Source organism: Empidonax traillii, unplaced genomic scaffold (assembly GCF_003031625.1).
Source record: "Empidonax traillii isolate 1590-97213 ecotype Southwest subspecies unplaced genomic scaffold, ASM303162v1 scaffold45:size3623477, whole genome shotgun sequence".
Taxonomy (NCBI): Eukaryota; Metazoa; Chordata; class Aves; order Passeriformes; family Tyrannidae; genus Empidonax; species Empidonax traillii.
The window spans coordinates 2,101,971-2,218,453 of record NW_020955238.1 but is presented as its reverse complement, the minus strand read 5'-3'; the positions used below and the strand labels follow the sequence as shown (position 1 = coordinate 2,218,453).

Sequence of the window (116,483 nt, the reverse complement as noted above, 5' to 3'; positions counted from 1 at the left end):
AGTTTTGGAAGACGGAAATGTAAGCTTGCAACTTGTGTAACTGATGCCCCTTAAATGATTCAGTCCTAGACTCCTACCCATTCTGAACTCTGTTGAGAACTAGAGACCTATGCTCCGTGACAGAAGATTAGGCATTCAGAACTATAATAAACTGACCATCATCCAATCCTGTCAAGACACACACCCTTCAAGCTTCACAGAAACACACTACATCAGTGTCTACATCCTATAAAAACAAAGTACAGAGAAAAGAAACTGTAATTCTTCCTGATTTAAGTCATATTTAAAGGTAGGGATGAATGTCTTCCATCACTGTTGACCTAGAAAAGGGAGAAAAAAAAAAAAAAAGCAAAGACTCACTTCTCTCCTAAAACAACCAGTTTTCAATCATTCCATCAGTTTCCATCTTTTTGGTGCCTCTTCACCTGTCCTTTGATTTTGCTGTGAATATCTGCTTCTTATGTCAATCCCACCTAATTTTTGGCACAAGTCACTGCATTCAATTATTCTAGAAAAACAAAATCCATAGCCAAAATCTGAGCTGCTCTAGCCTTGAAGTTTCCATGCATTGCTCTGGGAAAATAGTTTGTTTATGCGAAGGATAAAATTCCTATGTACATTATTACAAAACATAAAACAGAGATTCCTACAAGTAAGATCGCTTTATGAGCTGTAAAATAGAGAAGTAGATCCCTATAAGGCTTCCTATTCATTTTAACACTTGGTATTCTTTTCAATATAGGAAGATTTTAGGTCCCTTTTTATCTTGAGGCTTCAAACATGCCTGCTTTTTTATGTTATGCAAGGAATACTCCCACATACTTTACCCATACCTGAAAAAATGGTTATACTAGTAAACCCATACTCGTTTATATTTCAGAAAACATATTCACAGATTACATACTAATTTATGCAATCTTAATTACATATCTTGATCTGGACAAGGGCAATGAAATTGAAAGAAATCTGATCAGGGCTATATAATTCATTTCGACCTGAGACTTGCCCTTTTCTGAACAACTTAAGGTTGATTACCATCACATGCCAATGTTCACCCACCTGCACAGTCTCAACCAGATCGGTTGAACTTGGCAGCATTTGTATACATTTCAGTGGGAGTATAAAGGAAGTTTTAAGATCCTCTGAGATCTTCCCAAACATTATGAGCCTAAATTCAGTAGATTTTTGAGGAAATTCATGTTCTTATTGAACAACAGAATTCAAGCACTTTCATAAGAGTTCCTGCAAGCTTCTAGTTCAATAACCAAATGCTGCTGAATTTAGGTTCAGAATAATGTTAAAAGACAATATCTTACAGAAACTGTTCACATTTTATAGTATAGTCTTGTATCAATATTCCATTTTGAAAATATAACCTTAATTCTATTTTAGCTGGTTCCAGATACCTTCGGGTTACAGTGGCTTCTCCAACCCTGGAGGAAGCATCACAGAAAACTTATCATTTCTCTCCTGCCAGACTGTCAGCACTTCATCTATAGTGCACCTGTAAAATAAAAGAGGGAAAGGAACTGGGGTTGGAGTAGGTTTTCTATTGTTGTGTGTTTTTTCCCTTTCTCAGCCATAGCACTCCTGTCTCATGCAGCTTTTATCAGTTTAGCAGAAAAGAATTTTCCAAATCTTTGACTGAACACAAAATGAGCAGCAAATCCTGCTTCCTAAGAGCTGTGAAATCATGAACAACCATTCAGAAAAGCTTGAGGTCACTCACCTTCTGCAGGCCAGGCCTGCATCTGGAAGCACATTCTTCTGTCCTCCCCTTGGCGAAAGGCTCCACAGGAAGGGGCAGACAAACTGCTTGCGTCCTTCTGCCACATTATTTCTTCAACTGCTTCCTATGGCTCCTGGTTCCCATGGATTGATTCTGGCTCCAGGAGAGCCTGCTCTCCAGCAGCAGGGAGGCAGTCCAATAGAGCATGGTACAACAGGCAGGCCCTGCAGTACCCTGCTAGGCATCCTAAGTATGTTCTTTTGCTTTTCGAGTCAAAATAATGAACGGCAGGGCAGGTTTAAAGTGTTTTTAATTAATTCCATGGTCTAAAATACGCCAGAAATCCTCAAATTGCCAAGCACTGTACGACTGCCTTTATAATACACAAAACACACTCCCACTCACTGTTGCTACGGCACTTCCCTCGATGGGTACATTTGTCACCACGGCGCCGCTTCAGCCTGTGCCAGGAAGGTGTTTTCACCCTCGTCTGGACGCGTTCCCAGACATCCTCCATGCCCCTCTGCAGCCTCCCCCCGGCCGGCTCCGCGCAAACCTGCCCGGCGGCAGCACCTGCGGCCCTCGGGGATCGGGGGCTCCCTGCGCATCGCGGCGAGAGGCGGCAGCAACCGGGAGCGCCGGGAAGGGCCGGCCCGGTACCCGCGGCCAAGCGCCACCCTGGGCGCCGCCACCTCCCGCCGGGGCGGACCGGGCAGAGCAGAGACGGTCCGGGAGGGAAACAGCGTCCAGGGAATGCGAAGGGAGGAGAGCGGCCAACTCACCTGAGCTGTTGCTCCCGCGCACAGGGCTGGAGAGCAGGAAGGCGCCTGCGAACAGACAGGGAACGGGTCGGGGCGCTGCTCCGCGCCTGCCCCGCCGGCCCCCAGCCGCTTCCCGCGGTACCCACCGAGGAACAGGGGCAGCCACATGGCGGCGGGGAGAGCCCCCATCGCGGGGCAGCGCGGAGCGGCGGCAGGGAGAGCAGCGGAGAGCAGCGGAGAGCAGCGGAGAGCAGCGGAGAGCAGCGTGCCGGCCGGGTCACCGCACCGCGGGCTGCCGTGCCCCGTGCGCTGTCCCGCTCTCCGCCGAGCGGTGCGGCCGCCGGTACCGCGGCCCCCGCTTTAAACCTCGGCGGGCGCATGAGCACTGGGGCGGGCGAGGGTGGTCGGGGAGGGCGGGAAGGAGGGAGCGGGCACACGGGGCCGGGCAGCCTCGCCGCCGGGCCCGGCAGGTGCTGCTGTCCCGCCCCCGCCGACTCCTCCCGCCGGGATCGGCGGCACAGCGCTTCCCTAGGCAGTCGGGTCCTGCAATTCGCCCGCTCCGGCAGTGGAGGCGCGGACTTTCCCGTGCCCCGCGAAGCGCCTTTGCGGTTCGCTTTCCCGGCTCTGCCCGAGCACCCATCGATATCCCCTCCACCCACAGCTCTCCAACGCCTCAGGTATCTTTACTCCAGATATCTTGGGAAATGCGACCCAGCTGTCAGCTGCTTCGCCACAACATCTGTCCCTTCCTCGAGGTTGAGCGAAGGGGCGAAGCTGTCCCGAGCATTGCGAGGTGTTGCCTAGGGGGGAAGGCAGCTCCTCCCTGGTCGCTCAGCCCCGGGCCCGCCGGCCGCAATCGTGCTGGGGCCTTACGTCGTCCCTCTCGGCACTGTGGAGAGGAGTACTGGGGGATTTGAGTCTGACTGAATCATTCGAAGAGATAGAAATACCCGATCCGGGTTTTCGGGTATCGTTTGTGTTTGGTCTAAAATTTTGCAGGTGCCTGTCTTTCATGTAAGTAAAATTTTGTTTAAAGTAAAGAAAAAATAGGCAAAACCAAAACTACCACAACCCCCCGAAAACCAACCAACCAAACGAAAACCAAATCAAACCCTCCAGAGCCTACTCCGTTTCCGCAGCTCAGGGCACACACGCTTATGTGGCGTGAAGTATCGGCTGGCACTGATGTGCACTGGGCAGGTCACTTGGGAATGGTGGGCAGAGGTGCCGGAATTTCAACGAATGCCTTAAAATTGCTTTCTGTGCCGTCCGCCAGCATCTGCTGTTTGATTTCTACTGGGACGGCTGTTCCCAGAAAAGAACTTCTAAGTATGAATAAGCTTTCAGACCTCATAGGAATTATGATTTGCCGGGGCAGAAAATTAGGTGAGGGTGGGTGTTGAAACCAGCTCTGGGAGCTGTCATCTTTGGGAGGGAGGTAGCTGGTCAGGGCAAATCGCTTTAGGTTTTTTTGTTTTCTTTTATTTTCTTCTTTATTTTTTTTTAAATTTTTTTAACAGGTCGCATAAAAATGCGCTTTGTGGAGTATCTCTTCGCATGATTGAAAATAAATATATTTGAGAAATCTGCGATCCCTTCAGAGATATGTAGCCTGTAAGAAAAAAAATTGGAAGCATGACTGGGTAAGTTATTCGTAATTTATTCGTAATTTACTGCTTTTCCGGAGTTTAATTCAAGCAAAGAACAGAAGCGGTGAGAACACGATACCCTTTCCCTCACAGTTTTGATCTTCCCAGAAACACATTTTTATGCCTCCCACACAGGATAAAGGTGGCAATGCTTCCCTCATGACATGGTCTTCTCCTACGGGGGCATCATCTCAAATGCAAAATTATTCAAGGCGAATGATGCAGATGTCAGGAACTTCTGCTGGCATTTCTCTCAGCTTCTCCGAATCCCGAGATTTTCCTGCTCGTCAGCAGGCTCCTTCCTCAGCTAGAGGTCCCTCGAGGGGTCGATCACCTTTCACCTTCGGCGATCAATTAAAGAGTCGGCAACGGCCGCCAAAAGCTCTGTCCCTGCGCTGACCTCCGCTACGGTGTCTCCCGCAGGTGCAGAGGCTACCCTGAATAATTTCTGTGGCAACCTTCGTTCCTTAGGGATTTGTTTTCTTAGAGCTGAGGTAGTTAAAAGAAAAGGGACACTCGCTCAACTTTTATTTAAAAAAAAAAAAAATTTGGGAGCCAAACAACGCGCAGGAGAGGATGCCATCCGTGGGGCCTCTCGCCATTTGCAAGCCAACGGTGGCAAATGGGTGACTTTCCCACTCCCTTCCCGATGCCTGCGCCCGCCCCGCAGCTCCCACCACCGGCTCCCCTCGCCGCCCCGCTCCTGCCGCGGGTACGGACGCGGCAGAAAACCGAAGCTCAAGCCCATCTGGGGCGGGGGAGGCGGTGTTGGCTGGTTATGGGCTAATGTCTCAACTTCTTTGGTGGCAAGAGCAAACTGCTCCGCAGAGAAACTGTTGTCACATGAGCTGAGGTGTTTGCGGCAGCGAAATGTCCCGGGAATGCCTTCCTCCGGAGGCCGAGGGACAGGCACGAAGAACAGGGAGAGGCATTCCATTTATCCTGGGAAATACGGGAAATGCCTGAACCGAGGGCTGCCACATAGTCTCATAGTAACCTCTCTGTCCTTTGTGTGAAGAAAGGCTTTGTGCAAAGATCAAAAAGGACAGAAGAAAGCACTAATTAAACCTTCAGCCCTATATTCCACTTGGAGAGGGCCCTGTGACTTGCAGTTCACTCCCTGGGAAAATAGACTCACCCATCCTCATTGCAGTACTCTTTTACCTCCTCCTGACATTTTTCTTACCTCTAATTCCCTTCATCTTCTGGGGTTTTGTGTTTCTGGCTTGTCCCTGCATTCCTTCCAGACCTACAATGCTTTCATTTACACTTTCTTCCCAAAGGCTCCTTAATTTATCCTCCAAACCGTTTGGCATTGACTTGTGCATGTCACCTTCAATTTTACATTTAAGAAGTACTGAGCTGTGCTTGAATTTTCTAGGCATCAAGGAGCTGTCAGGAATGCTGGTATGAGACAGGCAAACTGATGCCATGCCTGGTCCTGGGCAGCCATCTGTAGCAAGGCTGTTTGATGCCTTAGGAGAGACAGGTGATTTGAAGGGACCTAGAGGGGTATGTGGCAAATGTTCCATTGCCTGTGGACATAGCCCTTGTCATGACACCAATGAGCTAAATTTGTTAATCCACGCCATCATCTTAGTTAGGCTCCTTATGTAGCATTACTTTTTGTTTTGTTCCAAATTACTGGCTTGATAGTAAACAAAACAGAAACATATCCACTTAGGAAAAACACATCAAATAAATAAAAATATTCAAACCAGAAGAAGGAAGCAAACAATTGGTGGAAGCAGCACCTAAAGCAAAGCCTGTGTAATGCCAAATTTTCTGATATTCTCTGTGCTGGGTGGCTGCAGCCTTGTCACAGTGTGTGGCAGGGGAAATGCTTGTTTATGTACATGTACATGTATGCATACATATATACAGCAGTAAGTAGCACCAGAGAGTGGGCTGCAACATTGGAGTTCTGCCACTGTTCCTGTCCTACTGCTGAACTGCTCCTTGGCAGCCCTTTGGCCCTGATCACCTGCCAGGCTCTGGCCTTCATGACCCACCAGGCTCCCAGCCAGAGCTCAGCACAGGTTTTACTTCATCCTGGGATCTACATTGCCTCCTTCCTTTGGAGGCAGAGAGTGTTCACACAAACAGACATGCATCAGATCACAGCAGCTGGCCAGTGCTCATGGGGGCACCTTGGCAGGGGCTACAGAGGCAGCAGGCCTCTGTAGCCTGGTATTGCACACCCTGGAGTTCTCTCCAGGAAGGCTTTTCTGGAGTGGGCTCTTCACCACAGTCAGAAGCAGCACAGAACCACCCTCCAACACACTAGCCCCATAGCCCAAGCACTGAGGAAGACAGGTAGTTGCATGCAGGTCTCCACTTTGAAGAGTTCAAGCATGAGTGCTTGCAAACAGTCCCTGATGGGCAGCAGACCCTTATCTACCTGCAATTTATACCTTTTAGATTAGCTATTTATTTTATACAGTAACTACAGAGCTCTGTGAAGAGGAATTGTAAGTCTGTCTCCTCTCCTCTCAGTGCTTTCCCCACAAAGGGGTGGAAGACCACCCAGCTCTCACCCATGATCAGTGGTCTTGCCACTGCCTTGTCTTATCGTGTGCTCTCCAGTGTAAGCTGAGAGAGGCTGGTGCTTATGATGACATCTAGAGAGATTTTCAAGATAAAATTTTAAGTATGTTTTTTACTGTGGATTTTATTACTATATTAATTCAAATAATTATATTTTTAACGGACACGAGGATAAAAATGAAACCTGGGGATAAAATAACATAGTTAGGGGCAAACAGATTACATTTACTTCATATATAAATTTTAAAAGCACATGTAAAACTCTGATGATTATTTCAGAATAATGACTCTGGATTCATCCTTGGCTGCATAACTTGGGATATCAATATCAAGAAGACTTTTTATTGGCCCAGAGGTGCATTTTTTATTAACATTTTCAAAACTTTTTTCTGTGTGAAAACTTTGAGGACTCTTAAATAATCAATATGGACAAGGATGGGGCCCCACTTCCCTCTGCTGCCCATTCACTCTTCTGTTTCACTCGGGGCAGCAATGACACCGTGTGCAGGAATAAATTGCCAGTCGGAACATCTGTTTTGTACTCTGAGAACTGGGGATGCTGATCTTTGGAATGATACCCAACGCATGCTTTCTGGAAACAGAATTTCAAATCCTGTTTCTACAGCCAGCACCCATAGTCTGAGGGTTCATCCATCTGTTGAGTCAGGAGGCCGGAGGTATTGCTTCCTGTTTCAGGGGCACACATTTCTTAGAGAAATATGTTGCTTTGTGTAAGCGAGGTGCATTTTTTTGCTTCATATAAACATTATGTTAATGTTGAATGGGAAGTGCCCGGCCAGAGCCTGCCTGTTGTCATATGGCTGTTGTTGAACGTGTGGCTTCTGTTATTCCTGGCTCTGCAGTTGGTGAACATGCTGTTCCTTCCACTTCCTTCGGTAATGGTCATCTGCACATTTTGAGGGTAATCCAGGGCACCACACACACCCCGCAGCCATTCTTAAAAACAGGAATTCTTTGTCTTTCCCTCATGTACACTTTTATTTGCTCATAATATTTGCAAGTCTTCCTAAACAGAAAAGACATTTTCTGATTAACTTTATAAAGTGAAGATATGGTGTTTATCCACTTTAAAGTTTATCCACTTTAACCCCTGACAAGGAATAAGGTGAGACAAACAATGTCTGTGGGTTAGAATTTGAAGTGGTACCTTTCCTCTTTATTGCTGTGATACATACAGGAAAAAGAGATAAATGAGAAATATTTGTGAAGGTGCATGGCATGCCAAGAGCCTCTGTAACATGCTTTTATTGCTAGTCCAGAAAAGTCTACGTTGCCAAAACTAGCCAGTACCTGGCCATTTCGACAAGCAGAAATATGTCACTGATGGATTGCCCAAAATCAGAATCGTGCAAGCTCACTTATAACTCTTCTATATTTCACTGGGATTTTGAATACCATAAACTAATGAAAGTCAAACTTTGCTATAGTTCATTAATTGAAAGAGAAAACCCTTGGTTTTAGTAGAAAAGAGCCACTTTTTAATTTCTAGAAAGAGCAGACATATCTGTAACTCTTATTACAAGATTTGTTAAGAATATTTTTCAGAAGAGTTCTAGTAACAACTAAGCAAACAGATCTATGATATCCAGAATCTACTTATGTAACATTATATCTTTATTTAGTACTGAGATTCTGATAACCCTCAGAAATTTCAAAAATAATCGTGTTTCTGAGTAAACAAAACAGAAACATATCCACTTAGGAAAAACACATCAAATGAATAAAAATATTCAAACCAGAAGAAGGAAGTAAACAATTGATGGAAGCAGCACCTAAAGCAAAGCCTGTGTAACGCCACATTTTCTGATACTCTCTGTGCTGGGTGGCTGCAGCCTTGTCACAGTGTGTGGCAGGGGAAATGCTTGTTTATGTACGTGTCCATGTATGCATGCTCAGTTCATTGCAATATAGTCTTGTAGAAGAATAATAGCTGATCCAGGGAAGCTTGAAGTAGTCTCTTTTTTAAAATCAAGGGCACTTTCATCTGTCACATATAGGGATGAAGTTTCAGTTCAGATTTCACTTCAGCATTTATCATAAACACTTATATGAGTTTCAGAATACTTTATACATATATACGTGTTTCTATTTTGTTGATTTTAAAAAAAATTCTAACACTTTATGTTGTTAAATCACTAGTTTTTACACTTGGAGTTTGATTTATGCTCTGGAATTTATACTCCAGATTTATACTCCAGAATTCAGCTCCTTTGTCATCTCAGCTAGAACTTGTATCTGTTTGTGGTACACTTGGCTTTTGCCTTTTTTTGTAGTTGAATTTACTACCCATCTCCAGCAACAGATGGAGCTGTGAGTATTTTTTTCCCTATTAGTCCTTTTTTTTTTTTTTTCCCTCCTTCAGTAATTACTTAAATACATTTTCTTATAATGGGAATTATTTACCACAACACTAATTTACCTCAGCTCCAAATTATGCACTGCTAAAACCACAACTTCTCCAGTAACTTCATCTAGGATATGGAAAGGATGGGCAAAGTGCAGAGTTGAAAGTAAATTTCTTTCTCTGAAGGTGATAGTGAGTGTCAGTCTTTCTTCTTTCTGCAGAAGGAAAGAGCTGTGGACAGTTTGTGGCATGAGAGAATGATGGCTGAGGATGTCTGGGTTTGTCTGGTGGCTGGTTTTGTGTAGGTGTGAAGGGGTGCTTGGTGATTCCTCTTGAATCAGACAAAAGCAAGACTTCACCGTGTGCATATCTTTTGCAACAGAAAGGATAATTTAGAATTATTTGGAAGCCCATCTTTAGATGGGTTCATCACTCATCTCTGCTTGGGCATATAATTGGAGGTAGCTATGGATAAGAGGGCAAAGATGCCACCTACATAGAGATGTGTAAAGTGATGATTTCCTTGCAGTGTACTGGTCTTAGTCTGGACAACTGTGCACAGCTGCAGACCCTGTCTGCGGGTGAATTACATCGTCACCTTCGGTGGTGAAGCACAGCTTTTCAGAGCAATGTTCAGTACGAAGAGTAGACAGTTTTAAGGACCTCTCAGGATGCATTGAAGACTTTTTATATTTTATGCTCTTTGAGCTTGTAGGTTTGGTGTTTTGTGAGGCTGTTCTTTGAGCCATTTCAGTGTATGCATTGGTAGGGGGAGAGACAAGTCTGGTGTCTTCTGAAAGAACACATTTGAGAGGAGAAAGCAAACAGTATATTGGCATCTTGCTCTGCCACTTCCAGTCAGTCCAGAGATGGTTTATTATACAAAGAGTATTCAGCGCAGTGTTGGAGAGAATAATTAATTTCTTTAAACTTGTTCAAGTGAATGGTAGTTTTGAACTACCAGAGATTTCTGGATTATTTCCTTTGAGTTTTACTGATTTTTATTTCTGTCTTTAACACTGTATTGTATCTTGGTAAATGGGTCTTAAAAACTTATTCAGATAATGAAATCAAAGAGAGGAAATAACTTTCCCCTCCAAAACATCAGAGACTAAAAGATACAAAAAAACAATGCTTCTTTTATTTTAAAAAGTCATGCTGGATGATGAATACAGATATTCACTTTGGTGTAAAACTTTTTTTTTCCCTGTCAACTATTGCCAGTTTGAAAGTGACATAAAATATTTTGAAATAAGAAGCAGTGCAGAAATTAGTGGCCATTCATTTCTTTTTCCATGGAGAGAATTTTAAAAACAGGTGTTGCTGTAACACTTTGCAATAGAAATTCAAGATACATCATTCACATATAGATATTTTTGTAGGACTAGGATTTCTCTTAACTCGTAAATTCAGAACTGCTTGGAAAAATATTGGGAGTAACATGGGTTATGATAGAATTGCTGGAACTGGTTAGGATGACAGTGTTTACTTTGATGTCTCTGAGGCTCACACCCTGTAAAGGATTTAAAGGCCTTAAACTCGTACTCTTTGTTCTCAGATTTTTGTTTTAATTCCTTCTGGTTTTATTGATATTTGTTTCCTTTCTCTTGACTCTGCTGTCTGTGTTGGCTCTTAAAATCTTACTCAGATCATGATATCAAAAGAGAGGAAGTGTGTTCTTGTATCTTCCAGCTTGGCAGGGGGATTGGTTAATTCTTAAAATTGGAGCGTGGCATAGGATTTGAAGTTCTTATTTTGTTACCTCAAGCATCATTAGCATTCACCATCTCTGAATTCCTGACTTTTGCTACTGTGATGTTTCTTTTTGTAGTAACAATTATGACACAATTCGATATTGTTAGAAAAGTAAATAATAGCTTTTTTTACTTATATCTGAACCAAAAATTAAAGCATTTTATTTCAGTTTGATCACAAAATAATTATTTTTTTTCAATCCATTTCAATTTAAAAAATAAATGGCATTTTAGATTGAAAATGCGAGCAGTTTTATTTTTAAAGCATCAGCCCCCCTGCTCTTCTGAAATGAAACATTGAATATTGACATATTTTAATGTTACTATTATTTAAAGATAGAAAATCAGAGTTTTTTTCACCAAATTTAAACTTACTTTGTGAAACATCTCCCTGCATTTCTGTTTTTTGAATAACTCACTATTCATAAAAAATAAAGTTGTTGCAATTTTATGCCTTTGTTTGTGTCTGTGAAATAAGTTCTGTAAGAAATATGTCCATATATCACTTGATAGACTAGGTTATTCTAACACATAAAGTAAAGCAGACATGCTGAACTTTTAAATTCAGTATGTGTGAAGCAGTCAGTATCTGTTAAGATGGAAAAATAAAAATTATCAAGTTTTATTTATGTCTTAAGGGTCTCACAGCCATGAAGGTAAAAGGGGAAAAAAGATGTGATTGACAAGAAAAATCAACGAAATATGACTGGCACAGGGATAAATCAGTAAATGGAAAGGGCCAGTCACTGCTGAAGACTAAAAGGTTCCGTGGTGGGTGCCCCTTCATTTTTCCTTTCCAAGCCATGCAGGGGTGGACATTCACTGGGGTAGCTGTACATCCTGCATAGGGTTGTCCATCCCCAGACACCAACAGCCCCTCCTAACCTGCAGCTCAGGCAGCCTGGAGAGTTAGGACTTCTGTGAGTGCGATCAGTCTGACAGGGAGGGTAGCCCTATGTCTGCATTGGAGAAACCAAACTTTGCTTCTCCACTGGAAAGTGGGCCTGGGAACCTTTGAGTAAGGTTGGATCCTTATGTAGCAGGGAATTACAGGTTGGTACAAATAGGTTAATCCACAGTTAACACTTTTGGTACTCAATTGTTCACAAAGCCAAGTACTTTTTGTTTTTCAGCTGCCAGCGGCAGATGTGGCAGTCTCACTTTCTTTTCCCCTGTGGATTTGGTTTCCAAGATACTTGCTTTTATTAGTAGCATTTGATCTCTCTGTAATGAGGTAACCACACCACAGCTTTGTCAAATTCCTTCCCTAGAACTGTACTTCATGTTCAGAATCTTTTGTTTCTGTCACACAGAGTCACAGAAAGAGCAGTTACAGTCCTCAGAAGTTGATTTACTACAAGTGCTTCTTGCTGGGAAAGATTATTTTTATTCATGTACATATTTTTAACTTTTACAGGAGAAGATTACATTCTCAATTTTTGTGTGTGTGTGTGTTTGTACTGCAGCCATTTATTTAACAATAATTGAGTACATTAAAATCATGAATGTCTTCAGGAAATGATGCTAAAGAAATTTTTAAATATAATTTTTTAATGTTTCTGATCCTAATACAGACAATTTCTTAAAAGGACTTTAGTAGGAGGTCCATTCTTCAGTTTTATAAACATTTTTGTGTCTCACTAAGGCCCACAAGGGCTGGGATAAGGCCAATGTAGACCAAAAACAAGTTGCTTGATACATGTGCAGGATTTAAGGCCAATATAAATGCATCTATGAAATGAGTGTGTATGAAAAATCTAGGGAAAACAGTTTGAAGAAGACCACCAACAAATAGATCACACATGAACATTTCTTTCGTGTGCCTAAAAGAGAATCGTTACAGAGGTGTGTAGACAGTGTTATTTGTAGATTGTAACTTACCACAGGGCAGGAGAGAAAATCATGTTTTCCAGCTATGTCCGATCTGAGAGATGTAAAAAATAACCGATTATGCCACATTGGAGAGAAACATATCCATTTTTTAAAAGAAGTTTTTGTAAGTGAAGCCTCCATTAGAATGCAAGAAACCCATATCTAAATTTATGATGTTACTTTGTAGTATGTCTCTGAAGAAATATTTAATCATTTAGCAAATGCCATAAACCTTTGCTAAGCTGAACTGATTAAATAAGTGCAAGTTACCATTATGAATGCTGTACTTCATGAGAAAATTTTAATAATACTTGAAAGAAAACCCAAATATAAGAAAACCATTACATAGAAAATGGAAGTGTGGTTGGTAAAAGACCCAGGGGCTGTACTCCACTGTCGTGTTCACATGAGTCATTCTGAAGTATGTGACAGTGAGCACTATTCCGCTTCAGTGAGGGTTGCAGATTTGCACTGTTTATTAGGATTAATTCTGTACTTCAACTTTCAAAGGGAAATGTCACACTAATGCCAGCATTTATTGGTATCCAGCAAAATCTAGAGACAATGAGTCCTTGCTCTTTCAAAATCAAACACTCCATGAAGCAATTCTTTCCCCAGAAAAGGATTTGATCTCATTGTCGCATCTGGCACATGCAAAGCCACATCTAACTGTTTTGGGTTTTTTCTTTGCTTCCAGGAGAAAAAAGCCCAAATGCAAAAAACCCAAACAAACAAGCTTCCCTCACAACCCCAGCTACAAATAATGCATTGTACCCTAGCTGACCCTCCCTTCCCAAGTTTCCCTGTTCTGTCCTTTGTTGTAGGAGATAATGCTTTCTTTTCATTGTGAATAATTATTAGATACTTATTTTGTACATTTTTTGTAATTAAAACCTATTAGTTTATTTGCAAATCTCTGCAATTTTAATGACATTTAAGTTTTCCATTTTTGACTTTGCAATTCAACTGTCAGTAAAAATTCAAAATCCAAACTGTATCATTTCATGGGGATATATGTAGTTCCAAATGAACTAAGTTAATTTTCTTATTAGGAAACATAGTGATAAGACACTATTTTTCAGGTTTTTGAAGAAATTAGAATATATAGAGTGTATTTCATAGTATTAGTTTTGTCACATAGTTCAAATACAAGATGACCCCCCGATGACATCAAACCATATTAAATGGGATGCACATGTATGCCGTTGCCAGATAGAAACTGTCATGGGAATGTTGGATATTATTCTCTGGGAAAAATTCACTACCACCTTATTTCGGACTGCAAGCTCTCATCTGATAATTTAGAAGTTAATCGCCTTTGACTTTCTCTGCAAGTACTAAAGAAGACAAAGGAGTAACTTCATTAAGATGTGCTTCACTAAAAACAGAGGAAACCAAGGGAGCCCAGCTGTCTTTTAACTTGGGAAACCCTTACTGGTGTGGCTGATATCTGACAGAGAGAAGATGTATAGTATGAATGAGATGAGGTTCAATAACGCAAAGTGCTGCACCCTGCACTTGGATCACAGCAACCCCATGCACTGCTACAGCCTTGGGGCAGAGTGGCTGGGAAGCTGCTCAGTGGAAAAGGACATGGGGGTGCTGGTTGACAGCTAGCTGAACCATGAACCAGCAGTGTGGCCTGGTGTCCAAGAAGCCAATGGCATCCTGGTCTGTATCAGAAATAGGGTGGGCAGCAGGACTAGGGAAGTGACCAGCTCCTGTACTCGGCACTGGTGAGGCCACACCTCAAGTACTGTGTCCAGTTCTGGGCCCCTCACTATGAGAAAGACATTGAGGTGCTGAGAAGGGCGATGAAGTTGGTGAAGGGTCTAGAGAGTAAGTCATATGAGGAGTGGCTGAGGGAGCTGGGGTTGTTCAACTTGGAGAAGAGAAGGCTCAGGGGAGACCTTATTGCTCTCTATAACTACCTGAAGGGAGGTTGTAGCAAGGTGGGGGTTGGACTCTTCTCCTGGGAAACTAGGGAAAGGACAAGAAGAAATAGCCTCAAGCTGCACCAGGGGAGTTTCAGGCTGGACATCAGAAGAATTTCTTCACTGAAAGAGTGGTCAGGCATTGGAATGAGCTGCCCAGGGAAGCTACCCTCACTGGAAGTGATGAAATGACAGGACATGGCACTTTGTGTTATGCTTTAGTTGACAAGGTGGTGTTTGGTCAAAGGTTGGATTAAATGACCTTGGAGGTCTTTTCCAACTCTAAGGATTCTATAATTCTGTTCTATGATCCTCTGATTTAGGAGATGATAGTCCTCTTTTCCATAAATAAGTACCTTTACTGGTCTTCTGCCTGGGATCCCATTTGCTGTTTCCTACCACGATGGGGTGACCCCAGGATTCTGTCTCCACAACTGGTAGGAAATAAAGCATGGATTTCCACTGTGTGCAAAACTGAATTCAACATACCACCATGAATGAGAGTTACGGAAAAGACTATTAAATGTGTGAGATGATTTTGCATTGAAAGCTGAAATCAGGGTGGTGACAGTTTTCATATGCTAGGAGTAGATTGGGTGTTAGGGTGTAGAGGAGTAGCTAGGAAAATTAGAGGTGAATCTACAGGTGTTATACATGTATCAACAGATTGAAGGAAGTAGTCTGTACATATCAATGTATATACATGGATTGGCTTTTTTGTGGTTTTGTTTAAAAACCTGATATTTGTACTTATAAACATATGTATCTACACAAAATATATAGACATGTATTTATAAAGTGTGGAATCTACAAGGGTAAATATGATGGGTTTGGCATGTTAAGGATAACATAAAATAACATACAGTGAAAATATTAACACCAAAATTTTTAGGGGCAAATTCAGAAGTATTAGCATTGTAGATGAGATGTATTGCTACAAAGTTCTGCTGGGTTGCAGATGTGATTTTTTATGTCTGATATTGCTGTGGCAATAAGATGTCACCCAGAGTTCAGAAAAAGAAGCAGCAAATTGTTGAAAATGAGGGTGAGACCAAGTGAGGAAAACAGAGAAAAAGGAAGAGGCAGAGAACGAGGTGTTGAAAAAAAATGACAAGTGGGATACATAAGGAGAGAAAAGGTAGGAAAAAGAGAACTGACTGGATAGGTGGTATTTGTTGTTCCTTTTCCCTGCTTACCATTTGAAACATTGCTCTTATTGTACTCTCCTCAAATACTTTGAGGGTTTTGTCCAACCAGGAGTTACAAGAAGGAGTAGGCAGACACCGTGAATATTTATTGACTTAACTGGAGCATAATATTTATAACAAGGTAAAAGACTTTTAGCTACATGGCAAAGAAACAGGATTAAATAAAACCCCAAATCCTCTTTGGCTGCAATATCAATCCCAGATCAGTCTCAGCAAGAACTGCAAAATTATTAAAAATAATCTAAAATTAAAGACTAAAATAGCTGAAATTGATGTCCTATTTAGGCACAGAAGCACTAATTTAATCAACTGAAAAAAAGTTTGTTTATGCAGCCAGTCCTTCAAACAAGCAGCCAGGGGCAAAATAACTATTGAAAAATGCATGGAAGTGCTGAGCGAAAAGTCGAGGATGTGGGTTTTTCTCTCGCTGCTGTTCTCTGAGCTAGGAAACTTCCTCTTTATTAAAAAAATTCCTCATAGCAGCTACTTCCCGGAAGCCTGGAGAAGGGAGCTGCTGCTGAGAAAGAGGAGTAGGAATCATCAGTCAACAAATAAAAGAGAGACCTTCTTAGGAAAAAATTTTATCTTCTAGTGTTTATTCAGTGCTCATTGTGCAAGTGCATGGACACCTCTTCTGCCTCTGTACATGGGAAAGCACTGGCAAGTCCCAAGTACAGCTCTACTCTCCCATTTTTTCAGAGTGGTGCCCCCCTTCATTCATGATTGGAAGTGTCTTATTTTTATAATTGTGCATATATTTTTACTTTTTTTCTGAAAGGTACTACTATTCCTCTCAGTGACACCATCATCAGAAAAGTGGTTTAGAAGGTGCTGTTACTATCACTGAAATTAAGTGCTTCTGCTGTGGATAACAGCCATACAATTTATTAGCAGAGATTTCTCTTGTGAATATCTCTAACATGCTGTGACTCAGTTTTGAGGGAGTCCTTTAGAAGAGGCAGTTAATTAAACTGAGAGGAAAAAGAAAGTGAGGAAATAGTCATGCAATACTGCAAGAGATTTCTCTGTGTATATTTAGCTACAGGGACAGAAAAAGAAAGGAAAAATACTCTAATGACTTTTAAGCATTTTGGAACTTCATTGTTCTGTCATGGCTATGACAGAAAGACCTGTATTCTTTCTGCTGTGTATGTTGTACAAACAGTTGTTAAACATGGATGTAGTTTCACAATTCACTGCCTTTAGGGGAAAAGCCATTGTATTCTCCACCCCCAGCCATGTTATTGGCTACCCATTATCCTGCATTTCTACACACCCCCATGTGCACAATGGCTTGTGAGGTCACCCCGACACAATCTGAAGGGGTCCAGGTTAAAAATAACTCTCCTCAAGGGTTATTTTCAGCAATCCGGTTTACTCTCTGCTCTTGCAAGCAGTTGTTGTGGCATAGCTGGAGGGAGGAAACTGCGGCGGAAGAGCGGGACCACGCAGCCGGAGGTGGGAAGGAGCAGCTGATGCCAGCCTCCTGTGGCCCAGGATGGACTCTGCTGCCATTAACACCTTTGGAGCCGTGGGTTTAATCCTGTTCTTGCCGAAAACAATAGGCATTAACCAGGGACATCAAGGAGGTGGTCTTCTCATCTCAACACACTAGAACTGCAAAGGTTGTTTGGTGTTAGATTTTTCTCTCTGAGAATCTTTTGCTGTATCTCTCCTAGTTAATAGTTCTGCAGCAGTCTCATTGAACCATTCTTTTCCATACATTGGATTGTTTGCGTCAATTGAATATTCATATGTAAAATTAGAACTCCGAAGTAAAAAAATTAGCAACTGAGAATATTCTGCAATAAACCAATACAAAATTCAGTTCTGATTGGGGTGCATAACTGAAGAATATGTCTTTTAATAGAGTTTTTTGGATGTCTTCAGGATCTTTGAAATCTCAACAGAGTGCATTTTTTATGTCAACAATTTTTTTCTGTTTCTGAATGATAAAATTTACTGGGAAAAAGTTATAGAATTATGTTTTAAATAGTTTTTAATTTACAATTTTTAAATTTTAAATTTTAAAAATAGAGCCTTCAGTCATATTTATTTAGTCACTTTATACAAACTGAATCTATTTTTTTTTTCTAAGTTTATTCCCTCGGTCTGGGATCATGTTTTGCATGTTGCTTAAGTGTCATGTGATGGTTTATTTTTGTAATATTAAGTCTGGGAATATTTATGTATAGTCCACTTGGCTGGGAAGAGAAGGCTTGTGAAGGTGTGTAAGAACAGGAAATGTGAATTCATCCAGTTTGAGTGGGCCTCTAGTAAGCAATGCCAGCTCTCCAACCTGACCAGCTGGGCAGACAGAAACCACTGCACAAGTCAAAAGAAAAAGAAGCAGAGGGAAATGAATTTCATTTCATTATGAGCACTAAAAAAAAAAAAAAAAAGTAGTCTTTTAATTCTTACCTGCTCACTTATTTAGAATGAAAATACTGCTTGTATTAATCTTGTTATGTATTAGGAACTGATAAAACTTCCTATTCTTCACAGTCTCATGGTCTTGTGATTACAAGGTTTGGTTACACTTTTTTTTCTGGACCACCTCAGTTGTATTAATTTTCAAGCTTCAATTCAGAAAACTTTTCTGAATCATTTTGATATCACCAAATCCTTTCATCTACCCTCTTCCCTTTATCTGCTGTTATGGAGGAGACTGGTTTTTCACAGACACATCTAGCCCTTCGATCTGAGGAAATGAAATTTCCTCCTGGTGGCTGCATCAGCTGTCTTGACCATGTTGACCTGTTTCACGTTTTTTGCACAGCAGCCTCTTTTCTGTTGAAAGACAAATTCTCTTGTCTCCACATACCGGCATCAGGTTGATCATGCCTGTTCTGTCAGACCTGCAACAGCTGTGTGCTCCTGATGATATGTATAGAGTAGTCAGAAACCGATCCTGGGGATTAAAAAACAGCAAGTCTTGTGTTTAATAGGTGTCAGCCTACACAGGGATGAATTTCCAACCCTCTGACCACCTGTCACTCCCATCAAGTGCCATGGGAGTTAACAAACTTACGGGATTTGGCCCAGGGATAGGAAGAATTTATAAAATGAGTTGTCAGATGTGAATTCCCCATGCACATGGTGACTAGTCTGTAAAGTTTGTTGTGTGCAGAAAAGTTGAGATGCTGATAGAAAACTTGATTCTTATGCTACAAAACCGACTGGCTATCAGTGTGGGTATTAAAATAATTTCTACAATGCTTCCATTGTATTTCAGCAATATTTAATGAGATAATTAAAAATTAAAGCTATACTAAGAGGAAATTCAAACAAAAAACTGCTGATAAATTATTAAAGTTGTAGTTGATGTGTTTTATTATACCTCAGAAAATATTAACTGACATTTCAGTGAAAATGGGGTTCATTTTACTGTTTTGTCATTTCTGGTTCTGGGATACATACAGCTTCAGCCATGGGAGAGCCTGATACTTGTCTAAGTGCAGATGCTATTTCATGGAAGGAGCTGAGGTATAGGAATTTACATTTTCATGGACTTATAAGTATATATTAATAGAAGGATCATGTGTTTTTTTAAGGGAGAATAATGAGCCAACAGTGGAAAGTTAAGTGTCTTACAAGCACTGTTGAAGAAAGAGATCTATCATGTTGCCATTTTAATGAGGCCATTAGAGTGCCAGTAATCCCTGCAAAAATAATCTGTTGACAGACACTCACAAAAATGAATAGAAAGAAGCCAGTAATCAGTTATAAACGACTGCTGCTAAAACCACAGTTCTAGCACTGATCTGTTCATCAAAAACAGCAGAAGATGCTAAGCTCATCTGAGATTGATTCTGATATTGAGAATTACTTGGAAGAAACTTTGAATTTAGCTTTTAAAATTAAGAAAAGAAAACTTCACCAAAGGAATACTAGCAATGTTCAGTTCTGAGATGATTTCCTGCAATGGTAGAAGATGATACTGAATATAAGTTTCAAATATTTTGGCTTTTTTAGTAACAAACTACACTCCTGATTTCTGAGATCATTTCACTGGGAAGCACTGCATTAATGTAGGGGTGATTAAGCTGACTTGTGGAGTTTCTCTTCACATAAGGCAGATTAACTTTAATGCAGTTCAGTTATGGTCATCATCATGAATAATTATACTCCAAATCTCAACATTACACTTCACCTTATGTTGCTAAAACCTGTGACCCATCGTCTTTAGTTGCATATGCCTCTCTTGCTTCAGTTTCCTGCCTGGAAAGAGATGAGTAAGTGTAAAAATAAGTGACTGTAAGTGTGTCTAGATGCTTGCCATCCAGATCCAAACTGCACACTACATGCAAGCTGAGTTGAAGGCTGAAGCAAGCCAGCTGGATCAGCAAGCAGTAAATCTCAGTGGGCAAAGGGATAATAGGAACAGAATGGATACAGTTCAAAGTCAAACTTCACAGTGTACATTGTCCACAGAAACAATCTGAGGAACTACATGAACATAGGTAATTATGAATATAATCTATATGCCTAGAAAACTATGTCAAACCTAAGAGTCTTTAAACTTAAGGTTTAATTAAAAGGTTTAATTTTCTCAGCTTACATGAAGATTTTCATACTTTGTTTTCAAAAGTAAAATCCAATGACATTTCTCTTCCTATTCTTCATAAATAGAGACAGATTTATATGTAAATGTCCTCTCGTAACTAATCCTAGAGCCTTGTGTCTGCCAAACTGCCAGAATTTTGTCCAACAGCTACAAGCCTTGGCAGAAAAAACATATGTACACACACACACATACACATGCACGCACACACACATATAGGTTTACAGAACACTCTGCCATCATGTTGCTCTGTGGCCTGGAAAAAAGTAGTACTTGGAAGTTTATGAAATATTAATAAGAAACTCTTGACTTATAATGTAGATGTATTCTACCACAGGAATTAGAAATCTTTCACAAGATTTTAGATCATGATAGGCCAACAGTTTATTTCACATGCGTTGGTGAGAGCTACAAAGCAAGAGATGAAACAATTTGTTTGCAAGAATACTGACTAGTTTCTGTGGTTTTTCTGATCCTCAGGAGAAAATGATTTCTGAAAGGGCCAGATGAGGCTGAGGTCTGGACTGACAGCACAGATTCTCATCAGCAGCATGGAAGCCTCTAGTCTTGTTGGCCTTGACCTCTTGCACAGCTTGCATCAGTCCTCTCTGCTGAACCACACAGCACACTCTTGGGAGATCGAGACTGTGCTATTGGCTTTGCTAGTTTTCAAAAGAAGTCAGCTAATCTCCCTATACATCAGTTTTCTCATATCTAGAATAGGTTTCTCTTTGGTGAGGTTGCTGTAAGACTGCTGTACATGTACATGTCGCTGCTGTTATTATATGTGAGTTTGGGATCAGCGTGACAGGAGTAATCAGAGAGACCTACAAACCAGGCAAACCCTCAAATCTTCAAACATTCATTTATGCTCAGATAATAGACTTTTTTTTCTGGTAGCTACTAAAATCCAGATATTAATCAGTTTACTAGTCAGTCCTTATGTATACAATGATGCAAGTCTGATCCCACGTCGCTGGCTCCGAGGGCTTCGGTGGTCCTTCCCTCCAAGACTGAGATGGTTAGGCTCAAGAACTTTTCTCTAACAAAATCTTTAATCTTTCTAAAGCCCCACAGTGTATCAATGATCTGTGGGTCAAGATCTGCCTGGTCCAAAGGGTTGTTTTCTCCTCTCAAGGATCAGTCTCCGTTCTGGTTTGTCAAGGGATGTTACCAGCTGCATGCCACCACTTGAATGTCAGCCTATTCCAGCTTGTTAAGAGCAGTGCTATCTGCTGACAGATGGTGTGCCAGTTCTCTGATTTCATCTATAGTTGTGGCCTGGGTCTAACTTAATCTTAACAATTTTTATGCATTTAAGCCAAACGAAAGATATATTTTGCTTCATACTCTAAATCAGTGTCATGGTAAGTCAAAAACAGAAATAAAGTGCAAATGAGCCTTCATGCTACATTTAGATCATCTGAAGAAAACACTATAAAAATGTAAAATGTTAGTGTGGCAGTGTAAGAATATAACATTATGAATAGGGATATAGAAAACTTAGTTTCAGAATCCATTAGAAAATGGAAGTTCAGTACTGTTTGAAATGGGGTGGCATGCAGAGCTACGACACTTTGCTGCCTTTTGGTATACCAGCAGAAATACTTCATACTTTGTGGAGGGGAAAATGGCTGCATTGGTTCTGTAGAGGAGTTAATCTCTGCAGGTTTGATTTCTGATGTGGCCTATCTGTGTCACAGGCAAATAGTGAGTGTATGCACCATCCCATCACATGTTCTGTTTTCCTGCAGAAGGAATGAGAAGCACATTAGCATAGAGGAAGATAAAATCCTCCCTCACTGCTTCCTCTGGATAGCCAGTGAACCAGGACTGTGGAAGTCCACCTGTCACAGTGCTGGGCTGTGCCCCCAAGAGGACTACAAAGTGCACTGTGAAGCATAACTTCCTTAGCTTGCAGATATAGTCAGCAAAAGCTGCATCATGGTGATGGCCCAGCTCACCTCTTTGCTTCTATGGAACTTGAATTTGTTCCCCCTTTTTTCTTTCTCCCGTTCATGCACACCAGTGTGCAGACCTGGTAGCTGCTCCTTGCCCAGCAGCCCCAGGTCAGCAGGCTGCAGACCACTTGTTTCAGGGCACACAGCTTTTATAGGCTGACATAAGTGAAGCAATTTACTTCAGCTGAGGATCCCGTTTGTCTGCTAGTTTTTTTCCATAACCCCTCCTGTACTTTTGCTAATTAGTTCCTTTTTCTTTTCAGAAAAGTGAAAATCTCTAGGCTTAAACTAAAGCTTTGTGTCTCAAATTACTTTTGTTTCTTTTTTTTTTTTCCCCCCCATGCCATGTCTCTGTTGAAATAATTGCTGTATCTAAGGACATTCTGAAGATTTGGATATAAACACCGCACAGTAAGTTGATGTCTGTTTTACTTGTGTTATATCACATTGCACTATATCTGTTGACATTTAATCATTCCAAATGCACTCTTTATGCAGACAGAAGGTGTGAAACATGTAGTCAAGCATGAGAACTTGTTGTATGTTTTGTTGTATTTCAGTGAAACAGTACACCTAGAATAAATAAATGTAAGTGATACTTGGGATTAGTTTTTTTTTTCCCTTGTTGGACCATGGAGTGAAAAGCTGTATTATTCCTTCATGCCATTTCTGCTTTAATTATGTAACATTCCTAGGGAAATTGGCAGCTAATTTTGCTAGAAATTGTAGAAAAAATACTTTTTTTTTTTTTTTCCCAAATGGTAGTTTCGCAACATCCATAAGCTTGGGTAAAAAATATTGTATCTTGGAATACTGAAATTCGTGACTGTGACAGAAAGAACTGTTTATCTGAGTTTTCAGGTTCTCTAGTAATTAAAAATTTCCCTAACTAATCTGATTCCTTCAAAATTCTTCAGTTCATTGAAGCTAGAAATCATATACTCAAAAAAAAAATACATTTATGGGTTTTAGAAAAAGGGATGAGAAGAAGTAATGTGGCAGGAGGCAGGATCATAAGAAGGACTGGAAGAAGAGGGCAGTGGGAAAAATTACGAGATCAAAGCTTAGCACTGTTTCAATCACTTGTTTTGCTGGTTTCAGTTATCAAAATGCTAATGTAGTTTTCTGGGAAATATTATCTTCTATAAAGCTTTGTTTCTAGTGACAATTTAGTGTGTCAGCTAAGTAGTAGCTGGAATTATTGACTGTGGTCTTCTGTGTGATGGAGAAGTCTTGGGCTATGATATCTGGGAAGACAGGAGTAAATTTCTGTGGAGAAATGGGTGCTTTTGTAAATAAGAACAGGGTGTAACTGGGCTTTTTTTTTTTTGGTTAGTTTTTTTTGAGAAGCTGGGGAAGGATCCAAGAAACACTCTTGGGTTATTTGGAAGATTAGAGGATTAAAAGCATTTTATTAGAACTGTACTAGTTCGGAACATTTACTTAGCACATAATCTTCAACTATTTCTTATTATGTTTTCCAGGCTGGTAAAGTAAATGAAGAATTTCACCAGCATACTTACAGGTGTGAGGGAAGTGCTAGTGAAGAATAAACAGTAATAAGCATGTTGGGGGATGTGTGTGTGTACCAGATGTACACTGTGGAAAGCAGTGAGTGTTGATAAAGGAAATGTACTGAAAAGTAAAGGCATTTTCTCTGTGGCTTAGTTGTGTCGTCATGAACAAGGAAAGATGACCAATGCATGATATGTTTTGTAGTGTGAGAACAGGTCCATCACTCTTCAGATCCTTGTAAAAGCCTTGCTATAAACCCATAAACCCCACATTTCTTGCTTCTCTGGGGCTGATTGCTCCACCAGCTGTAATGTACCTCTGGTGATATCCACCTGAATGAGAGCTCTGATGGGAGCTACTCAGGTATCGGCAGAGCTGGAATACCAGAGTTTGCTTGGATGGATTGGAGATAAGGTGGACAGGGAGAGGCATGCAGGAGTAAGTATTCACTAAGCAGAAAAATGAGATCTGCATCATGTGACAAATACATGATCCAGCTGTAACAAATCAGCTCTACCTTGAACTACCAGCTACTTTTCAACTTGTATCATCTTCAACTTTTGTCACCAGATTTCATGCTGTCAGCCAAAATGCTACTGAGCCACACACTTCCACAGAGCTTCTTATTTGAAAGTGCTCATACTGAAACATTACAAAGTCCATATTTTAACAGGATTAATTTTTTGTGCAAGTCAATCAAAGGCATGTTTGTTTGATTTTTCATGAGATCAGTCTGGCATATACTATGACATTGTTAGTTGTATGTTGCATTTCACTTTAATTACATCCTTCATCAAACTATTTAAATAACATATTTAATAGAGTTAATTGTTCTCTTTGAGTGAAAAAGATAAGAACGTATTATGAATCTAAGACTAGTGGGACTGAGGGAGAGGAAAAAATGAAAATTACAGTTTTCAGAGGGCTAAATCCAAGCCAAAGTCCTTTCAGATCTTTGGCTCTGAGAGTTGTCTTCTGGAGAGGTCTCTGGAGTACTCTGTCACCAGATCTACTCTAGTTACTATGGAGGTAGCCCTTAAGTCTGCTGGGTTTGGGTATGTGCTCTGAAGAATGTGCCAGTTTCTGAAGTAAGTGATTTGGATTAGCTTGTACCCTTCTCGGAAAGCCTGTTAGTGCTGATGGAAGCTCTCCGCAGTGCACAAGCGGTCCCACAACTCCATTTTAACAGCAAAGCCTTGTTTAGCGTTGGCTTTCCTGCCTCTTCTCTGTCCTGTGACCAAACCAGTGAGGCATAAGGGATTTAGCCTCAGAGTTTACCAGGCTTTCCTTCGCATTTGCTGCATCCTGCAGCTGTTGCAGCTGGTTACTACGGTGTGAATGGTGTGGGATAATCCCTCATAGCTGTTGACACCCTATAGAGCAAAGGACCCTATAGAGCAAAGTGATTGATGGCCAGGAGTGCAGGATCATTAGTCTCCCCTTAACCTTAGACAGTGAAGGCAGATATCCTTACCCTGTGTAAATCAGCTCAGCTATGGCTCTTATTGCAGAAAGCTTGATTTACAGGGTCGAAGTCCTCATTGTCACCTTGTATCTGGCAGCTGTAGAAGATGGAGACTAGAGAATCAGTGTATGGAGGAACTATTAAATGACACCCTCCTATACTATGAGCTCTAGGACTCCTCTTCTTATTCACCACTGGAGGACTCACAGGTATCATCCTAGCCAACTCTTCTCTAGACATCGCCCTTCATGATACCTATTATGTGGTAGCTCATTTCCACTATGTTCTATCTATAGGAGCCGTATTTGCAATTTTAGCAGGTTTTACACACTGGTTCCCTCTCTTCACAGGCTATACCCTCCACCCTACATGAGCTAAAGCCCACTTTGGTGTAATATTTACAGGAGTGAACTTAACTTTCTTCCCTCAGCACTTCCTAGGCCTAGCTGGTATACCATGACGATACTCAGATTATCCAGATGAAATGCCCTATCCTCTACTGACTCCCTCATCTCTATAACTGCCATAGTTATACTCATATTCATCATCTGAGAAGCCTTCGTATCCAAACAAAAAGTCTTACAACCCAAACTTACTATAACCAAATCGCTTTATTTTAAGCATGAGTTAAGTTTAACTCCTCTTTGTCAGGTGTTACGGAGAGGATCTTTCCTGATGCCCGTTAATGAAACAATTAAATTTGTTCCTTAGTGCCCAGATATTTTGTTCTCCATATGAATTTCTTCTCAGATTTGCCCTGCCCACTGAATTTTACATTTCCTTTTGTGTCACCTCTGAGTTATTTGTTCTCTACTTTGGACTTAATATTCCTTGCCACAAGGATAGGCCTCTGGAAGAGGAAGTGATCAATTTCCTCGCCTGAAATTTGAGGTTCTTTCTTTTCTCCCCTTTTCCCAGTCTGAATTTCCTGCCAAATCAAGCTCTTGGCTAATGAGAGGGAGAGAATATCTGATTCTTATAATATTTCTACTTGCTTACCTGTTAGGAAATTAATATTCTCTCTCCTGTGGTTTGGGGTAGTAGGTAGGTATGAAAAATTTCTGTGTAAAGTGTTTTATGCTTATAAATAAATTTGCTTTTGTTTTTCTTCCACATTCACTTTTTCTTAACATTTCACTTTTCAGAGACTGACCTTACTTCAATGTCTAAAAATGGCTTTTCACTTTTCATATTCACTGACCTCACCATGACCAAAATAATTAATCCGGCACATTTGTAATCTTCCACGAAGGTTCCATTTATTTTATTTTATTTCATCTTATTTTATGAAGACTGAGACAAACCAGAAAAGGCATTTGGGAAATTTTACTTCTTGAGAAAATAAGATGAACTCACTGCTTGAACACTTTCTGAACTGTTTGGCTCATTGTACCTCCAAAATAGCTTGATATAGGATTTCCAGATGAGTACATTGGCCTAATCTGTTAGCACTGGCAACTGTTAGTAGTGTTGAGTAGACTCTCTTTTCACTGATAATGGTTAAGCTGTTGTGACTAAAATTACTTTGTTGCTGTAACAGTTTCCACATACATAAAAGGCTCTGATAGGCTCATAAATAGAGCCTGTGGTAGTACAGGAATCTGACACACAGTTCTGTGGCACTATTTAGAAAGTCTGGAAATTCTGTAGAACTGTCAAATAATTTTGTTCCTGTGTGTAATTTTTAATTATTAGCTTTCAGTCTAGACTGTGAACCTTTTATCTTCTGATTTAGAATTTGTGAATATTACCCTTGCTTTAAATTAAGGCCAGGATTGCTCGAGGTTCAGCAAGAAATGGTAGGTGTGGCGTCTGTAATTTCTTCATTATTGGTGGAAATAATTAAACTGACCATCAAAGGTTTTAATAGGTGCAGCAAATGATGCACTTCTGTAGTTTATGGCTGACTAAATGACTGAACATAGTGACTTTCCTGCATGAAAAGCTTGCTGCAGTTCATGCATGGTGCTTGCCAAAGAGGCTGCTGGAAGTGGAATTTTCTCAGAAGCATGGACACCACAAAGGCATATGCAGCTGGACAATGTCCCATTTATGTCAGGACTGCTTCCCCCGTCAGACAGGAACTGTAGAAAACTCTCTCCTGTGACTTTCATTGTGGTTGTAGCTTGTGGGATTTTAAATAGATTTAGCTCAGCTGATTTTTCTGAAATGTTTGGACTTTTTACAAGAAACATGATGTATTCAAAAGCTCCTGGCATTAACTTAGGACTTCAGATAAACTGAGTGTCTTCAGAGGTAACGCTACAGCTTCTGGACAGTTGTCTTTTCTTAAGGCACTGCTTGAACATGACACAGCTTTGTGGGTTCAATCTCTGAATGAAAGTGCTCTTTTCCAAGTGTTTGCTGTGGACGGAAATAGTTCAACAATAAATATTACTGGCCACAATCAAAGTTTTTCATAAACACACATCTGCATTTTAAATTATAATGTATGTATTTTAATATTTTACTGCTGCTGGTGCTGGAGAGAGATTTCAAGTTATGCTGATTTCGTCCTGTAAAAGCAACGATGGTGGAGCAGCATTAGGACAAGGTTTTTTGAGCAAGGGTTTTCCAGGCAGTGATGGGCAAGAACAGCTCTGGAAATAGTTCAGTCATATTTATGTGAAAGTTACCAGTCAGGCACAGAGGTTTGGCAGCAATACACTTATGGTGGGCTCTGAGAGCAAAAGAAAGTGCTTTGCCACCCACAGATCTGCACAAGACGTGGGTATGACTTCAACACTGACTACCTACAGCCTGAGCACTGTGGAGGTACGTGCAGACAGGCTCTGTGGCACTCCTGGGCCTTTTGTCACATAGGAAGAACTAATGAGATTGGGGAAATTATTGAATTTCTTACTACTTAAACAGCAGTTCATTTATTCAAATTTCTAGAAAGGTAGGTTCATGCTGAGCAACTTTGCTTAATTTTTTCATTATGAATAGCGCCATTGCTTCAGTGAAGGCTCGTTTCAATATGAGAGCTGTTTAAGGTCAAATGTGGTTTACAGCATCATTATTCACTTCATGTGCACGGTCTTTGGGAAGTGCATTCAGATACCTGATTGCTGAAAAAATATTTTTGCAAAGCAAAAGCTCTTTGTCCACGTGTTAGAAATATTAGTTTTGAATTCAAGTTAAATACATTATTTTACTAAGGCTGTAGAACGATGTATAAAAAACAGATTAGATTAGTACTTTTTGTGCACTTTGATTTAATAAAGCCCATTTTCCTTTTGGAGGTACCTTTCTTGGCCTCCCACCGCTATTCCTCAAACAAAATTCTTAAGCTACACATTGCTTACCAGCTTAAGTACACTTTAAAAAATGGTAATTTAAAATCCTTGTATAGCCAAAATAGCTCTGTTCCGGAACAACTCACAGCATGGTCTTTAAAACAGAACACCCAGCTACTAAACTGTTCTGTGTCACCTCAAAACATCTGCTGGAAAACAAGGCTATAATAGATACATTGTTCTCAGACACTTTTTTCTTTTTTTGTTAAGTCCTGTTAAGTAGCCAGTATTTCATTTCAGTAGAATAGGGCCCTTTTCTCTTGCAGTAGGAAAAACTTTCCTCCTACAAGGATAATTCTGTATGTGTGCGTGCCTGTACTTTCTTTTACGTCTTTTCTTTTAGGGACTCTAGTTAAGAGCTATTTGAACTTAAATGGGGGCTGGTTTACCCCTCTCAGCTGTTCCTTTCCTATTGTGCATATGAGTCCATACTTCTTTCCCATTCCTGCAGTTGTACCCGTGCTCTTGCCCCACTGCCTACAAAAGGACAGTGTTCACACGGGTGGCTGTTGTGCATTTTCCCTTTGCTCTTTGTACCATCATGCTAAATGTCTGCTGCTCTCTAGGCTCTGTTCTGCATCCACAGCCCTCAAAAAAAGTGCCATGCATTTTTCCTGCAAACATAACCTCTTCTGTGGTCCTTGGAGCAACACCACCACCCTGCAGAGGAGATGACCAGATCAATTGGGTATTCACACAATGGCATTGGCTTCCATCCACAATTCGCCTTCCCTCTCTCATTAAAAGTAGCGTGTGAAACAAGATGAAGTATGACAATTCTATGAAGTACGCTCAAAGGAATATTTGTAGTTGCTTTTAGGTCTACGGGTCTAGAAATTTAGAAGATAAAACCAGAAACTAAAGGTAGCTTTGAGAATCAGAGAGCTCGTAACCCGAGAGGACCCTTTGGAGGTAGTATGCCGAGAAGGAATCTCCTGAGGCCTTCCTTTTTATTCATCCTTTGATCAAGAGTGTTTGCCTCCGAAATGGCAAAGTTTAAAGACTATCTACAAAAGCGTCCGCTATGAGCCAGCCCCTGAGAAATGACTGTATCTGTAGGCAAACTGGAAATAACATTTCCGCTGCCAGATGAACTTTCAGACAGTTACATTTTGATCACAGTGGGGAAAGGAAAAAGGAACACTGAGTTATGAAAAACACTTTTATTAAAATAATAAAAAAAAATCTATTTCAAGTTAATTGCATTCCATTTTAAGTATGGCTCATAATACCCACCTAACAGTCAGGTTTAAAGTAAATAGCAAGCAAAATAACTTGTTGTAATTTGAATAGTAATAATTTTGTTTTAATTCACATCATCATATCAACTCTTTTCCCACTTCAAAACAACTGACTACTGACTTCTTAAACTTAGGCATGTGGATCTTTCAAACATCTAATGCAATAAAAGCACTTGCATAAGGAAGGTAACACATTATTCTAATTATAACTCGGATATGGACAATGTTAAGATTCCTAAAACCATGTTTTGTGTTTATTAATGAAATTTGTGTGTGCAAATATATATTGCAGGTCTGCCATTGTAGCACATAAAGTACTGATGTTTCTTATGAGGTTTGATGAACAAAAGAACAGACAAAACAGTGTAAGATACTGCAGGTAGTTATTCCTTGACTGTTGGTCTTTCATTACTTTTAGAGAATTAGCTCCTCACAGAGTTGCATGTCATGTAGGTACTTGTTGGAGTACCAGTCTCTCCAAAAGACTTGGGAACCTGACTGTGTGCATTGCAAGGCAGTCCACTGGCACAGATTCATGTTTTCTTATGCTTCCTTTCAAAACAGCTGCAGTGGTATTTGGAGCAAAAAATGACTTTAGTTTATAGCCAGCTTTTGTCTGATGTGTGGGCCTGGTTAAGATATTCCTTTCCAATCTAGGCTTTCCAATACAACAATAGCATCAGCCTAATGTTTTTAATCTTTTTTTGTATACCCAAAAAGTTTTATATAGTGGAACTGTAGCTCTGGCACCAAATAATGTGCAAGATCTCAGAGGCACCTATAGTCACTCCAACTTTTTTTTTAATTATAGCTTCAATTGGGAAGAAATCTGCAAATACTCTATGTATAGGTGGCATTCATATTTTCCTTATATTCAATACTGTGCCTAAATATGTGAATTTATTCACTAGTTCCTTCGTAGCTGATTCTTCTAGTGAAGAATGCCAGTGTGTACCCACTCTTACTCCTGGTTTAGCGGGGTGTCATTTCTGGATTGTGCAGTCTCCCCCGATTGTGTTTGGTGATGGATGTTACCAACCATATGTGGTCACTTGAGGTTAGTTGTCTGTTCTTCTGGCCATCCTCCTGTGAAGGAGAGAGAAGGGAGAGAGATGGTCCCTATCCTTGGACAACCCGCTGGGATGGAGCCCACTTTATTGCTGGGTCCCCTACTCATGACTACTGTGGGAAGAGCATGGGAGTCTCTGTAGATTTGCTGACTGATAGCATTACTTTCTCTCCTTGGCTTTCATTTTGGGGGAGAATCTCCCTCTTGGATTTGTGCTGGAGTCTTTTTATGATCCCTCCCACTCCACACACTGCTGCCTGAGTGCTCTCTACACCTTGATGCCTTGGGAAGGGCCCTGTTCTTCTTTTTCCTTTTATAGGACAGGCTGAAACCCCTTCAGTTACCAATTCTCATCACACAGAACAAAGTGCATTTAATATTTGACTCTTCCAGAGCTTTCTCTAAACCAAGTAACATGGTTCCAAGCCCTGCCAGATGCATGAACCCTTCCTCATGCTTTTGTCATCCCAATCCTTCTGATCTGGGTCTTCTGCTGAAAGAAGGAAGGTGGCTTATCTGGATGTGCCTCCCAGAGTCCCTCCTGGCCCCCCTTGACTCCAGCTGACTTCTCCCTCCAGGCAGCTGAGCTCTCTGTGCTGTCTGGCTTAGCCACAGCACCACAGTTCCCAACACAGCTTCTGGTGCCTTGGCTGTGCTGGAGTCTGAGCATCCATGGAGCCCATGTCACACATGCCCTGGCTGTCATAGGTTGTGATTCCAGCCGTGCTGGGCCGGGGCTTCCAGCTCAGGTAGCTGCGAGGTTGCAGATCCAGCCAATGTTGTTCTCCAATAAGCAATGGAAATGAAGATGGTAAGCAAGTGGCATCTGCAAATTGCAATCAGTCTTGCCATCCCTCTCCAGTTTTATATCCATTGTGAGGAGGGAAAAAACCCAAAACCATATTTATGGTAAACTTGTTTGAGAATTTGAACTTGGACATAGTGGTGGCTGCTCACTTACAGACTTCTTCAGGATGCAGCTGCAGAAGTGGAAATCTTCTTACATCTAAGAGCACTAGGCATCATCAGAAAAATTGGAATTTTGTGCATAGAAGGGGTAAATTTTGGGGAACTGTTAAAAACACTTGAACAAATGGAATCCCTTTAATGTAATAGTTTTAAGTAAAAGGAAGGAGGAGACTAGAGTAAAATTGCCTTTCAGTGAATATCCTTTGAGGTCACTTTTCTATCATCATTGTGGGAAACATAAATATATGTGTATGAACAGCATCAAAATGTGACATAACAACTAAATGATAGAGACATTTGTCCTTAATTTCTTACTGGGAAAATTTTGAAAGAATGCAATCCAGATTATCATCCTTCCTGTATCTAAGCCAGAGCTGCATTTATTTTCTTAGCACTGTTTTCGTTCCCAAAATGAGTGTTTATTAGAAATAGGTAACAGAAAGCAAGGTCATCTTGTGCCAAAGGATTCTTCTAAATGTGATGTGTTTTTGATTCAGGAACTTTAGCTGTACAAATATTTCTGTGGGTTTGGGAAGGGAACTAGCTGTTTCCTTTGAGGTATCAATATGCACATTTTGGGACTAAATCCTTGTCACTGCTGGGATACTGGGTCCTGGCTGGGATACAGGTGAGCTTGGCACTTGAAGCCCAGATCCTGACCAGAGACTGCACACAGGGAGGCCAGCGGAGGAGAATAGCAGAACAAATTACTAATGACACCTAAATGAGGAAAAAGAATTTGGAAAACATCATGGATTTGCTGTTCATGATTTGACTGCCACAATTATAAAACATCAGTTTTCATCATGTTTTCACTGTTTGACTAAGCTGGATCCTATCCTAAAGTATAGGGATTGTGCTTTTGATCATTGATATTGCAGTGGATTGAGAGGGAGAGATAAGGAAAAGAACATGAATTCTAACTAATAAATGACAGATATTATCATTAAAAAACCTAATTAAAATTAATTAAAAATTAAGGGTGACCTCTTTTAGGTTCACTTGTTTTCATGTTGGGCTCTGAGCCTGCACAAGTTCAACTTTTCCAGTGAGGAGTGAGTGTGGCACCCACTCTCCCCTGAGAGTCCTGCACTGGTAACGACAGTGCTGTTCCTTGTCCCATGCAAGGCAAGGGTAACAGACCAGATTCCTCCCCTGAGGAGAAATGTAGTCTCCAGAAACATCAGAAAGCCTGTGATGTGGACAGTGAAGACTTTCCCAGCGAACAATTTCCCAGTAAGAGTTTCAGAACAGTCCTGCAGCATAATGTGAGGGTCTACAAAGCATGTTTGTCTTCTTTGACATTTACTCCTGGGTATTTCCAGTTGCTTTTTTTTTTTCCTCCCCCTCCTCCTTCAAACTACCACCTATCCCTCATATGACAGAGGCGACTTCCAGCCTGACAGAGATATAAAACCCACACAAGGTAGATTTATATAGTTACCTTCCCTGTGGAGTAGTGTTTACCTTCACACTGTTTGTTCATGGTTTGACTGCCATGACTATGACATTAGTTTTCATCAGGTTTTCACTGACTGTTTGACTAAGCTGGATCCTATCCTAAAGTATATGGACTGTGCTTTTGATCATTGATACTGCAGTGGATTGCGAGGCAGAGATAAGAAAAAGACAGAACATGAATTCTAACTAATAAATGACAGATATTATAATTAAAAAACCTAATTAAAATTAATTAAAAATTAAGGGTGACCTCTTTTAGGTTCACCTGTTTTCATGTTGGAGGCCCTGAGCCTGCACAAATTTAACTTTTCCAGTGAGGAGTGAGTGTGGCATCAACTCTCCTCCCTGAGAGTCCTGCACTGGTAACAACACAAAACCACAGAAGACAGATTTATACAGTTACCTGCTCTGTGGAATAGTGTTTACCTTCGCATTATTTGCTTTCAAAGAGCGTGGCCACAGTGAGGGAAGGCTGGCTAGGCAAAGCTTTTTTTCACTGTAAAGAAAATAATATCCTCAGTACTGCAGTTGGACAGACCATGACATTTAGGAGTAGGTATCTTTCCCCATGAGTTACCAGTTCAAACTGTATCTGAATGAGACCCATGACTGATTAGTTATCTATGGGAAATGGACTGATGTTCCAATTCAAGGGTGAATTCACATTCCAGCTGGAGCTTAGTAGTTTAGTTGTCAACAATCCCAGGAAAATGGCATATAGAAACACATAGAGAAAGAGAGGGTTTATTTCAGTGCTAGCAAAACTGGCAATACAATTAGCTTTGATATTATACAAGCTCTACACAAAAAAATTGTGTGGTTGCCTGTGAAACATTTTGTCTCATAATCCACCATCTTGGCTGGTATCTCTCCCTCCTATCATATCAGGTTTTGTGACCTGATCTGATAGTCTTTGTTAGGGACACATAACAGAGAACACTGCTGCTTAAAAGAATGAACGAATCAAGTAGGAAGACACCAATCATATGGCATTTATAAAATGTTTTAGAAAATGTTGCCTTTACTCAATCTATTTCACATGATATATATTTGTGGTCTAGAAAAAGTGTACAAACTTAGTTATTTGCACTTGAAACACAAAAATTGTATGTGTTGATTTATGGTTTAAAAAGTCTTTTGAGAGGTGTGTATCAGATTGAATATAATGAACATTTCAGAACAGACCTCGCAATGCCATTTGGCAACTAATACAAGGCATTGCAACTATTTTCTTGGTTTAGAGATGCAGTAAGAACCCAGAAAACTTTGCCGTTGTAGCTGAATGTACAAATGGTCCTAGCTCATTTCAGCGAGTAAATTTAACAGCTCAATTAAGTCTAACACAAAAAAAAATATTGAGTTGACCTGTGTAATTTTAGCTTCCAAATGAAGTAGGAATAATCCTATTATTTGTTAAAACTGTATAGTTAGTATGATTTCAAAATTTCTGAATGTCTGTATGAAGAGAGAAGATATTATAGATTCATGTGGATGAGGGAGAAAATGGTGGGGGAATGGTTTTAGCTATAGAAAACACTATGGAGAAATGTATTCATATCAGGTTGTGGATATAGGAATGTGGAAGGTCGCACACATCATATCATATCTATGGAGAACTGTATTCATATGCCATTAGGATTAAAACTAAAACAAAACCTCCAAGCAAATACAGAAAGAAACCACACCACACCCCTCTACACACCTCTCTGGGACTTAATTTTTATCCAGGTTAATTTTCACCCATTTATTTTCATGATATATGCATAATACAAGAAAGAATTCAGAGCACTAAATGATAGTTATATTGTACATCCATGCTGAGATGTTAAAAAGCAATTTTCTGTAAAAGCATTATGCATATGATCTACCTATCTTACATTGCCAGAAATAGGAGTGAACACACATGAGACTGGAGTAGGACTTGGTATTGATAGTTCTGAGACTTTTGGACATGTGTCTGCTTTCACAGGATAAAGATCACTCCTCCATTACCAATTTAAGAAAGTCAACCTACGCAATCATGAGAAGCAGTTAATATAATAAGTTAATATATAAGTTAATATAACCTTTTAAAAATGTAAAATTTGTTCCTGCTTGGTTTACAGAAGGGGAAAGACACTGGCAGGTAAAGAGAAAGCTACAAAGTTTATAATTTAAAATTCCTGTGGCATTTTAACTACCTAACTGTAGAAAAAAAATTATGATGTATCGGTAGATTAAATATTCAGATTTTTGTATGCTGTTGAAGGAGGGCATGTGTGCTTGCAGTGACATGTGACCACATTAAGAAGCAGAATATATCTGAATGTTGCTGAAAACAACTGAGACTGATGCACAGAATAGGGTTACGAAACCACTTCCAAATAAAACAGAAGTGGGTTAAATCATCTACTGATTCACAGCAAGAAAATTAACATCTCTGATCTCTGAAGTTACATAGAAATCATCAACACTGTGGCTAACTTTTTGTACCCCCAGAACACTGGCCAGGCTTAACTTTCTCTGATCCAGAGCCATCTGTCAGCAATGAGTCACAACAAACGAACCATCCAAACAAAGAGAGTGAGTGGTCTCTCCACTGTCAGTAAACAAGGGATACAAGGTTGTTCCAGCCCAACATCTTTTATTTCAGATCTGAAGAACATAGCTGTGATAGTTTTGAAGTAAATTCCTATGTACCTATTTATAAACCCTTTACATCTTAAACTTCTTAGGATTGCTCCAGCCAACACATTGGATTAACCACTAAGCAATTTTGGAGTGTATCATTTAAGCAAAAAGAGAAGTGCTGCACTTTCTTCAATCTAGTCCTGGAGCTCTGTGTGCACAGCAGTGTTGGCTCAGTAACTGTGACTGACAGCAGTGTTCCTATTCTCTACAGAACTGATGTGTTTCGGGAAAAAGCTACTACTTTGCATTCCATTCAGACTGATGTAAACGCCATCAATCTTAGCAAAATCTACTTCTAACTTAAGAATTATTTGTATCTCATTTCTATCTGAGAATGTTATACAAGTAAGGGCATTTAAACCACATGGTGGTCTCCAGAAGCTTCAACTTATTCTGATTGTTTCATTTTTTTTAATTGTTACTTTTTCTTTTTTAGAAGTGTTTAATTCTGAAAAACAGAGGCACTAAATTAATCAGTAAATCAAAAAATATCCATCCAAATATTCTAAAACCTTTAAATTAAAGCAAGAAAGCAAGTGAAGGGTTATAATTTCAAAATGTGAATTAATTCTTAAGTACATGCAATGATTTTTAAGATCTTTCTATACTTCCTGAAATATAGATGTGCCCATTTTCTACAGCTGAAGACCAGCCTTGTAATTTTCTTCCTGAGAAGAGGTTTAGCACTTTGACAGTCAGCCTAGTGCTGTTTTTACTTACCTGCCTGGGAAGGCAGATACCAACGAAGAACTGCCTGTCCTGAGACGTGGAAGTTGGAACTGCTGTGCCAGACGGTGGCGCTGGCGCTGGCCCTCTCAGAAGCTTGTTAACAGAGAAGGAGCTAGAAAAGTTCCAAACCTCCCCGCCCTCTATGCAGCTGCTCAACGTATTTATTAGCAGCATGAATGCTGCTGCTATTATTTTACTTAAAAGATCCACTGAGCCACAGACAACCCCTCCTTTAAGCACAGGCCTTTGAGGATAGGAAGGGCACAGTGACTGGCTATAAATTGAACAAACTTACCAAAGAAACAGCTTACTTTTAACATTGTTTGCCTCTGGATTAACCATAGAGACTTCTTGTACAACCTTCCACATTCCTACATCCACGATAGGTTGTCGGGGAAAAAGGGTCACGTAACAAGCACCAGCACGCCGTAACTCAAACTGTCAGCAGGGAAGAAGCATGATGTAGGTATACCCCTACAGAGACAGAGCTGTAAAGCCTTACCTTATTGGTAGCAAAGAGCTTTAGTACTACTACTAGAACAAAACCAGAGTTTAGAGAGGAAGAAGAATGTTTGAAGTACGAAAATTGTACTTATTAATTTTTCCTTTAAAAACCCAAACCTCCAATTGGCCAGTGCAGACGTGAAGACCCAGCTATAAAGCTGGGCAAAAATGAAACATTTCTCCAGAGGCAGTGTAAAGACTGAAAACTGAGATTTTTTGAATGTAGCCACCGAGGTAATTTCTGGTATCTTTACACAGTTTACTGAAAGAATGAATTCTGTAAGCTGTGATTAAGTGAGCGGTTTAAGTGAGCGGTGCCAAGATCTGGACAAAAAGCAATTGGCAGGTTTTTGGTAAAACAGTTATCAGCTGCAAGGTTAAAACTCTTTATAGGAAGAACAATTGAGAAGGGATTATTTCAAGAGCCCAGAATGAACTCCCACAGGAGGCAATAAACACTTTAAATGTAATTTTCTTTTCTAAACACATTTTGACCTTTGTTTTTACTAACAAATATAGTATATGCTTAGGGAATTAGAACAAGCTGCATCTGACAGTGAATCCTTGCTTACTGAAGTCTGGGAGAATGCTCACATGCAACAACTACAATAAACAACATAATAAATATATTTATTGACCTGGCAAAGTTAGAAATTTATACTAGTAGCATGGAGTAGCTTACAATGCTCAGGTGAGATAATTAAATAACATTATTACTTTTTGATAACATGGTCCAGATTATGCATATTTTTCTTGTGATACTTTCAAGGAATAATCAACTGCATTTCTTGTATAAATGTTATAAAAAAAATCTAGCTGGGGAAAAGGTATTGTGTTTAGTGAAAAATCAATGTTCAACATTGAAGAATGGTGTAAAAAACACTGCTGAAAAATTTACAGTAAGCCAGTAATTCTTATGATTTCACAGTTTGTTGTTCCACTAGAAGTGTTTTCCTTGTGCTTTTTGTGTGTGTTAAGCCTCATTTTGGAGGCATATTATTACTTCACCTGTAGCAGTGCTGTTTCCAGAGAGGTCATTTCTAGAGGCAGAGACTTACAACTATAAAAAAAATTTTGTTACCTTCTTTCAATTCCTCTATGCACTCTCCAGAGCTATCATTACTAGCAAAACATAATTATATAATGAGATTCTTTGAACTACTAAACTGCCCCTGCCTAATGGAACTGTTAAAAACTGTATTTTAAATATGTGCTTATAAAACAGTTAAGAACTGTTTTGTGAGTATGATTTGGGTTCTTCCCAAACATAACAGTCAAAGCAGTTACAATAAAAAGTGCAGAAAAAAAAAAAGATTTAAGTTCTACAGTTTGAAACTGTGACTGTGTAGACAAGCAATTTTCTCTTAAGAGAAAAGCTAAATTACTGCACCAGAAACTTACATTGAAGGTATCTTCAAGTACATCTCTCGACTACCAAGCAAAGACTGCACAAATCTAAGTATAATGACTTCGGTTAAAATAAAAGGGTAAGAACTAGTTCTCTAGCACTAAGGCTGTTTGTTTGTGGCCCTAAAAGGTAGTTCTGTCCTTTTCAATTTTATCAAATATTCTGGCTTTCAAGAAGAACATATCGAAGGACAGACTTGACCTTTTCTTGAAACTGTTGCCCCATTTACTGTATCAGAAACTTACATATAAGAACTTCAAAATGCCATGCTTTTCAGCCATCTCTGTCATATACCATAGCGAATACTGCATTTAAAATTTAATCATGTAAAAGTGACCCCCACCAAAAATATAGCAGGTTTTAAGGTTTATTTCTGAAATAATACAGCATATTAATTATACATTTTTTTAAAAGTTATCATATTAGTTAAACAGGTTTAAGTTTTAATATAATGACAAAACTAAAGATATGAAGATATCTGAATATGGTAACAATTCTGTTGTCACATTGCCATCCAGGTGTTTCAGTCTTATTTCTGGCCAAGCTGGGACAGCTAAACATGAAGAGACAGAAAATCATTAGGTTGTTAACCTTAATCTTTCAGTCAAACTAATATCCAGTTCATACAGTAAATATTTCTGTCCTATAAGCTTTTAAGTTTGTGTCTGACAACCAAAAGTATGCTGTTAATAGAATATTTAATGCATACCCTCAAAGAAGAGGATCTGAGCTTCAAATCTTCAGATCTGAATAAATCTCAGAGGTAAAGGTACAGTGTACACAGTCAAAACAACAAAAATGTTAATTAAGCTGAATGAGGAGTTAAAAGCTGGTAAGTACCATTTGTCTACTTCAAGTGTAACAAAAATAATTTAGTTTTTTTTATATATAGTTTTGAATAACAACTTAGCTCATCTTAGGACATAAAATCATAGCTGTTGATAGATATTGAGGGGCTGCTATTTCTGACTACCATGAATAATTTTTTTTTTTTTGTATTATAATGGAATGAGGCATAGAGAAGTAACGGTGATGATGACGTTTAAAAACACTAAAATACAGATTTTAGTATAGGTATGGACAACTAGCTTAAGCTAGGCCAGCATTTATATATATACACACACATATTTATAAACCAGGGCAAATGTCAAACTGTTGCAAGAATAGCCTGGAAAGACATGTTATTTGTGAATGTATCAAGAACCAATACAATTTTTTTCACTAGGATTTATAAAAAGGTAATTATGAACTTGTTCACCTGCATTACCTGTGAACTCACATGCACAATATAGCCTTCAAAAGCTAATTAAAAATAATGGCTTCAAACTCCCACTTCAAGCAAACAAAAACGGTTAACAAGAACATGTATTAATCCTTCACAAATTAGGTTTTTTTTTTTGGTAAAAATCCATGGAGAGATGTAGAGTTACATAAGTCAATACACAGTTAAAGAAGGAATAAATATTACAGAGGTTATCAAAGTTATCTACCTGTTTTATAAACTGTGTAGCATTAAAAAGTTCACTGCAGCCATACAGGACATGTTTGCCTTGTTTACCCTAAAAAAGAAAAATGCATAAGAAATAAAGTGTTTAACAGAGAGCAGAAGTGGCTTAAACTAATTATATACTCAAAGAACCCAGTAAGATCTCGATGATATTGAAGTCTTACACTTCTGGCTGGAAAAAGGATAGTTGCTCCACTGCAAGTAAAAAAACCTGTAAATAAACTGAAGTGCAAAATAAGGGACCAGAGGCAGAAAGTGGAAAAATGGGACATCTTATACATTTAAACTCACTAGAATGCAAAACTCTCTGATGTATCTAAGAACAGCTTAAGGAAGCTAACAACCTTACGTGAGCAAAGCCTTACTCCCTAAAATAACTGGGCGATTCGCAAAGAACAGTGCAAACATATTTACTGCTTCTTTTGGGTTAAAGCCTGAAAACTTCAACCTGTAATTTATTCCATACGATGATGTTGTTTTTTTTTTTTAGAGGGATTCTAAAACAAAATGTTTTGTTGATTTCACTCAGATGCATAATAAACTTAGTTTGCAGTTCAATAGTATTTGCTTGATATAGTAAGGCTACTAAAGTGCTATGTTAGCATTTGGGAAGTGAAAATTAGTTTAAGAAGTTATACATAGTTTCAGACTGAGTTTACTTCCAGTGTTGGGCAATAATCCCCTGGGTTTTCAAAGTTCTAGCACAGGCTTGAGAAATCTGTTTCACTGTTATTTTGCCTTTTCCCATATTAGTTAGGTAAAATTTACCTATTAAAGAGCAAAATAGGAATGTAAGCCTTGACAAATGATTCACATAAACTGCTAATTGTGTCATTTCAGCAGAAAGTAACGAAAGCAGATTTAAACAGTCCTTAGCTGGTGGGTATGCTATTGGGGAGATGGTAATCCTGGTTCAAGTTCTCATCCTTATTAAGTGTTTTGTAGTAATAAGCTATTCTTGTTGCTGAGCGGGATCTTGAGCTTTCCTCTTCGGGTGTTTCAGGCCATTCTTTCAAATCTTGATATCTGTGTTCTAAACCAGTATTTTGACAGATTCCCCTTTCCATACCGTGACTGAGTAGCATTTGCTTCTTCCTCTAACTGAAATTTTGAACTATACAAATAACTGTAAAATGAGACTGTTGCCTTTCAGACAGCTCTAAGAAACATGAATGTACACTTCCAGTTTGTCACAGATGTTCCTCTAAAAGTGGAATTTTAAATATGTGTATGTAATTCATGTTCATTTCTTAGTTTATTCAAACAAAGAACTATATCTGCAAAGAATGATTGGAGCCAAGTTGAAACTGCTTAATATCTAAAAAAACCCCTAAACCTCAGTACTCTTCAAAGTCCAGTATTTCTTAATGACTGAAAAACTATGATTGATTTAAATTTCTTGTGACTGGAACAGATTAACAAGTAGTTTTCCAACCATCTACAAAAGGAAATCAAAGGATATGCTACATTCTTTTGTACAAAGCAGTATGCTAGCCTGCTCTTGGAGGCTCCCTATGGATTGCAATTCTGGTGACATGGTTTCAGCATGTTGAACTGATCTTGGCCAATATATCCATTTTAAGGCACAATCTGCCTTAATGACATTCTAAATATTTGCTTTTTGATGTTGTGAGATAGTCCATTCTAGCACTGAACTGCAAATAATTGGATTTGAGTGTTCCTCTTAATTCTTCTACAAAAAAAACCCTCAGAATGTCAAAGCTGAATGAACATTGCTTCCTGTTTTAGAAAGTTTTAAAATACTTTCTCTGTGCTTTCAGATGCAAACTGGCAAAACAGATAGTGCTTAGAAAAATAAAGCAGTGAATAAAATCTCTGTGGTATCTGCTTGCAAGAACATGTTGATTTTTCTCAAGCAAGAGATGTTGATTTTTCTCTTTTTTTTTTATTCTGGGGGAAGACTGATTGAATATGAGAATAATTAATAAGCTACATACATCTGTCGAAACTATAGATGCTGGAAGTGTGCCACATGGAAAAGCAAATTTTATTGAATAAGCCTGTAAGAGTCACCTATGAGAGGCACACAAGTCTCTAGGTGGTGGGAGGTAGAATTGAGGTTTTCATTAACCTTGTCTTCTGAAGAGCAAATAGCTAAGAGGAATAAAGGTGAAGGAGTCTTTCCCCTTGGGAAGTCATTTCCCAGTGCTCAAGGTACACTGTTTGACTGGAGAAACATACAGCACCCTTCAGCAGTGACAACTGCTCACAGGTTCCAGGAGAAGAAAAAGTATGTTCAACTTCTGACTCTCCATAAGATCTAATTAACATTACCATTCATGTAGTTTTCAGTTCCTTCTGTACTCTCCCTCTGTTTATCAAATGACCTCCTGTTTGCCCTCTTATTTCTCAGAAATTTCAGCTTCCTGTCACTTCCTATGAAGTGCCGAGTGCTTAACCTGTCACCTTACAAATGCCCTGTACATACACATACACAGCAAACATCAGTTCTGTCAGTGTGCTGCTATAATCAGAGGAGAGTATTAGCCTCTAGGGAATTCAGAGGTTTATTTAGTAGGAAGTAACAAATATACACCACAAATACACATGTTGCTGAGCATCTTTTGAATTGGTATTGTACCTGAAGTGGCCTTGTGTAAATTAAGGAGCAAGCTAAATGTTTGACAAGGCACGCTGCTACAGGCAGATGCCTCACTGAATTAGTTATCAAGGATGGTGATAAGTGCTAAGCAGAATTTAAATGACTTCTTTAATTTACATTCCTCTTCTATCCTTTCCCCTATCCAGACCATCTTTGTCCCAAAATGGCTGCCTGTTAGAGGGGAAAAATCAGCACACATGTTCTGACTTTTCATTCTTCATGATTTACCTGGACATAAAGCCCTCATGTACTTGTTTTTTGGAAGAAGTGTTTTTCAGTGATTAATGCTCCATATATATTTTGTGTGAAAAGCCTCAATCCAGTCTACCACACGACAGGACAACTGTACCATGAACAAGGTTAGGATCAGGAAGAAAGAATGGTATGCTGCTGCTCTTTAATAATTTTTTACTTTTTTTAAAAAATTTTACTAAGATTCCTTTTGTATTTTTTTATTCTTGGAAAGTGCTGGAATACCATCTCCACTCCCCAGGAACACTAATGATTTAGTTACTTTTCTCCATCCCCTGATTTTGTATTCTGCTAGACTGGCCATCTGGAACCAGAGAAATCAGATCTGTTACACAGTTGGTTACGTATTTTCTTCTTTGTGCATATGTTTTCTTTCTGCATATCCTATGATTTCTACACAGAATTAAATGATACAGCGTAACAAGAACGAGCTTCCATTAACTCATCAGTGAAAACTTCTAAATGTGGGTAAGTAATAAATGCTTAGATATTGATGCCAATTTTATATTTGCTTTGACAGATAGCATAGTATTTGAACTATGTTGGCTTTTGAAACCCTTTACACTCATGGAAGATTGTCATAAGATACTTGTTATCTGCAGGTTGTATTTTGAACTGACTCCACATTCCTGAGCTGCATACAAAAAAGCACTGTGGTATCTCTTTTGCAATATTTATGAAAACGAAAGAATTCTGAGCAGTTCCTTACTTTCAAGGTTATGATACGCTACAGCTGCTTTATTTAAGAACAGCAAATGAAAACTAGTAACAGGACTCTAAAACAGTATGAACAGCCATTTGATGTATCAGTACAGAAGACAGGTTAATTCACTTAGCTACATCTGCTACAGTTTTCAACCATGCTCATGTGTATGAAGACAAAATAAAGAAGAATGCATATTATTTACTCAATTCTAAAGTGCAACATGAGCAAAATACCAGAAACAGGTCTTCCTTGGTCTGAATTAGTAATCCACAATTTCTACTGCTTTCTTACATAATTTTTTCCCAGACTCTATAGAATAAGGATGTTAAGGCTAATTTCATTGACTTGATCTTCCAAATACTAAATATTACAGAAAAGCTGCTATGACTGGTTTCTATCAGTAAGTTATACACTACAACCAAAGAAGTACACGTACCTTTATGTAGTCAATAAGATTTTGATATTCAATATAGTTGCCTCCTCCAACTATAAACACTATGGCCTAAAAGGCAACACACACATTATCACAGTATGCATTGAAATTCTCATAATTTCAGTAGTAAAACAGCAAATCTTTAAATCCAAAACAGAAATAATCACAATCTTCTATTAAGAAATACTTGATATATATGCTGTTTCAACATATTACTTTTTTTGTTCTTTCCCTCCCCACTTACTAATGGTAATAATCTATAATATTACAGGTAAAGGCCATCAGTATTTTCTAGGCTGTGCTTAAAAGAGAATAATTAATGACTAGAAAAAGGAGACTTAATAGTTGTATTATTGTTATTACTACTGACATTTTTGCTATGACCATCTGTTAGCCATATATATGATATCACATGGTATTTCTTTTGTTCTGGAGAATAATTAGAACATTCAGGAGAAATCTGAGACATTTGTATGTCTTTGCCAAGGCAAAGATTTTGCTTATGAAACTTGGTAGTAAGATTTCTACTATTTGCAAATATTTATGTTGAAAAATACTGACAGTTACAGGCATTTGTACGAAATGACAACATTAATGATTTTGCCTTTTTCCTTTAATTGCAGAGACTGTTTACAATAGTCATGTACATCAGTGGTCAACACTGCTGTTTAAGGCTGGGCAGAGAATTAAATCTAGAGAGCATTCTCAAGATTTGATATAAAAATGGGGGTTTAAATTGCTCAATACCCAATCAGGATATTAGTAAGTCCTTGTATTACCTTCAGAAGAATTTGCTAGATTTTTTTTTCTCCAGTATTCGTTCATGCTTACACAGTTCTTTGAAGATAAAAAGCCTTCTTCACAATAACAGCTAATTATAATTAATACTAGATATAATTAGTTTTAAGTGCCTTTTTTTTGCAAACAAGACCTCTTATTTTCTTAATCATGATTAGCAAAAATGACTGGTACTTCAGGATTTATTTATTTTTAACACATGTACATTGAAAAATAATTCTTATGTGACTTACCTCCTGGAATGGATTTTTATTTCTTGGAACTGAGCTATAAAAAAACCACACAAAAACATACAGCTCAAATTTTATTAGACATGAATATAAATATGCAAAATAAGTAATGTACACATCATGTTTATTAAATACTATATAATATTAGACAAAAGTATAAAATAGGACAATAATTACCATTCTGCATTTATCCTCCAAGTATTTTATGTAAATTATTTGTTATAGAAAATCATTCATTCTACAGGACTGAATACACGAGTAAATAGGAGTTTTACTTCGTCATTTTTAAGGTTGCTGTTTGATTCATAAGCTTGATGACAACAACTCTTCCAGACTCTAAAAGCTCTAACTATAGTGCTGTTGCGTAGGAGCAAATACTATTAGTAAAAAATGTCATCAGTATTAGCACAGTTCATGGCACTCAGAAATCCTGCTGGAATCTTAACCAGGGAAGCCAGTCAATTTGCAGTGGCTGCATACAGCTACAAAATCTCAAAAACTACTATAGTCAGGAGGTATGTAGGATTAAAATTATCTAGGGAGGAAAAGGTATGTTACAGGCTGGGTGGTTCAGACTCTTCCTCTCCATTTGAATTCACAGGCAGGTAGCATGGACAGGGGGAGAAACCTTGCACCTTCAGGAGGAAGGGCAAAGCAAAGCAAAGGCTATGAACGGTCAGTCTGCCCTCCTGCCCTTTGCTCACACACTACCACTACCTTCCTATCTGCAGCCCCAGGTAGTCAAATACATCCTATGTTCTAACACAGATTAAAAGCATTACATTTTCCCTTTCAACTTACCTCTTCTCTTATTCCAAGAAGTTTTCTCAGAGTGACCAACAAAAACTGACTCAACAGAGATTATTCCAGTGTACCAGAAAAACAGGTTTTAAAAGGGAATGGCTATGTCTAATATGTCGCTTTGTCCGTCATGAATACATGCAGACTCCCCATAAGTAGAAGTGTAACCCCAATGTTCTCTTTTAAATATGATATAGCAAATCCACAAACATTTTGTGACATCCTTTCAGAGGACAAGGCCTGTTTATATCTGACATAAGCTTTACACAGGATATAAAGATACTCTTTGACTAAGACTGACTTACAGTAATGCAGTTTCTAGTCTATTTAAAACATAATAGATAACAATGCCAATATTTTTTAAAATAGGACTAGATTAGAAAATAAAATTAGTCACTTCTTAACACTGTCCCATTAATTATAATATTTGATATCAGTATTTTAACCAAGTAATATTTTGTCAAGCCAGCTAACCTATGTTTTTTATCATCTATATAACAAACCCCTATATGGCTGTATTAAGAGTTTTGCTGTCACGCTCAAATATGATTTAAGGAATATAACTTAAGTTTACATACAAAACTCAAAAAACCCCCAAACCAGAAATTTAAAGCTTTTCCCTGTGATGACTATTATAGCTCCACAGACTGGCACGTTTATGAACTGCTGTAAATGCTTATTTCTACGCTGTTTAAAGCAACATAGGAACTACACAGAGTGGGTAAAAAAGCATATTTACATGAGAAAAACTCTTTGGCTTTAGTGAAACAAATCTTTGCGCTTTTGCACAAAACCCACCAGAAATGCTACAAAAATATTACACAACAATGGGAGTTAAAATTAAAACATAAAATACTAGCAATTTTCTTCTCCGATGCTTTGAAAATCTGCTCATCTTTGAAATTATATAATCTCCAACACTTTGCAGTAAAACTTGCGTATTATCTGAAATTTATTTCTTATTACTTTCCATGTTTCAAGAACAGATGCTTCATGCAAGCAACTAAAACCAAGCCTGGACCTACTTTATCCACAATTGTCCTGTAATAAACTCCTGCAACTAAATGAGCTAATGATTGTTTTCTCATAAGTTTGATGAAAATTATTTTTAGAAGGTATAATAAAGTATATTATCTGTCTCTTGGATATTAGAGTAGGCGAGACTATTAGCCAGCTATTGGTCAAAGATATAAAGCAAAAGATAAAAATTTATAAACTTCTAGTGTAATTCCTCTTCCTCTCTTTTATTTTTGGTAAAATAAACTACATCCAAGTCTCCTTTAATATGCACATGAACACAAAATGTGCACCAACCAACTCAAAAGCAAATGCAGTCAACTTTCAGTGTTTTTTTTTTTTTTTTTTTTCAAACAGTGGAAAACCACAAAGTTTCAGAGAACCAAGCAGGACAACTATGAAGAACTCTAACATTTATTATTGCTAAATACAAGTACAAATTCCCATGACTGAACTGATGTACATGTTAGCAGCATGTTCAGTCACTGGAACAAAGATTTTTTTTTTTCAGTGTTACAAGATTTATCTGGTTGATCCAAGTTCCCACTGTGAATTCCTTCAACACCAACTGTCTTGACTTAGAATCAATGACTAAAATTAATTACTTGTAGTCAGCAAGTAAAATAAAACCAAGTTTCTTAAATTAGCCTTTTCACAGGGTACAAAGAAAGAAGCAAAACTCATAGTAAACTCACCTGTCACTGCCTCGTAGCATCTTGGGGTCAAAATACCGGTAGTCATCTGTCTCCTGTTAAAAAGTATGTTTTTATCTCAAAAGATTGGCATTTTGGCTTGTATCTATTATGTTAAACATAGTTCAAACCAACATAATTTCCCATCACATAATTCAAAATTAATTGTGGTGTCCACTAATATTTACAAAGTTTGGATGTAACTGAACCAGCACAGAATAAACAGCAGTGAGAAGCTGTAAGGGTACTATTAAGCTTTTTATTTCTGGTCCATCTAAAATTGACTATCACACACTTTCCAAAAAATACACTGGTTGCATAATAAATCCCAACAGAAAGGCAGTATGCAGAAAGAAAAATTACTCTGTTACCAGCTTTAGAGGAGCACCACACGGTTAGTTATAAATGCTAAAATTTTCCAGCTTACAGAGATCTTCTATTGTTTTAACATTATAAAACAAAACACTTCTGTGGCAGTGAATGCTAAATACAAGACAGATTCTGCTACTGTTATGTAACTTATCCTTCTCATTTCATGATTTATGACTACTATTAAACTAAAATTAAGCTCTTGAAGAAGAAATGAGTTCCACAAGCATTTGAAAAGTCTGACTGTCTAAACTATACAAAAAAATTTTTTTCTTCACACAAAACACTGAGGCGCTTCCAGTATTTTTATTGGCAACAAGCAGGATTTTTGCCAATTATAACGGACGAAAAACAAAACTTCTGAGTAACTCCTTTTGACATCTCCTTGGCTTTCTGCTGTTTCTATACTATATTTTCACCTAGGTACTCTGTGGATACATGTGGATACATGCAAAGACCTCTGTTTTGATGATTCTGTACTACAGAAATATTTGTTGAGTATCAGACAGATTATCTGGGAAATTTATTAGAGCTCACAAAGCATAACTACCTCTAATAGTAAAAAATATTTAATATACATGTGGTTACACACACATAAAATAAATCTATTTTATATTAGGAACTTTTATGTAGTTACATAAAATAATTCTCCTATCCTGAAGTTTGGCTTTTAAAAAAAAAATTAATTTAGATCTGATTTCACACTGAACCTCTGTAAAATGCTTTTATATGCTCCACTGGGAATTTCAACTACATTTGTAGTCTGCCAGTATTCATGATTTTGGCAAATTTGTACATAAAGGTGATACAGTGACTTTGAAGTAATGAGAGAGCTGGGAATGGACAGAGATTGATAGACTAAAACTGAGAGGTATTGAAGAAATGTTTACCTGGGATAAAGACCTGCACTTTCTCTGCTTGTTAGAATGAATTACAGATTAATGCCAGAACTAAAAATCAGAGCTAATACACATTATTACAAACATTTACTCCTGAATGTATTACTCCTGTGTTTGTTCACTGCGGGCTTGTATAAGTAGACACATGAAAAGTGGTTAAGAAATCTAAATGTTATAAGTTATGTTGTTGTTGTTTAAATACTCCATTCCTTCTGCAATCAGTTCTGAGGGTACAGAGAAAAGAAACTCTGCTCGATTTTACTTGCTTTAAGAAACAGCTAGCCTGCCAATAAAAACAACTGTATAGCTGTTCCTTACACACAACTGAATTTGTGTCTTCCTGAAACAATTCAAGAAGAAAATGCATACTTTTGACAATATAAACTTAATTTTCAAGATTTCAAATTAAAATGGAAAAAATCCCATGGAAGTGTCATTAACTTTCAGTACGTATTTGTTTTTCTGCAGAATCTAAGATGACTAATTTGGATTAAGGAAACTCTCTATTTTTAGAATTTTTCTTTGTAATGCATGAAAAGTAATCCTACATCCTAAATCTGAAGGATATCATAAACACTGAAAGGGATGATATTAACCAAAATACAGTTTCATTAATATATATCACAAATAAGATGTATCTACCTCTTAAGGCAATACAATTGTACATACTGTATTCACAGAAGCTTAGCTCCTTTGTAAAGCTTTACTTATGAAAGATTGTCCTAACTCAATAATCAAACCATGCTGTAGAAGGCACTTAAAAGAACATCCATAATTCTATAGTAAATAAGGGTCATTTTCATACCTATGGGTTAAAATTTGTGTATACTTGACAAAAAGATATTTTTGTTTCTTTTAGGAAGATTTAAGGTTCCTTCAATCTCTATTTAGGGACACCAAAACAAAGCACGTATGGTAGCAGATTTATGAACAGAACATTCCTTTGTGACAACATAATCTTAAAAGCAATTCCTTAAAAACATGCTTTGACCAATAAATATTATTTTAAAAAAACCCAAGTAATGCATTACTTTAAGGTCATCAAGGAATGCTTCTGAATAAGTATTTCAAGAAAAAATTGTAACTATACTTAATCTAGACAAATTAAAAAAATTACAAGATGGTATTATTGCCCATAAGAACTGTTCTAGCTGTTATTGCTTCTGAAAAGCCTGGAAAGCACAGGTATAGACTTATTTGTCCTTGCTGGTAAGCTTGTCCTTGTGAGACAAAAGAAACCGCAGGGACAAGTAACACACAGTGATTTACAGACAACCTTACAGTTTTGTATAGGGTATCATTCTAAATAGGTTTAAGATTTCAACTGACAATAATATTTGTGAATGTTTATGGTACAAGTTGTACATTTTGTATATTTATTGTTGCAATTCATATCTAGAAATTAAATTATTTACGTTCATTGTAATAATTGTTTGACTTTTCAATAATATGCTCTAATCTTGCATTTATTCAAAACTAATCACCATGGTTAATAATATCTATAATGGAGATTTTTTTTCTGTGTTGTAAAAATATTAAATCACGAGGGTTTTTTTCCCCCTCCCTTTGTATTTTGCCTGCACTGCAATAGTTTTCTATTCTGGTGAACAGAAGAGGACTCCAAACATGAGAAGATGAGCACAGAAGAAGCCACAATGGTGTACATCTACACACTGACCTTTTCCAGATACAATTTCACTTCTGTTGATGGTACAGTAAATCTAAATATATTCCACAATGACTCTCTGGCTTGCTTCTGTGAGCTGAAATTTACTCCAAAACTTGCTGTCAATTTTCCTGCAGGTTAGGAGAATCATTCTTTAGGGCTTGCCTGGTCTCCTATGACTTGAAAAGTAGGACTCCCTGTTTCAGGCCATGAATATCAGTCTCTGACATGCCAGTGGAACATGAAGCTGCTGATTGACTGACTGGCTCAATGGCTGCTTTTTTAATTCAGAAGATCAATATTTTTCCCAAATTATCGAAGTGGTGCTGGCTGTGTGGCAATAACAATTCAGAACCCACAACGCATATGACTGCAAATTTTTCCAGATCAACTCCACAACTTGTAGCCTAAGGAACCTAGTGTTTATTTTGAAAAAATTGTTTTGTTTTTCACGTACTTGAAAGTTATCTGCAGTTTTAATTTCAGCTTCCTGTGGTAAGTGTTCTGGGTGACATCTACTGGTTGACTAGCTAAAATTATGTCTGTACACGTTTTCCAACTCTTGCAAATAGGAATAAGAATCCACTAACACTGAAAACAGTGTCGGTTCCTTTGTTTGTTAAGAGATAGCAAATTATCAGCCAAGAATCATGACACGCAACATCAATGAAGTACAGTTTAAGAAAATAAAGGATTAACTGCATATTGATAATGTTTGTATTTTACCATTATTTGTCTCCCTTTACATATAGTTAATACCTGAAAGTGAAAGTGGACTAAGAATGTTTTAAATCTACTAACAAATGTGAGATATTATAATTATATAATTATAATATATAGATATAATACATATATAAATATAATGTCTGATTCTGATGTCATTAAAAGAGAAAGACTGATATGATGAGGCAAACATATTAAAGCATTCTAAATTACTTTTAACAAGTGATTTCTTTCAGGACAAGTATGTGAACAGGTTGACCACACGTAAGATTTCTACAGGAACTAAAATACATGGCAAGAAAAATGACTGCTTTGATTATATACTAGGCATAAACAGACACAGGGCTATTTTTAGTTGTAAATTCTAGCAAATGCCTTGATTATCTAGCTAATACGTAAGCATTTCAGAAGTTTGTAACATATGAATTTCAAACAGTCTGAGTAAATTTTCACAGAAACGAGCCAAAAAGAGGACTTTTCTGACAACAACCATCTCTGCTCGCAAACAGAATGACTGAATCGGCAGTAAAATGTTTTCCGCTACACAGCAGAGCTTAAAGATGTGGGAAATGAAATTTTCTCTAATATGCCTCTCTGTAATTACTTTACTCATGAAATTGTGCTCTTTAAAAAGAAATCACCTTGATGCAAAGAAAATTTCAACCCACAGCTTAACGCAGAAATGTAGGAGCAACAGAAGCTCAGTACAGCAGAAAAGTAATAGAAGCTCAAACTAGGAAAAACCTCAAAAATACTGGCTCCAATGAGACACAATAAATTGTCATTGTTTAGAAACTATTTTAATAATAAAAGTCTTAGTAAATAGTTATGAAAAAGGTTCTATTCTTGAAACACAGCGTGATTGGATTTAACTACATTATTATGAAAAAAATTAGCCCCAGCATATTATATATCACAGCCTCAAGATTTCATTTGTTCCACCTCTCTCCGTGTGAACGCAGTTGTACTCACAGGGTTTGACTTCATCTCCATAAGATTGTCCAAAATGCGTGTGACTGGCAGATTCTGTAAAACATAATGTGAAGTTAATGGAATGCTGAAATGCTTACTAAGAACTATTTGCAGGCAGACTATTATTTATGGAAGAGTTTACAGAACATTTGAAATACTAATTTAAACATTTCTCCTCTTATGTTTTGTAAAGGTTAAGCTTACTTATCATCACCTAAATTACTTTTCTGTGTAGAAAATGCAGACATCTGAGCTGCATCTAGCCAGGGGCTGAACATAAAGCACAAAAACATGTGAAGATGGGAACAGAACTTTAGGTATAAGCAATATATGCAGACGTAATCACACATGAATTCTTATTAAAAAAATTCTTTGCAGTTAAGGAAAGAATTTTAAAGCTGAAGATGATAATTAAGGGTGTGATTCTAAGCAACAACTAATGTTGTCAAAGAAATGGGTAAAAAAAGCAACCCTGGCAACAAATGTTTGGATGAACTGCAAAGGAATAAACTGAGTCGAGATTCAAGGTTACTGTTCTGTATTTAAGATGGGAAATTTTAGCTTGGACAAAAGATCTGAAGTATTAAATAGTCAAACTACTTCAGTTATAGTAAACTGAGGGCGAGTTTTCATAGCAACAGAATTGGAAATGTGTCTTGCTGACTGAATATATCAAGAGGACTTTCCAAAGGATGATCTACGCATTACCCTGAAAAACTCTTAGTAAAAAAACAATGTAAATCCCTGAATGACTGAAGGAGAAATAAAGTTAACTTTAATAGAAATTACACAGACTTACATTAGGCTTAAAAATATGAGAGGAACAGCATTTTGTTTTGCTACTCTAAAACACCCGGAGAAAGAATTGAAAGCCAGAAAAGGCATATCCTGAAAACATTGGTAAATTGACTTCTTGCTCGCTCAGAACTAAAAAGAATGCAAACCGTTCTGTCAAGAATAATACTAACTCTTTAAAGCCGTACATTTAAAGAAGTGATAAAATGTTAAATAAAAGAAGAACAGGAAGTCTCCTTTAGAATATAATTATTTTTTATTATTACAAGTAACAGTTTATCTGAAGAGTTCTCTATAAAATATAACTTACAAGCAAGCTGCATATTTAAAAGTTTCCTCAATCATGTTCTGTGCTATACTAGTGATTTGTAACTTGGGATGCAATTTATCATATCTAGTCACAGTTAAATTCCTGCAGAATTAACTTCACTGAATAACCTACAAAAGCAAGATCCCATTTTTACGAGATAGCTGATAACTTTCATGCATAAATAATGTGTTTAACAGGGTGAATAAACAAACAATGGCAATGATAAGATCAAGTAAGTCAAAAAGATAATCATTTAGTTAAGATTCCATGCTAATTAGTTCTGATATGCTGTATTTCTAAAGTAAATTCTGATTCTTCAACTAAGAATTTGATGAATGATCTTTTTCTTAGAAAAATATTACAGAATCAAGGTTATAAATTCTAAATATTGATTAACTGGCATCTGATAAAAGTATATATGGGAAAAAATAATGTGTCCTCTATAGGGAAGCAGGCTTCTGGGAATCACAATTCAAAATTTCAGCTACAAGTTATACAACCAGTTTCTTTTTTATTGTTGTTGTCGTTTGTTTTCTTTTGGGGGGTGTACATTGAAATTCGCATGCAAGTTATGCTCAGAAATATTTTATAAAGCTAAGTGAATATTTGACGGTGGCCATGTCATTATAAATACATTTTGATTTTCAGGCACGTTACAAGATTATGGTTACTGTACATTACTTATGTGGGAAAACCAGAAAGGCTTGAGCTCTAACTGAACAGAGAATTAACACTTTTCAGCCTTTCAATCACTCTGGAATAGATTCACTTAATACATACTGTTCTAAGTAAAGACATATATTTTTTTGTTTATGAAGGTCTAATCTATTTTGAGTATTCCACAGCTGCTCTTAATGCTAAAATCAGTCTTAATTGCACATACTGGAATCTAATTCCTTATAAAGAGGTATTCAAAGAAAATGTGAACATTATTTGTTACTTATCTAAAAATAGGAAGTTACAAAGTGATAGATCTATCCATCAGCAGAGATTTATGTTCACTTTTTTACTGTACAATGGATTTTATTAATATGATAGAGATACCGAAATTTGTTTTCCCAAGTATTCATAATACTCATGTAACAGACTTCTTAATTGTATTTTTAAACTTACTTGTTGCTTCAGTACCAAATTCTTCACTCCTTCCATTACAAACTGTGATCCTGTATTCATAACACGTGAAAACAGACTGAAGAAACCAAAATAAAGATGATGTGTAAGAGCTTTTTAAAATTTTTATTCTTAAGCTTTACACTGAAATCCAATTTCCATTAACATTGATGGGACTTAAGTATCAAGTAATTTAATTTTTCACAAAATATATTCTTCATACCACACGGCAAGCAAGTATATGGGAATACACCTATAACCAGGCAGTTAGATCCTTGCCTATTGATAGGAGTCTTGATCTCTAGTCTTTAACCCACTGAAGAGTTTATTTTACAACTTCAGCAAGCATTTGAGTGTTCCTTTCAAGTGGGTGTCCTAATCAGAGTTAACAGAGTCTTAATCAGAGTTAACAGAGATGCTGAGCACCTCCAACAACTTTTTCCAAGTGAAACAGCACCAGAATTCTCTCTAACCATAATGCGCCACAGATTCCTTATGACAGTGACAGTGCATTCCTGAAAGTAATGTTGGTAGGAGGATTCAAATCCTCTCAAACATAGAAAAACCAAAGTCCTATAACCTGTATGGGATATACGTACCCTTAGCAAAAATAAATACACCTTTCAACAAGCAGACAGACACCCTGTCCATGACATTTTAACGAAAGAGTGGTGTGTTCTTGCATCCCTGACAGTCTAAGACCAAGGGAAAACTGATTTTGAATATTTAGGGTTGTTCTTATCTTCTTAAAGATGGGTTAAAATGATAGCTGTCACAGATCCAGTTTCTGGTACTGAATTCTACTCCTATGAGAATGAATTTAATGTGTATGTGAAGATAGCATAGTATTAAGATACTTTGTGGATTTAGTCACAGATCCTTTTACTTTGTTTCCTATGCACTGTTAAGGGAACATGAGTGCTTGTACTTGTCTGTAACTTAAAACTTTTACACATAGAGAGATACGTTGTTCTGAGCTGTGTATAGTACTAATCACACTTCCAGTACTACTAAAATAATCTAAAAGAACTCAAAGGCTTACAGAAGATTAATCAAAAGCATACCCCAATGGTTTAGGTGTCGTGTTTCCGTAGCTGGTTGGAGCTGAAGCCATCTTAGTGAAAGCCCTGTGAAAGCAGTAAGAGAAATCAAATATCTATCTCATGGCATACCAGGCTGTAGAATGTTCCGCTCCAGTCATCTGAAAGTGAAAAAACTTCTCCATCTCAAACTCTTTTGGGAAGTAACTATTTATTATATGCATTCCTCTTGTCTACAAATACAATAGGAATTAGATTTGATACTTAAAAGGCAAACACTTTACTTTGCTACCACATAAACCTAGAATAACTGATAGGCAGCATCACCCTTTGGTATGAACAAAAAAAACCTTTGGAGTCTGAATCAGAACAACTTTTCATTTAATTCAGTAAGTTGTTTCTGTCCTGGATCATTAAGGGCACTACTACGTGTTATAGTTCAGTAGAGTTCTGGCATTACTGGAGTTTAGTCTTAAAATACGATTTGCCTGTATTACCATAACAGTAAAAAATTATATCAGAATGAATGTTTAAGGATAATTTATGATGTATGAGAAGTAACACAATTCTTGAACATAATGCTGGGTTCTGTAAAATGACCCAGTTAGCTTCATATAGGAGAAAAAGGAAAATACTTACTTCCACTGTTTTATGTAGCTCAAAGGAGCGAGATTACAACCTGCATCCATCAATGCTTTTTTATACTGCTCCAAATCAATCTGCAATTATGAAGTCGAGAATTACATGAGGTTGAAGCTGCTCTTATATCCATATCTAAATATTAAGCAAGCAGTGCAAAGCTATAGCATTAACGAAAGTTAAAAACTAATTACGAATCTTAATTCTATTATGTACCTAGTATGAAAATATAACTTAAAATAAAATTTGCCAAGAGCAGCTCTCAATAAACTTAAGAGTACTTGTGGAATTAAATCCTGTGCACTTTCAGATATGGGAACAGCCTTTTATATCAGCATTTTTTAAAAAAACCTGACAGAATGTTGGTTTCTGTAGAATGTCACAATGGCAGATAATAAATGAAGAGGAGTTAATATACATTTATAAGAACACTTTCTATTTGCCTAATCAAACATTCTTCCATCATATAGTATTTCTACAATGCAAGAAGATTTTTCCTTGAAATTAATAATCCTAAATTCAAAATATTAAGAAATTGTTTCCTGAATTATTCAGATACTGTCACAAGATGTATTTCTCCTTTATTCATCTGCTAGTCAACTGACTCAATTATTCTTTATTATACAAAGATAGAGTGAAAAGAGTCATATTGCTTTATCTACTTCTATTGAGCAGTGGAGCAGAATAATAGCATGCTAGGATGAGTCTTGCAGTAACTCTGATCTAAGTGTTTCAGAAAAATATTCCTGCTTACTAGCCATTCATATCCTTTGAAATGGTGGCTAAAGCTTTGTGAGCAGATTTCCTTGTAACACTATAAAAGTTAATTAAAGTTTTAATATTTCCTGGGCATTTCATACTTCTCTTTAAAAAGAAGCAGAAATATCTACTTACTGCTAAAACAATATAGAAAAATCCAGTTTGATAGAAGATGGTGTTGGAAGCTGTAAAGAACATACATACCTCTGAAGGTGCCTGAGCTGAGCTTATGTAATAGATGAGAAATAATCGCATTTTATCTTCTGGGGTTCCCGCTGCAGTAAAAAAAAAATAAAAAACTACAATTATAACTATGCTGCTACATTAATTGCTCTTCAGTAACCATATATATGTACATGCAGACCTTTAGTTATGACAATAATTGTTATATCTATAACCAGGGGCTTGTTCAACGTATAGAACTGGTAGAACGACATATAGCAACGTTATTACAAGCGTTATTATTATTTGCTTAGATGTACTCATTCTTTCTGAAAGTTTTACACTTTTCCCTTTTGCTTGCAGTGAATATTATTCTTCAAATAACTTAATAAATAAGTTATGTAGTGGAATTATTACTTGTTTCATGTGGAGATTGCAAGCATTAGCTAGGAGTAGGTCCATGAAAAAGCAGACTAAAGAAAATCATAAAAGTAAAAGCCACAGCACATTTTTTACCTCTACAACTTGTTTACACAGCTCTATGGTTGACTGTACTGAAATACTTGAGATTTGCAAAAGTACTTTTATGAACTTTTGGTCAGGAAAAAAATGCCTGAACTTCCAACTTCCCTTCAGAAAGGATTTCACCTCCTGAATCATGTCACACCATCTGTCGGAGAAAAACACTTCCCATTCGTAGGAAGCATTATTAATATGACAATCAAAATTTGCCTCTCCAGATCAAAATGATGATGTGGCCATAACTTAAACTATAACCTACTGCAGCAGATTTTGAACACCATCTTTTATTTTGGTGATAATCACCAATAGAAGAGAATCACTGTTAATAAAGATTATAGTTTCAAATGAAGATTTCAGAAGCACAACTTCTCAAAACAAACATTTCAAACTAAAACTCATTAAAAAAGCCTGTTATCTTTAGTACAATATAAGAATGCACTTTCTTGTACGTGTGGTAAAGAAAATACACTTTTTTCTGTTTTGTTTTTGTTATTTTTTCTTTTCCTTTTTCTGTTTTGTTTGTTTGTTTTGGGTGTTTTTCTCCTGCTATGGAATGTGGATCATGTCAGCAGGAGATCATCTAATCTAATCTGCAACTTTTGTTTATGAGGGAGCATATATTTAGTTTGGCAGAAGTTAAGAGTAAGTGCCGTCAAAATGAACATTTATGACTTGGTACAATCTTCTCTGGAAAGTAGTTTTTACTAACGTTTACCAAATACCAGTAAGTCAAAAGATCAAGAACTGAAGAAACTTTGTTTCCTAAACCAAAAGCCAGCTTTCAACCACGACATCCACATTCCCTTAAACATTCTAAATATACAGTGTAACTGAGTTTGGTTTCTGTAACTGACTTGGAACCTTGGATTCCAGCATGCCTCTTCTGTGGCTTGCTTCAGTACTTCGCTCATCACTAAGTTTCAGTTTCAACTGGATTAGGCTGACATGCAATAGCGTTTCCTCCCCAGGCCTGTCTACCGTGCCTACAATGCTCCTAGAAAGTTTGTGCTCACAGGAGTGCAAGTGGTCTCACTCACATACGAGTCTGAGTGATATTTTGTCTTACTAAATAATAATAATGATAAAAAAAGTGACTGTATTGTGTATACTTTACTAAACTGCAGGAAAACCACCTTTGCTTGGAAGAAGTACTTTACTCTTGATATACTACTGATGTAATCATAGTAAACTTTACACTTAAGCTTTAAGTCTTAAGCTGTAAGACTCAGGTCAGCTGCCTGTAAAATACTCACTACGTTTTTTCTAGGCTGTGGTCTGTGACAGCACAGAGAGCCAAATGGCTAAACAGTCTGATGAAAACTTAACTTAGCAAATGCAGAACAGACCAATTGTACTTTCCACTCAAAAACCAGCAGGCAGCCTTTAGTGCTAGTGATCAACTACTAGCAAAGAAAAACCAGTAGCTCCCATTTTACGACTCCAGGATACAGTAATACCCATTGAACTGGGAGGCAACTAATAGCCCAGAGTGGCAGATTAGTCCATGAATGTTAAGTGATCACATCTCAGTACTTTTGTGAAGAGCTCTGCAGATATCATAGTCCACAAGACAAGTATCCCCATAGATAATGCAAACAAATAGTTCACTGCTAGAAGCACCAGAAGACTTGATGTATTATTCCTTCAAAATGTTTTGAGCTGGTATTTCTCAGTGAATCACACAATAGGAGCCTGGACCGTTTTACAAGAAGCATGCCTGGGAATAATCACTATGATTTCACTTAAATCCCTTTGTTTTATAAACTTATCTTAAAACTAGGCAACGGATATAAAATGCTAGCATACTACCATGAAAACCTGAATACTTAGCTTACAAACTAGAACTCTAGCTTGTAAATTTAATCTTTCTCTTGTGTAAAACCCAGGAACTTTGCTAATGGGAATGTTGATATGATACATCAGGCTTGGAAAACAATTTGCTTTATATTACAACCTAAAAAGGCATAGAAAATGTGGATTAGTGTAAAAAATAATTGATCCAGTAGGACATACAAGCAAGCATAAAAATTTCTGTTTTCATATCTAAGTTTATGCAAATATAAAAGCTGAATCAAAATAGTACATGCAAAGTTAATTCTTAACATTGAAAAGGACTAGTTTGTATTGTTGCTTAATAAAAGTACAGATTATACATTTTCTTATTAGCTTCATATTAAAAACTAATGTATGTACTGAATTAAAGATTGATGTTTGACATTAGATTTTCTGAAAGTTTTTTCATTTCTAGACTTGATCCAATACAAGTTCTGTAAATTTTTAGCTCAAGTCTTCTGCCTATCTTCTACTGCCTTTGATAATATAGCACAGACACTACTTTTTACTTTGTAGAAAGTCAGCAGGATGTATATATAACTCTTTCTATAATAATGCATCATTATACAAACTCCAAGCAGACATTAAGTCCAGTAGGTAGGTAAAAGACTACACACATAAGCATGCAATAACAAAACATTTTCTAAGGAGTATACCGGGAAAAGAGCGGGAACCTTGGGTCTCCAAGTACTTGAGGTCTGCCAATATACTTTGTCAGTGATTATAATTTAAGTTTTACAATCTTGGTCTGCAAATTATTTTGTTCCACCCAACTGATATTCAATACTATGAAAAGCTGAGAACTCATTTGGATCTCAACCTTTCACAGAAAGACCTTAATGACTCTTGCTAATCGAGAATCTGAGTAACCTCAGCGTACAATGCTCTGTTGTGTATGAACCACATCTGAAACAGAAGCTGGGATGCACTGCTCTTAGTGAAAACAGATATGCCACAGCTGGGTCAATGCATGCAAAGCTTCAGGTGAGTCTCAGTGAACTGGCCAATTTACACCTAGCATCCCTTCTCTCCACCTTCTCCCTTTCATCTTTTTCCTCACACAAGCAAGAGCTACCTATATTCCAGTCCCTTGATCTAACCAAATTCTATGAAATGCCATTTTTTGTTCTGTTTGTGAGGTATATATACAAAACACGCAGTGGGATTTTAAGGGATCAGTACTCTTCAGATAACAGAATTTCCATGTTACACTAATAAATACTGGAAAAGCACAAAAATTAAAATATTTTGACCTTTGGAAACAAGGAGCTGGGAAAGGATTTTACTGGAGCTGCAAATGTTGCTAATATTTTGGATATTACTCAACTAAAATCCTAAACTCTCCAGACTGCTGCTGAAGATCAATCAAAAGCTGTTTTCTTTACAAGTCTTGCACAGGTTGCACATAAACTCCCTAACAACCCTGAAGTCCAAGCAGGTACAGATTTATTGTGTATCTTAACAAATTTTATACAAAGTTCAGATTTAAAGTACTCACCATCTGGGTCAGAAATCATGTCCAGAAGAGATTTATCCAGGGTAGATTTGCTCATTATTTTTTCCTCATATTCAAAATACACATCCAGCTTTCGACTCTGTTTAGGAGTAAGTGTTAGGGTTAACATCTCAACACTGTGAAAGAATATTTATTTCCTCTTTAAAAGGGTATGTACCAAGACTGTTTTTACAATTTTATTTTAAATAAATTATCAGTAAAAGTATAATCCTTGCATTATGATATGCTTCTATTAGCTCTCAGGATGTTGATGTACGTGTAATTTTATCATACTAAAAGCGAAAATGCAAGTTAAGAAAGGGATGTCCAATGTGAATATTGAACCAGAAGAGAAGATTTGTTTTCAACTATGGTTTTGCCATAGCTGAAAACTACATGCCATCATATATAGAGCTATGTTGTAAAAGGAAAAAAATAATGGTCAAGTGACTAGTATGTCAGATTTATGCTGAACCTCCCATCTCTCAGTCAAGAAGATAATTATTCAACGCAGATAAGTGGGGAAAACTCCTTTATACATTAAGGTATCATCCCAGAGAAAGCTGGCAATTGCCAACTTGGGCTGGTAACGAAATACTATGTCAGATCAAAGACTTACAATAACTCCTTCAGACCAAAGATAGGTAAGTTTATTATTAGATTATCTTGCCAACACTGGAAAACAAGTCTCTCATTGCACAATGACATATAGATGTGAAAATCCTCTTTTAAGGAGGGTGGTACAGGGACTGCATAAAACTATTGAGGCAAAAGCTTTGTGGAATACATCACATGGCCATGCAACTAATGACTGCATAGCAGCACATCTGCACAAACAAACAAGCTTTGCACTTCTTGATCATGGATTTACAATCTAAAAGTAGAAAAATGCAATCCAAAACTTATTTTAAAAATTTCCATTACAATGCAAATCATTATGTGTGTCTGAACATTAACACGTAGCATCAAAACAAATGTTACAACTACTCAGCTTACAAACCCTTAATATCTGGTAACTAACTAAATCCTGGTGTTTGGACATATTCAGCTATGTACTGGCTCAAAAAGGAAACTGTCAGAATAGATCTCCATCTTAATGCTTTGGAAGTGTTTCAGTTCCACAGCATACCCATTGGGAGACTGAAATGATATTGCCAGAGTGAGGCAAGAGTCACCCGTGCTTTTCTTGGGTTAAGTGATTCAGGGAATTTTGCCTGATAATGCAGAAGCATGCAAAACTGCTATGGGACCTTCCACCCAGTGCAGCAGTTGTTGTTAACAACAGCAATATAAAAATTTTAGAAGTCTGTTTTTCACATGTTGCTGAATTTAATTAGAATTATTCCTGAGATCACAAATAGGAAAATGGAATTTCAAAAAAGTTATTTCCCCACCCTTCAAAAAAAAGGTACTTCTCTAACCTAAGGATATTAAGATATTTCACCTTCTGAGTACTCTAAGGAGCTGGAGTGGATAAATAAAAGAATATTTTTACATTGAATGCATTTGGCAATCAGCTTATGACACAGGTGATATAACATTTCTGTTTCTCAGTCACCACTTACCGAAGTCCTTAACAAGAGCAATTACTCGCAAAACAGCAACTTAATTTAAACCTTTTGTGGAAGCTTGTAATTACAGCTTATAAAGTAAATTATCTTGAAGAGTGCTCAAAAAATGACCCTTTGCTACTTTTAGGGGCAGAAGACAGTCTTCTTTTGATTGTCATAGAGACTGTAACTACATAAAAGGTGCATGAACTGAAAAAAAAAGAGAGCTAGAGCTTCTTTTAAGCTACATTTACCTTGAGCTTATGTTAGAAGAGCAGTTTGCCAAAGTTAATGTGATTATCAGTTGTTACGTTACACTAGTTTAAAGTCTGAATAGAATTGAACTACCAGCCTTTTTCCAAGTCCTAAATTCAGATGCAATTTGGTATCTGGCACATCAGCTGTGTTCTGAGACTTCAATTCTACAGCATCTTGGACACTATCGGGATTATAGCTTCCCATAATCTCTCTAGAGACATAAAACAATTGCAAAGAAACTACTACAATTTTTCTAGTCTTTCCATTACATTCACTAACTTTCTGTGTTTTAACTACATTTGTATCTCCTTATGTGAAGCTAAATTTAACGTTTTAAAGTTTAAAATGTTTTTCCCAGACAAAAGGTATCCAATAAACAAAGGATTGTCTTGAAATGTGGAAACTTAATCTTACTAAGATAAATATATTATTGTTGAATTTGGCCATGCCCATATTATCTTAGCTGGTCATCTGTTTCAGATAAGTTTATTTAGATGGCATGTAAAAATGTACAACATAAAAAGATTCACTGCTTCTCTGTATTTGTTTACAGATTAACATTTAAATAAAATTAGGTAATTCAAACATGGATTACTTTGAATTGTAAGAACAGATTCACAATTGTTAACTTACTTGGAGCACAAGCTAGGTAAAATTCTTCTCAGCCATGTGCAACTTTATGACTGTTTGACTAAGACTGCCGAACAAAACAGATTAACAGCAGCAAAGAAAATTCAATGGTTGCATATCTGTGCAATATATAGTATAGTTTGAGTCTAAACTGAAACACTCACTCTCTTAAAAAATTTTGCACAATTAGTTTTGAAATGTGAACTTTGCATTCTTTGGGAAAAAAACCCAAACAAACTGAAAATCCTCAAACTTCAGGTCCACATTTTTTTTCTATCCACTTCCCCTTTTTTTTTCTATCCACAATAGGGACATCAGAGATAAGCAGCATTATACAATTTTTGAGGCTCTTTTTGATGCGATGGAACAGAGACGGATTAGACGATATGTCTAATCAGCTGCTTCTTCACTAGATAACCAATGAAAGTTACTAGCAAAGATGCTAATTAGGGTAGTATTTTTTTTATACTGGTTTGCTAGGAATTAGATGGACAACTAATCAAATTTTATATGGATTACTGAATAGCCTTAAACACTACTAGTTACCTTTTGATAGATATCCCAGACATGCCACATCAACGAGACAGTTACTTCTCGAAGAGCCAACTTGTCTAGGGAGTACTGGTAAGAAGCAGATGTCCCATTTAATTTAAGTAAATGCAATTTTGCTCACTCAATGGCAAACTCACAGACGTGCCAAGAGGAAAAGCTGGGGAATAGGAGCTAAACAACCCTGTAGATTCAATAAAAAAACACAGCAAAGGAGAGGTTTTTATGGGTGCTAAACTGGCAAGCAAGGTGAAGAAAATCAATAATAAAAAATAATAAAATAAAGATGCATTTACATTTACAATTATTCCTTTTCTATCTCCTGCTCTTGATCTCTTACCATGACATCTTGTTCCATACCAATCTCATTCAAGAGACCTTTCTGGCTGCCACTTAAGGGACAGGATCTGTATTGCAGTTAAAGTGCCAGACTTTAGCCTGCTCTTTTAAAAATATATTCGTGAAAGCTTTCAACTTCTCATCTTTAGAAACAGGTTGTTCATAAGCCAAAACTTATTTTAGGGAAAATTACTGAAGGACATGGGAAAGTTTACTTGAGTGCTGTACTCCAAAATGAAAAAAAAATTCCCTCTTTTTTAAGCAAAGAAGTGGAAGCAGGACCCATTGAAATATCTTAGAGAGTAATTTTTGTAAAGACTTGTTGGAAGCTCTCCTATCCTCTTTACGGTACAAAAGTTCTTAATTTTAGGGACAAAGAGAGAGAACATGCAGAAGAAGAGAGAAGAAATGGAGAGACTACTTGAGGAATTTCTCAAAGATGGTGACAGAAAACAACCAGAAATAACTGCCCCCTGAGGGTGGTCAGGTAATTATAGTGTGCTCCTATTAAGAGGAAGAGAAACTCTGGAAGAAGGCTCGAAGTGGTAGTAATAGCCAATTCTTTTTCACTGAACTGCACAGAATGATCATGGAAAGGTCACCATAACTGAACGCAGAAAAAGCTGTTTTTACTGGAAAATTACTGAATTATCAGTTCTGAATGACAGAAAACTATCATGGACCACTGCAACATATATTTCACAAACGCGTATCATTTCTTTTCACTGAACAATGAACAATGTTTGCATTACTGAACAACGTTAGAGAATGAATGCAGCCCACAGAGGACCATGGGAGTGAGAACATACTGGGTCTGGCTGAGATGGTGTTCATTTCCCCACAGCAGCCCTCACAGGGTAGCTAGAAGGGTGTTGATAACACATCGGTGTTTTGGCTTCTGCTGAGCGGTGCTGGCAAAAGCATCAGCGCTATCTCTCAATATTCCTTCCTCCCTCCATTGACAGCAAGATCTTGGGAGGGGACACAAGCAGGCCAGATGATCCAAACGAACTGAAGGGATATTCCATACCATATGACATCAGCTCAGATATAAAAGCTAAGGAAAGGAGGGTGAAGGGGGGCATTCATTGTTTACAACGTTTGTCTGCTGAGTAACTGCTATGTATGCTGAAGTCCTGCTTCCGGGGAAGTGGCCGGACATCGCTGCTGATAGGAAGTAGAGAATAAACCTTGTTACTTTTCCTCTTAGCTTGTGTGCGTGCAAACTTTCACTTTTACTTTATTAAAATGCCTTAACTCAGCCCACAGGTCATTTTCCACCCTGTCTGGCTGGGAAGGGAAGAAATAGAACGGCTTGGTAGGCACCTGGCATCCAGCCAAGGTCAACCCACTACACATGGTATAAGACAAAAATATAATCTTATTTGAAATAGAGTAGTTAAAATAGTGGGATTCCTTTATAAAATAAGAATTTGAAAATCCGGAAGGCTATTGTCAATCCCAAAAATGGAGTCCATTTCCTGCATAATTTTTTTCATGTATCTCTGCTTTTGCTTGATCTCAAGGCCTGATACTTTGAGTGACTCCATTAGCAGATGAAAAAAAATATGCAGGAATAAAAAAAAAACACTAATTCAAACAAATGTAAGTAATTTATAACAGATAATAATTCATGCAAAAATCTGCCACATAAATTCACACAATTCTAGCGAGAGGTTACCTAATCTATCCCCTCTCCAACTAATCATTTTAGGAAAATGTTTGTGTACACCTTTTTATATGTCATGATTAAACATACTTCAGTAACCCGAGTATTCAAATTACAATGGCATGCAAAGATAAGCACTACCTGAAACTCTAAAGCAGCTAGGTATTCATAATTCTAGCCCTAAATTTGTTATCTGTCGGGTCTGTCCTTCAGTCACCAGCTTCAACAGAGAAAAAACCCATCAACGCAAAACAAGGATGCATTTGTTCTAACCACTGACAACAAATATTTGATGGTTCACTTAGTGAAAAAGTGATGTATACTTTCCATTATTTCACTAAACACTTAGCCAGAAAACTGCCAGGGCCCCTAAGTATGTGATTAATTTCTGGTTTCCTCTTGTTGTGTCTTAGAAAACGATCCAACAGAATGTAGAAAGCAGCTGTAAACTGAACATTAAAATATGACAAGAAAAACCAAATTCACTTAGTGTATCTAAAGTAGGTCTCGTAGTACTCTTTGCATTGATCCTCACATATGCAGTGAAGAAAAATGCTCAAATCATTAATATAGCAAAAAATCACAATGGACAATGCCTATAGTCTATTTTATAAATGCACTCCCAGATTATTTTAGAAGAGAAACTATAGTAACCTGAAGAAGACTATAGTGCCTCACTAGCTCCTCATGACCTCAGCACTAACAAAAAAAATTCTCTCTTATTCTGATCTGGTTTAATTATTTAACTGTACATAATACCTATTAACCATAGCTTCAAGGTGCCATGAGAATTTCTTTTTAAAGTACTGGCTGAGACAATGTCCTTTTTGACAGTATTTTTGAGGAATCCATTAGGTAGCATAACATCTTGCATATTAAAATTCCACAGCTCAAGACAGAAAGATACTTTTTCTAACACTAGAGGGTGAAAAAAGAGGAGAAAATGGTCATGAGAAAGCAGTTGGAATACACTTGACATTTATTCAGTGAAAAGGCTTTAGTGTGGGCAAATTTCAACAGAAAAAAACATGTGCTTCTACATTAATTTAAGAGAGTTTCCTAAACATCTGGAGATGAACTAATGCTTTCTAAATCAAAAGAAAAGACGGTAGAAATGCACATATCACTAATGTATTGAAGAAACTGCATGACCATTTGTTTCATAATCCTCTTTGTCAGCTATAAAAAAACAAGGTAAGGAGCCTGAGCACTTGTAGTTCCAGAATTAAGAATCATGGAGAAATGGATGACCAATCCTAGAGAACTCTCTAATATCAGGCTCTCTGTCAGAGCAGCGAGCCAAAGGGTTAGTTGAGTGCTGTAGTGCTCTGTAGAAGAACCCAAAGTTAATTCCCTCTACCTCTAGTTAACCAAAATTGTGTTGCTGTCACCTAATGGAGGATGAACAAGTGCATCTGACTTCAGTCTGCTGTCAACAGGACACTGGTGATCAAAACTGATGTTATTGCCATCCTACATCTTGCTCTGAAATGTGGTTTCCTTCCAACAAATAATATATAAAACCCTGCTGGTGTAGGCCTGCCATTACCACATTAGTATCTTCTCAGAAAAATGAATTTACATCAAGGTGTCAAAATACTGACATTTTTGACTTCTACTTTTTCAAGGGTATTAATGTACTGCTTTAAAATTGTCAGATATGAAAACTGACAAGCCTAATACTGCAAAAGCACATAAACTGGAAACTGTAGTAATGAGCTAAACATAGAGACACACTAATATCTCTTCCCCAACTTTAAACATATGTAAAATTATTCTGTTCTTTAAGTTTCAGAATGAATCCTTTGTTCATATATTGTACTTAAAAAAATTCAGTAGCAGTAATAACTGAGGACAGGTCTTATGCCTTTTACAAATGTTAAAGCCAGCTTAAAAACACATTGCCTTCCAAGAATTATAAATAGCTTGGGGTAAAATTTTCTAATCATTGATTTTCAGTGAAACTTGGTGCTTGAACCACTTTCCAAAACAGAATTTCAGTTCAGTGTTTCTGAAAGCCTCCCCTATAATTTCTGTTCTCATACTGTGAAAACAGATCCATTTTCCAAGTTATCCTGGCAGTAACCATGTTCTTCACTTGATACTAAACACTCTGTGAGGTCTCTGACACAAGAGCAGCATACTTGAACAGAAAAGAGAACAAGTATCCTTCTGAAGTGCTTAAATTATGCACAAGACATCTAATACAGACCCTGCTGGAAAGACCACTTCAGTCATTATTGCCACACCTCTGGGTATCATTTTCGTTGGTGAGCAGTCAACAATGCCCTTCTGACAAACACATACAGAGCAGAAAATTGCTTAGACTGAAGTCATGACTTGCCATGACATATCTCTAAAATAAACAAAACACTTCCATCATAAACTTATTTTAGAAAGATTTCAACCCACAATAGCAGTTGTGGCCACCATTAAAAAAAGACTGAGAGGATACTAGCAAACTGTGATAAGAAAAGAATGGGTATGTCTTCGCTTTCCATGCAGATGCATTCAAAATTCATTCTCTGTCACCCTTCAACAACTAAGTAATGTTACACAGGGATTTCCGAAAAGGTAGCACAATTGAGAAGACTCACTTTCTTATCTTCACCAGCTCAAATATATTGCTCCAGTTAAGGAGCAGGACTAATAGAAAACTGAAATTGGAGAGCAATCATACCTTTATGTGCTCCAAAACAGCTGTTGCAACATTTGTATGAAGATCAATGAGCCTCTTCTTTTCCAGAAGTTCTGGAAGAGAGCTGAAGAGATTAAATACAAACTAACCTGCTCATTTGCACTATCAGTTGAATTGTGTATTGTATACAGTAGGTACAAAAAAAATACAGAATCATAGAACTTTCTGGGTTGGAAGGAACCTCTAAAAACTATTAAAATCTAAAATTATATAATAGGATTGCGACTAAGAAATTACAAAGTAATTTGTAATCATTACAGATGTAATGATTCTCATAACCATAACAGAATAACATAAAGACATTAGTCACACATAATGTAGTAAACCAGGTTTTTTACCTCGCCTAGCAAAAAATATACATAAAGGGTACTCCAATATTTCCATTAAAAGCTTGTGACCAACAACAGATACGTGCCCTGCTAACCTAAACAAATAATCTCCTACATTTAGCTCATTTCTGGTACACAGGAAGTGTCAGGATCTGCCAAATAATACTACCTGTAAAAAAATCAAACTTTGTCAAATAATTATAAAATTATATTAAATAATAACATCTGTCAAGTAAATAAAGAACCTCTGGATGTCCTGAAATTTGTCACAGGTGCTTCTGCATAGAACATAATTCTCTATGCAGGATTTGTGATTAAAATATTTTCTTTTGTGAAATGGGAAACAGAATGGTTAAATTTACTTTGCAGAAAAATTATTATTTAAGGTGTTATGATCTACACGATTTTAAGTGCTGGTACTTGGGAATCACATTTATAAAAGCTGCTTGGGATCTATACATTTTCACATCCAAAAGCACCCTGGACACCCAGCGTCTTTCTCAGTTTATAGGGACCATGTAAATACCTGCTTGCTTTTTGTAAACTGTCTGATCCATCACTCATCCTTTGTAATTTCAATCAAATTCTAACTAGGCCTAGCATACAAAACAACTTTTGAAACTCACTAAGAGACAACTAACTAATGCAGGCACACTGGATTTCACAGTATACTGGGCATATCACCCCATCTGTCCTCACAATAATTATTGTTTCTTCTCCCTTCTGATTGGGTCTTAGTGAAAGTCAGCAAACTAAACATCTCCCTTTTCCAAGGCATCATTGGAATGAAAAATTCACAATGAGAAACAAGTCTAAATCTCAGAGTTTCACTGTCATCCATGGTGGCTAGGTCTCCAAAAGTCTCTCCAAAAGGAGAGTAAACATCTCATGCAGAGTTGGTATAACTATAACCTTGTGAACAGATGTTACAGTAACTACATGAATCAAAATGTAATTAATTACACACTGTGCAAAGTAAGCAGACATTTCAAGAAGTGTATTTAACTAACAATTTTCTTAATGAAGGAATGCAGAGGTCGTTTTTTTTGGTGGAAGAGTGCAAGCAAATCTGTGATGCACTTAGATTACTCAGCTTTGCTGAGGAAACACTCCAAGGTCATGTGTAGATGGCTCATACATATTGTGGAAGTTACATGTGCAGACACTGGTCTAAGATATTGCATTTAACTTTATCAGAATTATAAAACATTTCAACTACACTACTGAGCTGAATAGCCTACATTTATACCTATTTATTTCAAAGAATATTAAAAGTTCAATGACAGAAAAAATCAGAAATAGTTCCCAGTTAATTAAACAATAATGCATTATTGATCACTTACCTGACAGCTGAAGTTAGCTTAGCTGTATTATCTGAAAGCATACTTATTGCACCTTCATCCTCCCCTTCTATACCCTGGGTTTTGAATAAGGGTTTGGAAAGAGGAATAAAACCAGTCATAATAAGTACAAATGCATATACACACATGCATATACAGTCAATATATTTAGAATCTATCTCAATGGCATTAATGTCTGAATAGTGTTTTTCAGTTAGTATAGAAATTATATAACTGCAACAGCACTAAACACAAGAAATTCAGCCTTCTCATGAAATATGGTACTTCTAGTCTGACTTTTAAGATTGTATTATGTCTAAAATTCAGTATGCACTGACAATTTTTGTGTGTGGGATGACAGGGTGTGCTAAGCATCTATACAAGTCCTGTAAAGTTTTACATAAAGCACATATAGGTGATAGACTTACCATGATACTTTTAAGTCTTTTGACTTCATCTTCTTGGGCTCTGTAAGATTCCAGTTCCTGCTGAACAGACTCGGCTACTTCTGGAAAAGGACTAATACAATACTCTGCATTAGGCTCAGTTAAGTAACAAATTGAAACACTAGAACCACTAGAACCTTTTTGGAAATAACAATACACAAATCATGCACCAGTATCAAATAAGTGAAAATGACATCTTCACTCTAGGTTTACTTAAACTTTATTCATCGCTTTTGGTAATTTTATGTAATTTTGGTAAGAACATTTTTGAGCTATGTAACAAAAAGCTAATATACGATTAATAGGGGCAACAAATACTGACAATGATGTGGTTGGTTGGCCCTGGTTCGAGCAGGTTGGGTCAAGCCCCTCCTCTCAGCAGGACTGGGTGGGCAGAAAATAAGATGGAAAAAACCCCAAACTCATGGGTCAAGATACAGGCAGTTGAAAAAATTCAAAGCTTGTGTGTGAAAGCAAAGGAAAACAAAATTTTGTTCTCTACTTTCCACTAGCAGTGATGTCTGGCCACTTCCCAGGAAGTAAGGCTTCAGTAGGCAGTGGTTGTTCCAGAAGACAAACATTGTTAAAAAAAAAAAATTGAATGCCCTGCCCTTCCTCCTCCTTTCCCTTAGCTTTTATTGCTGACCAGACATCATATGTTATGGAATATCTCTTTGGTCAGTTTGGGTCAGCTTTCCTGACTACGTCCCCTCCCAAGATCTTGCTTATCCCCAGACTACTGGTGAGGGGTGATGTTGGAGAGGCAGCCTTGATGCAGTGCCAGCACCGCTCAGAAGTAGCCAAAACACTGGTGTGTTACCAACACCTTTCTAGCTACCAATGCAAAGCTCAGCACTGTAAGGACTGCTGTGGGGAAATGAACTCCATCCCAGCCAGACCCAATACACCTTAAAAAACCCCTCCAAACTTATAAAATATTTTCAAAAAAGCCGAAAAAAAGAACTATCATAATATCAAGAATACCTAGAATTTGTTTTGACTAAATTAGTATAAACTGTGTACCTGCACAGCTTACCTGCCCTTATGCTTTTGCCAGAATTTATCAGATGCAGTTAAATCATAGGACTTCTTATTTTTTTTCTTAGGTCTAGCACCTGCTGGAGAACTTTCCATTCCTGTTGATTCTTCCAAGTTAACTCTATTCAAATGGAAATCCTAAAATAAAGAAGAATATTATGTAAGTATTTGACAGTTTTTAATTATTTTTTCAGTCTTTTATACTCAACCAATATCTTCTAGAATAGTTTCCAAAAAAAAAAAAAAAAAATTAACACAGCTATTTATTAGAACTTCATAAGAGGGCTGAAAACAGTTTACTAGGTAATTAGATAATAACAGTAGCAATATAAGAACTCCAAAATTATTCACATTTACTTAAAAATAAACCAAACAAGCAACAAATATTAAGCAAAGACATTTGAACGTCTCATATGCGAGCAATCTTCAGAACTTCAAACAGTTTTCTGCACAGAAAACATGTTATTTAGCAAAAACTGTGCTCTAATAACCGTCCAAAACTAAAGTACAACAGTGCCCATGTTACAGACAAAAAGTGTTTCTAAGGCTGAAGTTCACCTACACATCGATAACAAATGTATCAAAGCTTCCAAGAAGTTCAGGACAACAGCAACAGGATTATTCACTGTGAAGACTATTTAGCTACATGTTCACAGTCTTTCCCAAATTTTTTTAAACACTAGTGAAATAGTGAATTCATGATAAACCAAAAGTTTGCAATAAAGTTGGTGTTTCTCCGCACAGCTTTTCTTCTTCCACAGATGCATGAACATAAAAATTTCAAAGGTGTCATTTGCTTGGCAAAAAATAATAAAGAGAATCAAATCTTAAGCTATACAGAATCTGTCACAAACCTTTTAGAACAGATGTTTTTTCCAGAAATAAACCCCACTTTATTATGTTCATTAAAGTTTACAGAAATAGATCACTGTAAGTGAAATTGTCAAATAATATTTTAAAATTTTTCTAGTTATCCCTTGGCAAGGACTTAAAATTAAATACTAGAAACGATCCATGCCAGAATAGAAATAAAACTAGCTAGAAGTAAAACTAGTAGAAGCAGCTCAAATAAAACACATGCAGTCAACTCATCTTACAAGATGTGTTTAATGTTTCAGCAAAAGAAGAGTGTTTTTCAAGTACATATATTCAATAAAAACTTGAAGGGAAAAAAATTTATTTGATTGCAAATTTTGCTGTAATTTTTAATGAAGATCTACGTTTTGGCTCAATTTAACTCACCAGTAAGTTAAGTTAGTTTTGGCATTTACAAGGAGTTTTCCCAAAAGAACTCTTATTGATTAGCATTCCTCTGTTTAACCTCCCCATTTTGTCCTTATAAGGCTTTCTATCCACCCCTCCCATTTTTCTGTATCCACTCCTGAAAGGTTTTTTTAGTTAGAAATAGGAATATCTTCTCATAAGCCTGTTTATGTGTAGAAAAATCAGGGTTATAAACTAAACAGATGCAGCACTCTTTGTGCTGTCCCTAACTTTGTGCCTGGGTTAGCATACAGTTCAACACTGCACAGAATTCCTGGTCTATCGAACTGAGACCTTAAGTGAAAAACAATTTGCTTGAAAGTATAGCTTACATAATCAGCATTTTGGTAACATTTTCACAGTTAAAATTCATGGCCTCTCAAAAGGTTAGTGCAGTTATTTCTTGAAATATTATGCTCAGTGCATGAAGAGCCTGGCAAGCCTGCCTTTAAGCTGAACAATTTGACTGGTTTTGAAATTAAACTTTTGCCCTTGCCATGGAATCACAGACAACTTGGTTACAATTTCACTAAACAAATTCATAATCCTATCCACTCAGTTAAAAATAAGATGCAACATTTAACAAGTTGTTCCAGAGAAACTACTGAAGCCTGATGCAGTACAGACAAATATCCAACAATCCTCAAATCATTCTCCTACTGTTATTCTGATACCCCAGCACATTTGTAGTACTAGTCCTCAGTTTCCAGTACATGATCACTCTGCACCTTGATGCACTGAAGTCCTGTCCCAACACATGCTTGAGGCCACCCCACACTACCTTCTCTACATGGTAGATGAGCTGGAGTCAAACAGATGGAGCTTCACGTGCTTTTACTATTGAGCAAGTGAGTGTTTGCTGATTAAGTGATTAGCAGGTGATAAAGTGAAGTTAGCACAGACCTTGTGCAATAGTGTTTGCACCTGTAAAAATTGTTATTCGGGTTTCCATATCCTACTCCTTACTATTTTTAAAAGAAACCTGTAGAAATTCAGAACTTCTACCTACAAGTCTCTAGCCAGTTATTGGAGAAAACTCAGTGCAAACTGTTGTTTTCACATATGCCTTTCCTAAAAAAACTAGGCCAAAAATTCTCTATCTTTAAAAAGCACCCTTTCAGTTAAGAGGAAGGCACTTGTCAGAAGGAATTAATCATATAAAATAGAATTTACAAGTGTCCTAAAACATCCCATTAGTGCTGAAATATTTTCTTTGTAGCAATGCAAGTTTCTGGACAGCACCCTATGTATAACCACACAGTTCTGTGGGATGATCGGGGTACCAAATACCTTTCACATGACAAGTTCACAATCAACTCTGTATACAAACACGTATGTGCACATGCATATTTCATGTATTCCTCTAACAGTCTCAAAAATAAACCCCAAATACTTCTCAAAGCCAGATATTGAAATGATTTTCATGAGTAACTCTCATTATGAAAAAGCCTCCAGATACCAATTACACTTATTTTTTATTTACTCCATACCTATAACAAAATGCATAAATCTTATGTAAGCAGTATTAGCTTTCATTCACGGACATTTCTACTACTGGTATTACAAAATAAACTTGAGGAAATAAAGGCAGTTTAAGGCTATACGAATTTCAAAAAAATTATTTAAAAAATCTGAGATTCCTCCAGTAGGGTTAGGTACCACTTGGTATCTCTGTATTGAACACCTACACCACCTTGTGGACAAAACCAGGAAAATGTGTTTTTAGAAATTCAAACTAAAACCAAAATTTGTTTAAAAACCCATTAAAAGCATTTATTTTTTCGAAACTGTATTGCACTTGAAGGAGTTTGGATATTACATCACATAAAGATCATGAACTACTACAGAAAAGGCCAGGATTGATGAATTAACTATCTTTTGAAGATATCAAGATTTCAACGTTTTAAATATTTTAGAAATTATTGCTAAGTAAACGTTTTAGAGAAAATCTTCCAAATAAAACAGACAAAACAGATTTTGGATTAAGAGAGAAAGTGGTATTAACAACAAACTGAATGAAAAAATAGTTTTGGTAACAAAATCAGATTTATCCTTACCAGAACATCATGCACTAAAGCTTGGTATGTCCAAGTATGATGTAGAGGAGTTGCTAAATCTATGTTTCTGTCAACAAGGACTAATAGGGGCCTTTGGAAGCTGAAAAGATGACACTGTGTTAGTACTTCTTTAAACATGATTAAAACACCCCAGTAACATCCTGAGTGGTATCAGCCACCTTCTACATCATATTTCAAATGAAAAGCAGAACTGCCTACTGCTGAGCTCCTCTAGCCTTCCCCAAAGTCACTGGGGCTGATCACTGCCAGAAATTCCAGGAATCAAATCTTAGTAATATTAAAAAGATTATTTTATTTTGTACTAAGTGAAATTACCAATATATAAATATCGAACAGAAGTCAAAACACTGAACAGCAACTAGCTTTTTAGGTATTAACTAATGCATCTTGTGTGGATAGAGATTTGAGTTCCAAACAACTGCCTGAGTGAGTAATATTTGACCTTAAACCCCATTATGAACCTCAAATATCAAATCTCCCTTCCAAGAGTGTTTAATTTCATTTTTCTCTTTGCTTGGATATAAAGTCTCTGAAAAAAAATATTATGAACTTCTGAGATGCACTGTGGTAATTCTATTAATACTCAATTTTGTGATAAAAGAATGCATTAATGCCTAAAGGTCTTGGGTTATGGCTGCATGAAAAATCTATGGCAAAGACAGGAAGACTGTGAACTGACAGAAATTTATTACCACCATTTCCCTTAAACACATTATCCCAACAGTAAACATGCCAGCTGAAGTATATTTGCACATAGTAAAAGCATGTAAATTCCATGCTCTGGATTTCCTTGCAGTAAATATTTTCACTTCAATATATAATCTCAAGAACCTTAGTCACCTTAACGATTCTGAAAAGCAAACTAAAGGTCTGAAGCCATTTAACTGGTTGAAGTTTCCAATGTTTCCCTTTCCTTGCATTTTAATTTTGAGGGTAATGATGCTATACTATTAGGAAAACAACTGAATGCCACTGATGGAAAAGCAGTTCCCACGAAATTGAGGGAACTGGTATTTCACAACTATTCTCCCTCCTTTCAGTCTCATTCCATTTTGCCACTTTTGATTTTTTTTGTGCCGTTTATCCAAAATCTGCTCTTAATTTGATATAAAAGACTGTTTTATATCCAGTTAGGAGATTTTAACAGTTTTCTTCAGCTACGGTCTTACCAATACATGTCTCACCTTTTCATGTACAGTATAAATTCCCATAATATACTTTCCTAAGGCAGACTGTGGAATATTCAACTACCTGGGAACAACAGTACGGAGGGATGCTACTGAGAACACATTATCAGATGCATGCAAGCACCCACAAAGGATTCAAATGGTCATGACTTAACAGACCTTAACCATCTAATTAGTGGTAGTCCTGAAGCGGTTCTCCTCTGGTATATATAGGGATCAGCTGAGAAACACTTGCTTTTGACATAACTACAATTGGTAACCATTGTGCACAAATAAGAAAATGGGTCTTCCGTTCTTTTATTGGACTAAAGGTTGCTAACAGGTATGTTCAGACATTCAACTGCATATCATAGTCCTGTAAACGGTGTATTTGCATGAGCTTGGTTTAGAGGGTGAACAAAATTAACTGGTTCATTAGATTATTTTCGACTTACTGACCTAGGACTGTTACACTTAGCTACAAAAATTTTAAAATGGGTTATGCTAACAGACTGGAAAACTCCCTTAAGAGTATTTAAGTTGTTTTAATATTGAAACAAATTCTTGTGAATACAGTTTTCAGTACAGTGGTGACTTATCCTAATGAGATATTTCAGACAACTGAAATATGAAAAATAAAAATACATAGTCATTACTAACACAATACCTGAACTGCCCGGCTCCAAGTGTGTCACCTGTAAAAAGACTGTTTCTGGCATCTCTTAGATTCTCTCTGAGTTTCTTATCCAGTTTCTGAGGAGGGGAAAAAACAAACCCACTTTTAACAAAACAGTGGTTTTCTAACCTCTTCATATGATCAGCATTAAAAGATTTATTGTGCTGTTTTTGTAGTTTATAAAAGATTTAGCTGCAGGAAGACTAGGTCCCCTGCACATGGGAAAGAAAGAAATCTTAATTCTATTTTCTCCCTCCAGCATTTATATCTATATCCAGGACTACACCAAAGATATTTCCTTTATGTTCACTAATCTCCTCCCAATCAGTAAAATTACCTTTCCCTAAACATGCAAACAGAAAATACCAGTAGGAGGCACCAAGAGGTAGAAGCAGCAAATTGGGCTGTCAGACACTGCCACAGAAGTGTTTCATAAAAATGACATTATCCTCAATACAAATGTATGGACACTGAATGCTTAGGTTTAATCAGTATTATGGTTTCACTGACAAAGAAGATGTGAAGAAGATGGAAGAAATAAAGCACAGTGACCCCTAATGAAGATAGTGCTCTATCTATTGCTCATTGTGATTTAGTTTGGTCATTTCATCCCTATTTGATGATCAAGTTCAATGTCAGCTTAGCTCGATTTAGTAAAAATGTCTTTTACTTATGGGATTTTCCAGTAAGATAGATAAAAATTTCTTACTAAGACACACAGAAAAACACAAGGCCAGACAGCTACTTTTTAAACTGTGTAGATGTATCTTAATCATAATGTCAGAAAATTGTGATAAACTCTAGATTAGTTTTAATTATTTATATTTAAGTTTCTAATTATCTCATTCCATAGCATCCCAATTTCTACAGAAGAGTTCCATGGAAGTGAAATCAGAAAGGAAAATGGCTGTACCTCCCTTCCAGTTTTATTTCCTTCATAAGGAAAAGAATACAATAACACTAGATCTCTGTCTAATATTGAGAAAACTAAACACAGTGTTAGGAAAGTTTTACAACAATGATAGGTGTTTAGAAAAACAGTTCTTACCACTGCCACCATTTCAGCTGCAGTTCCTCTTGAGCATCTGATTATAGGAATAGCGCCTAATAAAAGATATATTGACTTCTACATGCATTATAATTTTCAGATTATAAATCAGTATACTTTTCATAAAATTAATGTACCTTCCTCTTCCTTGAGTATTTCAGTTAGATTTTTGCAGGGTTTGTGTGAGTTTTTTTCTTCTATATTTTTTTGAGTCTGGTCTCTTTTGAGAGCTACAAATCCAAATTCAAAGCACTACTATCTTCACTGCAAACTAGGATTTTGAAAAAACAGTAACTCCAGATCTTTGCATCTCAGTATTCTTCTCCCATTGATACTGAAGACTAAGACTCAACTCCCACGAAGTCCAGCCTTTACTGGACTTTGCAGTGATATAAAGCAATAATCTGAGCAAGGTCATTATGCCACCTAGTGAATTATTGAGATTTTTGTCACAGATTTAATTCTGCCTTTAATTTTCTATATTAAATCACTAAACTTCTAGTTGTCTCACTGAACATGGAAAACATGCTAGAATTTGGAAACTTACCAAGTGTAACAAAAAAACAGAAGAGACTATCAACAATAGTGTCCATTATCGTTTCCATTTCTGTGTCTGTTATATCTGGTCGGTTAATGGCTAAAATAGCATGGAAAAGAGTTAAGAACAGGGTTAAGCAAGGTTATGCCACTTTCATACTGAGAAAACAATCCTTTTCTTACCAAAGAGCTTTTAACAGTCAACAGCTTTTGTTGCAGAAGAGATTAAATCATGAAATGCCCCTCTTAGCACATATACTAGTTTTTGCTCCCTTTTTTTTTGGGAAAAAAATTGGGAGAAAATTATTGCTTACTGTCTGAGGTCAAACACTACATAATTGTTTCCAATTCTCTTTGATTGCATACTTTAACTTTTGAATTTTGTTAGTATTACATTACTAAATACTTTCTAGGAAACCATATGTTATGGAACAGAAATGGCCATACATTTGGAAAACGTTTTGCAGGAAAAAAAATCCTCAAAAATTACCTGTGCAATTTAAATAGAATTATAGTATGCAGTTACCTATATTTTAAAATTCTAAATCCCACCTCTTGTAATGGAGATTCTTTTTTTTTGCAACAAATTTATTGTCAGTCTCTAGATTATGGATTATTACCAAGTTATAAAACATTTCATATGACAGATAAGAGATATTTCCCTCACACATTTAGGTCAGAAGAGGAGACATGTAGCAACATTTCTCTTAAATAACTAACACTGACAAGAATATAATAGCCAACAGGAAACATCAAACCAAATCTTGTCACAGATCCCAAGTCAAGCACTATTTCAGGATTCATGCCACAAATTCCATCCTTGTTTGCTTTATTTTACCTTTAAAGTTTCTCACATAATTGCCTGTATTTTCCTCTTTCTTCAAAAATGAATTTCAAAGCTCTAAACATTAATAAGCTTTCCATTCTACATTTAGGCATGGCCAGCCATGACCATTTTTTAACTTTAAAAGTGCTTTCTTCCCCCCAGCTTTTCTCCTCTAAGAACTTAGGGGAGATGGATTATATTGGCAATTTCTATCAGCAACTATACTTAGCAAGGTGAAGTTTTGACTTTGGCTGTTAGGATGACAGCAGCAACAGAAGTTTCAAGTTTCTGAAATATCAGCACCAAGAAAGGCCGACTCTTCCCAGCATCTGTATTTTTCTGTGATGACAAAGCTTTGAAATTAATGAGGCCTATCATTCTGTAGTTACCTCTAAACAATGGTCTCCCAGCTTACAGAGGGGAAATAACCTTACTTTTACTCTCTTGCCTTTTCCAGTTCTAAAAAGTACTAATTTATGATGGTCCAGTAATCTTGCATACTGTCAGTGCCTTCTAATTTTGTTTTCATGAGCACATTTGTTTCTTGTACCATAGCAGTCAATGCAGATATTCAATATTACTGCTTGCTAAGTCAACCTTTGAGAAACTCCATTAATAACCTTTCAGTAAAATGTTCTATCATGTTTTCTATATGTTCCTCTCTCTCCACCGTAGCAAGCTTAGGGGGAATGCATTTATTACAGAGGTAAACTTAGGTCTCTTACATTTTGTTGTTGTTTTACAAAATTCAACTTAATGGAAAAGAAGCATCTGAATAGCGTAAAATAGGATGACTAAAACATTGACTTTATTCTAATATTACCCATTTACTATCCTTCTACACAGTCATAGAAAAACAGAACCACAGAGAGCCTGAGGGTTTATCTACTAAGTCCTCTTGCTCAAAGATGAGTTAAACCCATGCAATTCCTGTCTCGAAACTAATTCAGAAAGACTCCCAGTCATGAAAATACCGTAACATTTATAGGTAATCTATGCTAATATTTCACTACCTTTAATGTTAGAAAGTGCTCCTAATATAAGATCAGAAATTTTCTTGTTGCATTTTAAGCTCATTACTTCCTGTCTATTACTAAACAGAGAGAATGTTTTGTGTCTTTTCTGTCTACGAAAGCCTTTCACATAATTGCTTCTTTTATGACTTTACACATCTAACAGATTATCCTGAATTCTGAGCAGATCAAAACAAAATAAAATCACTGCTGGTTATTAGCTACAACTTCTAAAGTAAATTTCAAATTCAGACATTCTGGTAAAATTTTTACATAAATTTTACTTACCACGATATGAAACAAGTTCTTTGTTTTGGTTACACAATACAAACATGTCATCTTCTAAAGTAATAAAATTAAGATACTGATCAAACACCTAGAAATTAAGGAATAGTGGTCAGAATAGTCCAGAGTGAAGCTTAAAAAACCTCATATGTGATTTACTGCTACCTAATTTTGAACATTTTACAGAAATGCCTATTCAAAGAAAGAAATGCAAGATATAATTTATTAATTAAAAAGTCTGTTTGAGTGATTAATACAAAATTAAGGTTTGAGTGATTAATACAAAATATCAGAGCACTGAAAATTGGCAGAACAGTTCAACTGTTTCTGTGGACAAATTTTTAGTAGCCAAACATCACTAAAAAAACACATATGGAGGACATCCCAATATTATAGGTTCATTTTTTGTGAACATGAAGGACTACAACACAAGCAGCACTAAGGTCTCAGGCAGGACAAAGGAAAGAGGGTAATATCTGAACAAGAAGACATTATAGCTCATGAATTCTAACTTTTCTGTAACACAGCCATACGTTCAGGAAAAAAATTAAATCTCTCCATGGAATAAACTATTCATGGGATATCACAACAAAAAAACAGATTTAAGAAAGTTAGTTTACACTGCTACACCAGCTTACTCCTGCTGAGGATCTAAGGCTTAAACAACACATGTAGAGTTCATTTCATTTCACAACAGGTTCTTTGTCTCATGCCAGTAGTACTAACTGGAGTGAGAAAAAGTGAATGTATTTAATTATGTATGAAAATAATTACTTAATTTACAGGTTTTGGTACAGGTATCCAACAAAAGAGTAAATACCCGACACCTGCCTTTAAATCATAAAGGTATGGGAGTGTACTCATAAGAAGAGTATGTTTGTACAAAATTTTATTTAAAATGACAACTGCACTCATACTGCTCTTTTTATGTATTTAGGAGCTAAAACCCCACCTCAACATATATGCACTAAAGGCACTCAATTAGCTGATGAGATCAGGAATACTCTGAAACCTCTTATTATTTAGCACAAAAGTCTTGCAGTACTTGGACTTTTGACTAAGCCCAAGTATGGTATTAAGCTGCATTAATGAGATGACTGTAGATTCCCCTTTTTAACCCAGTATGCCTGACAATAAAAATGCAATAACACCTGTAATGGTGTTAACATTAGGGACTGGGAGACTTTCTTACCTTAGCCACTTGAGATACTGCATTAGCACCTATAGCAGCATTTGCAATATCTTCCAGTTTACTTCTTGAAATGGCAGAAATAAAGTTTAAATAATAAGATTCATAAAGCTGGTTTCGAAGATCCTAAAAGAAAGGAAAAACACAACCCTTTTCCTCAAAAAGTACTAATATATTTCTGACTAATTAAAAAAAACCCACATAATTTTACTACACAGTGTTACAATTACCCATAGTCAAGCTAAATTTTCAGAAGTGCTTGGCTGTCTGTTCATACACCTCTGTACAGTGTTTTGATTACATATCCAGATATAAACAACCTAACATAGAACTGCAAAAAAACAGGAAATGAAATTTAATCTCAAAGACAGCAATCACTATTCCACACCTTACCGCAGACCGAAATACCCTTTGCTCTTTTCTTTCTTTTGGCAAAGATATCAACCTTCCATCTCCTCCCAGAGAATGTAAAAAACTGAGACTAGCCTAATCCAAGCCTCCCGCTCAAAGCAGCATCAAACAGTGCAGGTGGCTCAGAATTGTGTCCAGTCAGGTTTAGAACATCTACAAGGATGGAGATTCCACAAACTCTCCAGGCAATCTGTTTCAGTGTTTCTCCACCCTCATTAAAATAACTTTTTCTTATGTTTAAATGGAATTTTTGTACCCACTGCCTCTTGTCTTTTCACTTCCTAAAGCCTCTTTCTGAAACACACAAGACATATTTACCCTTCTATTTTCTGGGAAATGGAAGTTTTGTGTGTAAACATTTTGTGCAATATTTTTATGACCAATATGTTTTTATGTGTCAAAAATGTCAGCAAAGGTGTTTAGACATACACAAGAACTATATATAGAACAGTCACACTACAGTGAGTGCAGAATTACTTCACACGCTGTTGTGTCCACTCATCTGAATCATTAAGCATGCAAGTTACCTGGCACATTCTGTCAATATTTTCTTCTGTTGGCATTACAAAGTAAACAGCTGGAACATCTGGAATAGCGTCCCGATCTGAATGCAAAAGCCTGACAGGAACAAAAAATATATCCGTAATGTGCTGCTTCTCTGATATATGTAAAATTAAAAAAGTTAAAGAAATTATTTATTTGTACACGTAAATGTAATTTTCCACAATGTTGTCCTATATTTAGCTATATTTTTAGCAAGAATGAAACATGAAAAGAAAAGTAAAAAATCACAGTTGTATAATTTTTGGCTGAATATATTAATAAATGTCTCCAAAGTTTATTCATTATTTATTGAGAAAAGGCTTTAGAAATCTTCAAAAACAGATTATCCATTCAGAGTAAGCTAAAATACTGCATCCACAAGGTTCACATGCAAACTGTTGACATGATAAAAAATCCCTGCATATCTCATTCTGTTAAACTTGCCTTTCCTGCTTAAAGGCAAGGTTCTTAGATGATTTTCTCACATTTCTGCTAATGTGTTAAAATTTTAAACTGTGTTTCTATTTCTAGCCTTCACTTAGCAAAAGTGTATCAAATTTTTAAAAAATAAATGTATCTTCAAAGTTTCTTCATGATTATTACCAAAGCTAAGGAATGACAATGAATTAAGTAAATGTAATCTGGGGAAAAAGAAATGAGAAATGTCTTAAAATAATACTTAAAGATTCCATATGTTTGACAGCAAACAAATTCTATGTGTAAAAAGACAAACAAAAAACACACCCAGTCCCATGAAAGAGTTTGTGCCAATATAATTTTAACATATATGATTACAGAGGGATTTGTAAAGACATATTCCAAAAGAATACCTCTTGGGTAATTTTTGAACAGGGGCCTCCTGTACTTAGGAAGAAATCCTACTGAACAGTGTTTGGAACCCTCTCTCCGCTCCCTGATTCTAAATAATGCCATCGGATTTAAGGAACAAGTCAGGATATAAACTTTAGTTGTTATTTATTCTGATTTTTCACTGTTTTGTTCATGATTTGCAGGAATATTAAATAAAGTTCTCTTTAGAAAAAAAATCCAAATTTTGAAAAAATACTTACAGGTGCAAAGTGATCCCCATATCTCTCAGCTCTTTCACTGATAGCAAAGGTGAGATTATATCTTGGCCAAATCTGTCATAAATGAGAACCTGAAACAGATACACATCATCTTAAAAAGTGCTGTAGAAAGTGGATACTGCAGAATATAGGACACAGTGGATGCAGGAATTCAGATTTAGGAAACTACTACCCTAACCTGAAAAGTGCTTAAACATCTACCAATTTAAAATAAATCATTAATTTGCCACAGACTTCCATTTGTGCTTATGAATAAATAAAATATAAAAAAGAACAAGAAGAAACTCAGATATAAAGGGGGAAAAAGAACCATCACATCTATCTTCTGCAAACTGTCTTGACAAACAAGTCAGCTGTCAGAAATTTGTTATTATACGTGCAGAGTTTTTCTGACTGCATTTGAGAGATGGAGGAGACAGGAGACCCAGAGAGGAATCAGTGAAAAAAGACAACAGATGAAGAGACAGAATGTATGCTTTGTAGTAGTAACAACAACTTCTCATGAACTACAAGTTACATTTTAAAGGTAATAAAGGTAGCTTGAGCTCAGCTTGTTCAAGGTTATCAGTAGTTCTTCCCTTTGTATGGGCTTCTTTCTGACTTTGAGTTTACTTATAGAATCATAGAATCATAGAATAGATTGGGTTGGAAAAGACCTCCAAGATCATCAAGTCCAACCCCTGATCCAACTCCAATTACTATAGCATGGCACTAAGGGCCACATCCAATCTCTGCTTAAAAACCTCCAGGGATGGTGAATCCACCACCTCTCTGGGTAGGCCGTTCCAATGCCTGATTACCCTCTCTGTAAAGAATTTCTTCCTAACATCTAACCTAAACCTCCCCTGGCAGAGCTTGCGCCCATGTCCCCTTGTCCTATTGTTGGTTGCCTGGGAGAAGAGACCAACTTATAATACTTATAAGGTATCATGCAAGCTTTTGCCGATGGTATAAATGAAACATAAGTATATTTCAGAAATATTCTCCTCAGTTACTTATTAAATATTGCGTAAAGAATCAGTTAGTCATTTGGTCATCAAGCAACCAGTATCTGAATTTTTCTGAGCAGTTTTGATAATCAATTCTGTGTATTTATAATACAGGAAAAAATTAATAACATAGGGAAGATGAACTCAAGTAAAATTTGCAAATCTGAACTTTCCTGAACGCTATAAAATTCTCACATTCCTGTTCAAATAGTTCTTACCTTCCATACTGGTTCTCCTGTGCTGTTTTTAACAGGAGGAACATTGAAGTTCAGCATACGTTTCAAAGCCACTAGAAAAAAAAGGCAAATAACTCTTTACTCTCTTTACACTTCAACAACAGTGATTAAACACATTAGCAGTGTTTTATTATATATTTTATTTGAGATGAAAACCATCATGAAATATAAAGGCAACAAATAAAATTTTCATTACTTTTATATAGCTTTGACAGACAAGTGGCTTATGTCAGATAGAATTTATGGGGTCCAGAAGACACTGCAAAAGGAAAAGAAGCAAGTCACAGAACATTAACTCTCCTTAGTTATACATGCTATATGACATGGTTTGCCTTAAAAATAAGTCCAATATCTTCCTTAAAGTGCATTCTGGGCAGTAGGAATTGGTTTGCTTTATTCCCTGATCTCTTTTCCTACTCCACTGGAACAACACTATACACACAAACAAAAAATACCTTTATAACTGACTAAAACTGATACACATTTTAAAACATTTTGAGAAGTCATATGAAGAAATTGCTGCTTTAAGGGGAACAAAAATATCCTTAATTTGCATAAAGAAAACTCTTAGAAACATGAATGAACTTACATTTAACTTGCCATTCAACACAGAAACCAAAGCAGATTCCTTCACCTACCTCTAATTTATAAATCTATTAAGTAATGAGTCCTTCCTCAGTTAACTTATTAAACAACACACTATGTGCTGCTCTCACATCTTTGACTAACAGCAAAGGACTATTTGTATCATTATAAATTAGTGGCTATTCTCTTCAAATTCATAACCAAAATCAGAACAGGTTTTTGCAAAGAGGAAAATCAGAGCAACATATATCACTTTGCTCATAAACAGAAAGCAGTACAAGCAGTTAACTTCTGACTCTGGCTAAATGAAGCCTGTGAGCATACTCAGTGCAGTTCCCTGGGATTTACAGTATCACAGGACAGCTCAGGCTGGAGAGGACCTTGGGAAACCTCTAATCCAACCTGCTGCTCAAGCAGGGTCTAGGCCAGGTTGCTCAGAGCTTTATCCCGTCAAGTCTCCAGGGGTGGATATCCTACAACCACACTGTGCAACCTATGGCACTGATTGTCCTTGTGAGGAAAAAGCTTTTCCTTATACTCAGTTTAAACATCTCATTTACATTATGTAATGTATGCCAGTTGTCCCTCACCCTACTGCCATACACCAGTACAAAGGAGCCCGGCTCCATCTTCTCAGTGCTGCCCATAGGTATTAGGGAGCTACTGTTTGGTCCCCTTGAGGCCACCTTTTCTCCATGCAGAACAAGCCCTACTGCTACAGTCTTGCCTCAGTGCTCAAGCCCCTGATAACTCTGGTAGTCCCCACTGACTCCCTCCAACTGCTGGACAGCTTTCCTGCACTGTAGCCACAGTGGATGCAGTACTACACTCTGTCTCCTGGGGCTGGGCAGGGGAGATAATCACACCCCTCCACCTGCTGGCTGTGCTCCTGTGAACACGGCCCAGGATGCTGCTATGCAGGGCCTCATTGTGGGCTCATGTTCAGCTTGTTGTCCACTGAGAACCCCTGCAGGCCTTTTCAGCAGTGCTGCTCTCCAGCAATCAGTCTGGCAATCCCAAACTGTTCTCTGGTCTGGCAAAACACTGTTGCCTGTATATTGCGAGGGGTTCTTCCTTTCTAGGTGCAGGTGCAGGAATTTACATTTGTCATTGTTAAATTCCGTAAGATCTCTGCTGGCCTATTCCTCTTGCCCATATAGGTGCCTCTGAGTGGCAGCTCTGCCCTCAAATAGAACAGATTCCCCCAGTTTGCTGTCACCTGCACACTTAATCAGAGTATACTGTGACACTTCCTCCAGGTGACCAGTAAGAGATTTTAAATAGGAAAGATCACAGAATACACTCATGTGGTGCTCCAGTTGTTACTAGCCTCTAGGTACATTATGTCTGATTAATCACAACCCTCTGAGCCTGATCATGCAGCCGTTTTGCTTTATGTATCTAGTTGCTCATTCATTCAGTCCGTAACATCCTAACCTAGATACAAGAACATGTCAAAAGCCTTGCTGAAGGGAAGGTAAATGACACACTCCTATTGTCCTGTTGCCTACAAGTCCAGTCATTTTCTCACTGGAGGCAATTAAGCTGGTCAGGCATGGTTTACCATACATAGATCCATGCCTGCCTTTTCCTTCATGTGATGAGAAGTATTTTCCAATAGGATTCACTCTGTGATTGACTCCAAAGTGACACAAAGGCCTGTAAGACTGTTGGTGAAGACTGGGGCAAAGGCAGCACTGTATTCCTCAGCCTTATCTGTGCCTATCGCCTCTAAATGACCAGGTCCATTTAGCAATGAGCCAACCTTTTTTTCTTATTCACATTTTTGCTACTAACCTTGTAGCAGAAGCACTTCTCATTTCTCTAGATATAGGCGGCACCATTCAACGTCACTTGAACTTTGGCTTTCCTAACACCTAACACATGCCCAGGCAATGTTTCCGAAGTCCTCTTTCGCAGCCTGTCCCTGCTTCCTCCTCAGTACTGTCCTTTCAAATCACATTACTAGCAGTGAAATGTGACTATGGGAAGATCCAAGCTAGCAGTGAGTCCTAAGTCTCCCTGGAAACCAGCCTTCCACTTTCTTCACACTTTTTTCTTTTCTTCTTTTTAAAATCCCATGGAGCAGCCCTGAAAGTTGATTACAGGCTGCTCCTGGATTCTTTGGTCCCTCACCACTAGTGACATCTTCAGCCATTATGAGCATTTTTTTTAAAGCTCTATGGTTATGTATTTTGGTACTATGGGAGCTGAAACAGCTGCTTTGCAGAGTTTATCAGTTAAAGTAAAACTTGGCATAAGCTCTCTGTGAAGGAAGACAGTAATCAGACTGTCACAGTTATGTGCTGTGACAATCAAGACAAACACTCAAGTCTCTGAGCTTCTTTTTTTGTACTCATATTGCCAGTTCATTTACACTTCTGCTGAATGTTCCCTGGGGCAACGATCACGTTTTTACCGTGCTTGCACAATGATATGCTTTGACTGGTTATGAACCAGGATAAAGGTCACAATAGATAGTGTATATACATAGTAATAAAAACACTAAATCATAATAAATCTTTCCCTTTTTCCATATATTTTTAGTTCCTCAATCTATCTCCTAGCAAAAGACCCAAGAGAAGACAACATAGGTCCAGTGGTAAAATGACTGAAGTAATCAAGTAACAATTATCAGCAAATGGACAGGGGGACTCAGTGCACCCTCAGCACGTTTGCCAATGACATCAAGCTGCGTGATGAGGCCACAGAATCACAGAATTATTTAGGGTTGAAAAGACATCTGAGACCATCGACTCCAACCACTGACTGACTGCCTCCTTGTCAACTAGACCATGGCACAATTGCCATGTCAAGTTGTTTCTTGAATACCTCCAGGGATGGTGACTTCACCATCTCCCTGGGCAGCCATTCCAATGTTTAACAATCCATTCCGTGAAGAAATTCCTCCTCAATAAGCTGGAGCAAAGAGATGTCATAGAGAGGGACCTTGACAGGCTTGAGAGGTGGGACTGTGCAAACCTCATGAAGTTCAACAAGGCCAAGTGCAAGGTCTCGCAGCTAGGCTGGGGCAATCCCAAGCACAAATACCGGCTGGGCAGAGAACAGATTTAGAGCACTCCTGAGCAGAAGGACTTGGGGGAGTTGGTAGATGCCAGCTTGACATGAGCTGGCAATGTGCACTTGCAGCCCAGAAAACCAACTGTACCCTGGGCTGCATCAAAAGCAGCATGGCCAGCAGGGCAAGAGAGGGGATTCTGTCCCTCTACTCTGCTCTGGTGAGACCCCACCTGGAACACTGCATCCAGCTCTGGATGTGGACCTGTTGAATCAAGTCCAGAAAAGAGTCACCAAAATGATCTGGAGGTTGAAGTACCTTTCCTATGAACACAGGCAGAAGGAGTTGGGTTTGTTCAGCCTGGAAAAGAGAACGCTCTGGGGAGACCTAAAGCAGGTTAGAATAATGCTGGAGAGGGACTTTTCACGAGGGCTTTTAGTGATAGAACAAGGGGGAATGGCCTAAAACTGAAAGAGAGTAGGTTTAGATTAGATATAAGGTAAAAATTCTTTCCTATGAGGGTTGTGAGATGCTGGAACTGGTTATTCAGAGAAGCCGTGGATGCCTCATCCCTGGAAGTGTTCAAGGCCAGGTTGGATGGGGCTTTGGGCAGAAGGTGTCACTGCCCAGAGCAGAGGGGGGGTTGGAACTAGATGATCTTTAACCCAACCCACTCCATGAACATGGTGAAGCACAAAAGAAAAGAATAAAGCTGTACAGAATACGAGTGCAAAGAAAATGGGTTTTATTAGAATGGTAGCAAAGAGAAGAAAAGCAAAGGATTGGAAAGGAACATCAAGTAGCACTATCAATGGCAGATGGACACCGGAATGAGACTGCAGAAAGGATTCCTGGTACAAAAAGACGGAGCATACTAGTCAATACTTAAAGCCCACACCGAGATTCTGACTTTTTTTGGCAGGTAATTTTAAACATTTCATGCTAAACAAATGCATCCAGAACTGTCTATACCACCAAAGATACTGCAGTTGTCAAGGAGAAAGTGACAGGATTGCAGCCTAAACAACTGACAACAACTTCGGCAAGCAAGGGAAGTAGAGGACTGTGGAGCCGACATCCTCTAATGCTTTAGGAGTACATTCAAGGCTCTTCAGAGATAAAAGAGTCAATTAAGGACTCAGTAATGTGTAAGAAGGGACCGAATAACAAACCTTTTACTCACAGAAAACCTGCATTAGTTGTTAATTTCGTATTCTCAATTTCTTGAGGGTCAGTACACAGTATTGTCGTAACAGGAGCATCACAACAGCAGCTTTATTTAACGCTATTTCCCGTTGATCCTTCTCACGAGCAGGAGGAAGCCAAGCTGGGGGAGAAGGCACCATCCCCATCCCGGGCCAGTTCCTCCCCGGGGGCGCCTTCCACACCCCGCAGCACCTACGGCCGGGGCCTGGGGGCCACAGCGGGGCCGGAGCCCCCCGGTGAACGCCGCGGCCCGGGGCCTCCGAACAGAGGCGGTGGAGCGGCGTCCCAGCTGCCGCCGAGGGAGAGGGCGGTGGAGGGGCCGCCGCCACCCCCTTGCCAGGAGACCCAAGCCGGGCGAGAGGGCGCGAACACCCGCTGGAGGAGAGGCGGCGCCCATGCCCCGCCCCGCGAGGATACGGGCAGGCCCCCCGGCGGCAGCGTGCGGCTGGCCCGGCTCCCTCCCTGCCCCGAGCCCCGGGAAGGCGCCGCACGGCGGGGACCACGGCCGGCGCTCACCTGTCTGCTTCTCCCGGATCCCGGCCGCCATCTTCCCGGCCGCGCCGCCCCGCCCCGCCCGCCGCCTGCGCAGCCGCCGCGACACGTGGCGGCCTCTGCGAGCGGGGCGGGCCCGGCCCGGCCGCGCCCCCGGCCCGCCAGGTGTGCGGGGAGCGGCCCTGCGGGAACTGCAGCTCACGGTGCAGCACGGGAGCTGTGCTGGAGCCCGGCCGAGAGCGGCATTTTACACACCTTTCCCCGCCCCCGCCCCCCCCCCTCCCCCCGCCAGCAAAAACCCGCAGGAGCAGTGTTTGCTCTCCCACCAAAGTTTCAGGGAAGTAACTGGAACCGCTCGGATGCAAACAGCTGAGCTGCACTCAGACTGAGTACATGAAAGGACTGAAGTTTCAAAACCAGGCAGCTAGCTATAAATAAAGTATTTAAGGAAAACTAGTTTCGAGTTCGCTTGCCTCTGCCCCAGGTAGCACGTCTCCAGAGGCAGCCTTCCTTGGGTTCTCCATGCTTTTACCCTATCCTACAGTGGGAAGACCTCACTCGCCCTAATGCAGTTTTAGATCCTAAGGTATCTGGATAAACCTGCTATATATTTATATAAATCTGCAGGTACACAACTGAAACTACAGAAAATAGTGATAATTTAATGGAGTTTAATCCTATAAGTGTTAAAAAAATGAAAAAAAAAACACTGAAGAAAGTTCCATATTTAACCCTTTATTGCACTTTGAACATGTACATAACATTTCCCACCAATTACTGATTATTTCAACACTGATGCTACATCTCTCCCATATAATGTTGCGTGAAGATGCAACAGTTCAGGCACTGATCCTGCAGTTCAAGTTAGAGCTAAAATACTTATAAAATTACATTTTCTTGCATAATATTCTAATTACTGTAAGTTTAAAAAGAACATTGTTTATGCAATATAAAAATCAGACAGTTGAATTGTTGGTTTGGGGTTGTTTTACATACATTAATATTTTGAAAATTAACTTTCTGTGTGCATACGATTTGACACTTAAAAAGTTTAAGCATTTTAATTTTTCTTTTGCCCAACTAGGAACTCTCTTAAGTAAAAATCAGTAAAGTTTGAGCTGTAAAATGCTTTACCATGTAATACAGGATCAAGATAAACTTTAATATTTTGTAGGCTCCAAAGTTGCACTTGCTTCTATTTAAAACAGATTTTTTTTATACACTATTTTCAAAATGTATATGTAAAACGTGTGAATTAATGACTAATACTCTCAAAACCCTCAGGTCCTCACAGGCTGAACATCTTAATGAAAAATGTCAAAGCTGCAGTATACAATGATTAAGTTTAAACATAGTTCTCCTTCTGACTGTATTTCACTCTTAAGCCAGTTACTTAAAAACGCTAATAGCTTTTTCTGGTAAGCATCCTTTGAATAGGTGAAAGTGAGTCAGAAATTTCTTATTCCTTTGCTTTCCAAACATAGAGCTAAAATAGTTGAGAGTGTTTTTAATTGTATGTGCATTGTTAAGGAGGCCCTACTAAACCCAATATATTATTGTTTATACAAAATTATCACTGTAGAAAATAAAAAGCTTATTTGGTATGCTTATTGCAAATGGATGCTTAGGGTTTGATGCAGAAACTGTGGGGTGAAATTCTGTGGCCAAGCACAAAGAACACTGCAATAGTTCTTTTGTGGTGCTGACAAATTTTACAAAAGATGAATTTCTGTAAGAATATATTTAATACATAACTGAAGTATATGCAATTATTCTCTCTGTGTTACAGAAATACTGGAAGAAAGCAACTTCCCTAATTTCCAGGTGTGGCTCAGGTTATGTTTATGTAAAATGAAAACTACTAGATATTGCACTTTAGAGACCTGCTGTAATAATAAAAAAAAAAACTGATGGTCCTTTTAGCTACGTAAACTGCTCTTACATTTTAAGGACAAGGGAGACCTTTCTGTGTTTTGATGGATCAGTAGTTAGCTTATTCAAAGGAATTCTAATGAACAGTTAAAATAAAGATTGGTCTATATAAACAAATGCTGAAAATGTGAAGAGGAGAGGAATACAACTGGAATATACTGGAATGTCTAGATAGAGCTGATCAAACCAACAAAAAAAAAAAGAAAACTTGTCCTGAATGCATAGATATCAGTTTTAGAAAATGGGAATCAATTCTGTGTTAGAGAAACCCTTTCAAGCAATGTTAGATACTACATAATTTTACAAATTCAGTGTTTGGATACAGCATTGTATAGCAGAAGGTTTTAAAGTTAACATTTCCTACAGCTGAAAGGCTAGTTCTACCTTTATATAAAACCCTTTCAACTGCTGAATTTGAAAGAAATAAGCAATAAAAGGTGTGAACTCCATTTTTGTAATCTCAGGTATGTTTTTGAAGCTCTGTATTCACATTATCTTTGTATTTCTTTCTCCACTGAAGGTTTTAAAATGAAGTTTATTTAATTCTAAGTTCTGAACAGTTTCCCTTGCCACTGCAGATGCCAGAATTGTCCATTAAAATTATTCACACACTGCTACTTCTGTAAGTTCTGTACTTATCACACAGAAAAATCACATATTTCAGAAGACATTTATTTTTGACTAACTAGGCAAGAAAAAGGAATACTGCGTTGGGTACACTACTCATTTTTTAAGTATAATATTTGCAGGAGACCCATTGCTGTATTTAAAAATACAAACATACAATATGTATCCTTATTATGCAAACAAATTTGCACCAAACCATTCTCCTTATAATGGCAATAGACCATTCTGAAAACCAAGAATACAAAGAAGTTACTGGAAGAATGAGACTCAAAAATTATGCAGAGATGAGAAACATGGACTATTATTGGAGGAAAAAACCAGAAGACAGTGATAAAATACTTAGTATATAAACAAGTCAAATTACATTCTCCAAGAGCTCATATATTTATTTTAAAGTAGATTTTAATATGCTTTTGACTAAGAACCAAAAAACACTGCTAGTCCTGTGTTAATTTCTTACATTCTTAAGTTTCTAATGACAGGACTTTGATGTGATTAGATTGTTTTAGCCACTTAAAAGTGAGAAATATCTGATCTAAGGCTTGCAATAGTTTCCTAGGACTTCGAAATAAACAAAAAAATGAAAAATTAAGTGGCAAAAAGTGGCATACATGCTTTTGTTATCCAGTGATGAAAATAGGTCTTTTTATATAAAGATTAGCACCTCTCCCAGGATCAAGAAAGAAAGAAAAGCTGCAGCAGTTTAAAAAGGGATTTCAAAACACCTGCATATTGTTAAAAGAACTGTGTAATTTAAATAACCCCTCTGCTTCTTCATCTTTAACCATTTCTAGAGTAGTCTCAAATTAAGACTCTTGACTGGCACTTCTGCAGTTCTTGAGCTGCAGTAAACTGCTATGTAATTAGCATTTAGTAATAAAATTCATTCATTAGGGGAATACTTGCAATGAACCCTAAACCAGAACCTGAAATCAGATTAGTATGGATTTTTATTTTTCCGGAAGCACCTATCCATTTATAATTTCTGTGGATGTACTTTCTTGCCAAGGTATTCAAAAGTAGAGCGATCCTGCTTGTATTTTCAATTATAAGCAAGCTATGACTAATAAAAGGGGTACAATTACTTTTCAGTATTTTGAATAATGTGGATACACATAGATGTATATAAATATATACCTATCTATATTACATCTATAGCACAACCTATGTTATAGTTACAGGTGGTGAAACTGACAGGGGAAAAAAGTAATTTAAAAACAGAGACCTGCATACATTTAAAAAAGTGTACTTAGATGCCCTTTTAGTTTCATGGTTTTAGCATTAGTAACATTAAAGTGTTGCTGCATAGGAATTTCACTACTCTTCTTTTATGGCTTAATGGTATTTATACAAATACTGCAGCAATAAAGTATCTTTTATAGAGTTGCTCAGAATGTACCTACAATTGAAGAGGAAGAGTTTAGAATAAAAGCTAGAAAAGTGTCAGGCTCAGACAAGCTTGATGGTGGACTGCCTTTATTATAAAAAACAGTTTTAGTGCATATTTGTATGAAAGTACTGACTTCAATGGAAGACAAATTTACATGTTCTAATGAGCAACAAACTGTTCTATACTTTCATACTCAACAACACAAAGTCTAACTCTTATATTTCAAGTTGAAAGACCAATTATTGTTGCATATTCAACACTTATAATTTTTACTATTTTGGCTCTATGTGTAATTAAAAACTAGTGTATGACAGCAGAATGCAGTGATGTGCAAATGTCAAAGATTTTGTTCAATTTTTGTTTTGAAACACAAGTTCAATCTGATTTTGTTCTTGTGATATATTATTTTGCCTAGGCTTTCTCCAGGCTTTAAATTTTAATGCATTAACAACAATGACCTTTTAAAACTCCAAGTATTTTAACCTTCCTACGTCTCTCTGAACCATCAGAATGTAAATTAATCAATAGAAAAAAACAAGTACTGAAAATATATACATGGAACTGAAGAACTGCATCACAGTCTTACTTGAAACAAAGCTCTACAGAAATTATCTTCAAGATGTACCTGACTTGCCTTTGATAAATAAGTTACTGAAGTATGTGAGTGTCCCTGGTGGTGCAGTGGCTAAACCACAGCGTTGTCAACGCTGAGATCTGGGTTCGATTCCCGATTAGGACACTCCCCGGGCAGATGGAGCTCGCTAGCCCTGGAAGGCAATCCATCTACGTCCTGAGGACCTCGCTGCCACCGTCCAAGCGTGCTTGGCCCCGGCAGATGAACCTCAGGATTAAAGGGTGGGCTCAGTTCCGCGCACACTGTGTCTCACCTAAAAAATCCAATGCGCAGGCTGGAAGGTGGAAAGACCTTCCCCGGTTCTTCGTTCGCGAAGAGACTGGCCATTACTGAAGTATGTGATACAATCCACAAACTTACCTGTTACAGAGTTTGGTACTTATACTTGTCTACAGCAAAAGTAGATATTTAAAGTACTTCTGCAAGAGACTGTTGACTCAAGTCAACTTCAAAAGGAGTTCAAGAAATAAAGTGTATTTTCATTTGAAAATTGTTTTCCATCTAACAATATTACTTCTTTTAGCATATCTTTGGAGGAAAAGTGGCAAAAGGCTGAGAGCACGTTGTCCAAAAATACAGTAGCAAATTGGAAGTAGATGTTCCTGCAGAAAACTGAATTTTCCAACATCCAGTTTAGTAGCAAAAATACTTATTCACTTTCAACTCTTAGTGTGTTTTTGATGGTGAGCTCCATTTTATTTTTAAACTGCTGGTATGTTTTTGTTATAGGGAGCTCTAAGCTATTAAGGAGTCTGTTTCCAATGGGGTACCTTATACGCAAAAATTTAATAGTAGGTTCAGGATCAAAACCAATGGATGGTACAGAAGGGGAGCCTGTTGCGAACAGCAAGATATCCTCAAACGTCACTACAGACTCACCACCTGAAAAAAAAAGGATTAGGTTTTATCACTGATGGTCTATTACACATAAACCATTATCCTGTACGTTAAGTTTTAGAGCAAAAAAAAGCCCACAAAAAATCAGATCAATATGCTGAATAAATATACAGTTCTATGGCTAAATAAGAGAATGTTTAACAAGCAAAACTCACTTAGGTTAGTTCTGACAAATCTTAAGTGAATAGAAAAAAACTCATCTGTAAGAAAAAGTTAGAAAACAGTGGGCTTTAAGACTTTAGATAAACTACCTAATAAAGGATTTTTCTGTATCACTGAAGTTGTGTTTTGTTTTCTTTTTAAATTCACACGAGTTCTAGTTCCTATCTTTCATGTATTTACCCCACTGAAGTTTGATTATAACTGGATAACACTTTTAGAAATTCCAATTAGTAAGAAAAGGGGTGAAGAAGAACAATTAGGAACAGATAGTGACTGCAAACCCTTGAATTTATTTATCCAAATGAACTTCATAAATCAAACCTTGTATACATACCAGCAACTAAATACCCTGAACAGGGAAGGGAAGAAAAAAAAAATTACTTACTTTCCACATCTTGCAAATAGCCCATCCAAAAATCAGCACCTTTAACTTCCTTTACATCTGATGATGGATGGATTGTAAAGAGATCACAAATAGCTTCTGCTGAAAGTCTTTCGGGTTTGTGGCACAATACACTAGAGAACGCATCTGGGTGCATTTGCATTTTCTCCAGAACACCAAGAGTTTTCAAACCTTGCCTAAAACTAGGAGGGATGGAAAAAAAAAGAGTGACCATGCATCAGAACTCTCCGTTTTATAAAGCTGCAAGATTGGATACAGTAAATCTTCCCCATCTGCAGTCTCCAAGTCTTGTCGATAAGGTGTACCGAGTAGTCCCATTTTAGCTTGGAAAATGCATTTAACTCTCATTTTAACAATCTAGTTGTTTCTATGGAGCTTTTTAAGCAAATGAAAGAAATACTAGTAATATGTAGAAATTAATTTTATTTCCTAGTACTCAACTGTATGTTGCAAGGTTTACTTTAAACTTCTACATACAACATAACGAATCCCTTTCTTACAAACACTTTTTAAGAAAACAGTTAAAAATCCTTGTCTCTAGGTAAAATGAGATGTCTTATAAAGTAGCCTTTGCTTGGCTTCTGCAGTCTGCGTGTGCTTTCATGCTGTTATTTCTCTCTGTGGCAAATGCAAATAACAGTATCCTGGGCTGTACTAGGAATGGTGCTGCCAGCAGATCAAAGGAAATGATCCTTTAACTCTGTCCAGCACTGGTATGGCCACACTTGAAATGCTGTGTCCAGTGCTGGTCTCCCCAGTGCAAGAGAGAAATGGACACACTGGAGGAGAGCCCAGCCGAGGGTGATTCGTATAATTAAGGAACTGGAGCATAACCCAATAAGGAAAGGTAGAGAGAGCTGGGATGCTTCAGCCTGGAGAAAAAATGGTTCAGGTAGAATCCCATTGCCTACAACTATCTGAAGGGAGTGTGCAGGAGTGTGAAGGAGTCAGAGACAAGGTCTTTTAAGTGGTGGTGCCCAGTGACAGGACCAGTGGCACTGAGCCCAAACTGAAACACAGAAGGTTCCATCCAAACATCAGGACTCACTTTTTTACTGTCCAGGTGACTGAGTGCTGGCACAGGTTACCCAAAGAGGCTGTAAAGCCTCCATCCACAGAGGTATTAAAAAGCTGTCTGGACATGGTTCTGGACAACTGATTCTAAATGGCCTGGCTTAAGCAGGGGTGGTGGACAAGAGAAGTTCCAGAAGTCCCTTCCAACCCACACACCAATCTGATTCTGTAATTTAATTAAATGCATTTAAACACACCCACCCCTCCAAAACCAAAATCAAACCAAAGCAAAGAATCCAAACAGCTCTGTAGGTTGAAAAAAAATTTCACTTGTTACTTTGCATTGGACAAGAACATTTCAAGCAACTGGCTTTCCAATTTAGCTGCCACAATCACAATTAAAATTTTACTTAAAGAGTTTACTTGTAATTTCTTATATATTGATAGGCTGAATCAATAAAATTCAGAATAAACATGTTGAAAGTGTACAGTCAGGGGTGTAGAACATTTAACAGCTAAAATGACCAACTCTTTAGTTACTCTCAGTCCTTGATAGTGACAAGCGAATTCTTGTTCTACTCACTTATGCACATTTAAGCCCATCTCCAAAAATGCACAAAACCACATTACTCCATAAACAAACAGGCTATCTTTTACTTTCTGACAAGTTTTAAAATATGATATATACTGTTCAAATATGCCAGAGGGCCGTGACTGAAAGACTAATTGCTCTGAACTTTATTTAAAAAAAAAAATCCTCACATTCAAAATTAGTTTTCATGGCTCTTGGAGATTCAGTTTATTCAAATTTGTCAAAGATAACACTATAAAAGTTTTAAGTATAAATTCAGCTATAGTCGTTAGAATAATTAGCATCTAATGCATTTTTACTGAGCAGATGAAGAACTCGAAGTAAGGTCAGAGATCAGTCAAAGAATAGTCAATAGCTGCAGCTTTTCCAGCTAATGAGGTCATCACTACCTCGTGGAAACATCAATGCAATACTAATGTTCTAAGCAGGTCACCTTGTTGACCTTATTGCCCTCCTAATAGAAAACACAAACTCCCTGATTAGAACTCTGGAAAACTCATTAAAATTTGAAGAATTTGAAACATTTAAAGATTCTAGATTCAAGCAATGCTGAATTAAAAATGAACACAAGTATAAGAAACTTTGTAGTCTTTGTGATGCTTTAAAAACTTAAAAGTGAAAAAAAGTTTAAAAACTGTGAATCTGCCCTCTTCACAAGGTTGAAAAATGAATGTGACCAAAAAGTGGAACAGAGCAAATATGCAGAGAAATAATTTCAGTCCTTCAGTTTAACTAAGTAGTTAACAGTTGCTAATTAATCCACTGAAAATTACAGTACACTCCATTGGTTTAAATGGAGAATAAGTAAGAACATGGGGAAGTTAGTTTTAGCAACATATTATTTAGTATTTCAGTGAGGGAAAAAACCCAAGTAGTATGAAAACTCAAACAAAACAAACCTTTCTAATGGTGAAATAATTCTCTTGATTACATGATGGATCAATATGTCATTCACCAGCATGTTCTTATCACACAAAGCTGTTATAGGTCTTAAACATCCAGCAGCAGCAAGGAATTCATAGCAGTCATGTATTGTAGACTGTAGGCTGGACAGACTATTTGCATATTTTATCTGTATAAAAAGACAAAAGTTAGAAATTTGTATACTACATGTATGTACATACGTGAAAAAAAAAAAGCTTTTTAATTTCAATGAAAGTTCTATTCAGTAAGTCTTTATCTCCAAATATACTCTCAAATAAGAAATATAACAAAACTTATTGCTTATTACCATTTTTATTGTTTGTGCTACATCAACATCAGCAACATCTTCCAAAGCTGGCTTCACATTCTCTGGACCATAGACAAGACAATCGAACAGCGTTTTGGAAAAGAAACCAGGGGATGGACCACCGTGAACCAGAGAAACTGCAATCATTTTACCAGCTTCAAAATAAAGGTTTTCTTTTACAGCTGCAAATAGAAAAATATATTTGCTATTTATGCATAGAAATTATTTGTGATCCTCATTTTTTAAAAGAAAGTGTCATAATGCAATTTCTTATTATTTTAGGAGAGGCAACAAATGAAGTTTGCTGTCTCCTGATGGCTGAAAGAATAAGATCACGTTTTTACATAGCAATACCATACTTTTTTACTTCAACTCTTCAGCCACTATTCTAACTTTGGGAGATGTTAACTTCCTCTTCCACTTTGCACCACATGCACATTTAATTCTGAAGCATAAGAACTCAAAGAAGGTAACTTGGGGTCTTTAAGGAGCACGCTATAAGAGATAATGTCCTAGAAATTTGAGGAAAGGAAAATAAGTAGCAGAGAAAGTGAGTCAGGAAGAAAGGAATTCACTTGATGAGAACAAATACATGAATTAAAACGTTCCAAGTCTCATTATTTGCTGTATTTCTTCCTTTGTTATCATAAATGTTTCCAACTACACCAATTTTTTTTGCTATTATAAATCCACACTTCAGCCCCCTTCAGAATGGAATAAAGAAAGCAAAAAAAAGCATAAACAATTTCTATTCATCATGAACTGACACTAATACTGGCCAAAGACTAAAAAATGTTTGAAGTTACATAGTTCTCAGTGTATTTTTGAACAAAGCATTTAATTACCTTGAAAATCAAGGGACAAATTCTTCGCAGAAGAGCCCTCAAACAATGATGAATTCTGAAGGTGAAGCATTAATAACTGGAAGAAATGGTGCTTTGATGCAGCAGAAGTATCTGTCTTTGGTCTATTTTTGCAGTTTGTGAAATTTATTTCAATGGTGTTTGTAGGACTGAAGTTGCGCTGTCTAAATCCTTTTAAAGCACTATTCCAGATATCATCTGCATTGATGTTAAGCCTCGTTGTTTTTGTATTAACTTGCACCTTTAACTCCTTCAGTATGTTACAAACTTCCTTTCTTTGCTCTCTTAAATGCCTATGAGAAAATTACACGCATTTTCAGATGAAATCTCTGATTCATAATTAGCAACAGTTATACAGGAAGCATTCTTACAATCTACTAAGAACAACACACCTTTAAACACTGTGGCACATTCAGGTATTGCCTAAATTATATCAGTAAAATATTCAGTATAGATTTTTAAAATTTTAATTCTGTAGTGGTAAATTTTAAAGTACCTCTAAGGGCTAGAAAAAGAGGTAGAAATAATTACCCTGGCATAAAACAAGTAGTGATTTCCATAATTCAGTGACACCAACACCGTGCCAAACAATTCTCACACTGTCAGTCTGCATTAGAGCAACGTAAAACAAGTGAGAAATTGAAGTTTACCAATTTGTTAAAGAGATGTTTTGCAACTAAATTAGAATAATTTTTGTTGCTATAATCAAAAAGACATTAGAATGGGAAGAAATGTTGCGTTCTCATGTAAAAAAATTAGACCTTTTCTTTGTTTTCTAATTTCCAACCAAATCTGTTTCACATACCCTACTAGAAGTAACTAATTCCTCCATCAGAATTTTTAGCATATAAGGTAGAATTCATCAATTAACTTCTCAAAGCCAGATAAAGAATTTTACATCCTTAAAATCAGTATTTTATATTACAACATGTTGTTTTAGCACTGGTTTTAGTGCAATCATGAACTATTCCTATGGTAAAAGTGCAAAAGCCTTGAACATTCAAAACACGTCTAATTAGAAGAAAGCAATTAGGATTCTTTTTGTTCCGTATTTTCTAAAGAATAATTAGTCATGCTTTGGCAAGGACAAATATATATTTCTGAGTTTTCATCCCCTCACTAACGAACCTAAAAATTCTCAATAGGTATCATTCTTTTCTCCTCGCACCCCTCTAGCATTAATAAACGGCAGAAGCCTTTATCGAGCTATGACTCCAGGTTTTCAGTGTACTCATTCCATTTTTCCAGAGACTACATGCATACATATATCTCTCTCTATATATATATATCTCTCAAACAACTGATACAATCTGGGCCAGAAGATTCCTAGAACACTTGGATGAAAACTTTATGGAACAGGTCCTAAGGGAGCCAACTCAGAGTGGACCTTGTGAGTGAAGTGGAGATTGGTGGCTGTCCTGGCCACAGCAACCACGAGAAGACAGTTTAAAAATCTCTGTTGACAGGAGGAGAAGTGTCAGCAAAACCTCTACTCTGGACATGAGAGCAGACTTCAGGCTGCCCAGGGAATTAGTAAGTCAAGTCCCCTGGGAAAATGTTTTTTGCAGGTGCTGGGGTCTGTGAGAGATATGTATGTACATACACACACAAGTACATATAGCTACAATACACTCCTCCTTCTACCCCTTTAGATACTCTGTAAGAATTATGATATAGAGCCATATGCTAGGTTACTCTTCAACATAAGAAAAATTAAAAAAAAAATACTTTTGCCTCAGGGACCAGTTTCTGTTTAACATCAGTGGAGATAAGGACATTGTCACTCTGTTGGATGCTGGAAGTTCTAGGTGTGAGCAAGGTGACAAGTTGTTCTGGTACATTCTCTTTGGTGATCTATAAGTCAAAAGAGTAATTCAAGAAGAGATACAATTGAAGAATGCATAACCACTTCTTATTCCCCCTACCATGAAGTCCACCAGTGTCTGAACTACAATTTTAAAAATAACAATTCAGTATTTTATTATATGGTGGTTTTAGGATCAGCTTTTAGTTGCATCCCATAGACGACATGGAAGTTCTGACTGATACATTAGGTAAAAATTAAAATTATTAATTCCTACAGACTTGACAAGTTTTTATTTCAGCACAGGAAAATATTCTTATAAACATCTATAAGTTAGATTTCCAAAAGACGATTAAAATGGAAAACGCCCAATAAACAAACTAAAGTTTTGCATTTGTATATTCTAGGTTACCTTTAAATTGTTATGGTTCCTTTAGAAAGGATCTACATTTATCAAACTAAGAAGTGGTTTTCCTGCCACCAAATCCATGTAACTATAGCAAATGAACAGAGTTCATGGCTTACTTAGGAAACTTCCATCACTAAAAACTCCAGTTTTAATCAATTGGCAGTTTAGCATAAGAAGTTTCTCCTACAGAATAAGCCATCACCTTCTCATGTTTAAATATTATGTAATAATCAGTTTCTGATCAAAAACAGAACATTACACACTGGAGTAGAAAACTGTGTTGAGATCCAGATGACTGCCGAGGGGTCTTTGGAGATGGCTCGTCCATCAAACAAGTTGTCCCATCTGTCTTTTCAGAAGTAGCCAAAGAACGCTTTTTCTTTCTGCTGTACTTCCCTGTATGATTAAATTATATTAACTAGTATATTTGTACTTGTAAAGTACATTTATGTAACTTAAAGTTATCATTTAAGAAGTCATTATCACATCCATAACTTTACCTGATTTTGCAAAGATACTTCTGCATTCTATGCACTCCCAGTTTTGCTCCCATGACTTCAGAGATGAACAGGCCAAATGAGTCCCACGAGAACCACAACACTGACAGCGCTTTATTTCCCATTTACTAAAATTAAAAAATTATGTATTTAGTATTAGACAGAAGTTAAAATGAAGACTATTCAATAGTAAGCGCAATCCAGACACTAAACTAACAAAGCATAATTTTATCAGTGTGGTAGAAATTATTGTAATCAACAGGAACTTTCTTCATACAAGATGTACTCACAAGAAAAAAAAAGCAGCTCACGTTTCAGCACCTTGTATTGAATGAGGCTATGAATTAGTGTGCTCCCCTGCCTTGAAGTCAATAGTTTACAGGTAATATTTTCTCCTCGTGTTGCTAGTCAGGAAAATCCTCTGTATCTTAAGGGTATTCACCAGTCAACTTTTCCAAATGGTATTTTTTTTTTACAGGAGAGCTCTCAATCAAAGCATTCAAAACTACCAATGTGTTGTTGAACAGACATTTTAGCAGGGCCTGTTGTGATAGGACAAAGTTCCCTTCCAACCCAAACCATTTTATGATGCTATGATTATTCTTACGTCCTGAAGAAGATTCTTCATTAATGACAGTGTTTAAATATCTGTTAGGTTTTTGTCTAGGCTTCTTTGATTTTGCTTAAACATATAATGGAACAATGTAACTGATTAGTTCAAATACTGGAAGCCTCAGGTATAAATTTTAAAGGCAAAGGAAATCCTGAGCTGCACACGTACCACGAATGGTCAGAACTGTATAAAGCAAAGCTAATGTCTACAGTACTACACAAACAAGTCTTCAAAGTAGAGGCTCTGACAGCTTTGAGCATACTCACACTAATGAAAGATAAAAATTTCAGAAGCACACAAACAAAACAAAAATTCATGCAGAAAATGAACTTATTAAAAAAAATTAAGCAAGTGGTAGAGCAGAATAAAGCCTTTCACATGACCTCTCATTACACTATCAGCAGTGTGTTCTATCTGCCATGTGCATGCAGCGGGACAGCTTGCAGCTATGATTGATTTTACTAGCTTTTACACAGCTAGTTAATTTTCACATAAGTCTAGTACTTTAACAATAATTACTTGTAAAGGCTCTAAGTATTTTAGCACTTCTTAAATTTCTGAATTAAACTCAATGACAGACACACAACATTCATTTATGTACAAGATAATCTATATGTTATGCTGATGCACAAATTCTACTTTAGCTCTGTATCAAATGAGAACAAGGACAAGATAACTGATAAGCCATTAAAACTGGTTTTCTTGCCTTTCATAACCTGAGAAATTTAGTATTGAAATATGGAGTAAAACACTTTATTCAGACAGAGTGTTGGCTTGACACTAAAACCTGATGCTGAAAAGTATCAAAGCATTTAAATAAATAAATTATAATGACAATAAAAGGCAATAACCAAACCACACCAAAGAACTATTCCATTGTAGGTTATACTTTCCTGCTAAAGCATCATACCTATCAGGTTCATTATAGTCTCTTCCTTTCTTGCAGAGACATCTTCTAATATCACAATGTTGATAACATTGCAGTAAGTCTTGATATGCGTTCTCTTCAAGTTCCCAAGACGCATCCCTATAAACAAGGTCGAAGATCAGATATTAGAACTCTATTTCCAATTGTTTACATGGGTTACATCTTTTTCCAAGTATAGAGTATGTAATAAACACATAAATGTATGTCAACCATGCAATGTTCTAGCAACAGTTAAGACAACTGAGAGGGGGAAGAAAAAAGTCTAGTAACTAAAATAATACTATAAAATACAGTCAGACTTCTTGTGTACAGTTACTTTGATTTGAAGTATTTATTATTTTTCACATGACCTCAGTGTGTGTTTGCTGTTTCACGTTATTCCACTTTCTCTCTCACAAGAAACAGGTATTTGTTTAGGCAACCTACTCAAGTTACCATTGAAAATGGACTCACGAAAGGTAAACTCAGTATTTTCCAGGCCAGTATGGCAAAGTCCCTCAAATATTTTGACTCTTCTTCCTCTCAAAAATCTTGAGCTTCTGTCTCGCGAGGAAATTAACGGTACTCTCTGAAGAATAATACTTCTAACAAAGAAACATCATCCTGATCACTTTCTGTCATATTTTGAGCCTCATCAAGTGGTGGAAACTTATGAAAAACAACTCAGAATTTTGGAAGTAGTTATTATGCTAAACATATCCTTAGCAATACTTTGGCAGAAGATAGAAGCTGTATGGCTGAGTAATCAGTCAATTACAATTCTGCCTGGATAGAAATTCAGATAATTAGAAAACTTGGGCACACTTCTGAGTAACCTCTACGTTAAGGCAAAATTATTGTATTTACGAAGTGCTTTTATCTTTTAATTGGATTCCTAGTTGAATCATGGCATTAAAAATGACTTTTCAGAGCTTTCTGGTTTACGTTTGAGATAATTTGACCTTTGTCAATTTTTATGCATAACTAAAAGGAAACAGGCTGCTCCTTACCAAAGTGAACAATTCTACCACTGAAGGTAGAACTAAAGCTTCACATGATAATAGATGCAGTTCTATAGAATAAATTAAAATGTTTTTAACACTCTATCAAAGTTTTTGTAGAGGAGTGATTATTACAAAATTACTTACCTTTCTGGAATGTATATGCCCATTCTCAACATTTCTTTTTGAAATTTGTCCTTGTTATTGCATACTGTGCACCTAAAGAAAAATATCCCAGCACTCAAAGCTTGATACTGTTTAAAAAAAAACCAACAAAACAACAAAAAATCCAAATCAATTATGAATTCCTACCATCCTTAAGAGGCCAATAGAGAATGTCTTAATATTGATGAACATTATATTCAAGGATGCAATCCTCACATGGATGTTAACACTGACATCAATCATTATGTCACTTGACATTGATGCAAATGGTGAGCATTTTCTCTTCCTTAAAGGAGAGAGATTGCATGCTAGATTAAGGTTCATAAACAAAAGCACAATCCTTTTCAAGTCAACCTCTCCAGATCCAGAATAAATTTATAGAAACAACATTGTAAATTTTTCTAGCTTTGGACTTAGGCAAAGATAACTGATGATGGACAAATTTTTAGCATTCAGATTCTGCACATAATGATTTGCAAGAAAATAAGTACCTAGTAAACATAAGTGAAGGGATGAAGTGTGTATCACACATGCAGAAACATGTGGGGGTGAGGAGAGGAAAAATTAATAGCATTAAAAAAAAAAAATCCTTTTTTGTCTCTGTAACACAATTTTAGCATCGTCCTTCAAACGTCGTATATTTCCATACCAACTAACTCCTTAAACACTAAGCAATTCCACACAATTTTAAGCAGCTATTCCATTGTTTTTAAAAAGAGAAGAAATGTGATCTCTGCAGATGCAAAACGCAAGGGAGAACCTGTGTTACCTGCAAGCATTCTCGATGAAACCAAGCATTTTTACAGCAAGGACTCTTCAATATAGTGTACGTTGGAAGATGTTCAACCAAATCCAGGCATATTGTGCACTGCGATGCTCCTCTAGATTCTTTATCCATAAAAGTTTGGACTGGTTTATGTTCCCAACAGTAAGATCTAAAAATAATAATTTATGGTTCCCTTATCAATATAACACAGAGGTAAATTTCCTATTAGCAGCTAGTGTGGATGGTGCTATGTTTTGGATCTGTGAACAAAAGTATTGATAGTACAGGGTTGTTTTAATTATTGCTAAGCAGTGCTTGCATAGAGTCCAGACCTTTTATGTTTCTCATACCACCCCAGGAGTAAGCAGGCTGGGGGTGCACAAGGAACTGGGAGGGGACACAGCCATAGCATTTGACCCCAACTGATCAAAGGGACATTCTGTACCATGATATCAAGCTCAGCAATAAAGCTGAGGGAAAGAAGAAGCAAGGGGAGACATTAATTGCTACACATGACAAAGCCCTGAATTCCTGGGGATAGTTGAATACCTGTCAGCTGATAGGAAGTGGTGAATAAATTCCTTGTCTTGTTTTCCTCACCTGCACAGCTTTTGTTTTACTTAAACTGTCTTTATCTCGACTCAAGAGTTTTCTTGCTTTTACCCTTCCAATTCTCTCCCTAATCTGCTGGGGGTAGTGAGCAAGCAGTTGTGCTTCCTCTTCTGCCTATCTGGGTTAAACCACAACACATGTAAACAAATGATGTATCTAACACAGTCAACAGAATGACAGCAAAGAAGAATCATGGTGCCAACCGATGCTCTGTAAATTCTCTCAAAAATTCCAGTCCAAATAATGCGTTTTCTGTCCTCTGAAGTCCAGGTTCTTCCCGTGTTTCAATGTTACCATGACATTAAAGAAGAAACTCTGAGTTTGCCTACTGATTCAGCAGAGTCTAGGTAGTTCGATAAATTTTATAATTCAGCAAATTTTTAAAGAAATAAAACATCCAAGAAGTGCAGCTCTAGAAGAAACCTTTCTGAAACTGCATAATCTTTATGTGTGTATGTAATGTGAGTCATTTTTTAAGTGCCTGCCAGAGTTCAATCCATCCACCCTGCTAACTCAGCTCACAGTAGGCAGAATACTGCACGAATATTTTGACTACAGTCAAGATGCTAGACAGATAATAGCAAAGGAAAATAAAACGTTTTTTAGACATTTGATGTTAAATTCACTTCTCCTGAAGTCCATCTCCAATAAGCTTCAAAACACAACAGAATGGCACACTGTGTTTTGATTGCTGGGAGATATGGGTACCCAAACCTCTGCCATTTCAACAAAGGCACAGGAGATAGGCAAACAAAAAACCCCCAAATCAGTCATTATGCATTTTAGTTCAGAGTTTAGAATTTAATGCTCAATTTTATAAACAATTTAACTACTTGCAGGAACAGTAAATGATGTATTTAAAAGTGTTGAGAACTTAGTTTGTAAGTATTAGGTATGCAGTATAACTGTTGGCCTCCCTGTCTTCCACAAATACAATATTTTTTTCCTAGATAACCCTATGTAATTTACAATTAACAGCCTATCCCATTGCAAGTCAAGAACAAACCAAGCCATTCCCTGTATAAATATAATGAATTGAAAACCGAAAAAAGAAAACCCCAAAACTCACCTGAAGTCTTCCATGAACTGGAAAATACATTCCCTTTTTATCCCACAAGGAAAATGGTAACTTCGTTTGCATTTGGGAGCTACACATCCAATCGAAGCACCCTTTTTCTTACAGATATTACACTTCTAAAAATAATTTTAGAAATAAAAGAATATTAACATTTGAAGTCCAAGTAAAATTACAGGAATTAATCCAATAAAAAATTATAAATAATTTGAATAATAAGAAAGAATATTGGCTAATAGATAGTAACTATGACAAGACTCGTGGTTTAGCTCTGTTTCAAAGAGTAAATACATATAGATATTTCACAGACTTTATGTATTGGTTTATATGCATATTGTCTTGTGATACGTAAGTTAAAATACAAGTTATTTTACTCGTACCTATAGTTTAGTTGCATCTATAAAATTATACACTGCAAGCTTGAGCCTTAGCACAATGTCTGGAGGTCTTATGAAAGCGTAATTCACTAATATTCATTTATCTGCAACATACCCAGGGAATAAAAACATTTGCAAACTTTAGAGGCCCAGAGAAGCTGACTGTGGTTGCAGGATGGATTGTGGTAGCGCATCCCCACCCACCCAGGCCACACTATAATCTGAGAAATGCTCTTTAGGCCTTGGCCTTGATAAACTGCACCTGGACTAAGCCTCTCTTGAGCTTATCAGACACACTGTTCCCAGGAAACATATTTTTCTTGCCTCAGTTAACAAACCAAGGGAAATATTAACTTTTGTTACTGAATCTTCAAAGAAAGTTACTGCCTCGAATTGTGGTCAGGATGGAAAATTGCTATGACTAAAGCCCACTCTCTTGTGGGCTTTAAACTAAAAACCACCTGTAAACTAGTGGTCCAAAGTGAGACCTTTTGAGCTCTCAATTCCTAGAAGATAAGGGACTAATGTGTATGTCTCAAATACTTATAACTGGCTGGACATGGAGACAGCCAAGGACTGTTAGTAATACAAGACAAGAGTTGTTGGTAATAACCAAGGACTACTGGTATCAACATAACATACGAAAGAAAAAGATTTGGCTGGAAAAGGGATGCCAGGCAAAGATGGGGCAACACTTTTCCATAAGAATCGCAGTACAGTACAGCACAAGCACAGGAATAAGTGGTAGGAAGTGGGTATGGACTAAATAGGGTAGGATTAAGACCCCCAAAACCCTCTGACCCATTTTCAGAAAGGCCGGACTGCGCATGATAACTAATTTACATAGAAAGCAAGAAATCTATATTCAAGGGCAGAGAAACTCATCTTTCTGGTGGAGAAACCTGTCCATAAAAAGAACCGCTCCCCTTCAAGCCCAGGCAGCATCCCTAGGACTGACACAACTGGATAGACACTGAAACCAGGACTGACACTCCCTCAGCTGGATCAATGCTGGTAAACCAGGACTGTTAATCCCTCTATTTTCTCTTTCTTTAATCCTCTCTTTTAATCCTTTTCCTTTTTTTTCTTTCTTTCTTTATCTTTCCCTCTTTAATTTCTCTCTTCCTTTTTATTCTACCCCTTTAACCAAAACCACTGCTGTGTGCTTATATAGGTACATCAGGGACTAACACACAAATTTCCATGCCAAGTATGTAATTTACTAACAAAACTTTTTAGTTGTTTGTGGACCCTTTGACTTCTGTTGTTCCTTTTGCCGAACAAGCATTTAAGAAACTTAACTGCTTCCTGCCCCTTAAGGGTGGGTCGTCACAACTTCTGCAGGTTTTATTTTCCCTCATGGCTTCCAAAAACCCAACAGATATGCTACCTAAATGTAAAATTCAGATTCTTGAATGGGCTTAGCATACTATCCATTGGAAAAGCAAAAAATAAACCCTGCAGGCAATACTAAATGCACTTAAAAGTTACTTTTTCCCTTTTGGTGATACCAAAGACATCATTCTTACCAGTTTTGCAGCTCTATTTACTTCTTTTCTAATATCTGTGATTAAGAATCCATCTACACCTTCATCTTCTTCCCCTCTCTGCCAAATGCCACTTGACATCAACTATGAAAACAAATTAGGTATTTTAAAACATTTACCTACCTAAAGATTTAAAATTACATACACTGTGCTTGTCACGTAAGAGAGAAGGTCAGTCTAACAAAGCTTTTATGCAAATATTTAAATGAGTAAAAAACAGATCCAAAACATTTTCATATTTTTGTCTCATCTGACAGTAAGGAATAGTAATAACCAGTAACATGAAAATAAATATTTCATAACATCAAAGTATTGTGTAATTCTGTAGATCCCAAGATTGTATACTTCAAAAAGGGAGGCAAAATACACTGACTATTCAGATAATTGTCAAACAATTACTTTCAGCATATAAATCTTCAGAGGAAGTAAAATTAAATTAGCTGAGTTAATATGAATGACAATTGTGCTTTGGAGATAATGAAGCACAGTAGGAAGTAACTGTACTGAAGTGCCACCTAAGAGGAAAAGTAATTCGCTTTAGAGGAGATTTAAATAAACACAGAATCAAGTAACTAGGCAAATCAAAAGAGCCTTAAGATAATTTAAAGTAAGTTAGGTAGATACATTACAATCTTCAAATAACTAAACAGTTTCACAACTTGATGCCTTCTATATTCTTTATAATCTCATTTTATAATTTCAACATAGCACCATTTTAAGAACAGTTTTATCAATATTTTAGTCAAATAAATGTAAAATTATGTACCAAAATCAATTAAATATATTTTCTAACTGTGATACATTTGGCAAAGAAAAATGAAACTGCACCACTCGTGGGCCTCTTTCTAGAAGTCTTTTCTTATATAACATGCACTATATTTAACTAAAATCAAAGGGTTTTGTTTGCTTGCTTTTATAACTAGAGACACCATAAAAGATACTGAGATGAGCTTCCTTCCGGTAAAATATCTTACAAATTGTAAGGCTCACTATTGTAAGCATGCCCTTTGCTAGCTGTCCTGCTCCATCAGGATAGGACTTCTTCCTATTGTTTCATATGGTCTTACATGACACAAAATTATCGCAAACAGACTTATATTTCTTTCCAGCTGCTTCAAATTTTTTTAAGAAAGTAAAATTCTATCTTTGTTTAACTTCAGAAAATCTCCACTCTCCTTAGCCTTTAAAGGGTTTGGTATTCAACCTATTAAGCCATCTGCAATCAACACTCTTGAAAAAACTTGTTGAGAAAACATACCCCCCAAATTATTCCCAATACTCCTGAGGTTTTTTTTAAACTTGGGGGAAAAAATTTCAAACTGTATTTATTAACAAACAAAAAACTTGTTGTATGGGTTTGCTTTTTTTTTTTAGGTAGTACTGTTTTAAAGAACTGTAAAAATTTAGAATTTGAGACATAGTTGAAGTATACCTTTAGGAATATGAATCTTGACAAATGTCAAGTGTGATAACTATTCAACTGCAGTTTATATCCCTGGCTTTGTTTAAATTACAAACTTTTACTAATTAGTGATATTGTAGCAATATGATCAGTAGGGTACATATTACTAATCTGAGAAGTAGGACAATTAAGTGTTACAATGTCCTGTGTAACCTCAGAGGATAGCTCACAGCCAACAAAGAACTAAACAAGAAAAAAGAAAAACTTTCTCTACTTTCTTCCACAAGAGATGACATTTTCATATTCTAAATTTTGAAACCACACTTTTTTATGGAACGAAATACGTAGGTGCAAACATCACTTCACTGCTATATGCTATGATAGATTGGGAGAATTAAATTCATTTAAATGGACCATGAATAGAATTTAGCTTTGAATAAAGGCTTGTTGGCATTTACTTACTTCATCTGCGTCACCTGACAAGTACAAGCCTTCAAGTAAATGAGTTAAAGCTCACAGTTCAAGCTCTAAACCAACAAAACTGTTAAAACAACTGGACAGATTATTTCTATTAAATACTTGTTGCACTTACATTTGTTTTTCCTAGATAAACCAGAAAACTCCAAGATCAACACCACACACTTACCAAACAATAATAATGCACAGTGAGATTGTATTCCACAAAGGTTCTTTTTTCTCCATACTTTTCAGGGCAGTCATCTGTCCGTCCACAGAGAACACAGACTAAAACACAGAATCATGTTTATTATCACAGTGAACGCACTGGAATACTATTGATCAGCTATAGAGCAGTAGCTTTCATCTCTTTTAATCACATGCACCTTCAAGTAGATTCCTGGATAAAGGACAGTAGATACCTCTTTCCTTAATGTTGAATTTTATAGTAGATGCAGAAGAGAGTACTATTTGTTCCTTCTCTAGTTACTAAAAAGAAAGTACTTCACTAGCCTGCTAATTCAGGAGGGGCCTATGAGCCAAGCTAAATTCACAAGCAGCCTATGCTCCCAACTGAAATGTTCTTCCCCAAACACCTAAAGATATCAAATGGCCAACAATGTCCAGGTGCACATGAAATATATCATCTAATTGTTTTTAGTATTGTACATAAAGTCATCACCACATTGGAATCTATGAATCAACTTAACTATTTCTTTCTCTACTTGTGTGATAAAGGTGAAAAACATGTGAATGATACACTGACAGTGCCAAGTCATATGCTACCACTGCTTTTAAAACATTGAAGGCTTCGATACAACACTGGATTTAACTAAAGGATTTCTTAACTTGAGGATTTCTTACTTACTGAAGTTCCTAGCCCCCAAATATACCTCCACAGACATTTAACAGCTTCCATTTAATTCCCAGTAGATATGTAAAAGATAGATTAAAATATCCTAATAGCAAGAACAGTTTTAATAGTGACAATAATAGGGGTACTGCTTCAGCCCAAGGAAGCCCTGAATGGTACACCTCAAATGCTGCTCTGTGTGATTTGGCAGCTGAATTCAAAAGGTTAAAATACTGAAAAATACTGTTTTAAAATATTCAAATTATAGCAAAGAAATCCAACGAAGTTTATAAGTTGTTTCTTTTTCATTTCCTGAGACAAGTGGTTCCAATGCAATTCCAAAGAATTGTTAGGGTTGGAAGGGACTACTGGAGACACCTAGTCCAACTCCCCTGCCAAGGCAGGGTCACCTAGAGCAGGTTGCAGAGGAATGCACTCAGGTGGGCTTGCAATGTCTCCAGAGAAGGAGACTCCACAATCTCCCTGGGCAGCCCGTTCCAATGCTCTGCCACTGTCAATGTAAAGTTCTTCCTCATGGTGAGATGGAACCTCTTGTGTTTTAGTTTATGGCTTGTCCTGTCACTGGGCACCACTGAAAAGAGTCTGGCACCATCGTCTTGACACCTGCCTTTGAGATATTTATACGCATTGATGAGATCCCCTCTCAGTCTTTTTTTTCTCCAGACTAAACAGCCCCAGCTCCTGCAGTCTCCCCTCGAAAGAGACATGCTCCAGACCCCTAACCATCTTTTTGGCTCTCTGCTGGACCCTCTCCAGTAGGTCCTTGTCTTTCTGTTACTGAGTAGGCCACAACTGGAAACAGTAACTTGATTACTGAAACCCACCTGTTCTTTGAGCCCAAATAAAACCAGTTACAACTGGCATCATATACGCAGATTAAATATTTCTAAAACTATTTAATAAAAATTTTACTTACATGTACTTTGACTGTCAAAATTATTTGGTTTACTCATCCTGAGTTCTTCTGGCTGTCTGTCATGAAAAAGAAACAAAATGTTAAATACATTCAGTGCCTTAATGACCATTGTATACCTCTTTTACATTTTATTTAAAATTGTAAAGAGCATAAGCTCAGTAAACTAAAAGCAGGAACTATAATGAAAGAATATTAGAATTCAACTGTTATTTTGAGGAATAAGGGTTCAGAAAGCAGGATGCAAATGGCCTAGGAATATTTTTTCTGGACAACAAAACATATAGCAACTTTTAACTATTTTCCCAAACTAACACACAATGTATTTTATTTTCAAAAGAGAAAATAAAGTCCAATGTAACAGCTAATTACGTACAAATGTAATTGTACAGAAGAGTTCTTATTTATTTTAAGCATCAAAAATAATGGTCCAAGACAACCTAGGTAGTAACTGTGACTTCTGCTTAAATAAAGATTGTACTAACATGAAGAACTTGGAATCCAAAAATAACTGTGTAGGGTAATGATGTAACTATGAACATAGTCTCTACTGTTTGAAGAAGATGAAGGATTCTGGCCTAGTCAAAGAAATCCTGATCCACAAAAAAGAAAAAATCCAAAATTCGGACATGCATACAGGGGAATTTACATCACTTAGAAGTATGCATTTAACATTTTGAAGTGGTGAATAATTTATTCAGAAACACCGACCCAACTCACATTTCTTTCAAGCATCCTATGGAGCTGCCTTTTACTATGTGCCATGCCATGCATCCAAGACTACTTTGGAAAAAAAAACCCACAACAAAAAGCAAAATCCCTTGTTTCTTCACTGCAGCACTAAGATGATAATTCTTTCTCAAAAACCTTCCAGGAACATATCTGTAGATCTTTGACTTGCCTTCCCTTGGGAAGCTGAAGAAAGCATTACCTAAATTTTGCAAGCCAGGAATCATGGGTGGTTGCCTGCAGATCCATGCTTGACCTCACATAGGTGGACAACTCCCTCCTCACACGCTGAAGTGGGCAGGGAAGAAGTCGGTAACAAATCCAAGGTCCAAACCAGAAGCCTGACAGACTCCAACCTATAAGTGGCCTGGTACTTAGTTTTGATGATTGCCAGATATCAGCTTGCGGAACAAACCTCAGGCTAATCCAAACTACTGCAAATAAAGTACTGCAGCCATTTACAGGAGTTTTAGGACAGTTCTATTGAGAAAGATAAATAAAAGGGAGGCAGAAGTCTCAGGCATAAGGAAACTGCTCTATGTCACTGCACTTTTAGAGGACCGGAGTAGTTGTACACAAAAGACCTTTGCCAAAAAACAGTCTAAAATGAGAACAAACCAAAAAGCATCACAACGAACTTTTCTAGAAGAGGCTCTTAAAAGCACACACTCCACCGACAGTCAGATGAAATATTCGATTACAGTTTTCACAGAAACGCACTTTCCTCTTTCTAAATTACAAAGGAATAAATATATTTATTCCGGTACAAGGGGAGTAAAAGACAAGCACAAAGCTCATACACGTTCCCCAGGATGGTCACTGTCAGTCATCAAAGTCCTAGGGTAATACAACAAAACCCCCTATCTGTATACGACCACACAAGACCAGATTTTGTAGTAAAAAGCCTTATCAGGTGGAAAAAGCACACGTGTGGCTGGAAACAAGAAACCACCTTCCTAACTTTCCTTGGCTTCAGCAAAACAGAAAAAACAAATCGCTATACCACTCCCACCAACAATTCCTTCTACTTTTCTCGAATTCTTTAGGGAAATGAACCCGGAGTTCGAAGTTAAAAGTTACGCGAGAAAAACCACTGAAGCCCCATGCACTGAGGCCACTATGGGGTTTTTCACAGAAGCAATGCAATTTCGCATCAGTCTGTTTGCGAGACAAGAACGAACACATTAGGGCCCACACGTTTATGCAAAACCAGTGTTAACAGTGTATCTACTTTGCCTAAACAGGCTAGAAAAGTCCTCGGAGTGTGTATTTAGGTTTTGCTGAATTCTGAAACTTTTAACTAATCCCGGACCTAAGGTGTTTCGAGACTTTTAACTACAGGATGGGCAAAGAAAAAAACAAAAATAACCCCACGAGGCACCGTATGAGGCACACGTGGTACCCTAGCACACGAACAAAGGAACTCTCCCGGAGCCCACCCCTGCATCCTGTGTGTCCCGAATGTACACACGGTGGGACCTCCAGCCAGCTCATCCCGCCGATATTCCCCGGCGCCGCGTTCCGGGAGAGACCCGTCCCTCCGCGCCCCTTCACAGACGGTGGCGGGGGAACTCCCGCCACGTCCCGAGGATCCTGGCCGGCCGGGATCCGGGCAGCCCGTGCTGCCCGCACCCCTGGGGAGCTCAGCCGCCACCCCCGCCCGCGGCCGCACGGACGGCTCTCCCCGGCACGCCGCTCCCCTCCCACCAGCAGCGCTGCGGGAAGAGGAAGATGCTCACTTTGTTTAGTCGTTAACCCACCTCCTGCCTCCAGCCGAGCGGCGGGAGCCAGGCAGCACGGACTACCCCGAGCGCGGGCCGAGAGGCCGCCGCACGCCGCTCCCCGCTCGCCGAAGGAAGGAAGAGCTTCCCTTCCCGCCGTCCCCAGCGCCGCCCTCCGCCCCTGCCCCCCGGGCCCGGCGCCCTCCGCCCCTGCCCCTGCCCCCCGGGCCCGGCGCCCTCCGCCCCTGCCCCCCGGGCCCGGCGCCCTCCGCCCCTGCCCCTGCCCCCCGGGCCCGGCGCCCTCCGCCCCTGCCCCTGCCCCCCGGGCCCGGCGCCCTCCGCCCCTG

The 116,483-nt window shown here is 37.4% G+C and overlaps 2 protein-coding genes across 4 annotated transcripts; both read right to left on the bottom strand.

Annotated features, from left to right (window-relative positions):
* Positions 1–37,875: 37,875 nt before the first annotated feature.
* Positions 37,876–90,607, bottom strand: SCFD1 (sec1 family domain containing 1). 2 transcript variants are annotated; one of them, XM_027878749.1, is made up of 25 exons: positions 90,548–90,590; positions 85,204–85,274; positions 83,979–84,067; positions 82,893–82,983; positions 81,958–82,080; positions 80,769–80,856; positions 78,652–78,741; positions 78,105–78,160; positions 77,048–77,133; positions 75,194–75,293; positions 71,872–72,011; positions 70,818–70,908; positions 70,393–70,466; positions 68,703–68,784; positions 61,031–61,127; positions 57,220–57,290; positions 56,257–56,336; positions 55,642–55,704; positions 54,581–54,656; positions 52,363–52,416; positions 47,737–47,789; positions 45,227–45,260; positions 44,199–44,264; positions 40,165–40,233; positions 37,876–39,227 (listed from the first exon to the last, which is right to left on the bottom strand). In XM_027878749.1, exons 1-25 carry the CDS (start codon positions 90,576–90,578, stop codon positions 39,204–39,206), a joined length of 1,899 nt encoding a protein of 632 aa, XP_027734550.1. In that variant the 5' UTR covers positions 90,579–90,590; the 3' UTR covers positions 37,876–39,203. The 2 variants fall into 2 exon arrangements, with proteins under 2 accessions (XP_027734550.1, XP_027734551.1); XM_027878750.1 differs by having other exon boundaries at positions 39,030–39,227; positions 57,220–57,287; positions 90,548–90,607.
* Positions 90,608–95,444: 4,837 nt separating this feature from the next.
* On the bottom strand, positions 95,445–114,467 carry G2E3 (G2/M-phase specific E3 ubiquitin protein ligase). 2 transcript variants are annotated; one of them, XM_027878747.1, is made up of 16 exons: positions 114,407–114,467; positions 113,690–113,749; positions 112,090–112,187; positions 110,024–110,125; positions 108,112–108,236; positions 106,434–106,599; positions 105,647–105,753; positions 104,502–104,618; positions 102,982–103,106; positions 102,745–102,877; positions 101,997–102,122; positions 100,251–100,561; positions 99,406–99,587; positions 99,074–99,246; positions 96,551–96,750; positions 95,445–95,988 (listed from the first exon to the last, which is right to left on the bottom strand). In XM_027878747.1, exons 2-16 carry the CDS (start codon positions 113,724–113,726, stop codon positions 95,756–95,758), a joined length of 2,235 nt encoding a protein of 744 aa, XP_027734548.1. In that variant the 5' UTR covers positions 113,727–113,749; positions 114,407–114,467; the 3' UTR covers positions 95,445–95,755. The 2 variants fall into 2 exon arrangements, with proteins under 2 accessions (XP_027734548.1, XP_027734549.1); XM_027878748.1 differs by lacking the exons at positions 108,112–108,236; positions 110,024–110,125; positions 112,090–112,187; positions 113,690–113,749; positions 114,407–114,467 and adding an exon at positions 106,980–107,150.
* Between the last annotated feature and the right edge of the window lie 2,016 nt (positions 114,468–116,483).

Excerpts from the sequence above, each read along its gene's own strand:
- SCFD1 (XM_027878749.1), bottom strand. The coding sequence starts at position 90,578 with ATGGCGGCCGGGATCCGGGAGAAGCAGACAG. Across the intron at positions 78,161-78,651 it reads CTGTTTTTTTGTTACACTTG|GCGCTATTCCTATAATCAGA; the intron begins GTAAGTTTCCAA and ends ATCTTTTATTAG. Across the intron at positions 77,134-78,104 it reads CAGCTGAAATGGTGGCAGTG|AAACTGGATAAGAAACTCAG; the intron begins GTAAGAACTGTT and ends TCCCCTCCTCAG.
- G2E3 (XM_027878747.1), bottom strand. The coding sequence starts at position 113,726 with ATGAGTAAACCAAATAATTTTGACAGTCAAAGTACAT. Across the intron at positions 102,878-102,981 it reads AAGTATCTTTGCAAAATCAG|GGAAGTACAGCAGAAAGAAA; the intron begins GTAAAGTTATGG and ends TTAATCATACAG. Across the intron at positions 99,588-100,250 it reads TTTGTCCCTTGATTTTCAAG|CTGTAAAAGAAAACCTTTAT; the intron begins GTAATTAAATGC and ends TTCTATTTGCAG.